Source organism: Lepisosteus platostomus, chromosome 3 (genome assembly GCF_059453375.1).
Source record: "Lepisosteus platostomus isolate fLepPlt1 chromosome 3, fLepPlt1.hap1, whole genome shotgun sequence".
NCBI classification, from domain to species: domain Eukaryota; kingdom Metazoa; phylum Chordata; class Actinopteri; order Semionotiformes; family Lepisosteidae; genus Lepisosteus; species Lepisosteus platostomus.
The window spans coordinates 33,169,918-33,314,096 of NC_142613.1; the positions used below are offsets into that span (position 1 = coordinate 33,169,918).

The 144,179-nt window shown below is 38.2% G+C and overlaps 3 protein-coding genes across 5 annotated transcripts; 2 read left to right on the forward strand and 1 right to left on the reverse strand.

Annotated features, from left to right (window-relative positions):
- The first annotated feature begins 5,824 nt into the window (after positions 1-5,824).
- On the forward strand, positions 5,825-82,691 carry phip (PHIP subunit of CUL4-Ring ligase complex). 3 transcript variants are annotated; one of them, XM_088625336.1, is made up of 41 exons: positions 5,825-6,200; positions 6,324-6,382; positions 6,468-6,497; positions 6,648-6,707; positions 9,524-9,674; positions 10,381-10,479; positions 12,312-12,472; positions 22,930-23,151; positions 23,805-23,905; positions 25,736-25,806; positions 26,485-26,585; positions 26,685-26,725; positions 30,526-30,624; positions 35,404-35,557; positions 36,782-36,916; positions 37,474-37,602; positions 39,276-39,501; positions 40,490-40,627; positions 41,222-41,405; positions 42,740-42,845; positions 44,279-44,419; positions 47,684-47,766; positions 47,935-48,154; positions 48,855-48,974; positions 49,714-49,821; positions 50,371-50,495; positions 51,122-51,204; positions 52,880-52,991; positions 58,071-58,132; positions 61,229-61,384; positions 62,253-62,373; positions 62,533-62,658; positions 62,898-62,970; positions 65,619-65,669; positions 67,203-67,355; positions 68,701-68,853; positions 69,250-69,413; positions 71,847-72,103; positions 72,573-72,731; positions 73,894-74,654; positions 77,999-82,691. In XM_088625336.1, the coding sequence occupies exons 1-40, from the start codon at positions 6,161-6,163 to the stop codon at positions 74,613-74,615; spliced, it is 5,496 nt and encodes a 1,831-aa protein (XP_088481462.1). In that variant the 5' UTR covers positions 5,825-6,160; the 3' UTR covers positions 74,616-74,654; positions 77,999-82,691. The 3 variants fall into 3 exon arrangements, with proteins under 3 accessions (XP_088481462.1, XP_088481461.1, XP_088481464.1); XM_088625335.1 differs by having other exon boundaries at positions 73,894-82,691; XM_088625338.1 differs by lacking the exons at positions 5,825-6,200; positions 6,324-6,382; positions 6,468-6,497; ... (2 more) ...; positions 10,381-10,479; positions 12,312-12,472 and adding an exon at positions 19,074-19,205 and having other exon boundaries at positions 73,894-82,691.
- Positions 82,692-85,103: 2,412 nt separating this feature from the next.
- LOC148674763 (uncharacterized) lies at positions 85,104-91,988 on the forward strand. The gene is made up of 7 exons (XM_088625340.1): positions 85,104-85,398; positions 85,743-85,903; positions 86,213-86,302; positions 86,526-86,617; positions 87,960-88,120; positions 89,302-89,418; positions 91,041-91,988. The coding sequence occupies exons 2-7, from the start codon at positions 85,779-85,781 to the stop codon at positions 91,134-91,136; spliced, it is 681 nt and encodes a 226-aa protein (XP_088481466.1). The 5' UTR covers positions 85,104-85,398; positions 85,743-85,778; the 3' UTR covers positions 91,137-91,988.
- Positions 91,435-95,528, reverse strand: irak1bp1 (interleukin-1 receptor-associated kinase 1 binding protein 1). Its single transcript, XM_088625339.1, has 4 exons — positions 95,135-95,528; positions 94,533-94,598; positions 92,887-93,017; positions 91,435-92,251 (listed from the first exon to the last, which is right to left on the reverse strand). Exons 1-4 carry the CDS (start codon positions 95,441-95,443, stop codon positions 91,990-91,992), a joined length of 768 nt encoding a protein of 255 aa, XP_088481465.1. The 5' UTR covers positions 95,444-95,528; the 3' UTR covers positions 91,435-91,989.
- Between the last annotated feature and the right edge of the window lie 48,651 nt (positions 95,529-144,179).

The following is a 144,179-nucleotide window of genomic DNA, read 5'->3' on the forward strand; positions in this document are numbered from 1 at the left end:
CCAGTACAGGTTTGCAGGGGACCTGTAGCCTGGAGCGAGGAAGGAACTAGTAACATTAACATTACAAAATATTTTTATGGTGAACTTATACGTTCATTGATTTCAGGTCGGTGGAGCAGTAGTAAGTGTTCTGGACTTATAAGTGGAAAGTTGGGGGTTTCATATCTCATCCAACTTCATTAATGCTGTTGTACCCTTGAGCAAGTAAATCACCCAAACTGTTCCAGTATAATACCCAGCTGTATAAATAGGCGCTATTGTGAGTCCGCTTGGATAAAAACGTGTCAGTCATATCTAAAAATGTGATGCAGTTTTCCCCAGCATGGATCTTTCTCAAATCACCATCTTCTGGATTCTATTCCAACTGACCTCCCAGTTGCTGGACAAAAGATTTTATTCAGACCTTTTTCATTTTTGCTGCTTTAAAAAATTGTGTTGAGTTCAATTTGGCCATTATGGAGCTAAACAGTAATAGTTACCTAACAAATTATCAGCTCAAATTTAGTAGTGAGAACAGAAACTTGAAGACATGATTGAAGAACCCTGGTTTAGGTGCAATTTTAAGAGCCTGGGCTGTCTAATGATCTGCACCTGTATGTTCGGTTGTAACCCTATCCAACAAGAAAACTTACATTTATTAGCTTGCACCTGATAAAATGGGATATTTGGTATTCATTCAATCATCTAGCATTTTTAACATATAAAACAACAGCTTGTCCATTCTAGCCTGTACCCTTCATTACTAGCAGCCTTGTGTAAGAGTAGTAAATTAAAAGGAAACAAGTTATTTGTAGAGGTAATGCTCTGACATTTTAGTTTGTACTACAGAAGAAAGGTTTGTGAATTTTACCAAATCTGTTGTAATAGATTAATGCTCCTCCTTTTAATATTATGAGGATTATGCAGTATAAGCTTCCCACGTTGTACATCATACAGTTATGAGTGCATAAGAGAGAAAAAAAATAGTAGCTTGCAAAGTTCGCAGTTTGGGCTCTACTGAACAAATGTATAAAAAGAGACAGACTTTGCTAACGTCAAGAAGAGTTTTTTACAATGTTGCCTCCATGTCAATGTGTTAACATGTTGCAAGACCTTAAGCCCAGGGAATGATTGTACTGCGATTAATGCTACTCTACGCTCCAGTCTGCTTCAATATAAGATTTTGCTTCAACCAGCTCCTTAATTATTTCATTGGAATGTAATTGGTAATTAGCAGGACCAGTATATCAATTAAAGAACTGGTTGCATGAAAGTACTGCAGTTCAGCAGATCATAAGGCCTGCAAGTCGAGTAGCTCTGGCACAGGTGATTCCACTACCCAGGCTGTGATAGAAAATGGTAGAAACAGCTTTTTAACCAGTTTACCTGGAGTAAGGCTCTGTGCAATGGAGTCAAGGAGGCAAGGAGCAATCCTGCCCCCTAGTGAATGTAACATTGTAGTACAGGGGGCTTTTCCAAATCTTACAGCATCACCTACCAACAATTTTAAAATGCCATTGTGATGGCATGTTACATTTTTGGGTTATTGCTGTGCAGGTTTGAAACATAAATGGCCAAAAAGAGAATTTGCATATTTTAATAGATCAGATGAATTCAGTAAGAAGTAGTCAGTCGTGCAAACTAGTAATGTTTCAGCTTATATTCCATAGTCAATGTACAGAATACATGATAATATATCAAAACAGCAGCAGGATGAGTGTGCTAAATGTCTGTCCTTTCAAAAGTGATACATTTGCAAAAATGTTGAACTGTCCTTTTTCTTACAAGTGAGATTTCCTTGTCGATGTCTGTTTTATGTGAGCAGAAATACAAAGATGATAGAAATCCAGAAAGTGAGAAAAGTAATGAATTACATTGCACATTTGAAATAAAGCAACTTGGGCTTGATTCAAAATAATACATTATTTCCCTATAAACAAATTCAGCACAGAATGAGTGAGTTGCTTTCAATCCAGAGGGTGCAAACAATGATGTTTTTTATTTTCTGACCAAATATAACAACAAATGACGATTCCGGGGGAAGCACTGTATAAAATATCAAAGAAATTGCATTACAAGTCTCAAGAAATTAATAAACAAAACCACTGTTGAATAAACTAGAATTTGCAAAAGAAAAGAGCTGTATGACCTGGACCAGATGCACTTACATCTTATTATAGAGGCCTGCAACCAAGCGTGTTTTAAAATTTTCAATAAATCAATTCTTTAGACGCAAGAGAAAGTTTACTATGGTTCAGTCATGTAATTAAGAGCTAAGGCAGAAGGAAAAAGCAAAAGATACTGTCATATTCCAAGCTTGGAGTTGTTCAGCCCATTCAATAATATAAATTATTATTATGTAAATGCTCTTTTTCTAAATATTTTTATCCAAAGCAACTTACATTTGTACTTGTTCAATGGTATAATGATAATGTACCTACGCAATATTTAAGCCCCGTCCTTCCAGCTACAAGGCCAAAACATTACTATGGCTCCTCCATTACTGTCTACTTTAATACAGGAAGCCAGGACCATGTATACAAGAAAGTGACTCTTTTTCTACAGTACCTATACTGTTATTCATTTACTGTTACCCTCACCCTTTTAAGGCAAAAGGTTATCTGAATAAAACTCATGCACACATACAGCAAAACTGGAAATAATGATACAATATCACTCGAAAAGGCAGTAAATAAGAACAGGTCACTCTTTAAAAGATTTAACAATGCTTAGAAAAAAACAAGGCACAGACTGCATTAACTTTGCCAGTTCCTTATTAATGGCTTTAAGCTGCCATGTAATGTCAAATCTTTTTTTTCTGATTTGCCCTTTTAATGTTAAAGTAACATATTTATTCTAATCATTCTGGATTCTAACTTCAGTTTTTGTACATAATGAATGAGGTTTGACTGAGGTTTACCATCACCAAAAACAATTTGTCAAATAAAAAATTGCATAGGCAAAATTTTTTGTACACATATTAAAAAATGTTTTAGATTTGTTGTTTTTTCACTTACTTTCCAGGCTGTATATTTTGTGAAAATAGAGCACATGTACAAAAATATACACAACCAATGTGTTTAAAATCTGTTGAATTATACAGTATTTGATTTTAGCGGCTTCTGACTTAGCATTCTTGCGTATTATTCTCCTTGCGCCTGTTCATTGCCAGTATAGAGTGCGGCTCCCCTGCGGCCCTGAATTGGAAGAAACCGTTAGAAAATGGATGGCGGTTGTATCATTCTGGTGTACATGCAATGTGAATAGTCCTTTGAAACTGTTTCAAGCTTAGATTCAAAGTCAAACGGTTGTGAATAGAAGTCAAAATAGAACAATAATGCCTGGGTTCTCAATCCTAGTCGTAGAGTCCCATACACCTGCTGGTTTCTGTTCCAGCCAAACTCTCAGATACACAACTATTAAGCACCTTGCTAGTTCAATTAAGGCTTCTGTTAAGTACTGTAGGTTAATTAAGATCAGCTGGAATGAAACCCAGCAGTTAAATAGGCCTACAGTACCTGGATTAGGAAACCCTGAAGTAATCCACTCATTCCATGAGTTAATATACTGTAAGTATACTGCTTTAGTTCTGAGCACCTTTCATAGGTGCATATTATTATTATTATTATTATTATTATTATTATTATTATTATTATTATTAGGTGGCACAGTAATTATTATATGTACTAATGAACTGATGTTTGAAATTCCCTGCACATACACCTGCAGATTGAGGCTCAGAAGCATACATTTCTGACATCAACCAACGTAAGAAAAAAAAGGTCTGGGTCCGTAACAACTTGTGAAGTGAGAGAAAATTCCACAGCTGTTGTAGCATACTATTTCATTGTCCATTGCAATTGTTTCGGTTTGCTGTCCAATCCTCATCCATTAGGGACAGTCTATCTGCAGGTTTTAATTCCAATTCACTCCTGCAATACCTTAATTATCTTGTAATTTTGACCAATGTAACTGTAATCCCAGTTTTTCAGGTGCTGCTGCATCATCTGAACTACTGTATAAATAAATATTCCTATAAGATGCCTTAAAACTCCAAATTTAACCTTAAAATGTCATGTACCATTATAAATGGAGAGAAGCATTCACATTAATTTTGTTAATACACCTCAAAGCATACCATTGTACACTATGTACTTTCTTGAAAAATATTTTGTTTGAGTAGACATTTCAATTTGTGTCAAGGTTTGCAATTCAGTTTGATATTCACATTACAAATACAAATAAATATCTCGGATTTCATAAACACGCTGTTTATTGTCATTTTAAATCACACTTTTTGCTGTTTAAACACATTACATTTATGAATTACAGAAACAAGTAAAACAATGAAAGGTTGTTCTTGTAAACGTGTGGCAGTGGAATTTTCAAACAAACAAAATAACAGCAGATGTTTTTTCTATTCATATCTGAAAGGTAAATTTAGTGAACACAAGTGATGTGTTCATGGTTTACAGATCCTCTTTAGACGCAAATTCCAAATTTTCTAAAATTATTTTGCTTTGGGTTACACATACAAAATAGTAAATGGCTGGGAAACAAACTCACTTTGTTTGAAGAGTCTAGTCTGGCATTACAGAAGTTATGCCCACGTTTTGATAAGATTATTTAAATTTTAATAAAATTTTAAAATTACACACTATGCAAGAGAAAATGATAATTATCTAGAAAAGAGTTATAATACCTTCACTGACTACACCTAATAAATGGGAAAAGCATGTGCGTTAATTACAGTAACTATGGTCACAAATTTAGCTTTATGTGTACAGTATACATACTTTGTTGGATAAATGTTTTAGAAATCATGAAATATAAACAATTAGTTAACTCAAAAGTGGAGTAAATGTTAAAATGAATAATGTAGTATTTATGTAGACAAACGCAATTTTTGTTTATTAGTGTTTTGCTACAAATCTTTTTTCATCTTATCGATTAAATCCTATCCATTTCTGGAACATCCAAATCGTTCTTCCTCGTAGAAATATTTTAATTACAGAAAGCAAAACCTCGTATGCTAATCTTAGTATTATCCTTACATAAGTAGCCTGGAGGAAAATATGTTTTTAATAAGGCCTTTCTATTGCTGTCTATTTCAGTGATAATGTTATTTTTCTTTTAAACAACATGTACAGTAAGAAAACCCGTCCGCTGACCAACGACCAATATACTGTGAAAACGGAAGTATTTTAATATATTCGTATAATTTATTTTCCAGTAAATATGATAATATCGCCTCTTCCTCTATTCCTACTTTTAAGTGTGGTATTCTTGTAACTCACGAGGTTTAATTCATTACATTCCCCTGTTTTACAACCCTCCCCCATTTTATTACCAGATTACATTTCGGAAAGAAATGGAGGATTTCTGGAGTGAAGAAATGCCCAACGTTTCTATTGTTAATAGCTATTATTACTACTGCTTAATTACAAATGAAGTTAAAATCTTGAAACAAACCTCACATGAATAAGCTGTAACCTACTTAATGGGTTTTGCGATATATTAAAATATATCTTTCGCTTGTGTAAAACATGGCAGCTGTAAGTTACGAAGTGTAAGCATACGTATGACACTATTGTGTGGGTACGGGTGCCATTTGATTAAAGCAAATCAAAGGAGGACTTCAAGTGTACGCTTCGGAATGCCACGGAAGACGAATATAAATTTGTTACTTTACGGAAAAGCAGTTCATTAATTGCTCAAACGTTTTGTTTTCAGCTCGCTTCCTATTTTTGCTCCAATGTTACAGTTTTCAGCCACCCTCGACGTCCCCGTGTGCGTGCGTAAAAGCCGACTGCGTGGTGTTCCTACGCAGGAGAAGGAGGGGGGGAGAGAGAACAACATAAAAACAACAAAAAATAAATGCAGTCAGCCTCACCTCGACCTTACAATTCACATTATCCAGACTATATATTTTTAAAGAACGCCCAGTTGCGGCGCGGGTGCCCGGTTTGCCCAGGGCGGAGAGCCTGGCGCCCCTCTCGGGGGGACTACATGCCGGAGCGCGGACGGCTCCTTGGCGGCCGGGCCCGCTGGCTGCGCTGGCTGAATGGAGGAGGAGAGACTCTTCCTGGCGAGCGAGCGGTGACAGCTACAGGGCAGACACTGGTGCCCGCTGCACAGCACGGCCGCACGCCGTCTTCTGTATACTCAAACAGCCCCAAAAATGGCTTCTGACAGTAAACACGTCGCGCAGCTCAAATCTGGTGAGTAGAAGGGGATGGCAATGCACCGGCGAAGGTTTTTTTTATTTCTAAAATCTATCCCCCCCCCCCCCCACTCCGACGTCCTCTCTCCTCCTATCTAATGTAATGTTTTTCCCCTCACAGAGCTGTACTTCCTAATAGCCCGATTTTTGGAAGCAGGACCTTGTCAAAATGCAGCTGAGGTGGGTAAATCGGGGTTTTATTAATATATTGTACATTCCCGAGAAAGGATTGGCGTCTGATTTCGTGTTTTTATTTGCCTTCCAGACCCTGATAAAAGAAGTGGAGGAGAAGGAGGTAGGCAGCCCTGAGCTCGCACTGCATCTCGCTGCACTGTACTTTCTGATGTTAATTTCGGACAGATTTCCGATTTAATATTTAAAATATCTCATTGAGCGCATTCTGGGGTGAGATTGACACTGAGATAATGGTGTAATTTCATTTTAGCTTCTGCCGAAAAGAACAGACTGGACGGGAAAAGAACACCCCGGGACTTACGAAAATTTGGTAAGAGATCCCTATAACCGAGAAAAACTTTTTTTAGTGAGCAAAATAAAAATTGAATTTCCCGCAATTTTTAAATCGGGGGAAAAAAAACTTTACATTAAAAAAACGGGGGGAAACGCAAGGGCATCGGGACTAAAGATCCGCGGGGGTGATTTCACAACTTCCAAGGGTCCTGGTGTGCGATTTTGGTGACAGGCGTGCCAAAAAGATTTAAATAGTTTGGAAAAATGTACTAGAAATAAAGATACGTCATGAATGTTGTGTTGTAGGAGCAGAGAGGGACCGGAGGAGGGACTAGAGCGCCAGAGCAGCAGAGCAGTGACTAGAGATGGAGGCGCTCTACTCAACGCGCTCCAGTCGCAGTGTAAAAATACACAACATGATGACTTGACTAGTTAAAATAAAGCATTAGGATCTGACAAACGTGCATTTAGAGTGCGCAGTGAAAAACGTTTTTTTTAAAGGAGAATGACACTTTATAAACGCTCACGAGGAAGTTATTTAGGATTGAAGAAGAAGAAGATGTTTTCCCCCTTTCTCAGGATGGGATTTGCGAGAGGACTTTTAAAAAATTACTGTGCAAGGAAAAGGTAATATGTCATTTAAGATATGATTTCATATGCGGGGTTACATCATCAGAAATCGTGGACTCACCATCTAGTCAGTAGTTATTAAAAATAAAATAAATAAAATCGCATTTGGGCGTTTAAGACACGAAATGGCTGTGTGAAATCTGTTCGGGCAGATCGAAACTTTTGATTTATACAGTGGGAAGCGTTTTTGATGTTTTAAAAAATCTAAATAGAGGAGTTTTCAAACGTTTATTTTATGTTTTGGTAAATCAGGAGGGTACATCGATATGACAGTTACTTGAACTGGAAAACGTAAAGGTCTGTTTTTTTCCGTTTTTATTTTGGCTTGGTAGCTAAATTAAATATGTATTGCCTGATCCCAAATAGAGTAATTAGGCTACCTTGGGAGAAGAAAAGATTAACATAAATTATAATTTTCATTGAACGTTTTTGAATCTCATTTTTGAATTTTCGATTAGCAATCATTGCTTGCAACTGATACTGGCCATCGGAACAGACAAGACTAACGAAATGGGGCAGAGTGAGGTTAAATTAGACAGCTTTATCTCAAAACTGCGAAGTTAAGCATACAAAGACATTATTATTTATCATCGTCTGTAGTCGTATTATTGAGAGCAGCATGTTTCAGTTGTATTTGTTTTATTTTCCGCTTTAAGAATCTCCATGTTCAAATTCATCTGAAGCTAGGGAAAAAAGGCATTTCGGATTTTAATGAAAAACGTAGAACACGATTAACCCCATTTTTGCAGTACTCTCTACTTAATCGATTATTGTAAATATGGTTTGTTATTAAGTATTCTTCGCCTTGAGAAGTCAGCTGTGTGTATGACTAATCGCTTCTTTGGAGTGAATGGCTTGTAAATAAATGTAACCTTGCTGTCGTCGACAGCGTTATGAGCTGTGTGGAAATCCTTGCATGTATAAAATTCGTGTATAGAGCGTATGAATTAATAGCGGGTAACAAACACACTAGCGCCTGTTCAGAACATTAACACTAGCTGCCTTGTTGTTCTGCAGCCATAAGGTGAAGAAGCCCTTTACAGCGATCAGCATCACAACGAAGCTTCGCAACCAATTCCTGCGCAGGAGATAGTATTTCGAAAGCTTGATTTTCTGAAAAGCTAGCTTAGAGACGTACTGTAGCTGAATTTGTATCTTATTACCAAAGGATGTAACCATATGGATCCCCAATACAAATGGCTCGAAACAGCTCACTAACTGTCAAAATATGCGGACTGCAGTAGCGCCTGGAAGTCCGGTTTTGACTGTATTTGCCTACGCCTTCAGTATACTCAATACTGGCCACAGATACAAACAAGGTAATTTTTGGAAACAAATCTAGAGAAATCCACTTATTCCAAAAGCCCTAACGTGGATTTTTCTAAGTACAGAAACACCTAGATTTCTGATGTCGGTTTCATAAATTATTTTTTTGGGTTTAAAAAGTTCTTAAAAAAAGTTCCTCGGGGATGTATGCGGGGGAGGTTGACTGTCGATAGCGCAATCGCATTTTATTAACTATTTTGCAAGATATTTTTCAGTGTGCCTTGCAATTGAAATAAGATGTGTAGATGTTTGAATATTGTGGTTGGTTGAATAGCCACAGAGCTGCATGCTTCTTAGCTTAAGCATGTTTTCTTGTAGCAGATTCCATCCTAATAATTAGATTTAAAGTTTCATTTTTAAATCTTTCAAATCTTTTAAGACTTGAATCTAGGATTCTCGAATCTTGCATTCATCAGAATGTGTGCTTTTTGCAGGATCTTAAAATTGCAGGAAATTAAAATTTTGTCAGAGCGTTTTTAGAAGCCTTTTCAAAAAGGACATTGCAAGGCTTTATTCACTGCTTTTAGCCTTTTGTGTAATCAAAAGAAATTGTTTAAAACCGAAACAGTGCTCTCTGTTTGTTATGATCGCCTCTCTCTGAGCCTCCTTGTAAAGATTTCAGGTTTTTTTTAGATGAACGTTTGAGTAAACGCATACATGATAATGCTGTTGCAAGTGTTCTTCCTGGGTTTTAAATAAGAGAGGCTCTGGGCTCTGAGGCAAGTCATGGCACCAACAGCAGTTTGTCACTGTGGACTATAAGGACAGTAAAAGCAGTTTGAAATTATGGAGTGGAATGAAATGTTTGTCACCTTTTCTCCTCTGCTGACGGAAATACAACAGTCATCCCAATGCTGCCGGTACCCAGCCTGACCTTGTCCTTTCCCTTGCCCGCAGGTGAAGATTTACAGGCACGTTGCTCCGGATCACCTGCTGCAGATATGCCGGTGTATCGGCCCCCTCCTGGAGAAGGAGGTCCCGGCGAGCGTGCCGGGAGTGCAGTCCCTACTGGGAGCCGGCCGCCAGTCTTTGCTGCGCACAAACAAGAGTACGACACGTCGATACATGGGGCTCTTTCTTGAACGAGGCTGAAAGGGGAACCGCAGCGCTGTTTTTATGTTTCGGGGTTAAAAGAATCATCATTGACGAGTGCATTTCAAACCACAGTAAAAGTCAAATATACACCGTGCCGTGTAAAACCTCCATTTTACATCACAAAATAGGTTAAATTTCCAGGTATGCGCAGTGCCATGTTCTGAGATTCAGAACGAGGCAACAAAACTGTGATGTGAAGCGGCCCTATTACACTGTAAACAAGCAGGTTTGTAAACTTACTCTTCACTTAGAAACGGTTTGGTCAATACATGGAACTCACTTGTTAATTCTGCATGCAGATCACGTTGCAACATTTCTGCAGTGAAATATCCGTTGCACAACCTGTACTCATTTGCTCTTATATTGCATTACATTAGTCACTACAGTGACTAGTGAGCAGGAAGGGCCACATCGCGTCACAATTCGTGGGATCTCTCGGTTCTTGACCGCAGCGGGACCAGAGGTCCGCGACAACCCAGCAACTTTCACAGAGTTCCGAGATTTTGTGCTTTAATTCAATATTTGTTATTTCTTTCTACCATCAATGAATTTATGTTGTGACCGAGATTTAATAACCGGTCTGAGAAATCGGGACTGCAGTTCCCCTTGAAAGGCTGGGTGTCTTACTGTGGGGAATCTGTGTTTCTTGTTGGGAACAGGTTGCAAGCACGTTGTGTGGAAGGGATCCGCTCTGGCGGCTCTGCACTGTGGAAGGCCCCCCGAGCCGCCAGTAAACTACGGGAGCCCTCCAAATATCGGTAGGTTGTGAAACATTTTTCAAATGGGAATTCTCTCCTTTTTCTCACCGTAACAGCCAGCTAAGCCTAAACACGAGCATATGACAACATGCCCTCCTTCCCTGGGGTCTTCCGGGTTCTGTTTCAGTGTGAGAAGTCAGTTTAAATAAGCTACCTAATTGTTTCCCTAGTCTTACACAGGACGACTCTTACAATTCCATCCTGAAACGTTCACTTTGTTTAAAGCTAGTTACATATAAAACATCCTGGTGCCTGTGTAGAAGCATTACAGTCATGAGGCTAAATAACTTGGCCAACTATGGAAGTGAACAAAATATAGACGACACTAGAACCTGAAGTTTGGGATTCCTGTGTTAAGATTTTTTATGTATTTTTCATCTAAATAAATGCTGTCAGTTTCCAAGAATAGGGCTTAGTAACTGTTTATACAACATTATCTCATTTTGTTGATAACGCTGGTATGATATTTGTATTCACACCATAAGGACAGTCAAAATTTTAACATTGTCTTTACCTGCATATTGAATCTGTCGTGTAGGCTAGGATCTGAATTGGTGTCTCCTGGTTTCTGTGTTTTAATTAAATGAAGTACCCAGAGAGAATGCTTATCAGGTCTGGAACGTTTGTTTTGGGGAATGACCTAGTTAATAGTGGTGATAAGCTTTCATAATCCTTACAAATAAGAGACTAAACTGAAGAAATTTAATTTCTTTTTTTTTCTTGTGGTGCAAAATCCCTGTGTCAGTGTCAGCTTGATCCATATTGCTCAGAGAAATTGTCTGTTTAATCTAAGAAAGGCTTGTGGTGGTCTTCTCATTTAAAAATTTCTATATTTTCAATATTTGGTGTAACTTCCCCTGTTTTTTATCTTATTGTGAGAATTTCTGTTCAAAATCTAAAAATACCAATAGCAATGAGCCTTCTAGTAGTAATGCTGTTAAATAAGCCGGAACACCTTTTTTGATGAATAATGATTTTGCTCATGTTCATTTTGCTCTTGAACAGATTGCTGGTATGTCCACAATCAATGTTTTAAATTAATTTAAGCAACATTAAATGTTTAATTACATTTTAATAAGAAAGAAGGGCCACAGTGGGGGGGAAAAAAGTGTTGTATATGCAGTACTTGAAATTGTTGGTGTTAGACACTTAAAATATAGTCATTGAATTATTGTGCATTATAATTATGTGATCCCCCACTGCAATTAATAATTATACTTGTATTGTAACAGTTATAATTATTACCATACAATGGCAGTGATCATTATCAGTTCTGTGACTGTTGTCTTGTAGATTATGATCTTTGCGTTTCATGAGGTATTTTATTGGTGTTGGTGGACCAGTAGGTGGCCTTCTTCTCTGTGAAACACCAGTTCAGAGCCAGTGTCTCAGTGTGATGACTGGTGATGTGCTGTCTTTCAGAAGACAGGTTAAACGGATGTCTTAGCGTGGTCACTTAAGATCCTGTGACAAAGTAAGAGCAGTAGCATTTATCCCAGTGCCCTGGCTAAATCTCACTCTAGGCTTGTGCAGTCTGGGCTTCTTCAAGTTCCCAAGCACTGGTTTTGAGATTCTGTCACAGAGGGAAGAGTAGCAAATACTGGCCTCCCAAGCACTGGTTTCTCTCCTCTTCCACTGATCCACTGGAGTGGGACTGCTGGTGCATAGTGGGTGCTTTGTTCATTGCTGGGTGGTGGTTCCCCTCCCATATACATAGGATATTTTGGGATGAAAAGCAATACATGAATGCAGTTGATTATCATTGTATTTATAAATGGGTTGCATGGAGAAAGCTTTCTCCTAAACCGACTTTTCTGATATTTCTTTTACAGTGGAAACAGCATATGGACGTAGACTAAATGGAACTTACAGGCTTGGACAACTTGTCCCTACAGCGGTCTATCAGCATATGAAAATGCACAAAAGGATTCTAGGGCATCTGTCTTCAGTTTACTGCGTAACGTTTGATCGCACTGGCAGGAGGATATTCACAGTAAGTAGCTGTGCTTTCAATTCTTAACTGTGGCTATTAAACTTGCTTAACAGTCTTTTAGAGCCAGTATTATTATTATATTATTATGTATTATTATGTGATTTACTGACAGATTTAAAAATAATGTTCGTTTACTGGCAAAGAAATGCTGTGTCTGCAAATCCCATTGAAGGTAATGTTTCCTGAATTCAGAAGAAGTACATATCAGATCCAGTGGTATTGCAATCATTACTTTGGGAAGAAGGCAGCTGCGATATTTTTATTTTAAAAGCATTGACCTGAAGTGCAATTAATACTGTATACTCAGCAGAGGAAACTTGCTTTAAAACTCTTCTTGAATATTTTGAGCTTGGAAACAGTAAGAGCCCTATATCCAATGACAGTGGCCACCTTGAAATGAAATATGAAATACCACCTCTTACAGCTCAGGCTTCCTGTTTTTTAATATTCCTTTTTACATCTGCAAAATGTAGTTTTCTGTGCTACATTTCTGAATGATTTATAAATATGCAAATGATATCCGTCTCTGCCTCTGTACCTCACATTTGCATTGTAGCTCTGCTGTGCTGACATCACCTATCTTGGAAAAGGCACAAATAATTCGTAATAATCAGTAATGCCAGAGGAGGGTAGTGCATACAAAACTAAGAGAACTTTTTTTCCTTCTCTTGCTTTTACTTTGTGCTGAATGAAATGTGACGAACCGGAGGGATGTGTTTTTTTATATATATACAAAGGCTGTGGGAGTTTGGGACAAGCCACACACCCAGTCATGTTCTTGCGGCCGGTACACTGGCCTCTTTCAAGAAACAGCTGGCTGAGATCCTCAGATCAATCATACACTAACAAACAACCGAGCTAGATGGGCCAAATTGTATCCATTCTTATGGTCTTGGTCAGTATAGATGGAGGTGTTACCCAGCCCATGACATTGAAGACCAGTCTAGTGGCCTTAATATTAAGCCTTCATTGTTCACAACCTACCTGAAAAGTGAACTGCTTGCAAGCTTTGGGTATTGAGGCATGTGGTATCAACAGAACATTTCTCTAGTGCCGCTTCGTGCTGCAGTGGTTAAGACTAAGGCATGTTTATGAATAGTTTAGAACAGTGCTGCACAATGTAAATGTTTGCAAAAAGTGATGTTATTTAAAGAAATAGTAACTACTACTTGGTGTACTGGTACGCAATGCATTGTTTTTCTCGGTCATTCATGTTCTGTAGCACGGTTAAAAATGATTCCTGAGTATCAACATATTTATAATTGTGTTGTGCTTCAGACACCTTTTTTAAAATATGTGGTTCTGCGATGATTCATGTAAGAAGTATCCTGTATTTGAAAAAACCTTTTCTAAAGACAACTTCTCATTTTGAAACGTAAAAAAAAAAACATCTGGTTTTGGCTATTGGGTTTCACACTTATGACTTTTACTCTTTAGATAAGAAAGTCAAGTGTGAGGCTTGTGCAAAGTGAAGAAGTGTGAAACCATACGTTTTTGATCTTTTCTCTTTTTGGAAAAGGTTTGAAGTTGCAAATTGTTCAGAGTTTAACTTCAGAAACTGTGATGTAAAAGGCTTATGCAAATTTAACACTTGGGTAATACTTCTAGAAGGTTTCTTGGCAAAATCTTTTTTATTTTCTGTTTTACAGCTGAATGTGAAAAAAGTGCAGAACGGAAACACATGCCATTTTATAGTGCAGAATTGACAAATTAATGCATTTTATTTTTCCCTCTGTGTAGCTACTAATAAAAACAACATTTCATTTGGTTAGGTTGTGCATGCCTTCAGCACACAGACCAACTCTTAATGTGCGGGGCAAGTGTTCATTCATACCTTGCAATGTGTAACTAGTGAAGAGTTACAGATTATGTTGCGAAAGAAACGGGAGAGGTGTCCTGAGCACGGGTAGAAGAGTTCAGAGCACAGGTGTGTGAGGGTCTCGCTGTTTTTGTTAGTTGTATCCAACTTAAAGGAAAGGAAACAGAGCTGCGAGTGATCAAAGATTTTCAGATCGTTGTATTCAAGTCATCGTGCGCCGTAGTTGTAGTGATAGTTTGATGATTTACGAGGGTATACATTTCCCGAAAAAATAAATCGTTCCTACGAAGAGTCCCCCCCGTAGATTTCTAGCATATAAACGCCGCGAACAAGCGAAAGTGGAATGTGTGCTGGGAGCTCTGTTTGCGTCGCCCACCCAGAGTTCAGACATCTTCCACAAGACTTGGCTTTTGGCGATCGCGACACAAATAGCACAACTGATCCAAGAGCAAACGTAACAAATAAGACATAAAGTCACAGGAAGATCCTGATGGTATAAATCAGGAATGGAATCCTACGCATCTCAACTCGATACCCAGTATGTTTAAATTGAGTTGGGAATTCATTTGCGCTTTATGGACATTAATGTGAAATAATAAAGTTATTTTCTTTAATCATTGATCTTTAGGCAAGGATACACGGAGCCCTCTTTCACATTTCAGGGAATGTGGTGTATTCTGCAGCTCTACTGCTTAGCTCCTTGCTTTCACTGAGACGGGAAGAACAGCAGTATATGGAGCAAAAATTGTATTTAAAATAAATTGGGATGTAGGCCCTGTGTAGGATTATCTGGGGGAATCTGAAGTGTAATTAGGCTTTGATTTTAACACCTTTACTGACGCCCCAGACTCATTGCCCGCGAGGTTTTCTCCGTGTGCGCAACATCAGATGTAGGTAAAACCGGAAAAATATGTAACAATGACTTTTGTTTTATTTGGATCAACACTCTCTAACTCCAGCCCATAATTTAGTGTAAGTAAAGTGCCTATTCATAAACGTCTTCACTGTGAACACAAACAAGTTCATGTTTTAAATTACTGGAAGCCATTGTCTTTGTATTACAACTCATTGGTTGAACCATATAACATATTCTGTTAAGCCTAGTGTGTTCTAGTGTTCCAACTTAATTTCTTTTTTTGACAGCGTTTTTAACCTTACCTTGGTTTTTTAAAATAAAACTCATTTCAATAATGCCATCATTAGCTTGCCAGGGTATTTATTTCTTCATATGGGATTTACACCTTGAACATGCGTGCATACAAGCGATCTAAATGTTTTTTTAAAAAAATGCAAACGTTACAAAATGCAGTTGTAAAAACAGCACAATTTCGTTTAAAGTAATCGCTTAATGTTGTTCAGTTAATGAAAACTGGCATTATCTTTAACAGCTCAGTGATACGAATGAAATTCATACTCTTAACAGAAGAGTGGGTCTCGCTATAATAATTAGGAACAGTATTTTCGCCTTGTTTTTATTTGTGCATTGTCTTGACATATTCCAATATGCCTGCAATACAAATGACTGTAATAACCATGAAAAAAGGCATAAAAAAGAGAATTTACTTTACAACATCTAAATGGTGCTCTTTACTGTAGTCTGGAATTTGTATTGCAGCGGCTGCTAGGCTTTTGGTTATTGTTAGTCAAGTGTTTTTTTTCCCATCCCTGTAAACTTGCTCTCTATGTGCTGTGAGAGCTCTTAATAGAGTAATGGGTCAGAAATGCCAGGCATGTACAGGGCTGCAAAGGACTCGAGTTCTATTGACATTTTCAGAATTTCCCAGGTAGTTTAGCGGTATAATTTGCAAGAGTGATTTTGCTGAATTTTTAAAATTCTACCCCAAAGATCGACTTAAGATAGTCTACAGGAAGGTAAGGCAATTATTTGCGTTACATGTGCAAAATCCTAAACTGTTAATTACTGAAGCTTTTTTTTAAAGGGGGTTTTTCATGACAATAAAGGCCCTTAAAATTCACCAGGAGAGTGGTTTTGAATTGACTTCTCACTTATATGGCGACATGCCTTTTGAGCATTTGGCTAAGGCTACTGTGTGGCGTACATTTGGCCTGTGGAATAAATCTTGGCTGTAACTATATTGCTTTCATACCATGTTCAAAGCATGTCACACTTTCTAAAGTGAAAAAAGTAATAAAAAAAGGGTAACTTAAGACTTCAAAACGTTTTAAATGCTTAAAAAACGCTTAAAGAAATTTGATGCTTTATTAGTTGAGTTTGTGTTTTGGAATTTTATCCGCTTGTCAGATATAAAAGTTTTCAGAGGTAAAGAGATTAGACTAGTTCGGTAATGTTCAAACTGATTAAAAAGATGAAAAAATCATAAATATATAGTTCTTAAAAGTAGTTTCAGTACCTTGCTCAGAACATAAATATAAACTGATTGTGAAATTTACATGTAAAATATTTTCTTTTCCTTGTTGTTTTTTGTCTTGATTTTATAATTTTTTATGGGTTTTTCTGGAAGAGAAAGGGTTAAGTAAGCACAGTGATAGGAAGCAGTAGTAAGAAATCTGAGTGTCCTGTGTTGTATTTCCTGAACTACTGTCTGCCTTTAGAGATGCTCATTTTGGAAAAGGAAGCACATGAGACTGAACTGTTAGGAGAGACCTTCTGTGCGGCATTTTCCTTCTGTTGCTACTGTATAGTGCAAGGTTGAAATGGTTTGGTTTCTCACCCTTCATTTTAAAAATAAATTTGAATTTGTATTTTAGTCCAATATAAAATCCAAAAGTTGACCTGTTGTTCTTGCATGTTCCTTCAATGTCTGTGACTTTTTGCTGATAGGCAGTGGCCTCTGAAGCATTTACTATATGCATTTGTCCTAAAGTTATGTTGAGCTGTCATTGTGTTTAAGTAGTAAGGAACAGGTATTTATGAAGTTTTAAATGTGTTACACCCATCTTCCTGTGGTAGAATCTCTGGTAGAGGCATTCAAGAGAGCAACGCATTATCTGTATATTATAAATCAAAGTCTACTTAATATGCTTGAATCAAAAATCACCATTTTTATCAATGCAGAGAATACCTCTGTCAAAGCAAAATTTAAATGTTGCAATTGGGGACTTTTACATTATATACAATTTATATTTTAAGAAATGCAAACTTTTTTAAAACCGTCTGCTTTTAATTATTTGGTATTGTTCCTGCCCTGATAAGGTTTCCATCTTGTTTAATGGAGTATTAGGGAGGACAGGCAGTCTTCATCTAGGTTATTTATAGTTCTCCCATTAAATTTGTTGGATATTACTCAATATAAAGGCGCTGCTGCAAATTGTTTGAGTTGTACACCTTGATGACATATGTTCTCTGCTTTGGTACTGATGATATTAATGTCCACTGCAGAATTTGTTGCTTGGTCTGCTCTTCCTTTCTTTTTGAAAGCAATTAAAAAAAAATTATGTGTGGTGAGCGTTCTGGCGCACTATGGCTGCCGTCGCATCATCCAGGTGGTGCTACACATTGGTGGTGGTGGAGGGGAGTCCCCATTACCTGTAAAGCGCTTTGAGTGGAGTGTCCAGAAAAGTGCTATATACTGTAAGTGTAATCAATTATTATTATTAAAATATTATTCACGTGTTTGCATTTGCTTTTTTAATTGCACATAAGGATCTACTTGCAGTATTTCTGAACTTGGAAGAAGTGAGCATTTTAGAAGTCCTCTAGGTATATCAGCTTGATGTAAATATTAATACTTTATTGGAGAATTTCAGATTGTTTTACCAGAGGTTACAGCTTAATAGATCATAAACTGGTCATGACCTTCAGTGGTGAATTTTTCTCTCTACAGAGGTATTATAATTTTTGGATGTAGGAAATGTTGGTTTATTGCCTGTGTAGTAAGGATTTTTTACTTGTTCAGCATTTTGTGGCAAAGAGCTAATTAAATGCTGGTATGATTGTGGGGTGGGTCTTCTAAATCAGTGGAATTAAAATAAAATTTATATATTAGAATTTATGTACAGTATATAAAGCTTATATATTTTTCATTTTTCCTTTCAGAACATGTCATTGCAGTTATTTGTCTGGCTATAAAATCTGAAAATGGTGAGGGTTTTTTGTCTTCTTTGGGAGTTTCTCTGGGGACTTTTTTTGAAATACCTTTGAGTACTTTAAAAAGCTGTTACTAAGGTGATTACAGAAGGTTCTCCTTTAGAAACCAGAGTATAGTGTCAGTGTTTTGCTCAATGATTAACTACGTAATGAAGAAACAACATCCTGTACAGCTTGTCTAATAGGGCATGCGTTTTCACTGGTTAGGCTAAATACCTGGTCATCTTAAGAAGACTGATAATATATACCTTTTGACATAGTAAATTACTATGTTTCTTTAAACTCTAAAAGGCTTTGGTTCTGGTGATTAGATGCGTTTATCTGTAAGTATTCATTGGAAGACCTGCTTCATTACTTCATACACTCATTGACTTCTTAACCTGATCGACAAACATTAACTACTTTGTGTCTCATTTTGCTCCAGTTAATTTTTTAAGTTTTGACTTAATTATTAAGTTTTACTTAATTCCTGCTGACTTCCTCACAATTTAAAGTAGTTGGTGTTATGTAGTGTATTTGCCTGTACTTGCATATGCATGTATATGAAAATTGTACATGTTATGCCAAGTTTTCAAGAAGTAGATGTTTCAGTTAAGTTTCTTTTGCCTTTAAGAAGGGTGGGTTTAAAGTGTCAGCATGTCACATGGCTGGCTTATTTTTATCTCACCTCTCCTTGTTTCATTGCAAACAAATGCCTAAAGTTCCAAAAAAGATTAACAGATTAACAACGTTCTGATGTAACTGCAAACAGAATTACTCGGCCAGTAATTTCTCTTATTTCAGAGAGAGCCAATGGTGTCTTCGGATTTTACTTACAGCCTCGTACATCTGGAATCGTGTTGCTGGTACTGACTCATTCTCTTCCTTTGTTGTACATTTTGTTGGCTTGGTGATATATAATTGACAACTGAGTTGTGTAACGGTACTGACCTTTAATAGTAAATGTGGTAACACACACATGATCGCCATATTATTGAATTACGTTACCAAACAATTTAACTTCCTTGTTGCTCCTATATGTGAATTAATTTCCATTTTATTAACTATTTCATCCCTGTTTGACCACGTGCCACCTAAAATGAAGGGGGAAAACGTTTTTTTTTTCCATCACCACATGAGAACGTCTTGCTTGGGATTAAAGCTAAATTAATTGTGTTTACTTGGTTCTTGCACGTGAACTCTGCCTTGCAAGCTTTAAAACCTCAGGGAATCTCACCAGTGCTGCATGGTGAATAAAGTGACAGTGCTCTCCTTCAGTCCAGCCCATGGCACCGTGCCAGTCCCGATGTTCTTGAAAAACAAAAAGACCACATCATTTTTCTCGAGGAGACCATGCAGGCCTGTGATGGCCTAGCCTTGTAGTATGCCACATTCCCAGAAAATCTGGAAGAGCCCACCTCTCTTACAGCTCTCCATTGTGATCTCAAGTGTCAGATACAGGAGGCTTGTTTTTCAGTCTTTAACTTTATCTTTTAATGAAATAGCTGTGTATGATAACGCTCCATTATCATCATCATTCCATTTTTGGAAGATCTATACGTGTAAACAAGTAATGTAACCCTGAATAATTTTTACAGCAAATCTATTTTGGTTTACTTTTCTGAAATTGTCTGAGCTCTACAAGAAATTTATTTTCAGCGTTTTTTATTTGCATTTCTAAAAGCTGAAAATATTGTAATAAGAAGCCCTAAATATTTTATTTTGGAAATAATATTTTACCTGTCTACGCTGATAGATCTCTTACAATCCTACTGTTAAATGCTTAGGCCATTATATTTGCTGAAGTTGAGTGTTGAATTTCTAACCATGAATTCTGTTATTCAAACGAGTCACCTCATGTACCCTATGAATAACTATCCTCATATGAACTGTCACAAGAATATTACATTTGCGTTTGACCCCACGTTCAGAAGCATGTGCCTGGTAGCTACAGTAGCTATGTAATGATTTTGATTGCAAAACTCATGTGGTTGTGTGAAAATAAATTTTCATGAATAAATCATAATCTACTCGCAATCTCTCAAACTTTTCTGAGGCATCTATTTCCATCTGCTCTTGATGTTTGTAGTCACCGCTTGTGTGGAGAGAACTAGGTTTGTAATGCCAGTCTGCAAGAAACAGTTTGGTCTTTAGCTGATGTCCGGAAGAAGTTTCAAAGAGGTTATTTAAGAAAAAATAATTATTTTACCGTTTGGAAAATTGAAGCTTAGCTCAGTGTTGATCGTCTGTTTTTTTCCATATTTCATTTAAGCCCTTCGCTGACTCTTAGGCCAGAGTATACTGATATTTTCTTTTCTAGAGCGAAAGTATTCTGAACACACATCAAAGTCCAGCCACAACCTGGAGTTTTGCATAATGTAATTCCTGTTCTGTTGGGTGTAGAGTGATGCCATAAAAATACTTCTCCTAGATTTATTGCAAATGTTTGTCCCTCTTTTTAAATGTTTTATGATTTTTTTAAATGTCTTGGATGATTTTGTAAGAAAACATTTACTATAAGATCTGATCTGGAATGATGCACGTAGTGATGAATAAATACATTTCTTTTTTTTTACTTCGATAAATGCAGTTGTAGCATATGTGCCAAGTAGGCGTGACCCACATGGCAAATTCAGATTTTCCACATGACTGGATATTCTGCCATCAGACAGTTGTGATAAAATAATCAGAACACATTTCAAAGAAATAAAAGTACGAATAATTTAAATATTCCAATCCATGCTAGTGGTGTTACCAAAAGTAATTTTCAAAATTTTAACTGTAGACAAGAGGTGTTCACTTGCTTTGTCTTCCTGTTATAAAGTACTTATTAAGTACACATTATGGATCTAGTTTTAAAAGGCAAAGTTGAGTTGATATACATTTAAAATTAAATTTAGTTTATTTTAAATTGCTGGTGCCTTTGTTTGATACAGTGTACAGTATGTATGATACAGTGCATTTCTCTTTTGCAAATGGCCTAGTTTAAATAGGTTTCTTTTGTTTTCTTATCATGAAATATTTAAAAAGATGCGCGTCACCCCTGGTGATGGTGTCTTCAGCTGTGTCATGTAGATATTTGGGGAATTTATGGTTATATTAGATTGATGGATTATTTCCAAGTTAGCCCTATCACTTATCTGTAACATGTTTTTTTGCGAGTTACGGTAATGACTGAAACCTGCTTTGAGTTTCAGATGCATTTGAGCCCAGTTTCATATTTTTAACAAATGAAGATGCAAGCATCAAAACCGTTAGAAAGCTGCAATTCCAAGTAAAATTCAAAGTAATTTGTAATTCAGCGAGCTAAAGGCACGTTGCTGAACGTCTGAAGGAGTATAGTCGCTGTTGTTAATGCTCACATTATTATTAATACTCTAATAGCTACATTTTGTGTGTTGTTCACAGTGTAATGCTGTTTAGGGAAATAGATTTGTGTGTTTAAATGAAAGTGATATTATAAGGATTAAATTAATTGGGATTCAGTGTCTGGCTGATTCATATCTGATGTGGTGTAACAAAGAGCATTATAATAATAGTACATTTATGTGGCATGAAATTAAACTTCGATCACATGGTCTCAGATTCATTTTTGCAGCTGTAGCAGTGAACCAGCTACTGTACGTGGTTTACAAATGTCTATTTGAATGTCATAGTTGGAATGCTCTCTTTTTAATTATTTGTTTTGTTGTGTGGTAGATAAGTAGTTATTTACAAGGTAAGAAAAAATAGCTGGGTTGTTTTTTTATGCTTTTTTATTATTCAGTAGCTTGTAAATTTCTACAAATGTGCCATTTAAGAATGACTTTAAATTCCTAGTATTCATGTAGTTAATTTAATAAGGTTTTAACAGTTTGTATGAAAAGGCTTGTGCATGTAATGAACTGCATTTGACTACAATAGGTGTGCTTGGTGTAACAGAAGTCCCATAAAAGCATATGAATAGAGTTAATAACCTGTTTTTTTTATAGCTGCCACTGGAAATAATATTAGCATACATACAGGAAAAAAGAAGTAAAAGACGCCACTGGAATATTTCAGCAAGTATAGTGGGTGTGTAGGGGTTTGTGTGTAACATGACAGACATAATTTAGAAAACACTGTGAATTTTTGTAAAAGAAAAAGTGTTTCTTTGGAATTAAAACTGCCAAAAGGTGACTTGCTGAAGTGGTATGCCAATAAAAGAGCCCAGTCTTGAGAAACAGTTTCTATATTAAAACTATTTGTAACTAATTGGACCACAGTGGAGACGATTCTTGCTCACAATGCTACAGTGGTGATATCACTGCCATTAGGAATTTATCCTATTTGACTGCAATTCAAAAAATGCGCATGGAGCCACAACTTCAAACAATGAAGATTTGTGTTAAAAAAAGCTCAAAATGTTTCCCATGATCCAGGATCACGTATTTAAATTGGCGCTATTGAAGAAAAGCCTTCAGCTGGAGTACATATCTAATACTTACCAAACAGATGTAAACTGAAGGGCGTCTGCTGTTTGGCTGTGTCCAGTGTTGGAACATCACTGGTAACAGTACACAGTACACTAGGGCGTGTCGGTGACGAACCGTCTTCCTCCACTCGTGCCAGGGCTCGGATGATTGCTTGGTGAAGATCTGGGCGACAGACGACGGGCGTCTGCTGGCCACCCTGCGAGGACATGCGGCGGAGATCTCGGACATGGCTGTGAACTACGAGAACACCATGATCGCGGCGGGCAGCTGCGACAAAACCATCCGAGTGTGGTGCCTGCAGACCTGCGCCCCCCTCGCGGTTCTTGAAGGCCACGGCGCGCTCATCACATCACTGCAGGTGAAGGGCCATTTCGTGCCAGCCTGTGTCTGGTGCGCGAATGCATGCTGCTTTCAGGTTCACTGCGATTTCTCTTAGAGCGACTGAAATCCCATCGTGCGCCTACATCCTGGACAAGAGGATGTAATGTGGTAACTTTTTATACAAATCCGTATAACTAGGTCAGCTCCTACAAAATACAGATGTCTTTTTGTTATTGGGCTTCTGATCAATCCTATAAAAACATATTTGTTTAATTTTTAATTAGTAACATTAATTTATTAATGGAATAGTGCATATATTTGTGTAGTTTGTGTACATTGCTGTTATTTATATAATTATGCTATATATGTAATTTTGTTCTTAGTGATTCACAGCTTATTTTTTAAATGATATATCAGGTGTTTCTTTAATGCCAATTCAGTATCATACTTTAAATTACAGCGGAGTCAAATACAGGTACATCTAATGCGTTTTCATGTGTTCTAGATGCATTTTGTATTATGTAATTTGTCGAAGCTGTTTTGTTAATTCCGTTCTCCCACATTTTACAGTAAGCAGTACAGTAACACTGAAAATGTACAAATTTAAGGATTACACGTATACCCTTTTACTAAGCCGGTGGAGCAGCTGTGATTGTCGGCTTCCTTGACTGTGGTCTGTGATTGTTTCAGTTCTCTCCGCTGTGCAGTGGCTCCAAGAGGTACCTCTCCTCCACGGGGGCAGACGGCTCTATTTGTTTCTGGCAGTGGGACGCCAGGACTTTGAAATTCAGGTCAGTGCCTCATGTTTATGAGAAACGAATGAGTCCTTAGCAGGAGGGCAGGCCTAGAGGGGTCTCAGAGATGTGTTCTTCTCTTTAACATTAGTTTCCATTTGAAAAGGATCCAGTTGTATCATTTTCTATGTTTTGGCTGAAAGTTAGCAGGTCTTGGTGTATTTTTAAATCTTCGGTACTTTCATCTTTGCAAGAATAACCAACACCTATGATGGGATTCTTCCCTACAGTCCTGGTAGATCACAGCTCCTGAGGCATCTTTAAATCTTCGACAGGGTAACACACGGTGAGAATGGTTAGATTGGTCTGATTTAGGCTTAAGTGGAACTTCTCAGCAGGTGTTCACCTGTCGATGATTTAAACTCCACTTAATGTGGCCTTCCAATATCCTTTCATTCTGGACTTCTTACATGTGAATTCTTACATGTGCTTTGCAATTTAGCCTCCCTCGTAATTTTGTTTTCTAAATTCCTTTAAAAAAAATAACACTATCCGTTTTTAGCAACGACGCCCCAGTGTAGCTTTGCTGCCCCGTGTTTTTACTGTTCCTTCTCATCAAGCCTGAAATGCTCTCTTCACGGTTTAAGAGTCAGCTGGCTTTCACAAATGGGGGAGGGGTGGGGGGGGGAGCTTTTTCTGGAGATAAATAGAAACCGAGTTTAACATCTTATTCTCACTAGCCCATAAAAGGGCAATTCTACACATTTTTCTTGTGGTCTTTGTCAAAAGGTCTGACACCCAAGGGGTTGTTTGAACCTTCTATAGCTTCTTATTTTTAGAAAATGTTTTCCTCTTTTCTGCTTTTTTGATGGTTGCCGTTTGTAACTGCTGACATGCAGCATTTATTTATCATGGTTCATTGGTTATATTGCTCTGCCGTTAGTTCTGTAATTAATTGCTTCCTTTCTTTGTTAAAAGGAAGTTGGCGAGCCCTAAAGGTGGCATGAGTCAATTAAGTAGCCTTTCTCGATACGCAAATTCTACAGTCATGCTATGTGTAAGACTCAAAAAAAGGCAACGCTAAGTAACTCTATTAGATGCCAAGGATTGTTTTCTTTCTAACAACCAGAATGTTTCATCTTTGGTATCTGTTGCTCATACAGTATGTGCTGAGCAGTTCACATTTTCTGTTTTTTCAGCCTTTTTTTGTTACATAGTCATAGGCACTTCTGCACAGGCAAGGTTGAAGTATGTTTGCAGTTTGTGTGTGTGGATGTACAGCTACAGATAAATGTTGCTGAATCAACGTCACAGTTGCCGACACAAATACCAGCACTCCATGTCTGAGCTTGTGGAATGCACCTAGAATTTTTATCGCTACTCAGTAATGTGAATCATTATTTGGTAAATGCAGAAAATATGAAGTTACTGAGTCGAAATCGTGAAATTATTTAAGAATTTAATTTACCCCATATAATTTTTATATAATTTATTTGTGTGTGATTGATAAGGGAAAATGTTGGATACTGATATTTTTGCTTTTTTAACCATTTATAGACCCGTGTTTTACACTTGCCTGCTTTCAATTAAGACAGCTTAGACAAAAAGATTTTTGAGCGCTTTCTTTAGTTTCTTGCTTTTTTGTAAAGAAACAAACCAGGGCCCTTATGTAGATGAGGCTTTGTACTGCGATTGGCTCAGTATTTGTCCAGCTAAAACAATAAAACAACCATTGTTTTGAATTGGCTGCATTCTAGCCACTGGGCCAGCTTGGCTTTGTTGGACAAACACTGTGCTTTATTAAAAAAAATACATCCTCCAGATTTTAGCAGGCATTTGCAAAAGCAAGCTTGCAGTAGTCATATGACTGTTCCTTTGTGTTCCCAGCCAGCGACCCAGTAAGTTCACTGAGCGTCCCCGACCAGGAGTGCAAATGATCTGCTCTTCCTTCAGCGCTGGTAATGCTCCTTTAGTTTTGTACTAGGCTTCAGTGTAGTTCACTGCTTACTGTCTTTGCATTATTCAATTTGTGCTTGAAAGCTAAAAGGTCTCAGACTGTTTTCGTGCTAGAGTGAAAGGAAAGTATTGACGAGTGGACCTTTCAAGCATTCAAAAATTGAAGTAACTCCTAAATGATTATGGCACATGCATAGCTTTAGTTAAGAAAAATATGCACAATGAACCAGAGGTTGAAAATACCAAAGTACTGACCTTATTATGAATACAAAATGCTCCTCACCTCAACGTTAATGCCCTTTTATTTGACTTTGTCTATTGTGCACTCTTTCTTTGTTTATTACTCCTTCAGGTGAGAAATGGGATTAGCAGTTGCATTTGAAGTATTGTGAATGTATGTTTTATTTTGATCTCGCGTGTACTACAGAGAGACTAAACAGAATGAATGTCAGCATGTTTAACTTCCTTTTGAAGGAAAAATAGAAATGAAAATAGTTTGCGAATGGTCTGTTAATTTGGAATAATTATTTTGGTATCTGATTACTTTAGCAGAGTAAATAATTGATAAACAGCATACTGTAGTGTGAGCCCTGTGAGGTCTAAACACGCATGCTGAAAAGACTGTTGTGTGTGATATTTGGCACCATGTCTGAATGTGTTCTTATATTTTCGTGGTGCAGGTGGAATGTTCTTGGCAACAGGAAGCACAGATCACATCATTAGAGTATATTTTTTTGGATCTGGTCAGCCCGAGAAAATATCAGAGTTGGAGTCTCACACGGTAAGTACTTTCCAAGTCTTTATTACAGTACACTTTTGATATGTGTGAATGTACATATGTCTGAAAAGCTCAATCTGATTTCTTTTTTTCTTTTTTTAGGATAAAGTTGACAGCATACAGTTCTCTAACACTGGTGACAGGTAAATTATTTATATATATATAAAGCCTTGCTTTCAAGAGTTGGTTTAATTCACAAGTTATCAGTTCAATTCACTGTTTTGATTCAGTCAGCAAAAATCACCTTTGTGGGACTGAGACTCAATTTTGCACCTGCTCAGCAAATGCAAGAAAAAAACACAATTACAGGTAAATCTGGAGTTTGAGCAATTCTCCATCCCCCTTAAATCACTCACACAATTGCCTGTTTAGAAATGGGAATTTCATTGGCTTTCCAGATGAATTTAATCTTAATAATGTCAACTGAAAATCAACTATTTCGGGAATATCATTTTCTTTGATGTAGTATTGCAGTAACTGAAGTCTTTGGCGGCAATGTAAGATCCCAAGGGATTTTTGAAAATGGAAAGAGAAACTATAATCCAAAACTGGCTCTAATGGGATACATGAAATGCTGAAAAACTAAAGGAGGTGGCCCAAGCAAAGCAGAATAGTAAAATTAACACTGATGCTGCCTGTTCTGCCTTTTCAGTCAGAAACATTTTTGAACTGTTTACATTTCTTGGTCACATTTTCTGTGCCATATAAGAACAGGTACAGAATATAAAGTACATTAGGATTTGTTTTTTGTTGAAAAACCTCTATGGCTATTGTTCACGAGAGAACCTCTTCAAAAATCCATTTTTGACACTGCTTTTTGTTCAGAATGCCCTGGACTGGATGTCCTTCCTTATTTCTGTGATCCACCCCCTGAATTAGAACTTCTCTGTTAGCAAAGGAAATTCATTTTGAGGATCTGAATTAATCTGATTTTACAGTTTGATGGTTAATTAACATTTTAAATGTCATCCTACTAAACTGTCCTGATTTCTCGATTAAGCCCTGTAAATTATTAAGTACACCGTTGATTCCATATTTTCAGTAGTCTTACATCAGAATAAAGAAATGCCCTTTTACATTTGTAGGTTTTTCTGTAGAACTATTGAGCAGAGCAGGAGTTTCTGTTCAGTTAAAAACTGAAGAGGGAAAATAAACTGACTTTGGAGCCCTACAGTGAGGATGATGCAGCAGAGTTTTAAAAATAAATAAACCAAGAACTATGTGACCTTGTGAGACTTCGCAGTTTCTCACATTGCCTTAGGTTTTTGATGGAGAGTCCTACTTGCAGAGCCTTGTAGAAGTATCCACGCCCTACCTTTGGTGTTTCCATTTTTGTGAAATTTGAAAAAATGAAGCTTTGCATTTTTTTAAACTGATTATTTTCTTCAAAATCCAATTGAAGATTTCTATGGGTAAAATAAGTTGCTGAATATGTCAACTCAATTTAAAGAGAAAAGAATGCCGGCTACAGCTATTTCACCCAATATTCATTATAGCCATACGGCTCTGCCAACCTTACTGTTGGCTCGTCCAATTATGGAGAGCAGTTTTCATGACTTTTCAAGTTAGGGCTGTGACTGGGCCACTCAAGGACACTCAGTTTTTTATTCTTTAATAGGTACATTTTTTATTATTCAGTGTAGCATTGGCCTTGTACTTTGGATCATTGTTCTACTAAGAGGTGAATTCTTGTCCCAGTTTTAAGTTTGAGGTAGTTTTTTTTACAAAGATTAGCCAAGATTTTGCTCCATCTATGTTCCTGTCAGTCTGGATTGATACTACTAATAATAGTGGTAGTGGTAATACAGTAACCTACTCTTGAATTCATAAATGTTACTCCCATTTTAATTATACACTTTTACTTACAAAGAGAAAGGCAAATAGCAGACGGTAACGTTTTTGTAAATTTAGAGTATCTTATAAAGCATCCTGGTATGTCCTAAATACCGGTATTGAAAAATATCATGTTGAAAAGTAAAAGCAGGTGCTGATAAATGCAGGGTTATGCTTGAGCAAATTGAATGAGTTGAACTGAGCTGAGGATTGTTTTGCCCTGCTGTCCTGTTTCATTTCATAATAAACCAGAATTCTCTGATTGTTATTACATTCTTTCCTTCTGGTGAAATAGAATGGAAAGAAGGCTTTGAATTGCTTACATTCCTGCTTGTTTATTTTTCCAAGTTCTCTTCATGTTCTTCTTGCCCATCAGCCACAGATTCCACCTTTTACACATGTCCTCCTGTTGCATTATGACTGTGTTGTACAGCTTAAAATTAGATTGATAAATGAGATTGAGAAATTAATGTCTGCCCATTTTATTGCTACAGGGATTTCATTAAACATTTCATATAAATGAATTCCTCTTATTAAATAAATGAAGGGTCAAGTCTTGTTTGTGCTCAGCCTTGAGGTCTAATGATTCGAGAACGTCCTTGATAAATTTGCCTTCCCTGTTAGCTGTTATTTATCATGATAGATCCTCGGTATGTTTGCCACTTAATTCCATATACCCATTAGAGACTTCATTGCTGAATCTCTGGCAAAACAGTAAGTTTTCATTTTCGTTCAGAAGACTTTTATCTTGAATTTTTCCTCATTTGGAAAACTGTGTTATATATCACTATTTTCCTCACACTGCCTTCACTACACAGATAAGCTTTTCATTGCCCATTTTCCAACTTATTTTTATTTCTATAGTAATTTTACTTATGTATGCAGTATTATGTTATGTTTTACATGATAGCCAGGGAGGGACATGATATTCCAGATGTGATGGCACTTAAGGATTAGTCCATTTTAGCAATAAGGCCTAGATTAACTGAAAACCTCAGCCTATCTGCCAAATATAAATTGCAAACCCAGTACTTCCTGGCAGGATTCCATTGGATTTAAGGAAGAAGTCTTTGCCAGACAAAAATCAGCAATTATGGCCTCCTGAGTGGCTTAGCTGTTAAAGGCCATCGTTTCGAGTATGTGAAGATTTTTGATCCGACTGGTTATCTGTTTTATCAGCCGACTATGACCAGGATTCCCCAAGTCATGATTCACAATTCGAATGTGGCCCAAAGTCAGTCATGGCAAAAGTTGTTTTTGTGATTTGTTTATGGGTTGAAGTTAAGATTTAATAATCCATTAATTTTAATTTTGTGTTTTACTATATGTTGTATACTAGTATTCTAATGGCTAAAGGAACAGGTAGAGGCTGTGGAGCCTGGGCACCTGAAGAAGGCTTCACTGCCGAAATGTTGTATCACTTTGCTTTTCCTTTCAGCGTGGAGTAAACCTTTAGCTGTTCCTTTGTAGCCTACACATCCCGACAGTACCTACTTGAACTTCTTATATTAGTTACAGTTAAGGGTAAAGGTGGTTAAAAGTCCATCATTGTGAAAACGTAGTTCAGTTTTAGCTCAAGCCTTTTGAAAATATTTTTCCCAGAATCTCTGCTTTCATTCATTCTTTCATTAATGTTCCTGTTGTGTTAGGGTGCACTCTGTGTTGTTGACTGATATAGAAATATTGCATTTGTTCCAAGCAATACATTTCAGATTTTGCAGAAGGAAAATAAAATACTTCTAAAAGAAATCCATGTCATTTAACTACTGGAACTCACAGTCATGTATTATGGAATATTTTCTAAAGGACTGATCTCCTCCTGTTGCCTTGACTTTGCGCTGACTGACCCAGTACTTTAATGACTTTATTTCCAGGGCTCTCAGTGTTTAACCGCTGTTATTTCATCATCAGCCAAATCGAAGAGCATAGCAGAAATTTGACTTGGCATACATGATGCTGTCATTCTTTCCTTCTGACGTGTGGAACTCCTCAGAGCATCAGGGGCAAGGTTTTTTCTCTTGCTGCTCCCTTTCCTCACTTTGCTCAGACCTGCCGAAGTGTAATTGTTCAGCCGGGGCAGCTGTGACGTTGTGTCCGTCCGTCTCCACAGGTTTGTGAGTGGGAGCCGGGACGGGACGGCGCGGATATGGCAGCTCCACCAGCAGGAGTGGAAAAGCATCCTGTTGGACATGGCCACCAAGTTGTCTGGGTGAGTACCCAGCACTGCCACCAGAGCTCTGAAGGGCTTTTTGTTGCCATCTTTCATCTACCCTAAGCTGCTTCAACTTTCACTCTAAATTATAGAGCGAGATAAGAATAGGATTTGGCATTAGAGAAGTGTAAGACCTCGTTATTTGTATGTTTTTGTGGCCACCGTGTTGTCTGGGTGCGTATCCTGCGACGTACAAAAACCTTAAACCAACACAGCCACCACTACTTTTAAGTGGTTTTTTTTGTTGTTGCTCGTCTGCACTAAGCTGCTTCATTAACCAACTTTCATTATAAATTATGCAGCGCTGCCCGCTTGTAATGTGGGGGTTGGCGTTTGTGAAGCGGAAGGCCACATTATTTGTGTGTTGTGTTACAATGAGTGCTGGCATTTTTGTTTCCGAAATGATTTCCAGAGCCCTCAAGCCGCACTAACAGATTTATATGTAACAGATACCAAGCCAACACCACTCTTTCTTGTTCATTTTATTTTTTTTTTATGTTCTAAAGTATAAATAATATAGAATCCAAGGATGGTTCATGATGATGACATTTGAAAACAAATAGGAAATAAGTTTTTACTCTTGGAAAGAAAATGTAAAGCAAAAATATGGGCAGCATGTGCTGCATGTTCTATAGTATCGCAATTCAGTGTTTTAGGTTTTCTTTCACTTTTCTTGAGTTTCTTTTCAACATCTAATCTGCTCTGTTTAGTTTAAAACTGATTTTGACATTGCCTATTTCTTGCTTTGTCTGACTGGAGGTTGAAGTGCATATGTTGTGATTTTATTAATCCTAATAATTAAGGTTCTTCTAAGCAACTTTGACTCACATAATGTAGTCACAGTGGTATAAATGTATCTATGGAAAAAGAGAAGGGCGTGACATGACTGAGGGCTCACATTATCTGAAAATATGAAAGCACCTCAGCAGTGATCTGAGTTTTAAAGGATCAAGAACACATTTTAAATCGGTAACTACTCTTGTTGTGGCTTGTTAACAGGTCAAAAATAAGCAAATTTAAGTTAAAAGGCTACCTATTTTAGTTAATAGGCCATTTTTTTTGCAAATGTATCCACTGTTTTTCTTTACAAGACATATACACCATACTTTATCAAATATGCAAACCATTCTGAAACTGTTTGACCTGAAGTTCCATTTCCCCATGTAGAAAAAAAACATTTTAAAACTTCACAGCCACCTCAAGTGTGCTTTAAAAATCAGGCTTATTATCAAAGTGCTTTTCAAGCTTCCCTGCCTATGCTCACAGTGTTGTACCAAACCAAGATTCCTTGTTAATGGTCCTGCAGATATCAAGAAAATAAAAGTATAATAATTACTTGTACGAAATACAGCACTTGATTCCCCTTGAACAGCCATTCTTGAAGTCGTACCGTGAAATGTCTTATCTTTGGGCCAGTCACACAATGTTCTCTCTGGTGTTGTGTGTATCTTTTGAAAATGCTGCTAGGGTCTCAATTTTTCTCACTCTGTCCACCAGACCAGTTTTCACTTTCTGCTCAGTTATGCTTCGTACTGTTTTTCTGAAGTGTTTGAGTCAACTTTCATTCACTGAGAAAATGGGGAGCAGTGGTCTGACCGTGTTTTAACTGATACCACACTGTAACTGGTCACATGATAAAGGGGCATCGCATTGCATCCAAAATTATTTTCTTTTTTACATGGGATTTAATGTAATTTAGACTCACCACATGAATTTCAGTGAAATCTAAACTGAATGAATATATAATCTGTAAAAGTAATAAAAAAAACATTTCTGTATTACTTGATTTTTGTAAAAAAGTGTTCTCCTGATCTCTGAAATACCTTAGTTGTATGGATCTTTTAGTGTTTGGTGTATAGTTAATTTAATGAAAAAATGATAGCTAAAGGAACATTCCCCTCCCTTTTAGTTGAGCGCTATAGTTTGTCTTTTTGAGAAAGAGGAAACAGATGCCCCCTTTACTACTGTTTCCACAGTTTTGAAGGGTTGAGGTCTATAATTCAGAACTGTGTGCACACCTTATTTCAGTTCAGGGCTTTTAAGGATATAATGCAACAAGTGGATGATGCTTTTTCAGCAGTGAAGTAAAGGGTAACAGTGCATTCTGAGAGAAAAGCAAAAATAAACTTTGACATGTAATTGGTCATCTTGCAAGGCTGCAATGTGACTTTGCAGTCTCACTGAATGACCGGTGCTTTGTTGTAAGTAGATCTGTATTTGTAAGGGGAAACACTGGGAACGGAAAATATCAACGACAATAATGCCTGTGTGGGTAGGAAGCAGATTCATTGCTTGATAGGTGGGAAGATGAGACAGTGTAATATTCCTTAAATTAAAATATAATGTGTGCTTTGGATCTTGAGCTCTGACACAAATGTAGCGTTCACAAATCTGCGCCTGTGATGATCTGCAAGAGAGAGTTTACCACCTGGTCCCTGATAGGTTTTATATATGTCTATATGTTGTCCTCTTTTCCGTAAGAGGCGACTCCCTTTATCCCCCACTGAAGTGCAGCTCTCCTCCTGGGAGATGTGCAGGAGCCATTGTGCTCCCACGGCTCCACTACACAGCGAATCAGGTGGAGAGCTGAGAAATGACTGCGCCCTGATGAAATAAGGAGGATTTTAATTGTGCCCAGGTTGTGTAACCCCAAAGTGCACTTAAGTCATGTTTCATTTGGCTTGAACATCCCTAGGCTTCGGGAGCACCAACTTTAAGATCTTGTTCTAAAGTATCGCCTGAAAGTTGTCACCTGCAATAGCGTAATTTCCTTTGTAAATGTATTGGGGCACTGAATTGGAGGTTCAATTTTGTCCTGACAGAAGAGTGCCTCCTGCTGGCTCGTTAACACCACTTTCAGCAGTGATCCTTGTTATCCTTGGAGTCTCCCTCCCAGGTACCGACCTAACATAGGCTTGATTAGCTACTGATGTGATCAGGTTACGGGGTGGAAAATTAACTCTCTCTTGAGAGTGTTTCCCCCCCCCACACACACACCATTTCTTCAAGGAGGTGATGTACAGTCTGTACACACACGTCGTGTACCTGAATCATCTTGAAATTCTTAGATAAATTGTATAGCTGATTTAATAATAAAGGCAAGATGCAAGTTCAATTATGTGACCAAGTTGAGAAGCTTCGTTTAATTTGGATGAATTTGCCTGACTGAGAACATATGAATAATTCAATTTTCCTGGAAATTTATTTGCCTGGGATTTTTTTTTTTACTGAGCTTAACAAAAGGCAAGGTGTAAGGAGTAGTTTGTATTAGCCTGTACAAGGATAACAAATAAAGAAACTCAGATGGTTTGGATGGATAAAGAAACTCATTGCAGGGAGACAAAAAGTAAAAGATAAATTCTATTTTTTTTTAACTTGCAGTTGGAACTATTTACAAAAAATTGTTTTCTTGATTTTCTGTGTGTTAGAAACAATAGGTAATGTTCAAAAGCATATGCTGGACATCATTGAGAGGTCTTAATTTCTGTAAAAGGTACGTGAATATTGTCAGAATAGATCATACAAACAGATAAGCATCTAAATATTTTTAAGCCTTAGCAAAAAAATGTCTTATCTGTGTGTATCACATTATCTAGTTTTGTGATGTCCCTTATAGTTATCAGATTATAATTGCCATTTATCATGTTTAGGATAGAAGATATAAGTAAACATGCACACGTCATTTTTGATGGCTTCTGATTGAATGAAGCTATACACTTAAACAGAAACAATATATTTAATATTTATAATAAAATGCTATGTTTGGTGAATCTGCCATTCCATTTTATTGCATGTTCATGTGGTGTACAAATTGGATTCAGCTGTGGAACTGCTGAATTACAGACACATCTAGCGCTTTGTTTCATGTCGGGAACTCTTTTGTGAAACAACTCTCCCCAGTTTGGCTGTAATGTTTCTCCACTGCACACCCTGCGTGTGGCACATGATGGCACACATCATCTACTGTTTGTGGCGAGGAACTACAGAATAAATATTCTGAGACAAATAGTGTGCATATTCTGAGAAACATGTCAAATATACCCATTGTATACATTTGTATTTTTACTGTTTCATTTTCTGTGGCACTGCTTTGGATTACACATTTTAATTGATTTTGGTTCCAAGTTACATCAAGCACTTAGTCTATTTAAGGCCTGAAGGTTCCAGCTCTTCTTGAACCCAAGACTGTACCCAGATTGTAACAGGTCTACTTGGCAGGCAAGGGCTGAATTGTCCTTTGTTCCTCTCTACAGTATCATACATCACTTTTTTTCTGTCTTTTGCACTGACTGGAGCAGAGTAATAACACACAAGTTGTTTGCCCTGACCCTTAGTCCACTTACAACTGAGCCATTACTGTGCTGTGATGGAGGTACATGGGATAGTTCCCAGAGAAATAACTAGCAGAGCCCTAATGGCTTAGGTACACCAGTGGAAAAGTGGTATACTGTAAGTCAGTTTAACATAGACTGCTAAAGATGTGCCCCTGATAAAGCACATGTGACAATGAATTACTTGATGGTCTTTAAAAAAAAATAAGTTAATAGATCTGGTTGGATAAGCCGGTGTGTTTTCACTACTCATACACTGTACCTTGGTAACGTGACTTCACATTCTCTTTATACTTTCTTTTTGATGGTACCTTATCTGATACAGAACGGCCATGCTTCCTTTCTTGGTAGACCTCGTCTTTCCTCCTCTTTTAACAGTTTACTGTGAGTGCACCGTGAGCAGGTGTACTATTGTAAAACAAAATACTTCTCAACTTTTTTCTAGGAACAATCCACCGCCCGTAGAAGACAAAGTCAATAAACTGAAAGTCACAATGGTGGCCTGGGATCGACATGACAACACGGTTATAACAGCTGTGAATAACCTTACGTTGAAGGTTTGGAACTCCTATACTGGACAGCTCATACATGTCCTAATGGTAAGTAATGATGCAGTTTACCTTTGCTCTGTTATATAAAAAAAGTGAAATGTTTGTAGGACGAGGTGGTTGGCATTGCTGCCTGGGAACGAAAAGGGCCCTGGGTTAAGTCTTGGATATGGGGTGCTATCTGTGTGGAGTTCGCATGTTCTCCCTATGTTTGCATGGGTTTCCTCTGGTTGCTCTGGTCTCTCCTACAGTCCATACTGGTAGGTTGATTGGCTTCTGGGAAAATTGGCCCTGTTGTGAGTTTGGCCCTGTTGTGTCTGTGTGTGCCCCACAATGGACTGGCATGCCGTCTACTCCCCAATCCTGTGTCCATTACTTGCTGGGATAGGCTCTGGCTCCTCCATCACCCTAAATTAGAACAGTGGCTAGGAAAGGGATGGATAGATGGGAATGTCTGTGTTTGTTGTTTTTCCATATGTTAAGGAGAGGTTAAAGTGTAACTGGTGAAACATGAAGTTCTAACACTTTTCTTCTACATCATATCTGGGATAAAATCCATTTAAGCTCATTTGCCAGAATTGAAAATGACTTGAGACCAAGACATTCTCTTTTTTTTTAACACATCCCTTATTCTACCAACACAACTGGTTACAAAATTTCTGCTCCTAGGAAAGTTTTAATATTGAGTTAGTGTTTGCTCCTAGGCAAAACACTAACTCAATATTATCTGTATAAATTGTGCATTCAAAATATTCTGCACCATAACTAGTATAATACCCTTACAATCTCTAATTTCTGTTAAGATGGCATTTGAGAGGAGCCCACAATAAAAATAGACACGGTTGGAGCTTGAATTAGTGCAGGAAGTTAACTCGTTAACAAAAATAGGTGTGTGTGTGTATTTCTCATTTTACGAGCTCATTAGTACTCATAAGTAAAGAGAATGTGTAATGGGGAATGAGAGTGTGCCTCAGTTTAGATTTGCCAGTTGTCTGAGTCTCGGCTGACAGCAGCGACTCCTGCAGCCACAGGTATAGAGTGAGAAAAGACAGATAGGCTCCTCTAACCTGCCCACCTGGCATCTGTAGACTTGGGATGTCTAAATTGTAGAGCTCCGCTTAGGCTTGAAGCTTTCTTACTTTCTGGTTAATAGCCCCAGAGTTTGCAGCGGGAGAACGGAATTAAGAATGAGACGCAGGCATCAATGGTAATAAGAGAAATAAACGTGGGAACACTCTTCAGTGTTTTTTCAATGGACTGTATGTTGTTTTACAGGGACACGAAGATGAAGTTTTTGTACTCGAACCTCATCCGTTTGATCCCAGAGTGCTCTTTTCCGCAGGACATGATGGGAATGCCATAGTATGGGACCTTGTAAGAGGAGTCAAAATTCGCTCCTACTTCAATATGGTAACTGGAAAACTTTTTCACTGCTTTTCAGTTTCTTGATATAATCCTGAAAAATTTTACCTGACAAATAAAACCCCTTTTTTGATTATTTCAGGCTGAGACCTACAGTAAAGTATGCTCTTTTTCTTGTTGTTTTAATTAGTTTCTATCTGTCATAAATCTCTATGGTAACTGTTTCCTTGAGTCATTCTTTAGTGGAGTTGTAACTCAAACTTATATTCGACTATTTTGAATTTTAGAAGTATTTCAGAACTGATAGTTGGCAAAATCATTCTCTTAGAATGATCATTTGTATGCTTGTAACAGTGATGATAATTAAATTGTTGATAACTTGGTTCCACATGATAACAAGGCTTCAACAATTTTAAGGAAATATATTTCAAACTGTTTTGTTTTAAATCCCAAAATTCAAAACTTCTTGCTTCTTTCTTTAATTACATGTGTTATAAGAGTAAACATTGAAAGTTTAACTTCTTTCTGAAGCCGATTCTGTGGAAGATGCATTCTGTATAGCCTGCCTTGTCTGAGGAAACCCTGTGCTTGTTGCTGCTTGTCAGATCGAGGGCCAGGGTCACGGCGCAGTGTTTGACTGTAAGTGCTCTCCAGATGGACAACATTTTGCCTGCACCGACTCTCATGGGCACCTCCTCATTTTTGGCTTTGGCTCCAGCAGCAAGTATGACAAGGTAGCAAATCTTTTTGTCTACTCCTGTTCTGAATGACTCATTGAAGTGCCTGACCCTGTGCCTCCTGTGTGGTCAGACTTTGCTAACTAACAGGTATCTTATGGGTGTCCAAGAAATGATGCTGCCGATAGATGTGAATTCCTTAGTAAAACCAAGTTTATGCCTGAAGGTGATGGAAATTTTCAGATAAGATAAACAGAAAAGGCTAGTTCAGAGTTGCGAAATTTCCAGAACACAAGGCTCTAACAGAATGCATGCTTGTATACAAAACGCTTTTCTCTCACACCTCCGCAGAGAGTTTGTGAGTTGCTGGGTTTTTTTGAGATCTTCCTCACCTCTGCTTCTCTGTGACAGAATGGTTTAAACTGAATGCCAAAGAACATGAAGTGAGAATTGTTCATAGTGGTGCTCTCAGCGATGGAAGGAAGTTCCAGCACATTTGTCTTATAAACAGAAAGCTGTAGATGGGAAGATGGTCAAAGACAACTGAAAGAGGTTCTGGTCAGAACTTCAGGACAGATGTAGAATTGTAGAAGATGTGTCAGAAGTTCAAAGATGTGGAATCGCATTGGGAGTGGCATGTGAATATCTTGATTTTTTTATATCTGTGGAAATAAATTAAAAGTTAGTCCACAGTCAGTTGTTTGAATTCGACAGTGATAATAATGTTGGCTTCTTGGGTAAGTTTGACTGAGTTAGTACTTTTTTTTCTTTCTGTTGACTATTAAAGAATAGGTGCATATGCTCATTTTCTCACTTGTTTGCACCCAGATGATTTCATGTAGTAAAAATACAATAAATATTTTGTTTCCCATGTAACATTTCTGTTGTTAATTTTTCATCTAAAAAACAGTTGGGGGGGAAAAAAGGTTTTGATAGAGAAAAGCCTTGATACAGTAATATGTCTCTGGAATGGTTATACAGAAAGCAAAATATTAATACTTGAGTATTAAGATTTTATTTCACTTCTCCTTTCTATGATTGTTCCTTACTCTCATATGCATTTGCGAAGTGTGTGGTGCTGGAAGCTGATTGGGATGATGGTGAAGCAGAAAGCAAATGAACATAATTACAGCTTTCTCCTGCCATGTTATTCTTGGAGGTTTCTGAGCAAAGCACCCTGGTCTTACAGGGAGGAAAACCACAGATGTGGGTTAATTACTGTCATGCTCAACTGTACTCTGAAACTGCTAACTGCTAAAATTAATAATTTGACCTGTCACCAGTGGTCTAGGAATGTAAGGTGTCACCAACATATAGGAGTACCGAAACTAGAATGAGTATGTCCGCTGTTGTGAAAGATACAAACATAAAAAAGAAAATCAGTCCTATTGGATAAAGAGAAAATGTGCTACTGTACATTTCGTGATGCATATTCATTTTTGTAATAGTACAGTGTACCCCACTTCGGTGTGGAAACGTACAGAGCCTAAGGTTAAAATGCAATATTGGAACTTTTTTAAAATATGCAGATGGGAAAACCTTTCTGAATTTGTTTCATTGTTAACCGAGCATGTTTATGAAATATTCCATGTGTTTTATCTCTGGGTCACAGCAATGACATCCACCCTGTCATTCACTCAAGACAGTTTTTTCTCTTGGCTTTCCGAGTTCGGCGTATTGAGGGGGTTTTGCACACTTGGCCGTAAGTTTGCTCCCTTTCCGTGTTCCAGATCGCAGATCAAATGTTCTTCCACACGGACTACCGGCCCCTGATCCGTGACGCTAACAACTACGTCCTGGATGAGCAGACCCAGCAGGCCCCGCATTTAATGCCTCCCCCGTTCCTGGTGGACGTGGATGGCAACCCACACCCTGCGAGATTCCAGAGGCTGGTCCCCGGGCGGGAGAACTGCCGAGACGAGCAGCTCATTCCGCAGATGGGCATGACCTCCTCAGGTGGGAGACTGCACTCGTCTCGGTTCTGGGCACAGGCCGTTGCGCGAGGAAAGAGGGAGGGGGGCCTTAATACAGCAATGCCGCTCTTGTTCAGGAAATTGTTATAAAGAAAGCAAAATCGCTGGTGGAAATAATAATCACTCATACGTTTGCTTTTTCTCTTAGTAGTGTTTTTTGGCATGTTATTTTAAAACAACCTTTTTTCATCCTAATTGTTATATGTAAACCTGCTGTTGTTAGTTACCTGTATATACAATTGTATATACAATAGGCTTCGAGGGTCTGAACTGCTCTTTTGGAAGAGCTATCAGTTTAGGTTGAGCTTGTTTCATACAATTCATTATTTCTTTTTGAGCTTTGAATTAAAGTTTTCTGCAGCTTTTATCTCTTGATGATATGCATTTTATGGTTTACAAAGGAACAAGTAATAGGTTTATTCCATGCTGAAAAGAGAAGAGAGAAAACACAACGTTTCGGCTGTGAAGCCTTCTTCAGGTGTGTGTTGACACACCTGACACACCCGAAGAAGGCTGCACAGCCGAAACGTCTTTCGGAATAAACCTTTTACTCGTTCCTTTGCAAACTACACATGCTGACACAGCTACCCACCTGAACTATTTTGTGGTTTAGTCATCATTGCAAATAAGTTCAAGAATGAGAACAAGAATTTGTTCTCAGCTAACCTGTCTGATTAAATTAACTTCAGGGGATTCAGGAAGAATTTAGGTGCTAGTATTTAACATGATGTATAGTTTTTCCCAGAATAATTAGCTTTGTAGGTTTTCAGTTGACACAAATGACTTTTAGGGAATGTTTAAAGGGTTGGTTTCTCCATGTTCTGCTTTCAGGTCTTTTTTTCGTGCTTACCCTAAGAGTTTCATACTTACTCTATTTAATCTAATTTGAACCAGAGCGGTCCTGCTGCTAGGGTAAACACAGTTTCCCAGTTCTGAAATCTGTCTCAAGAAGACAATTATTTGCCTTGCAGGTTTAAATCAAGTTCTCAGTCAGCAGGTTAATGACGGATCTAGTCCCCTGGACACTATGATTCAACGGCTGCAGCAGGAGCAGGATCAAAGGCTGTCTGGGGACGCAGGAAGCAGCAGCTTGAACAGAGGAAACAGAGGTGCAGAATCTGTTTGTTTCTTTAATCTACCTACTGTGTTACATGGTAGTTCCAGAGGATTAGAAAGTACAGTGATGATGTGTAGGAAACCAGAAGAAAATGGAGCAGTTTGAGGTGGTGCTTAATCATATATGTAAATAACGAAAAAGCCAACAATAATCTTAACCTCCGAGACGATCTTTGGGGCGCTCTAGTGATAAGCTTGTGAGCTTATTTTCTTTAAATAGCAGGGATATTCCTTGGAGACTGTTATCCCCTCTTTCCTGGAGGTGGTTTCTTTCTTGAGAACCACCAGCAGAGACTATTTACACGGAGTAAATCATCCCAGTGCTGGGTTTTGAAGGGAACCAAGTCAGTCATTGTTCCAATTAAAAAAAAAAGACTATAAAGTTGCAGATGCTGTTTATTTTTTTCTTTAAGAATTATTTAAAGTGTTCTAAAAAGAAATGAGTAAACCCAGTCTAAACCTGGCGTTAACAGTCTAAAACAATTGCTGAAGAGTTAGCCTATCAAACAATAAATGCAGGCATTGTCTTTGTTTCCAAGCATCCCTCATACTAGCGCTGAGGATTCTGCGCTCTTGTGTCCCATCAGGCTCTGTGGGCTCTACCTCAGAGGTACACTCCCCTCCCAACGTGGGGCTGCGGCGCAGTGGGCAGATTGAGGGGGTACGGCAGATGCACAGCAACGCGCCCAGGAGTGAGATCGCCACCGAAAGGGACCTCGTGGCCTGGAGCCGCCGAGTGCTGGTGCCGGAGTTACCTCCCGCAATAGCCAGGTACCGTAGCGCCCGGCAGGGGATCTATTCAGAAAAACCGTTCCGGAAAATGCCTGCCGCTGAATATTGCTTAGGACTTTTCTGTGTGTGTACTTCATAGTGGAGCAAATCAAGTCATGGACCACTGGATTTGGACCGTTGCAGCCGTATTCTGGAGGGACAAAAATGATTGTTTGTGTATCTATGTAGTGCAAGTAAAAATATGTGAAAGGCGTGGATCGCCCATAAGATCGCTTAAGAGATGGATGAAATAACAGAAGTAATAAAACTGTGGTGGCTAGTATGAAGTAAGTGGAAAATTGCAATTATTTCATGTAATGTTAGTTTCTACTCCTTCACGAATGTTGGAGTTCGGAAGTTTTTGCAGCATCACGCTTGTGGCCAGAAGAATCCATTGCACAATTTTAAAAAAAGCTGCTATTGCAATTCCTCAGCAAACTTGGCATGGGTTTTAGCCTGTTGGAGCAACTTTATACCATCTATTTATACAATATTCGTTTTTCCAGTAAATGTCAATATTCTATTACTTGATTATTTAGCCAAGAGACATAACATTTCTAAAATCTGATTTTCAACCAGCCCATTTCTGTTTAGAATTTGTTCAGAAGCTAAACAAAGTGAACCTTAATTATATTTATGTGAAATAATTTAGTTCTGTGGGTATATTGTTATTCAACGTTGCGATTTTAATGAAATTCATTTCTTGCATTTGCATTATAGTAGTTTTCATCCCAAAGGACCCCAAAGCACTTTACATATACTGTAAAAGGGGACCCACATCATCCACCGCTGGGTGACACACAGCAGCCACTGTTTGCCAACAGCCCAACTGTCCAACAGTGCAGGAGGAGAAGTGAGAAACTGCTTCACCAGTTGAATCGAGGAGGAAACTTTAAGGAGGCTTTGTTATACTATAATGACTTAGTAGTCAAGGCCTCGAACATCTTGTCCAGAGGACAGGACCTGCTGCAGCTCGGGGTCCCTGGTCGCTCTGCTGTAGCACAGGTGTTGAAAATTCAGGTCCAGTGTGAGAAGTGGTGCCTGCTAGTCTGCCAGCACAGCTTGTAGCAGGAGGCTGAGTCTCCAGAACTGACCGGTCACGCCCTACAGATGAAACTGCAAGGTGGTAACACTGCTCACTGCTCTTGCCTCCATTTCAAAGCCACGTTTTTGCCTTGTATTTTTTTTATGGTTATTTTGATTGTGACCGGGGGCTATCATCAATGTTACGTGTGATTTCTTCTTCTCTTATATATTTTTTTTGCCCTCAAAATGTAACGGCGCAAAATAAAAAAAGTGAGAGTTGAAGCTGTTTTTAATATTTTTATTTACAGTAAGCAGGAAAAATGGAGGACTGCCAAAGGGGAAGAGGAGATCCGCATTTACAAATCGGAGAAGAAGAAGAGAGCACTGCCAAGTCAGATTCAGAGGGAGGCCAAGGTAAATCCTTCTCATACCGTGTCTCTTTCCTCCCTAATGATGCACCATGGGGCTTTGGCTTTGGCTGCATCATAGGCCTTTCTCTTCTGGGCTTCCTTTGACCAAATTCACATTGTGAATCCAGGCACCAGCAGCCTTTAACCAAGCTTAAATACTGTACCTGTCAGAAATGCAGAGGGAATGATGACCTAGTTCTTCAAGTAGAATTCAGCTACAGCTAAATTTCCTTGTTAAGACCAGCAGCCCAGCTTTGTTTTTAATAAAGCAGAAATGAATTTCTCAGCATGACGTCCGTCAGAATGAAAATTGTCCTGATGTTTTCTGGTTCTTAATGTGGGAAAACATTTCCCTCTTTAGGAATCAAAATTTAATTTAGGCGGAATGGGAGAACTGGTTATCTTTTTAACATTGATCTGTTAGATTTTCGAAAAAATATGACTAAACATGACGAGCAAGCCACAGTGTAGTGTGCTTAGCAAGTTGTAAGGGCCAAGCAGAGGACACCCCGATTACCTCAACACCCTGCCAGGGGTACCCCAATCACTGTCGGCCGATTACTAAGCACAGACCGAACTGTCTGATGATATCAAGGCGGACGAGTTTAACAAGCACTTTGGAAGATTTACCTGCCCGAGTCACTCTGAAGTCCCCCCAAGTTATTTGCCTAGCAGGTATAATGTGCATTCAAAGAATTAAACACTTGCGCTTGTGTAAACACTCTGTTGATTGTACAGTATTCTAGATTAGCACTAAATAAGAGATATTATTGTAAGAGATATAAGAGCACTTGTGCAATACAGCGTGTATTTTGCTGCCTATACATGGCTGAAACATGATGGGACACTGAGCAGTGCTGAATTCTGTAGATGGTTCATTGTGTAACGGAGGAGTGAGTGGAGAATGAGTCGGCTCAGGAAGTGGCAGAAAAGAGAGGGGAGTTAAGGAAAGATGAGATCACTTTATTGGCCATATACAATTTCTTATATTAGGAATTTGTCTTTTCGCATACCCCAACTTGCTCTCCATGAGACACACAGATACACAGACAGGGAGAGAAGCTTGGGGTCAGAGCGCAGGGTCAGCCATTTATACGGTGCCCCGTGGAGCAGTTGGGGTTATGGGCCTTGCTCAGGGGCCCGACGGAGTAGGAGTCCTCTGCTGGCCACAGGATACAAACCAGCAACCTTCCAGCCACAGGTGCAGATCCTTAGCCACAGAGCCAACGCCCCGCCCCTGAGAGAGAGGAGAGAGGGGGTGTAGGGAGAACTAGGAGACATTGAGATCGGCAGAAATTGAGTGGTGGAGTTTTTTTTTTACCCGGCCGCTCCAGTTTGTGCATGCGATGGTCTCTTGAGTTGAGTAACCCATTGTTATCCTTGCTGCTGAGAGAGGTCATGTTGCAGTTTCAGTAAGCTGCTCCTCCTCCTTTCTAGCACCATGTCCAGGAGCCGGCCGGCGAGGGAGGGGAAGGAAGGAGACCGCAGCCGAACCAGCACAACTACCATACCAGAGCAACCGTGGAAGAGACTGGAAGGCAGGCGGACACGGCCGAGGAGGAGAACAGCTCTTCAGAGGTACCGGACTTGGCGCCTTCGGTTCTTCCATACGTTTTTAACTGTTTTATGAAATTCAGGGCCATGGGGGGAGACAGGGCCTATCCTGGCAAGAAGCAGGGTAAAGACACCGGCCCATTGCAGAGGAAACACAGACACGTACACACTCACACCAGGACTAACGTTCACAGAAGCCAGTTAACCTACCAGTGTATCATGGGCCTGTGGGAGGAAACCAGAGCACCAGGGGGAAATTCACGCAAGCACAGGGAAGATGTATAGACCACACAGATAGCACCCTGGATCTGGAATTGACCTCTTTGTGATGCTAATCACTGTGCCACCATGCCACCCTCAGTTACAATCTATATAAGCAGTTTATTAATAGGAGCTTTTGTTCAGCTTATATCTTCATTGTGTCCTACCTAATCGAAGTTTCATTTGGTACATCTTTAAGACAAAAAATCCTGATTTTTCTGTCAGGGTAAAATTCCAGAGCATGGCTTTGTTTCTCGCTGCAGTGACAAAACCAAGTTGAATATTAACAGGCAAGAACAGGATTGGCAGATTGGCTGGATCCGAGTAGTCAGTGGCACCAGCGAAGGTCTTATCTGCAATAAGATGGGACAATCTGCAAGTCGGCATTTGGAAGATATAGAGAACAGCATTTAAGTCGCCCTGTTAGTGCTGTGGTAAATGAAGCCTCAGATATTGCAAAGCCACGCAGACTTGTCTGTCTCATCTACAAGAAACTCTACCAGTCCCAAAACTAGAAAGATGGAAGTTGTTGGGGTCTGTACCCTGAGAACTGCCGCAGATAAGCCAATGAGCTCTGAATCTACAACTGTAGGATGCCTTCAAAGAGCCAAGGTAGTGTGAATCATTACCAGACTGACTGAGAGCCCTGTGGTGTTGGTTCACATAGATATGAATGGCAGTTATAAAGGAAGCCCAAAATCCTTGCAGAGCAATTTCAGAGGCTGTGCAAACTATTTAAAGACCACACCCAAATCTGTGATCCTCTTGGGCATTTGGCCTGTATCCTGCAAAGGACCACATGAATGGAAAAACCAACTGCATTAGCAGATAACTATGATTATTATAGGGGTTCTGAAACCTAGCTAATGGAGACTGACAGGTGCGAATATAATAATATAATATAATATTAGTGGGTATAGTGTTTTCTGTAAAGATGGATAAGGATAAGCGAGAGTAAATTCAAATTTAAGGAGATTTCTATACATTGGCGGTTCCCAGCTGAACACATTTTCCATCTGACAACTGGCTAATATTCAACATATAACACTGAATCTTAAGATCACTTTATTAGCCGTATACAATTTCTTGCATTAGGAATTTGTCTTTTAGCATACCCCAGCTTGCTCTCCATGAGACACACAGACTAGGGAGGTTTTTCTTTCAAAATATATCATGAGTTTATAGTATTCAGTCCAAAGTGCTGCAAATAGCTGTTAACCTTAATAATTTTTCTTTTTCTTTCAAGAATATAGGCTTGGATTCCAATTCAATGTTTTCATGTGCCAAATTTGTTAAGATAGCACCATTACTTAATTACTGAGTATTGCAGGTTGCCACAATCATGATATCTCAATTATTGCCTTGTTATAAGCAAACTATTTGAATCCAAAATTAAATATACTGGCCTGTGTTTACCCATATTCTTCAAACTCATAAACACTGCTACATCAACGTCTGCTGCACTTTCATTAGTGCATCCCATTTTTTTTCCCTGTTTTTTCTATTTTTTTTTCTTAATTTCTTAAGAACCGTTACTGAGCTATCTAGTTGCTTGATTGGAATGTAAGGTTATTTTTCTTTTCTGTGTTTTGGGATTTTATTTGACTGATGGAATAGTTCAATTGTGCAACACACGAGTTTGGCAGAAATAAAAATTCAGCAGGTTTGTGGGCCACCAGGATGAGAGTTAGGGTTCAGTAACAGGCCAGAGATGTGACTTTTATTGTTTAGTGCTGTTAATACAAGTTTTCTAATATTACTGTCTACTGTAGGAATTCATTCCAAATGATTCATTACAAACAAAAACATTGAATTCAGTTCAGAATACCCATTTGTGATGAAGCACTGATTTAGTTTGGGGGATGTATTTTTCAGTTTACTATGGCTGTGGTACAAAAAAAGTGCAGCCCATTAGGTGATAGCAGTTGTAATTAGCAATTGACCACAGACCTCCTGAGAGCAGACACCAACAGTCAGACAGGATTTATCTTTCCGAGCTGGTGGCAAGCATACCCAACACACTCACCTGTGTATAAGACCAAAATAATAAAATGTCCCCTCATATTAGTTAGACATAAGTCTTTTTTTCAGCCATCTTGCAGATCAGCTGAAGGTGTGCCACTTATAGGAATTACTGAATTACCAGACACGGCCACAGATAATAAGTGCTCCATTGTAGAATTAATAACACAGGAAATGTTGCTAACTTCAGCCCATGTTTGGTTGCTAGTAGCTATTTGATCTGAGCATCCCATCTTGTTGTTTGTGGAACAGAGCAAGAGCTGGGTAACTTGCTTCATACTTCCAGAGCTCTTTGTGAGAAGATGTGCTCGTGTTCTCAGTTTTAAATTCATGTTTCCTTAGTTTCTATTTGTATCTCCTGGGTCATGTTTCATTGTTGATTTTTAAGAACTCCGTTGGGTTGACGTGCCCTTCGGTACAGAATGAATATAGCGTGTTCTTGGGGGTATTGGATTTTCCTCACATACCGTAGCTTGGGAAGGCATGACTGGGAGGACAGCAGTCTAAATTGAAACGATAGGAACCATTTTCTTACCCAGCTAAAGATCTGATAATGAGAAGTGCCTGTCATGAACTCATCTTTGCAAGCAATTAGGACAGTTGTTTGTGAAGCACTTCCGTTTGGAGCTTGATTCTCAAACAGGAGGAAATTTAATGATAAAATCGCTAACACAACAAGTCTTAAATCTAAATTTAATTTAATTTAAATCTTAAATCTTCAATTTCCATTCGTAGATGAGCACTGAAGGTCCTGGAGTCTCTGGCAGGCAGGCCTGGGCCTGACTCACAGAGCTCTTTCATCCACTTGTCCGGCCTTCCCGTGGGAATTCATATCATGGCTAGGAAATTAAAAACACAGAATGTAGCTTGTTTTCTGTATTGAAATAAAAGTTCAAAGCGGTTCGGGGATCCAGTGGCTGTCCCTTAATCCCATGTTTTGTGTTACTAGTATTTACGTTTAGATCATGTCGAGTGAGCTCCACGTACATCATGTCTCTGTTTCAGGGGGAAGGAGATGCTCGTCCTGTGAACGGGGACACTTCAGACGAAGAAGGAAAGGCCTGGCCTGATGACAGCAGCAGCTCAAGGTTGGTGCGTTTAAGCATCCGCCAGTTTGAATTAAACAGATTTAGAACTTAAACCGCGGCTCAACAGCCTGTTATTTGTCACAGGGGCTCAATGATACAGCAAAGGCCGTATGTAAATGGTGCGTCACGGTCCGTGCCAGTTAAGGCATGTTGACTCTTGTGTTCCAGCGACTACTCCAGTGATTACTCCGACTGGACAGCCGACGCTGGCATCAACCTGCAGCCACCAAAGAAAACCGTGCGCCACAAAAAGAAGAACACAAGCAGTTCAGAGGAGGATGGGGACAAGAAGAAGGAGAAAGAGAACAAAAAAGAGAGGAAGAATGAAAAGCGCGACAAGGACGGAGCACTACCAAAGAAAAAGAAGCCAAAAGAAAGAAGGATGAAAGTGAGGAATTTTGTGTTAATGTACTGCTGTTTTTAAAACGAGACATCATTATTCACACTGACGGGGCCAGAATTATGATGAGATTAGATTATAGAAACATATGTACATGTCCAAGGTACGTATTCTCAAAGGATTTAACACAAGTTCACTTTTACTGACACTTTCTTTCTAACAAGACTGAAATAAATTACAGATAAAAAGCAGTAAGTCACAGGGCATGCAGTTTACTTTATGGATGCTATGCATGAGGAAATAATTTTTCTTCCGTTTTACAACTTGCCGACATTTATGGCCTTCAGAAAAGAATAATGCTAACACCGAATTTGTGGAAAACATCAAATGAATTATAGACCGTAGTTCATCCTTCAATAGAACTAAGTTTAGTATGTCTCCTTGAAACTGAAATTGATGCAGATACTTAGGTTTTCCTGGCAAATACATCTGTTTTCCATACAATTAATTACTTACAAGAACATAAAACAGTGTCTAAACTTTATCCTTTTCCCAAGATATCGCTTACATTTACAGCTCTGATCATTCTGAACTGTTTGGCTCTTGGACAGTCCAGCTGGCTGAGGTTTTAGGACAAAACATCTAAAGAGAGCTTTTCCTTCAGTCCTTCAGCCAGATGCTTGCTGTCTTTTTCACAATGTGATTCATCCTGATGATGTCTCGGCTCTCTCGCTGTGTTTCGACACAGAGGGTGCCTGTGGAGGACTTCCAGGAGCAGGGCCTGACATTGGAGGAATGGCTGCCTTCTGCCTGGATCACAGACACTGTGCCCCGGAGGTGCCCTTTCATTCCACAGATGGGCGATGAGGTAGCGTCATCACTGTGTGATTTCTATTCAAGTTTTCCAGGTAGACTTTTTTTTTTCTTCTCAATTTTGGAAAGGCCAATTCAGATTCCTCCTTAGTTTTGCGGCTGGGAGGTGAGCAGGTGTGAACATGGAACATCCTCCTGAAAGGGACAGGGAAGGTATTACTTATTAAAGTGGTTTACACTAAGAGAGCATCCCCATTATAGGTCTATGCTCTGTAGGTTACTGTAATACAAATGGCTGGACAGTAAGCAGAATCCTTACTTCTTACGGAGTGGTGGCACTGTGGCTAAGGATTTGCGCCTGTGGCTGGAAGGTTTGCCGGTTCAAATCCCGCGAATCCTACTCCGTTGGGCCCCTGAGCAAGGCCCTTAACCCCAACTGCTCCAGGGGTGCTGTACAATGGCTGACCTGTGCTCTGACCCCAAGCTTCTCTCCCTGTCTGTGTCTCACGGAGAGCAAGTTGGGGTATGCGAAAAAGACGAATTCCTAATGCAAGAAATTGTACATGGCCAATAAAGTGATCCATCTTATTGAGGGAACTCCCTTAATTATCGTTGTCAGGGGGTAAATCGCTTTGGCTAGAGTCTTTCCCACATGTTGTTAAATATTTAATAATCCCAAATTATTTTAATGATTCACTACACTTTTTCCTAAAGGAGATGACAGCTCATCTGTTTTGCATTGAAATCTTTTTATTCTCTTCCTGCTGACTGCAGTAGTTTATTTTTTTGTCTAGGTGTACTACTTCCGCCAGGGCCATGAAGCCTATGTGGAAATGGCCAAGAAAAACAAGATTTTCAGTATAAACCCTAAAAAGCAGCCCTGGCACAAGATGGAGCTGAGGGTAATTTTATTTTCCAAAAAATACTTTTCAGTTTTGTACATAGACACACCTCTCATTGGAAAATATAAACTACTTATTTTTCATTTTACATGAAGAATATGTTAATTAGGGAAACGAAAAAGAATGGCATTAGTAGTGAAAACCTTTTGTTTAAAATTTTCCAAATTATTTTGTAGACTTGGTTTTCCTCTCAAGATTAACAGATTTTTTTATACTGGCAAAAAATACATTCTTTGCCTAATAAAGTTTTTTTGTAATATGTTAGTAAATTTTCCAAGTGCAATTAATAAAGTTAGATAGAGAGAGTATGAGAGAAAGTGAAAAGAGTTAAATAAATCTGCAAAAACCACCTGCTAGAGTGTAATGTTTAAGACTGAAGAACAGGAAATCAGAGAAGTAATTGAGCTGTAGTTGCAGATGTGATTAAAGATGTTTTCATCTTATTGTGAATAATATCCCACAATAGAAATGCATGGCATTGAAGCCCACTGCAGATCCTCATTTAAAAAAGCCGCTGAATATTAAACTAAGAGGTCTGTTTCCTAACAGGAGCAGGAGCTGATGAAGATAGTTGGGATTAAATACGATGTAGGGCTACCCACCCTCTGCTGTCTCAAACTGGCTTTCCTTGACCCAGATACTGGCAAACTAACTGGAGGATCTTTCTCGATGAAGTAAGTCCATTCTGTTACAAAAATGCAGAAATGGAGTCTTGTCTTAACTGGATTATTCTTTAGCCTTACAATCTTAACTGATATAGAAGCACTGCTTTTGAAAACCAGCAGTAAAACAAATTCTCATTTCCTGGAATGTGTCAAGTTAAACAATTGGTACTCTTTGCTGTATTGTGGGATGCAGCTTTAGCAGAAAAAGATTATTGTATGAGGTCCAGAGGTCTGCGATGTCTCCTTACTTTTATTCCGGTGTAGCTTGTAATGATTGACTAGTTTCGAGCACGAAATGAGAAAGAGAAAGAAACTTAATAGTTGGTTTTCCCTGCATATGTAGATTTGTGAAGGCTTTCCATCACTTAGATTAATTAAAAAAATAAAAGAATGAGTCAAAGATATTTTCAGCCTTGTGGGGAATGAGTAATTAGAATTTGAACAAGTTACTTTTCTTTAGATCCTTACCATGTGAAGTGAGTTTAGATGTTAACTTGACAGCTGTGCTGTGTTTGGTTTGCCAAAGGTTTTGGTGCTTAGGGTTTTAAAAATTAAATGTACTGACTGAAGAATAGTTCAAGTGCATTTTTTTTTTGTTTTTACACACATTTTATAATCAGGTTTTATATTTGTAGGTACCATGACATGCCTGATGTGATAGATTTCCTAGTTCTCAGACAGCAGTTTGATGATGCACGAAACAGGCAGTGGAGTATAGGTAAGTCCTTACTCAGTTCTGCTAAATCTTTTCTCTCTAGGCTATCAGAGTGATGAATTGTGAGTGATGGTGTTTTATAGTTGTTTTTGCTACATTAGGAATGTAACAGATAAGGGGGTGTTATTAGTTAATCCTGACACCAGGTTGAGTACTGTATTAGCAACTTGTGAATGTTAAATAATAAAACACTAAACAAGGAATACTGATCTAGGTTCACCAGTATGGTGTTTTTGTTTAGAAAAAATGAGGCCTAAGAAGATTAAAAGATTAACACATTAAAACTCACACACAAGATACGAAACATCAATACTCATATTCACAAATGTTCTTCTGCACACTTTTATTTCGAGTTGCAATGAGCTCCAGCTCCCAAAAAAGTACATCTGCACCATTGGTGACCGGTCTGCCTTGGAGAGTGTCAGGCTCAAAAGTTGCCCAATGAGCTGTTCTCTCATTTATTTTTATCCCAAGACCAGAGACTCATCACCTACACATAATATATACCCAACACATAATGCACCATAAATTTTGAAATTAAATTTTAAGTGTTATTCAGATAGATGGTGGTATGCGAAAACTCTGTCAAAACAAAGCACCTGCTTAAAGGGACAAGTTTTATGAAGATTAGACAAAGGTGTGGGGGGGAAAAGGTATTTTCACTAAACACATTTTTTAAAAATGTTTAATTTGAAATAGTATGTGCAGTCTTTTATTTTTTAAATGCTGTGTGGAAAATGCAGGGACAGTTAGTAATAGTATTGCACTTGTGCTTAACTCAGCATTATAGCAAACCTTAAAACAAGGTTAATGTGTTTTTTTTTCCTCATTGCCAGCAGGACTCTTCTACTTCTCTGTATCTGACAGACACTCTTTTCTAATTTACCCAAACCAATGTGAAGGTGCTCTGATCCTTAACTGATACCAGAGTAATAAAGTAGTGTTTTTTGTGTTCAAGGTCAGTCTACAGACTGAAATTAGAATAGTGGAAAATGTTAAAATGCTACATTTTTTAAACAGTATATAAAGATTTATTCTAGTAATATGTGAGGGTGAAAAACACTGACACAAACATTGCATAAGTAAAACAAAGGCAAGTGTCCTTCACTGCAGCAGACTAGCTCATTGTTTCTTTAAATGACACATTTACTGTATTATCACTTTGTCAATTTTCTTTCTGCTTCAATTGCAGCTGTCTCTGTTTAATCTCACTATAAGATTAATTATAAAAAGAAACGTTAAAGAATGGTAGGTCTTTCAGATATTAAAACTGATTTAAATCCTCTATTTCCATAAAATACAATTAGTGTTCTCTCTCAGCAAATGCAAGCACAGTTACCAATGACAGATCCCTTGAGTTTAATTTTCTTCCAAGGAACTTGTTTTTATTGGAGCTACTGGCTGCCAGATGGTGTATTTTTGGAGTGGTCTTAAGAAAAACAATTGTGTACAGTTCAGAGGCTTTGCTAGAATGAGTTGTCTTTGCTTTTTCTAGCAGCCGATGATAAAGATATGAGGACATATTAAGTGAGATTTTTCATTCTTCAGATCAGATTCAAGGGATAGCCTAGATATTGAGCTTGTTGGTTTTATGTGTGTATGTGGTGCAGGTTTTAGGCAGCTGCCTCGAAGTGAATTTTTGTCTGTTTGACTTTAAGTGTTTTATATCAACACATAGGTGATCGTTTCCGCTCTGTTATTGATGATGCCTGGTGGTTTGGAACAATTGAAAGCCAAGAGCCGTTTCAGACCCAGTATCCTGACAGCCTATTTCAGTGCTACAATGTCTGGTGAGTAGTTGCTTTACTCCCTTTCCTAGCCTTTAACATTGTGTGCATCCAATTTTAAAAGGAAGACTTCAGAAACTCTTAAGATATTTTTTTTAACTTAAAGCAGTTGTTAATGGTTTGTATTTTAAGTGGTGACAGAAAAATATTGTATGAAAACATTGTCCTTTTTATGCTGTGCAGCACTTTATAAAACGGTAGACTTCATTCAATTGTTTTGCACAAAATTTACTTTTTATGAAAAAGACTACCTGTTACTTTCACTTTTTACTTTTTACAGCACTAGTTTGTAATTTTATGTTTTGGTGTTTTATAGACCTCTGTTGCTTAGCCTTACCATTGACTGTTTTCTTTTTTCGATAATATGCTTACATATTTATTTTGGATCATTTTTGACATTTCATGTAATTAACACTCCTCCATGTATGGGCTGTTTGTTTTATCAAATTCAGTTATGCTGATGAGTGCAAATCTGACAGATGCCATGATGATTATTGAATTATGTTTAGATTTGATGAAGGTGTTGGATCGTGTCACAGAAATGTGTGTAATTTTAATATCAGATTCTCTAGTGATTGGTTTATTGTTTGTTTAATGAGTAGTTACTGTAGTATTAAAACAAAAATGCCTATTTTCTTTCATCATAAGATTTTTCTAATGACTTGGCAAGCTTCACTGGCACAGCATGCATTCTAAAGTACACGCAGTACCCTAAAACTCAACACATGCACTGGACAGACATTAAATGTATTTTTTGTGCTATCGTTTTTGCACAATGTTGTTGATTTTTCCGTCATGAAGCCCTTGATTCAAATCACTCTACACAGAAATCTGAAGTTGAGCCTTTTCCCTTTAGGATCAGCGTCTCCAGAAAAGCCAGTCGGCTGTGGTAGTTAGTCAGACCTGAAGTCTTGTATTTAATGAACCCAGTGCCCCTGGTATAAGCAACAAAGTCAGTGGTGTGTATGAGTGTGCATTCTTAGTTTTATTTGCTGGGGCAAGGACCAGTTTCAATTGTATGAAGACTTTTCAAACTATAAGACTTACAGTGTAGTAAAAAAAGAACACAGACTTGTTTTTCTGTAATCACATTTAGGTTTAAGTATGTAAGTGAGAACAGATGCTGCTACTTTTTTAGCTAATCATAATTCTCCATTTAGCACAAGAACATACAGTACAAAGTATACATTATTTTAGTCTTGAAAATTAATGAATTAATGGGTTCCTACAATTTTTACTGTGCATGTACCATTATCTGGTCATTTATTTTCTGGTACCTCATTACAAAGATAGGTAGAGTATGGCTGTCCTGTTCTGGTCTGAAATGGAACCAAATTTGTGAAACAGTGTAAAGATTTCAATATATTTACACTTTTCTATATAGGTGAGAAGCCTATAAGCTCCTTAATGCAGCTTATACTCTTAACAGATGACTTGCATTGTGAAGTGACATACTGTAACATGTAGTGTAATGGGCCAGATGGCCTCCTCTAGTTCCCCATCTTTCTGATGTTCTTAAGAAAGTATATATGCTGTGGTACTTGATGTAACTAATAATGTACATATTATTGCTGGCACCACTGTGTGAAAGTGTTCAAGTATAAAGAAATAGAGGGCTTCTTACCTGGGGTGTGAATGCCAGTAAGTTGTCTGTAAATAAAGACAAAGATATGCATTTTTTCAGTGCATCTTTATTTTGACTGAAAACTGCACTGGCAGGTTTTAGACCCATTTTCAGATACTGCGTTGTTGATGAACCACACTTAGTCTGGTAATTTGGGAACTGCGGTTTGAATGAAAGGGTCATTTTAAAAGTAATCCAAGTTCCTGTTCTGAACAGGCAAACAAAGCACTTACCTGGAAGTGAGCTCATCTTGGGGAGGGAGAAACCAGGCCAGAAGGCAGCTGGAGAAATAGATATACCCTGCAATTGAGCTGTAAAGCTTGTAATAGCAGGCACCGACATGCTATTTATACTGTACAACCGTACACGCTGTTTAACCCAGTCAGATCAAAAAGTAGGTGATGGGGGGGTGCTTAGTTTTATATTCCTGTGAAAACGACTGAAATCAGTCCTTCCTTTTAATTGTGCGTATGACTGTATTTTATTTTTGCTTTTCTGATGTTAAACTTGAGTTGAGCCATATTAATACGTGTTTCAGTTTGTGTTGTGGGTTACACTCGTCGTGGGAGGGATCGACCCAGCACAGGAGGGGACTTACAGGGGTCTAATTAGGACTCATCTGAATCTGAGCCAAATCAGTCCTGCTGCACATAAGAGGTCACAAACCAGAGGAGGCCACTTGGCCTATCGAGCTCGTTTGGTGTTTAGTCGCTAATTAATCCGAGGATCTCCTCCAGCCTTTTTTTGAAAGAAGCCAAGGTATTGGCTTAAACAACATGGCTTTGTATCCCGTTCCATATTCCAACATCCCTCTCAGTACTGAAATCCCGCTCTTGGTTTTAAATATGGTTCCACATAGTTTCCTCTCATGTTCCCTGGTTTGTGTTTCACTGTTTTTCTGAAGTCGTCCACTGGGGTGGTTTTGTCACTGCCTTGGAGGACTTGGACTGTTTGGATCTGGTCCATCGTTGTCTGTTCAGAAGGTCAAGTTCGGCTCCTTTATCTTGTCTGTGTGGGACATTCCTTTAAGCCACGGAATGTATCTGTTTCCATAGCATCCATATCTCTTTTGTCATTTCTTTTTTATACATGATAGTACAATTTAAGTGTAACATTCCATAATTTACATTGTATGCTTTTAACTGTAGTGTATATCCTAACTTTTTATTTGCTTTTTTATTGCTTACCCACATTGTCTTAATGCATACGATGACCTAAGTCTTTTTCATGAGTAGCCTTTCAAGCTCAGTGTTTGCCATTTTGTATCTCTAGTTTTATTTGCTACCTGCATGCATGGTAATATTCTGCACTTACAGTAATATACAATCAAGGTCATCTGCAATGCGTTTCCCCTAAATCTTTTGAATGCTATTTGCTGCTTCTGTTGTGTTTGCTAAGTTTCCTATTTTGGTATAATTTGCAAACTTTAGTAGTTTGCGAATTATACCAAAATGTAGACGATTAGCTGTGCTCCATGTTTTCTCTCCACTAACCAATTCCGAACACGTACATTTCCCAGAATTACTACCGCCAGTAATTTGAGTGTAAATCTTTTATGAGGTACATTATCAAAAGCCTTGTGAAAATATAAATACAAAGAATTGTACGCTCTGTATGTGTCCATTACAGTTTCTTTATTTGGTTTTATCACCGTTTTTATGGATGGGCACTGCATTAGCCATTCTCTGGCCCCTAAATATTCCTACCCCTATCTTGAGCGAATCTTGAAAGAGGTTTGTCAATGGTTTATGAGTAACATCTCCTTTTCTTAAGTATAGTAATAGGATATCATTGTCCCCTGGAGAATTATTAATCTTGACTGCTTGTATTACCTGAGAAAGCTTTAGCTTACTCTGCGTTAAAAACTGTTTAGTACAGAACTTTGTCCTTCCACTGCCTGCGGCATCTTGTTAACTTCTTATTTAGTGAACACCTGAGTGAAATACTCATTTAGTACATCAGCATTTCCCTTTTATCGTCTAGAGGTTTCCCCTTTTTGTCTCAGATGCATTTTACTTCATCCTTTAATGTTCATTTGATGTTTCAATACTGAAAGAACCTTTTATTATTTTACTCCCCACTGCTGTGTTCCGTTTCCTCTCGTCTTTCTAAAATCCTTACCTGTGCTTGCAGTTCACCTTTTCTTTAACTTGAATCAGATTTTTTATTAACAAATAATTTTTATTAATATATTTAAAATTATAAAGTGTTTTTTATTTATTTTTCCTCATTTATTTGTTAAACCATCTGGCATGCTGTGTTTGTGTTTTCACTATTCACTACACCATTCTCCTCTGATTCCACGTCTGTCCTGTACCATTTTACTTCTCTTGATCTCTAGCTCCTTCCAAATCAGCTTTCTGGAAGGTGCAAGCGACTGTGATCTGGTCTCAAACTGTACCGTTTCAAAGCACACCTTTTTATATGCATGGTAAAGGGCTTATTTTCTATATAAATGCTTTTTTAAAAAAGTTTTTGCTTTTTTGTGCACTTAAATTGTCATCCTTTGTTCATTGTTTGTCTCTCCTGTTTCATCTCCATTTACCTCAACGCCTCGTTGTTGTGGTTCCTGCTGAGAATTAATGTGCCGACCATGCAGACATTCTTTTTTTATTTTAGGCTGTGTCATAAGCACATTGTGACTTGGATACGCCGAGTAAAGTTGGCTGAGGGCTGCAGAAGTTGAACGGGTTCAGAGTGGCCTTTGAAATGGCAAACTGGGTGGCATGTTAGAGTCACCGATGCCTCACTCTGCTGTTTGTGCTGGGGCCGGTATTGTTAGAGGAGAGGGGGAGCTTGATATCGCACAATCCAGTGGCTACAAACATCACCTACTGTATATTTCTTGATTTTCTGCTCTTGTAGCCGATTAACTGTCAACAGACCCTGAATAGGTATCATGAAAATATTAGCTCTGTTAAAACATGGAGGCGTTTTCACTTCTTGTACTTTGTGGTGTGTAGTACCCCTGCAAATTCTCTTGGGGGGCTTCACCCCAGCTTGGAGAAGGAGGAAAAATAAGTATGATAACAGTAATAGTCATGGCGTTGGTAACTCTTTTGTGATCACACCATAAATAAACAGAAGCAATCTTTATACCAAAAAGTGAAAATTGTGTTCCTGAAGTGTAACCCGGCACCTGGGAAGTGTGAAACGCTATTAAAAGTATACTTGCTGAAGAGAGCCTCCCAAAAAGTACAGAAAGGCATTAATAAAACGTGAAGACGCTAATATATTCCTTTAGAGGGCTTTGGTGTTTCTTCACTGTCACCTGCTTTTATTCTTAGAAGAGGTTTCTCCGTTTCTCTGTCCTCCCCCATCTGTGGAAAATACATACAGAGATTACCTAGTGCAGCAATTAGGGAGAAACATGGTACTGAATCTTTGCAGCTGTTCCTTTGGCAGTGAGACTCAATGACTTCTTCATGATCCATTAACAATTTTAATCTTCCTTCTAGTTGGGATAATGGTGACACAGAGAAGATGAGCCCCTGGGACATGGAGATCATTCCTAATGATGGTAAGTGGAGTGCCCCCTCCGAATTGTAAACCTAAATAGAACTGCTGTTTTGGTGGCTCGCAGGAGCTGGTTCAAGATGAGATTCTTTCCGTGAAATTCATTTTCTCGTTTTTGATGCAAGTATCTCTAAAGATTGTTGTTTCGTTTCATAATTGGTTTTTAAAAGTTAATGCCATGTTAAGCTGAAGAACTACTGAGAGAAGCTGATATGCATTTAATGTTCTAACAAACAAAAACTCTTCTTTTAGCACAGACATAATACTTAGGAACTGAGCTTACTGATCAGAAAATAAATAGAACTAAGAAAAGCAGATATAGATAATATAATAAGTAGAAAGATGCAAAGAAGACAAATACCTGTATTCCAGATAAATGCATTTCTTTTTGCCATTTATTATTGAAGGCTCACTGTTGGGGATAAGATTCTTGTTGGTTTTTAGGATATAATAATGTAGTGAACTTCAGAAAACCTCTAAATACAGTGTGTAATCATATATTTTTGTTAACATGGCAAAACGTATTGCATATTATATGCTGGATTCCTTTTAGGGAAAAGCTACTGTTACTGTTTGAACTGAAAATGAAAAAAATTGTTAACTTTTACCACAGTATTTCAAAAGTGCCTGTCCTAATGGAAGTAGTGATGTAGTATTGATTATACCGATGGTACGGTGTGGTTGATGTACCTCAGGGATCAAACAAACGTGCCTTCAAATTGTCAAATAGACACTCAATCCCTTTTGTAGATTAAATTGAGCCAGGCACAATTTATCTTAAAATATGGTCGAACAATTCCTCTTGGAATGCTCTGTTTTGGTCCATATCCAACCTGATTTTTTCTCTTCATTTTTTTTCAGTGCTAAAAAGGCTAAAATGTGTTTAATAATGTATTCCAATAGTGAATACATATTCACTAACCCAATTCTTAGGAACAAAATGCCCAAATGAATAAGAAATCAATTATATCCACAGGACATTTGCATTCGGATACAAATTTAGTGCAAAAGGATGATATGATTGTAGGGGCTCATTATTCTTTTGGGGGACATGGCGTGAGAGGGAACAGCGCATTGTCATCTACAGGTTTTCTGTCAGGACTAGACACAGTCATATGTTTACCTATAGATGTTCAGACAAAAGATACATATTCATGAATCTGCACTAACTAAATCATGCAGTTGTTTTTCGAAAAGTCACTCTATCTGTCTCCAGTGAAACCTCTGAAATAAATAAAGTAACAACACAGGTTCCATGTAAATGAGGGAGAAATGTCAAGACTGTGCAGTGCCTCGCTTAAGATCTGTCACATTAAACATGCAGTGCTTATAAACAAGGATGCTTGCACTGAGAGGAGTACCTTAAATAGACACAAATAAATGAACTAGCAGTTCCTTTAACAAGCATTTGAGATGTCTTTGCTTACAACTATAGGAGACCAGCAGGATGGAAAATTGCAGGCCGTGTTTGTGAAGTAAACGTTATTTTTGCAACAGCTTTTTCTTGTACAGCAGTGGTGATGATCATACAGCAAGTAAGAGAGTATAATAGGCAAACTAACCAATTTTATAATTGAGTGGTTTTTAAAGGATGTCAGTTTATCAGTGTATTCTGAGTTAACTTTAGATAAATTAAAAGTCATTACAGTACTATGGATTCCTGCGAATATATACAGTGAATTGCTTTAGATTTCTAAAGCAATTCATTGTATGTATTCGTAGGAATCCATAGTACTGTAATAGTATCCATAGTACTGTAAGTACATAGTAACTCCAGATTGAGCATATATAATTAAACAGGGTAAGCTTAGGGTTAAAGGTGGAGTATTTAGAATGGGGAAAGCTAGTTATTCATGCTTTTGTATCATGCAATTTGCCTCAGGCAATACTTTGTCATTCGATGTGTTTTGTTAAGATGAAGTTGCACACACACTTGGCATGGAGGTTATTCCAAGTACCTGGGAATAAAAAGTACAACAGTGCTCTAGTTGCTGCTGTTTTGTTTATTTCTAGGCATGTACATTTTTGCATTGGGCCTTTTAAAAAGTTGGAACCAAGTGTCTTATTCCCAGATACGGCCCAGATTTAAACTAGTAGTGTCTGGAGTGTTTGACTCACTCTGCGCTCTTGGTGAACACCGGTATAAGCTGGACCACTCAGGAGACCTTTTTTAAATGTGGTTTTTAAAAAGCGGCCAATTCGCAAGAAGGTATTGATCATCTTCATGTGTGACATCTTGTTCTCGGTTCTTTAAACTATGAAAATGATGGAAAATATCTCTCACCTAAACCACAAGTAATTAAAATTGTTGCTTTTGCAGCTGTCTTGTTTTATTGTCTGACTATGGCTATGACCGCTTAAGTACTTAATGCATGTAGAGGTGCAAAATCTGTTTGGCAGCTATGACAGTAAGTCTGCACATATCATCCTGCTGTAATAGTACCTGTGTGTTTGACTCCCACACCCCTTATGTGACCTCCTATTGAATGTTTAATAATAGTAATGTATACTGCTTACCAGTGGGTTTTTTTTCCATTTTTTTCAGTCTTTATTGTTGAATCATATTTGTTGATGCTAGATTGTTTTAATTGGAATTTGCAAGGCTCTGGTTTCCTACTACAGTCTAAAGCATACTTGTAGGTTAATTTGGCTTCCGGACAAATTGGCCCCGGCGTGAGTGTGTGTGTCTGCCTTACAACGGATGGTGTGTCTGCCTTACAACGGATGGTGTCCCATCCAGGGTGTATCCTGCCTTGCGCCTGTTGCTTGCCAGGATAGCCTCCGGCTCCCCCACTGCCCTTGGTTGGAAGAACCGGTGGGAGGGAGGTTTGGATGGATGGGTTTTGCACAACTGTAAAAAGGTCCAAATCTCAACATTGCGTGTTACTGGTGGAAGTTTGTGGTCAACTCTTAGGCTTTCAAAATAGAGAAAGAAAAGAAATCATTTTGTTTTAAAAGAATAAAAAGCTCTTCCTGCTAGGTAATATTCAGCTCAAGTAGATTTTTTCAAAGTAAAAAAAACCCGCCAGAAGCCTAGTTTTGCCTTGCGAGGCCTGGAGCCCGTTGAGCACAGAGTAACGGCACGCATGGTTTTCCCCAGCTGTGTTCCCGGAGGAGCTGGGCCTCAGCGTGCCTCTCACCGAGGAGGAGCACCGGCAGCTGCTGTATGTCCCCCTGGAGGGCGAGTGGGGCTCCCGCACCAGGGACGAGGAGTGCGAGCGGATCATCGCCGGCATCAACCAGCTCATGACTCTAGGTACGCCTCCGCGACTGCTCCCAGCCTTCATCGGGGCTGTCCGGCTCTCACTTCCACACCTCAGCACCCTGAGGAACTCCTGCTTCTTAAAAGCAGCTGTTCACCTGTAATTTTGTGAACTGTCGTTTTGGTAAATGTGCTGAATGTAGAGGCCCTTGTATCTTTATCACATGGAGGCCCTCAAAGTTGTTGAGTGAAGTCCTGCGTGTTTAACAATGGGGAGATTTTGTATTTAACAGATAGGTACTTTATTGTCCACTGCTGTGGAAATTTGTCTTTGGCTTCTCCCACAGAAGTACAAAACACACCAGCAAAACATAAGAGTCACATACAATCACATGACATCACAGCAGTATGTGATACATAAATAAATCGATAAATAAATTGGTGGTGGGGGTACTACATTTGCTTACATTCATTGAGTAGTTCTGTTGCAGAGGGGACAAAAGACTTCTTATGGTTTTTATTTGAATTTGGCACCCTATACCGTCTTCCTGATGGGAGCGTTATGAATTGAGAAGGGAGTGGGTGTGTGGAATCAGCTGTGATGTTCCTGGCCATTCTGAGAACTGTATTCTGATATAAATCGCTGAGCTTGGACTGCTGTTTCCCAATTAGTTTTCCCCCAATTTTCATAATCCTGGACAGTTTGGCTTTGCTTTTCAACCTCAGGTTTCCATACCAAACTGTCCTGTTAAATGCCAGGGTGCTCTCAACAAGGCTTTTGTATACCACCTCTAGGACATTTTAACTAACATTAAAATTCATGAATATATTATTGAAGTTATTCATACAAGATGTGCATTTTGTTTATTTCAGCTGTGCTCTTAAAATAGTATAATTGTTTCATTTTTTTCCTCTGTTTTAGATATTGCTGCTCCCTTTGTATTCCCTGTGGATCTTCATGCTTATCCGACATATTGCACTGTTGTTGCCTATCTAACTGACCTCAGTACGATTAAACAGAGATTAGAGAACAGGTTTTACAGGTAAACTCAGTTTCATTTTGTTTTACAGAAGCACTTGTGTCTTATCTAGCATTTTTGTTTGGAATTTTAGTGCATATGATTGAAGTTGGTTTTTAGTTGATTTTTGTAGGGCTTTGCTCAGTTAATCTTTGGCCTGTTGTGTTTCATTACTTTGCCCAGGCGGATGTCCTCTTTAATGTGGGAAGTTCGGTACATAGAGCACAACGCACAGACCTTCAATGAACCAGGAACTCCTATTGTAAAAACAGCCAAATTTGTAACGGACTTACTGCTGCAGTTTATCAAGTAAGTGATGTCTGTATCTCACAGCCTGTATCTCCCTGAACTGCTTTAAACTTTTTAAAGAAATTACAGTAAATATTCAATGAATTAACATTTATTTGTATTGTATCTTTAATTAGAAGTAAAGATCATAGGGACTTTTATAGAAATGTTCTTTCATTTTGTTACAAAGACTTAAAAAAGTAAAACTGTATTCATTTTTGTATGACATTACATAGTTTAAATTGTTCTGTTTTTTTTAGGGACCAAAGTTGCACTGATATAATCCCTCTGTACAACAGCATGAAAAAGAAAACCTTCTCTGACACAGAAGAGGTATAACTTGAAAATTATCACTCCTTCCTTGTAGCTGTGACGGTGTAGTCTGATGTCACTCCCATAGTGATTAGTAATTGTTTCTAGGTAAATGTAAACAATGTAACAAGTGTATAGAAATGTCTGTTTTATTTGAAGCTATTCCAAACCCCAGTTGTATGCAGCATGTTTTCCGTAGACTATAACCTCTTTTGCACCAGCACAGCTGAGCTGTATCGAGGTTGCTCTAAGTCAGCTCTCTGGGGGTTGCTTTCCTTGAATTTCTTTTTACACCGGAGAGGTGAGCTGAGTCACTGTCACACACAGTGATGAGCATGTGAGGGCAGCTGTGTGCAACTACTAACTCAATCTAAAGAGATACCACCTTCTAAATAAGAAACCTTGCCAACACATGGAGAGCCCATCTCCGGGTTTCTCCAATATCGTTTTTGTGCATTGGTAAAAATTCAGAAGTAACTCACTTAGAACAAATGAACTATTAGACATTTTTTTCAGTTTTCCCTCATATGCTCACAATCTTAATCCAAAATTTAAATGTAAAAATCCAAAGCTTTTTATTATTTACTATTTTTTATTTTGTTCTTTCTGTGCTTTAATCAGCACTTTCACAACGTTTCTCAAAACTAGAATGCACACCAATACTAATATGATCTCATTGTTAAATGTTTCAATCACAACACACCACATCGCAACACATCCTCTACTAGCCAGCAGCCATATCACCCTGCAGCTCTCAACTGGCTACCCACTGAAACGAAACAGTATTTGGATGGGAGACCTCCTGGAAAGCTCAGATTACTGCTGGAAGTGATGTTAGTGAGACCAGCAGGGGGCGCCCACGCTGCGGTCTGTGTGGGTCCTAATGCCCCGGTATTGTGACAGGGACTCTGGACTGTAGTGGGCGCCGTCATTCGGGTGAGACGTTAAACTGAGGTCCTGACTCTCAGTGGTCATTAAAGATCCCAGGGCATTTCTTGATAAGAGTAGGGAGTTATCCCGGTGTCCGGGCCAAATTCCCCCCCCCCTTGGCCTTTACCGTGGCCTCCGAATTGTTTCCATGTATGATTGGCTTGCACTTGCCCTGCGATTGACTGGCGTCCCGTCCAGGGTGTACCCTGCCTTGCGCTCGTTGCTTGCCGGGTAGGCTCCGGCTTCCCCCCGACACAGTATAAAGCGGTTTGGCAAATGACATGACATCCTGTACTTATTTCTCATGTTTCCAGGTTATTTTTAACCACACAGACTATATATAATAATTAGCAGAGATCTGGAGGCAGCACAGGGCTCCCATATCTTGGATCCTGAGTTCAGTTCTGGGGTGGGACTGTACTTCTGTGTGGAGTATACACGTTCCTTCTGGTCACATGGGTTTTCTCTCACCTCCCGATGACGTGCTGGATAGGTTAGCGGGTGTTGCTACACACCAGTTGGTGTGTGTGCTTGTGTGCACACTGGGTTAGGCTGCAACCCTCCTTAGGGTGTAACAGCTATGGATGGTGAATTGTAACGATAGCTTTTATGATAAAATATTTTTGTGTGAGCTATATGCTATTCATATAATACACTTGTGTATTAATCTTTTTTTGGGGGGGGGGGTTACGAGCTCTAGCAAATCGCTTTCTTTTTTATATTTATTTTTTTAGCCGTGACAAGAGTGCTAAACCTTTTTTCTCCTCTGACGTGCTACATTCTTGCTCCCTTTCTTTCATGGCCTGCCTCCGCCCAGAACCAGACTCCAATATGTCATGAGGGCAAATGTCAGCTTGGTCTTCACTCATCTCAGTGGTGTGCTTGTATAAACGCTCCAGTACCTCAAAGCCTGGCTCTGCTGGTGTGCGAGGGCTCATAGAGGGAGAGCTGTAGCGTACGATTTCCTATTCCTAATCCTTATCTTCGGGAGTGGAAAAACTTGCATTTGTTGTGATATTCTGAGTGACCCCGGTTGATCCTTCATATTAATCTGTTTGAATAAGTGGGATAGATGGGTATATCTACAAAGCCCAAATCATTTGTGTTTGAACACCTCGTATGTCTTGTTTATTAGTACACTAAGAGCCAGAGTTTACTGAGCAGTGAGTAAAATGATGTGTTACATATTAATCTAAATGTTAATGTGATTTTCAGTAGTTGTATTAATATGAATTGTACTGCTTGTAATGTTTATTGGAGGACAGACATTTATTTCATGACCAAGGGGTTTATGGTCAAAGCATATTAATAAATTAAGACATTTATATCTGTTTTCTAAAAGGAGAAACATGTTGGTAAATTGAAATTCCTGTTTTATCTATAAGGTTTAAGGTCTATCAAGAATATGTTTCTGTCCTTTGTTGCTCATTTCATATAAATAGGAATTTTTCTGATGTCAAAATCAGTAGGCATATTATGTAGCAACAGTGTCTGTGAAGGGAGATGCTGGTGACATATTCTATAAAAGCAAGTCACATTACTGACAAGCACTTCAGATGTTTTCTCATCTAGTAATTAAAGCATTACAGTTAATTCAAGCACTAAACTGTGAAACATAAAATACTTGCATATATTAACTTTACAAGCTAGATGTAAACTGTACAATGACTGTGTTTATTTTCACATACAGCTGCATGATTAAATTGTTAATCAGACACCTGCCGGTCGCTGTTTTGCAGGATGAAGATGAGGATACTGATGCTCCTGGTACTTCTACAAGAAAAAAGAAGGTAACCGATAGTCTTTACCCAAACCTCTTTGTGGTAATCAGCATTCCAGTAATGCCATTTTTAGTTTTTATGAATTTTCTAGCACTGTGTGTGACACAGGGACACTAGAGTTATCAATGTGCTTTCACAGTTCAATTCTAGATCAGTAGGCATCTCTGCCTCCCTACAGGGTACATCCTGGTTGCAGAGTTAGACTTAATCTCACCAACACCTTGTACAGGACTAATCATTTATTATAGTAGTTGGGGATTGTTTGTAATAGTCTACCAAAAAGAGTAGTTACAAAAAACAAAGTTCAACCTAGATAGCCTTTGCCGTGAGTAAATCTCCTCAGGCTTGACCTTGTGATAGTTTAACAGTTAAATACGTTACGTATAATGGTGAACCCTTCAACTTTAGTCAACATCTGTCCTAGAACAGAGAAAAAAAGATTTTCGGGGCACGCCCGAATATTATCAGCTGGGTTTATAACAAAGGTTCAAATTGACACAGAAAATTAATAGAAAAATAACTTAGAATAAATCAGAAACTTTAAATTATACAAAAACTAATTTAACCCAGCTTTGATTGGGGAAGTGCAGGAAGTAGATTTCTTTTTAATGTCGCAGCATTTTTCACTTTGTAACAATCATAGAAAAAAACGTTACTTATCACTCCGGTCCATAGTTTTCAAGTCCAAACTCCTGCTTGGTTTAAGATGAAGTCAGATATCCGCAATCCCCAGCAATAACACGAAACAAAATGCTGATTGAAGAGATATATTTTGTAATGTGATGAGTTATAAAGAACCCAAAATGATTTCTTTATGCGCAATTCCCCCACTTGACATCAAGCATCCCAGGATCAAAAACCTTTAGCAATTGTTGACTCCCTTCTCTGCAGCAAGAAAAACAGTTGTGATACCACTCTCACTTCAGAGAGGGCTAGTGAACAAAGCACAAGCCTGTCCAGCAGGTGATCTAATTAAGCAGGGACACACCACACCTGGGACACACCATTGACCTCTTGGGCACATATACAGTATAACTACCTCCCATTAGTGACAGAGGACTCAGCTCACGATCTCTAGAGATTTGTAATCACTGTCTTGTGACACTGTTAAAAAAACAAGGGGGTGCAAGTTTCAGTGTCCTGGCTAAACATGTATTTCAGGCTGTTAACACTTCCCCCTTCTTCAGTTTCCTTTTGAGCTGTAGCTGACCGATACATTACCTCAGGTTCCTTCAGGGTGCAAAGTTAGTGCTTTGCAGTTAGGAGCGTACTGTGAAGTTGCATTTTCAAAGCAAGAACCAGTGACCAAATTGGCTTCCCCCCTTGTCTGTTTTTCATGCAACACATCAGCTTTCTTTGGTCAATCAAGCAAGTTACATGAGTGATCTAGAACAAAGCTTGAGGACTGAATTCAGTGAGTTGGAATATGACAACTCGGATAGAAAATAGCAACCGTTTTTCCTCCCAGCTAACAAAGATGTGTGATCAATATGCACGTCTAAAACCTTGCTTGCTTGCTCACTGCACTTTGTTCTATTACAGGAGCACAAGCCCATGATAAGAAAACTGCGTAACAAAGCCCAGTCGTACGATATTAAAGCCTGGAAGACTCGCTGTAAAGAGTTGCTAGACCTCATCTTTCAATGTGAAGATTCTGAGCCATTTCGGCAGCCTGTTGACCTGCAAGAGTATCCGGTAAGAACACAGAGCACGGCTTTAAAATTAGTAACATTATAAATGTAGTGGTAACCAAGCATTGCTAAAACTCACGATTCTTTTCCTCATTTGTGTTTGATTTGATGCTGAAAATGGATCGTATCAGGTCTTCCTTATCCTTAGCTCCCAATCAGAGCAGCTGTAACCAGTCAGTCTGTTGATTCCTATTTGAGGACATCACTACAGAAATTCCTAGTTTCACATTTACTAGATTTCGCTCTTTTATGGATGCAGCACTCTCATAAAAGTAGAAACCGCAATTGTCTTTTTACTCCCCTCATATTTGGAGTATGGCCTATTGGCTGTAATCCTCCTTCAGAAAGATGAGAACTGAGCATGCCTCCCTGTGGAAGATGAACTTATCCATCATTGTTCACTCTTCCAGTCTCACAGTGTGCACGAAGAGTTCTGAGAAAGAGCATTTACTGGCGCAGTTACCAGAAAACCTTTCATAAGGTTTCAGAAACTACATCTCTAAATGTATTATATGCTTTCTTATGTATATCCCACATTTCATTAGACAATAACAGTTCCTGTTTTTCCCCCATTTAAGCATACTGGTATGTCCCTGCCTTACTGTGTTATTGTTTGTGATAGTTGACGGGAATAAGAACATTTGCAAAGCATTGACGTGTTTGTGTAAGAGGAGGTTTTTATCTGAAGATAGTGGGAAGACATTTTTAATGACATATTTATTTAGCATGCTTTATTGACTACAGACATCCATTGAAAACAAATCCTATTTTGCAATGACGACCTGGAGTACCCATTTATACTGCCATGCATTTAGAGAAGGACCTCCGAATGCAGTACCTGGTTCAAGGATGCAAGGCAGACTTGTCTGGGATTTGAAACCTTTACCCTCTGATCAGGAGTCTAGTTGTCTAAGTTCTTTCTTGATCAAAGAAAGTGAAAGAGGCTGTACTAAAAGACTCTTATAATGAGCACAGTCTTTGTTTAACATATGACAAAAATACGTTGAGTTTTCCTGTAGGCTGATTTTACATGTGTTTGTCTAGGTATATGAATTCAGCTTTCATAACATCTGTGGAGCACATGAATCTATGATGTAATTATTTCCATTTTATATGTGAATAGCATTTTGTGAATTGCAGTGCCAATGAAATGGCATTGTTCTGCTTTTTCAGTAGAACCCATTCTAAATTAACTGCTCTGTATCTATGTAAAAATGTTGGTGGCTGTTCTGGATTAATGTGAAACGGTATAATAGAATAATACAAAATTAGGTTGTAATCTTTAGGTTGCACTGTATTACATGCTTTCATGGATTAATCAAACACTAAACAGCCTTGTACACTTTCAGGATTACAGAGACATCATCGATACTCCAATGGATTTCGGCACAGTGCTGAACACTCTTCAGGCTGGAGACTATGAGTCACCAACAGAGCTGTGCAAGGATGTCAGGCTAATATTCAGCAACTCCAAGGCTTACACGCCTAGCAAGAAGTCAAGGGTATTAAAAATTACTGTAGTGGAAAGTTTATTACTGCCTGATTTTTTCATTTAACCGATAACGTCTTTTTGTCCTGTGTAATATAGTGATGCAGAGGCATGACCACCTCTATTGTATGCAGGAGTATATAATTAATTTAAAAGAAAAAATGTTAACAATGAAGAACAGAAATGTTAAACATCTTTAACTATAGGGCTTTAGTACTGTAAGGGATTATTTTGGGTACACAAGGATGTCATCCAGAGTAATTACAATCTGAGAAAATCTTTAAAAGGAAGTTAATTAAAATATGAGCCACTAACAGTAAATACACAGTGTATAGAGTACAAATCTCCTTCAAATATAGATAGTGGCAGATCAAGACTGACAGTTATGTTAACGGTGCTTTCCTTGTAGATTTACAGTATGAGTCTGCGGCTGTCAGCTCTGTTTGAGGAACACGTCAGCGCTATCCTGTCCGACTACAAGTCGGCCCATCGCTTTCATTCAGCCAACAAACTGAGCAGCCAAAGGAAGAGGAGGCGGAGAAGTACATCGCCATCTAGCAGCGCTGCATCAAGGTTAGTCCGGCAGCCACGGGCTTGTCCAGCATAGCCGCAAGAACATTTCCTAGTTCAGGAACATAACGTCCAGGGGCAAAGCAAGTGGTCATGCCTGTCCTTTGGCTTCATATAACACTGGGACTTGTGAATTAAAGGCAGATAAATCATTGTAACAGCGAGCTGACAGGAGTGTAACATAATTCCGGCCCGTATCAATGTGCTCCTTAACTGTGTTTAAGGTGAGACATCTTCATAATTTATATTTTGAAGTTAATTCATAATTAACATAGTTTATTTTTGACATATTTACATCTTCATAGTTTATATTTACTATGACTTTACAGAATAGTTTTAGGGATAATGAGGAGAACGGTGTTCAAACAGCCCTCTATTATTAATCTATATATACATAGGACTACATAGGATCATATCATTGCTTACTTTCTAGCAATCTTCTAAAAGTAATGTATGATTAAGGTTAGAAATTTGAATATTACCCTTAAAACATGATTAAAAATCATTATAATAATTAGAACAACATCCGACCAAATCAGCTGCAGCACAGCATTCACGTAAGATACCTCTGTTGAATATACTTTACATATTACTAATTTTTATGAAGACAAGTGGGTTGGAGAAATGCAGCTGACAGCATTATTTTTTTTTCCTCAGAGTTTCTCTCCGAGGAAGCTCTCTAGGGCTGTAAGAAATGCCAAAGGTGTTTTACTGGAAGAATCTCTTCATAATGACTTCCTAGAGATAGTAGTAATTTGTTAAGCAAATAGCAACTTGTAGCTTGTAATTAAATCACCAGGGGGCACTTATTTCTCATGGAAAGACAAACTATTGCACCCTGGTTTGTGAGTGCTAAAATTCCTATTTTTGACCATGATAGACTAGAATTCCAAACATTTCAGCCGTCGGGTCTGACTGTTTTTTTTAATTTGGGATTGGCAAGATGAGGATGCCCTGGCTGACTAACAGCAATGGCACTTGACAGTTCGTATACCATCCTCCTGGGGAGTCTTGACTAGATCAAGCAGTAAGAGCTCCTTCAAGGCCCTCCCTTGGTCCCCCTGGGGGAGTGTTATATTTGTACCCAGTCTTTTATTAAGATGTTTGATTATGGGCACATGACTGCCACACACTTGATTCTTGACATAGTGTAGGCTCCCCATAGCCGAAACAGAGGGTTGATGAAAACTTGTGATCTGGTCTGTTTTTCTGAAAAGCTCTGGTTAACTGAACTTCGTCTGTAACAATGATTGATTAAAGAAACGATGATCAATCATCTGGTTTAATCTTGAACAGCCATCCATTTTCTAAGTGCTTTATAATATCACTTTATTAGCCGTATACAATTTCTTGCATTAGGAATTTGTCTTTCCGCATACCCCAGGTTGCTCTCTGTGAGACACACAGGCACACAGACAGGGAGAGAGAAGCTTGGGGTCAGAGTGCAGTGTCAGACATTTATAACCTGTCCCTGGAGCAGCTGGTGTTAAGGGCCTTGCTCAGGGGCCCAATGGAGTAGGATTCCTCTTTCAGCTGCAGGATTTGAACCGGTAACCTTATCCTTATCCAGTACAGGGTTGTGGAGGGGGGGCCGGGCCTATCCTGCAGTGCGATGGGCACAAGACAGGACACACCCTGGATGAGTGCGTGTCCATTACAGGGCACACACAGACACAAACAAGCACACATGCACACAAGGGCCAATTTTCCTAGAAGCCGATTAAACAGAAATTGAACCCACAGTTCCGGTGCTGTGGGGCAACAGTGCTCACCACTGTGCCACAGTGCCTGCCAATCTTGAACATATCATGCATAGAATTATAACTTAACATCACTTTATTAGCCCTATACAGTTTCTTGCATTAGGAATTCATCTTTTCGCATACTCCAGCTTGCTCTCCATGAGACACAGACACACAGACAGGGAGAGAAGCTTGGGGTCAGAGTGCAGGGTCAGCCATTCTACAGTGGTTAAGGGGTTAAGGGCCTTGCTCAGGGGCCCAATAGAGTAGGATTTCTCTGCCGGCTGCAGGATTTGAACCGGCAGCTTTCCAGCCACAGGTACAGATCCTTTGCCACAGAGCCACCGCTCATGGGTGGGTATATTTGAATAGAAAACAATAATAACAATAATACAAAAATAGACTTAATGGTCAGTCAAAAAAAGGTGAAAGCCTTTAAATCTCTAAAGGTCGATATGTTTGTGCATTTCATTGATTAAAATCGGACTCTAAAGAACACAGTGTTAGGAAACCAATCTCTTGAATGGGTTGGTGTCTTATTTCTCAAAGAGACATATCGCCTTTTCTCTTAAAACTCCCTGCTAGACTGAGGCAAATTGCTCCGTAAAGCTGCTGGTATTGTTTGTAATGATTAATGAGATCCGCCTCGAGAGTGGACTGCAGTGGTTAAGTGCTGGGTTCTGTCTCCCTCTAGCCCCGAGCGGAAGCGCCGGTCAGTCAAAGCCCCGTTGAAACCAGAGCCCTGTGCCGTGTCTCCCTCCCCGGGCCCCTCCCGGCCTGCCGCCCTCAGACAGACGGTTCCTCATGTCAATGGGAGGGCTGTGGATTCCCCGGCTGTGGTCCGGACCAGGAGCACCACGCGGTTTGGAAACAATTCTGGCGTAGAGCCTCCGTCAACTTCAAGCGGGGCCAAATCAGCCAGTCCATCCCTCCCTGCCAACAGGAAAACAGGTGGGGAGATCAAAGAAATCCTGTTTATTTCTCGGAGCTCTGAATGACACGGGGAAAAAAAACCACATTTGGTTTTCTAATTTTCATTTGTTTTTTAAAAACCCAGATCTGGTGGGCCTTGTGGTCCTGTAAGAATCTTAGTAAGAATCTTGGCTGCTTGAATGTCCATTTCTTAGCAAACTGTGCAGTATCTTGGGTACCCAGAGTGCAGTCCTCTCTGACCAGTACAGCATGTGAAGTCTTAAGGTAAGCCACGCGTCTGGGCTGCAAATGTGTCCAGTTCTTGCAGGCTTGGCCTTTCAGTCTTTGAAGGAGCCTGACATAAAGAACCAGACCATCAATTTCCTTTGGACTCGGAGGGAAACATAATACTTTGGTTGCGGTGATTTCTTGTAGACCACTGTGAGTTTGCTTTTTGTTTTTGTCATCTTGAGTATTCAAAAGGCTTTCCGGTTTTCTTTCTTTCAAGTGACTGAAAGTCCCAGCAGGCACCTTAAAGTCCACAACTCTGTATCCACTCCAAGTTTCTCCAGTGACACAGACAATGGCAGGAGCTCCTCTGTGGCAGAGACTTCTGGGAAGAAAAAGGTGAAACGGAAACAGAAGTCATCTGTGGAACACCAGCCGGGTAAGGCGGAGATCGGTTGAGCTTTTCACACAACTATGATCACTCAGGGTAATGAGTAAGACTGGAATATTACAACTATGTTAGCAGACCTGTTCATAAGAATTAAGTTTTTATTTATTATTATTATTATTATTATTATTATTATTATTATTATTATTTTTATGCCACTACTTCAAAGTGGTAGGGGATGGTATAGGTTTCATAACTTAGACATTGTTAAGCAAGAAAATGTAGGCTAACATAACACTGAAAGTAAGCAGTATTATGAATCTGGATTACAAATTTGAGGAGTTTTGGGATAGTCCGAGGTAGGAAAGATTTTTTGGAATTGCTGCATTGAGGACACCTTCACGGAGTTCTGGGAATGAAAAGTACCAAGCACCAAATAAAGAGTTGGACTGAATGATTTGTTTTCCTCTAACCATTCTCATACACTATGTGCTTTGTTGCTATCAAGGATAAAGACTTGAAACCTGTGATAAAAGCATTTTTTTTTCTTTTATAGGCATTGATCATTGCCAAACCTTTATTCACGAGACTAAAGTGAGACTCACTTTCCCTACTGTTTTTTTTACACATTGACATCTCAAAACAAAACCAGTAGGGGGCGTAATTAATACAAATTAAACTGTTCACTAGTGCCTGTTAACATAGGCAGTACAGGTTCTATGTTAATTCACATACAAATAAGCCATCCTTGTGGTTTTATATACATATTTACTTGATGTGGTGTCTGTCTTCTTTCTGTTGGTGCTGTACCTAGCAGGTGAGAATGACGTGCCTCCTTGCAATTTTCCAGTATTATTATTGCCTAGTCCAATAAATGGTCGGTTTTCTTAAACTTCCCAGTGTAGAAGTACAACAGTTCCACATTACAGGTTTTATGTCCTTTAACTCTTGTATTTCAGAGTTATTTTATTGTCCTATGAACATTGTAAAAACAGCACTTGGCACAGGCAATGATATTGTCTATACATATTATCTATCAAGCTTTTGTAAATTAAAGATTAGTGCCTCTGAATCTTCTCATCTTATATACTGAAGTGTTGTTTTTTTATTTAGGTGGTTTTTGCGTTTAAGACTGTGCTAATTACAGCAGGTAATTTTGCCAGCAGTCTTGGTGCTTCTCAGCTGAAACGCTTGGTTCCTTTCTTCCTTGCAGTGAATTCCGAGCTCGGCGCTGAGCCCCAGAACAGCATGCAGCTGAATGGACACGGTGGGCATATACCAAACTACGTGGCAAAGAGGGGTCGGAAACCCAAGTCGGAGGCCATGGCGAGGGTCGAAAACATCGCGAAGGAAGAGCCTTTTGTAAAGCCAGAGAGCCTTGCAAAGCCGCCAGGCAAGAAGCGAGGACGGAAAAGTAAAAAGGAGCTGGAGGCCATGCGGGAGAGCGAGCTGTGGGACACGGCAGAGGAGGCCGAGGAGGAGAGGGACCAGTGCGCCAGTGATGAGGCCGGCACCTCTTCCTCTGTCGCCGCGGTTACAGACACTGCCGCAGACTCGGACCTGGCCCAGCCAATCAAGTCTCGCAGGGGCAGGAAACCCAAAGGACAGAAAAAGATGGAGGACCTCCCGCCTGAACCCTCTACTGTGAGTCCAAAGATGCAGACAAGAAGTAGCAGGAGACAGAGCGAGAGTCTCCACGAGCCTCCACCGCAGCTTGACGGGGAATTTGAAGAGGAAGAGGAAGACAGAGGCTCCAAGTCTCCCATGAAGACTAGGAACCAGGGCCGCAGGACAGCTTTCTACAACGAGGACGACTCTGAAGAAGAGCAGAGGCAGCTGCTCTTTGAAGACGCCTCCCTGACTTTTGGGACGTCCAGTAAAGGGAGAGTTCGAAAACTGACTGAAAAGGCAAAAGCAAATCTGATAGGCTGGTAAAAAGAAGAAAAAACACAGCTTTTGCTTTGTGATATCCAGGTAAAGATAAAGCTACAGCACTTGAGGACACTGCAAATCTTGCTGCTAATTTTGTACGTTCATTTGTGAACCTACCTACGTTGGGACCAAAACTGGGTGCTTTTTGCCCACACTTTGATAGTGAACATATTCCTCTTTATGGTAATTATATTAACTATTATTGTTTAGCCTTTGAACACAATAATACTGAAAACCCAGATTTTATAACGTACACAAAGCTTTTTGGTAGTGGGATGATTGTGGATTTCTGTGGCCTGACTTCAGTTGCGAGACCATTTATTATAATGTAAATTGCACATGCAAAATCCTACATTTCTGCTGCCTGAATGAAAAACACATGTGGGTCTTCTACAGGTAACACTATTAGCATGTCATAATCAAAAGGACCAAAAAAACAAAAACAATAAAGAGACCCATTCCAAGCTTGTTCCTAGAATTCTTTATGTAAAAGCTTAGATCCTCTTTTAACCTTGTTTGAAATGGATGAAAAGGTATTGCATTACTCCAGAGAGTTTAAAGGAATCATGTTGTGGGAATATGATTTTTGTTTCTACAACAATTACCTGTGAACTCTGTTCAATATCACGCCATTCAATGTGTTTTTTTGCCTGGATAACAGGCCTAAATGTGTTTTATCATCATTTTAATGCCAATGTGGTCTAAATTCTGTACTTGATAAAGAGGATCTAGTGCTTCTGCATAAAGACAGACATTGCTTTCCTCAGATCTTTGGCTACAAGAAGAAAGATGCAGGCTGCAAGACAATAATAGAACATTAGGTTTGGTTTTAGTTGACTGAATAAAAATGTCATTGTTTGCAGCCAATAGCTTTCTGACAGTCTTGGTAAGATTTAGACCTGCACATTTTTTTCATTGTACATATATTGCATGCTTCCACACTTCCATGTAGATAGTTTGAAAGAGCATTGTCTTTCTGTCAAGAGGTCAGCTGATCAGCACAATCAATGAGATTGTAGGGAAAGTAATTTTTACCATGAAAAGAGTGGAGAAAGGCAAGACTCGGGCAGATGTCCCAATCAGTGTTAGTCTGCTGTCTCTTAGAATTACAATAAAGAGAGCTGAAATACAGGGGTTGAAAATGGGAAAGAATTTTAAACCATTTAAAAATATTCCTGCTTCCATTGTCACCTTCAATGGGTTGGGTTTGAGAAGGAGGGCAGGGAGTGGTTAATTAACAAGTAGAGGTTAATTCTGCAGCAAAAAGCAGAAATAAAGAAGAAAAAATCCAGATTTTCAGCTGTGGAGCCTTCACACATTTGAAGAAGGCTCTAAAGCTGATATGTGTCGTTTTCTTCTTTCTAGCCTTCAGCATGGAACTTCTGCTTCATCAGAATGGGCTGCAAATGAAGTTTCTTTTTTCACTTAAACCAAAAAAAACTAAGACCCAACTATATGTACACTAGTCACTTCATAATCTAAAATTAATCGAAGGCTAAAAGATGTTACACCATTGTGTTAACTTCATAATCAGTCCTTGTGAGCAAATGAATAGTAAGAGCTCTTTTTCCGAGATGGAGATGGAATGCTGGATTATATCACACATTCATGGGGGCTGACTTGATGAGCACTTTCTCTGAAAACTGCACATCTTTGACGTTTTGGATTATCAGTCATATCTGCCTTTCCTCAGGCTCTTTTAGGACAACAATTGGCCTCAAGGTTCATCATTCAAGACGTTTTTTCCTCATCTACACAAACTCAATGGATAGACTCCAATAATGTGGAATTCATATTTTAAGTGTCTGTGCCAAATGTACGACTGTTAAAATGTATTATGTTTAATAATACTAATCTTAAATTACAAGAAGAAAATACCTCACTTGCAGTACTAAGAAACAGAAATATGAAGAGAAGACCATGTTTCAAACTACATGGATTATAGTTTTCAGTAGTAGTTTTATTAGATTACTTTATTCTGATGTTGAGGAAGAGTATTCTCATACTGAAAGATTTTCACCTTGGTGGGAGAATATCGTTGTGGTCATTCAACGTTCTGAAAGAGCTGATTACAGTAAGTAGGGAAAAAATGGACTGTAGTCTAAAAACAAATTTCAGAACTACCTACAGTCCGGTCATCAAAAATAGCAATAAGTCGTGCCTTTATACAGATTTAACATTTACTGTATCTAATTGGAATTACAACAATGATACTACATGTTTTCTTAATTACATTTTTGGGATTCAGAGTCCAGTGACATAGATCTCCTTTTGGTCTTAGGAACAAAGATATTACCAAACCACATATGTATCTCGTGACTTTTTTCTCCAACAAAAATGTGAGTTTTACAAATGTGTGTGAGCTGCAATTATCCAATTACCAAATTCTGAAATCTGGTTCAAATAAATCACAGTACAGTTCATTACAAGAAACATCTAATGCTGAAGATGAAAGTTGTTTTTTTTTATTGCGCTACCAAACACTTGTTTAACTTATTTTTAGGATGCTTGGGTTTATGAAGCAGTGTTGGATATTTTGGGCTGTTTTTTTTTTACTAAATTTACCTAGAATTAAGTGTTTGTCTTTTCAGTAGTATTTTTAAAAATACTGAGCATGAAAAAAACTCATCAATTAAAACGGAAACAATTTGGAAAAGGTTATTGGGGAAAATGACATTTTGTATGGAAGCAGTTGCAGAGAAATTTAATCAAACAGATGTGATAACAGCAAATTCATTATGCTGATTTGTCATCAGGGTTGGTCAATGCAATCTACTGTGAACGTCGCAGGTTATCAGCATGTGTGGCCACTGTTGGAGACAAAACAAGGTGTGCATATGTGACATGCTTTGCAACAGGTGGCAGATTCTGTTTTAGATGGTTCTGTCTCATTTCTCTTGTTCAGCCTGGACAAGCACGTGCCTGTCGCTAGTCTTTTAGAAACCACATGTTGTCCCAGCACATACTCACATCCTCATCTCACAGGGCCGCCATTGTCACAGGAGCACCATGAGGATGTGGGTTGTCCTGTAGGAATGTTGTCACATTGAGATGAGCCAGGTTGCCTTCAGTTACTACAGGTGGGAGTTCTGTAGCAACTACATACTTCTAAACAGACCATCACAAACCTTGAATAGTCCGTTACATTGCGTCCACTTTGAATGGTCCACCAATTTAAGTTAATGTGTCCTTCTTCACATCTGCACCACACCACTGGAAATCCATCACAAACTCTTGATTATTTTTACTGATCACTTGGCTGCAATGCTGACAAGTCCAACTGATTTGATATAGTCTAGCTTTCACCATCTCAATGTTGGGTGTTGGTTCTGTTGATGACCAGGACACGTGGGTTCCTTTCTGAGTTTTTCTTGCTTTCTCACCAGGCTGGACATTCAGCAAAGTCATCACCAGATCCCAGTCAGCTCTGTCACGAATGTGGCGATTTTAGTGCTAGAGCAGAAGTCGGTCACTTGCTCAAACAGCCATCTCGCTCAGCAGACTGCACTTGCAGACATCATGGTCAGTTATGAGTGAACTGTAAATTAACATTCAAGTCAGTATACAAAAAATCTGTATATTTTAATTTTTCAGAACATGCGTAGTGTTAATAGAGCAGAAATTTATTTTGATTTTCTTTATAGCCATAACTACACATCGCTATCATTACAGCTACTAACAATTATGGCTTTGACAAAACCATAAAGGCTAAAGGCTTGCTTTAGAAAATATTTTTTAAACATAAACAGTTTTTTTCTGACAGTGATATGTAATTCTTTTGTTTAGAAAATGTTGGAGAACAGCAGTTTGACACTGCAACCTACTGTATAGAAACTGCCTTTGGAAAGTTATTTTTCATTCGTTATGTTACTTCTGACTTAAAAAATCAAGGCCAGCATTTGCACCTAAGCACCTTGTCATTTAACTGTGTGCCGTTGTAGTGTGACGATTGTTCTACAGGTATGTTTGTACTTCCATGTGTGATAGTGTAAAAACGTGCAAAACACATCACACAACAAAAGTGTTGTGTCTACCTGTGCACAACAAAAACTACAGAAGACAATACTATTGGGCCATTTTAAGGAAAATAATGTATTAATCTGAATTCTGGGAACTAATGTTTTCAGCAAAGATGATTTTATTGCTGTGCTTTGTGTTTCTTGATTGTGTTAATGTTAATAGTTTAACCTTTGGAAAAACAATAAATTGATAGTTGAGTCTAATAGCAAAAGAAAGGAACACCAACCTCCCAAACTACAATTTTGTGGAAGTTCAAATTGAGCTTTTTTGTAAAAAATGATTCTTGTCTGTTTTCACATGAGCTTCATTGTGTGCGTCTGCAATGTTCCCTGCCTCAATATTTCAGTGACTTCAGTTGATCTCATGGCTGTGTGAGCTGGGAACTTTCTGGGATTTTGGCATTTTGGATATTTTCTGGGTTTTTGATTTATATTAAGCAGGCAGGTTTGAAACTCTCATCCACACCTGTTTTTTTTAATAACTTGAAGTAGGAAGTTTTGTGGAAACTAAGACACCTTTAGTCGGTGTGTTTCTGATGCCAGCACACTATCAGTAATGTTTAAGATGGGCTTGACACCATTATGAGGTGAAACATCTGCGATTGGACACTTTTCTGCACTTATGAAACTACTTAATTGTGACTGCTGATAGGCCACTCAAGGTGTGTTGAGAAACTTTGCAACACTATATAGCAGAATACACCAAATCTAGAGGACGATTTGTCTTGTTCTGGGCTAGAATCTGTATATGGGGAAAGAATGGACACCTAAGATGTAAATAAGATGCCAAGATGAGAATGAAACCACATGAAATGAAAGTGCTTATCTTGAACATTGCTGACACAATGAACTCTGTGCTACAGAAGGGGCTCATAGCTGTCCTTCACGTGCAGCTGAGGACTCCTGGTGCTCCTCAAGACCTAATGCAAGAATGAGCTCACAGCAAAATAAAAGGTTGATTTTGATGTGGAGTGTGCAGGTGCTGCAATTGTAGTAGACAAAAAAAGTGAGAACGCTTGAACTGACATCTTAAAAATGTATTCAGAAACAATTTTCCCTTTAAACTTTGTTGAAGGGTTATGGAATCGGAACTTGTTTATTAGAATGCAATTAATTACAATACAAAAAATGTGTTATGCATCGCTTTGCATGGGGTTAAACCATATATTAATTACATTGAGACATTCAAGTAATGGCACAAGAGGAAAATCCTGTGTTGAAAAGTTAGATCCCTAGCAGCAGTGTAGCAGTATATTAGGCTTTACAGTAACTATGATAAATCCAGTATGTGGAGATGGTGGAATCTGTATTCTCAGCCAGATAAAAGAGGCCTGCTGGAAGTGGCTTTTCCTGGAAACCACTGGTTTGTCGATAATGTTTCCAGTACCCGCATAATCCCTTTCTTCCTTGAGCCGAGGCTTTCTTTGAAACCTGCGGGATCGGTAGAAAACGTTTTCCAGCTTTGAAGTAGAGCCTCGACTGGGAATTCAAAACACTTTGTTGGACAACTTTAGACTTGCGAGCACTGGCATTTTGACTTCATTGACAGTGCTCTGCATCCCGCCTTTACCGCTGAAACGTGACTTATGCATTGGAGCGCTGGTCACATGATGACAAGCGTGGCAATCGGCATGACATCATTATTCTCATACAAATCCATCTCTGCACCAGGCCTTACAGCCTCCACCTTCACAGATAATGAACCAGGAGATTATCCTCCTGCGCCATGTGATGGGACTTATTGTCTATGCAGAATGCGAGGAAGTGTCTCGAGACATTTTCCCACAAAGCAGAAAATCTTTTAGGGCTCTTGGTAAATTCAGAGTGATTTCACAAAGCATGAGACTTATATGGGGGGGGGTTGCTTTTTGATCCAGTACGTAAAGTGAGAATGAACCGTCACTCTCCAGAATCATGTTGAAATCCGGAGGTCAAATGTATATTTGATCAGTGGATTTCAAGAAGTGACAGCTGGTTTTGGGGAAGTGGATTAAAGAGAAAACACTCCGAGAGCTGAGGGGGAGAAACGGCTGATTACCTGCAAAGGTAACCAATCAGATGTACTATATTCTGTACACATTTTTAGCCCCTGTGCTTAAGTACTCTTAACGTAATGTGACAGGTTACATTGTGAAGCTGCCTTTGTTCTTGCTAAAGAACTCTGGACATAAAATCTCTGCAGTACATTCAAGAGCAACAGATGACCTATTTTTATCCTGTATCTGATAGATCCAGCTCATTTGCTAAAGATGAAAATAAACAAATCCGCCTTCCACAATGTTTGTTAACAGTGATATATCATTGATGGTTTTTTTTGCCAAAGACTAAGATTCAGAGCAGTTGACCTCAAGTACATCTGTGTGCCTGGAATTCAGTTGCCAGTGGTTTCGTGCAGTACCTTCTAATATCGGAGTCTGTTGAGTATCCTGAGCGACTAAGGCGAATAGATTGCACTGACATAAAGTGTGTACATCCTGTAGAAACAAACTTAAGACTTTTTTTTCTTTTGAGACAAAAAAAAAATTCAACTGAATTGCTGGAATGGGGTTTGGATTTTATAAATGGTCATACATACAGTTGTGTTGTTGTATTCATATTTATATAGCAGATTTATTCAGTACTTGTGAAATCTTAAAGGTACAATGAAATGACCTGCAAATGTGTTTGTATGTGTATAGCCATATATGCACTTACAATGTCTGAAGTTCTTACAGCGTTTAAATCTTAGCAAAAGATGTATGTTAAATTATCTCCTGTATTTTGTTTTGTAAATTCTCACTGTTTTTAAGAATTATTTCCATTGTTGTCAAAAGTGGCCAAATCACTTTTATATGCAATCATGTTTCATTGAACATTGCATGTTCTTAATCTGCACTTTTCCTGGCACGTGTCTATTGCTGACACAGAACTATTCCCAGAAAAATTCTGTTTAATGATTGTGCCTTGTACACTTTTGTACTTTTTCCTTATGTCTACAAAATGTAGACAAGGTTATTCAAGGGATGATTAATTCTAAAGAGCCTTTAAAGAGTTCATTGCCACTGAAGGTTTGTTTCTTCAAAGCATTTCTCTAAGAAGGAGTGTGTGACTTTTTGCTTTACAGAATAGGCTGTCTCAGTGTAGAAGGGTATTTTTTTAATAAGATGGATGCAGCATGGACATTTTCTTTAACACTGTAATGTATACATGCTCAATTTAATACTGACTTCTTTTGAATGTCTTAAAAGTAACCATACATAATTTATTTAAAAACAAATTCTTGATACAGGTTCTGTTTACCCAAATCCTTTTTTTTCTTTCGTGGAACACTGGAAACCATTTTTATTAAAACACGGTACATCTTTTTAAATTAAGTGAAGTTATAGGAAAATATGAAATGTTCTGTAAAATAAGTGACAAACTTTATTATGCCTGTTACCTTTTATTAATTAATCCAATGTTTGACATATCTTGTCATTGTAAATTTAAATATAGATATATTGGTGTATTAAACTGGCCTGAAATAGTATTTTTATACTATCCTGTGCTTATACTTGTATGAGAAATTTTAATTTTTTTGATTTAAAGAAACAAGAGACGGACTGCTTGTTATCCCATTGCATTTAAGAGTTGTACTATACTGTGTATGTAACTTTTGTTCTGAAACACAGATTTGTGCTTGTGACCTGTAAAAATTGGAATGAAGGTTTGGGTGGAAAATCAGTGAAGCTACATCAACTTCAAGTTTCCAAATGTCATACTGTACTAGAGTGAAAAGCAAATATGAATACGACCAGTACAGTCAGGATATCACAAAAGATGAGGACCTGCTAAATGCTTGCAGCATGAAGTTGTCCCTGAACTTAATAGTGTTCAGTGAACTCTTTCTTACTAGCTGTTCAGACGATTATTTGACCTACTGGTGGTAGTGGGGTGGGTGGGACTTTCTATGTTAGTTTGGATACTTTTATATAAAAGATAAAGGCAAAAAAACACAAAAACTTAGAATGTATGTGTAGGGAGTACTGCTGTTATATTAGTACATACTGATATTTTTAAAATAAACAGTTGTGTTTTCTTACTTGCCTCTTGTTACACTTTCTTGTGCTTAGTTTCATTGGCTGTGACTTAGGTTTGAAATTTTGCATGAATGTTTCTTGCTGTCCAGTTAGATTTTAAGGGGTCGCAGAACAATAATTCAAATCCAGACTTTGCAATTAAAAAGACGGAAATGCAAAGTTGACATTACATTGGTCGCACTTGGTATAGTGCAATGCAAGGTTCGTTTGACCTTCAAGAACAAATGTGAAATATGTTGTACTTTGTATGGCATATGTATTTAAAACAGGTGGGTGGAAAACTTTTTTTAAAACCAGGGAACAAGTAAAAGTTTATTCCATGCTGAAAAGAGAAGAAAAGAAACACAACGTTTTGGTTGTGGAGCCTTCTTCAGCTCCACTCCACACCCGAAGGAGGCTCCACAGCCGAAAAGTTTTCTTCTTTTTTCAGCATGGAATAAACCTTTACTTGTTCCTTTGCAGCCTATGCATGCTGTTGGCAGCTACCTTTTTAAAGCTAGATAACCTTGACCTTTTAATTTGTCCATTTTCTAACCTCTTCTTCAAATTCAATGTGAAGGGGGAGCTGGAGCCTATCCCAACATGCAACAGGCACAAGCCAGCAGGGTCCACCCTGGACAGCACACCAGCCCAGTGCAGGACAGACACCAGGGCCAATTTTCCCAGAAGCCTGTTGACCTACCAGTATGTCTTTAGACTGTCCTGCCATGCAAACAAGGAGATAGAATACAAACTCTATGCAGATAGCACCCGAGGAACTGAACCCAGGGCAATGCTAACCACTGCACCACCATGCTGCTCCAATTTGTCCATTCCCAATATAAAAATCCAGCAATTCTTAGCAGGCAAACGTATTGATGCAATATTATGGTATCAGTGATGTGTGCTGATCAGAGATCATGAATATGACAGATCGATGTACCAACAACTGATGTACCACTGTGTGCAGTACACCTCTCAGAGCAATAAAGATATTAGATATCAGCATTATACAACTTTACAATTCAATGCGAAAGGTATTTCAAATGGTAACTCGAGATGATCATGCTCTAACCCAAACCTGTGCAACATTTTGTGGAAAAACAAGTGTTACAGAATTTTTAATGCAACTTTTTTTAGCTATTAACATTTTAAGTCCACCTTTGATTTCCAAGGTAGGTGTTAGACCTTTTATCATGTATTTTCGAGTGAGGAGCTCTATCAGTGTGTGAACTAAGCAGACATTATTTCTACAGTGAGAGATTAAAACAAAATGTTTTGGCCGTGGCATCATTTGAATCATCTGAGTTCTGAAGAAGACTCCACACACCAGAGGAAGGTGGTGCTTGTCTTTTCAGTATGGTATTAATCTATTCTTATTTCTTTGTAATAGATGTTTGTGGCCTCTGCCTTCTGAATCTGGTCACAAAACAATCAGTAATTAGGGAATGTGAAAAATGGACAAGATGGTTTTCTGCATTTTGTGTTGTCTTTGGCATTGACGTTGAGTTTATCTAGTGTAGTTTCCATCTTTTTGGTTTTAACACACTCAAATATAGATTTAGATCCAAACCGATATCTCGTATATCCCACAGAAAATCAGTTTCTAAAAAACTATTTAAAAAAAAAGGTTATTCATTAGCCATGCTTCTGATAATTAAAGCTGAAAATAAAAGACCTAGAATGCTTTCATGGTATTGAATGTACTTTTCTTGGAACATTTCTGAACTTACTGAGATCTCAAATGCTTTATTAAGAGTGATCGTCATTAGTCAATTTTTTGCATCCCAATTTTTAAACCCATTATTGTCTGATATTACTGGTTGATGTATATATATATATTTACACTAAGATTAAAGATTTACAATTATTTTAAAAGCAGACTGAGTTTTAGAGTTAGAATGTTAGAATTTCTCCTTGTTCACCAGATGACAATACAATTCAATAAACCTTAAAACATACAGTACAGTACTGCCCAGACATGAATTAAAATTTTAAAAGAAAATCCTGGTCATTTGAATATTAATTGCAAATTAATTATGGAAAATCATTATTTTGTTACGTGTACTGATAACTTGTTCACCATACAGTCTGTGCAAAGGATCAGCCGCTGTGATAGTAATGATAGGGCCGTTAACAAGTCAAATTAATCCACTTCTAGAGGCTAATCTGGCAGTTGGCACATCATTGGTCGTCTGCTTAATTTACCAGTACTTATCAAATATTCTTCTGCTTCGATTTTGAATTCTGAACATCAATGGCCATCTGAAAATAGCTGCGCCAAGTTAACCACGAACCATGCAAGCAGATCGCACCTCTTTGGGGGGGAATCTTCACTCTCACGCTTCACAGGGAAAGTGAAGAAAATGCTGCCCCCCTGTGTCTGCACGGTGTAATTATGTAAGTTTTTATTTATTTTAGTCAATGAAAGCCATCGTTCCTGACGTGGCGAAGTCAGAGAGGTGCTGTTTCTTTTCGTGTGCATTAGCTATTGGACGCACTCAAATCTGATATTTCGTATTTTTAGTTGCGCAGGTGGCAGACCGAAACTCCGGTTTATGTAAATATAATCAACAGACTAATGTCACTTGAAAGCTCCGAGCTCACATGACACAGCTGGAGTTAGCAAAGTGTCAACAAGCTGCTTGGAGAGGCTCAGTTAAACAGCACTTGTGGAAGTACCTAAGAGTCCTATCGGGTCCTGTGCTCAGGACGGTGGGATCTGAGGAGGTATGAAACTCTGATAAGATTAAATGCAGCATTTAAAACTAACTACGGTGTAGTTTAAAAAAATATATATCACAAATTAGTTTCAGTTCCCGTGTCCTAAGCTGGTATCTGAATAAGTTACTAGTAACGACATTAGCGTAATAAAAGTTTAAATAGTACTCGAGCTTGCTTCGGAACTACTGAGCACCTGTTAAAGCGAGTTCATTTGTTTTAATTATCCGTTTAATTTATTGAGTTAAAACGCCTAGTGCCTGATATTTATTAAGCATTTGCCATGGCTTTTTCGCCAGTTATAAAGGAACATTTACCGTGCTCTTATAGTAAATCTTCCCTCCGGGCTGCAGGTGAAACACGGACTTTGATGTGCCGAAGGAAGTACAATGCCCCAAATCACAGCCGCGGCGGCTATTCAGATCTGTTTGCTGCTGTCTGCTTTACCGGCTCAGTACTTAATTTCTCAGTGGACCGGGAATAGTGCTGCTCAGCGAAACCGAGCCACACAGCGGTAGGAGTTTTATAAATACTTGCTCGACAGGTTAAACACTTGATATGCTTTAAGAAAGCCCTTGAAATCGTGGGCTAAACTAATCCAGGGCACCCGCATCTTGTCGGTATAGATTGTAAGCAATTAAAGTTCAACCATAAAACTTTGGACAAATTGATATATTAAGCAAGTTATATCAATGCGCCGTAGCAATATTTTCTCCTTTGTGGGATAGTATAATCTTGTTTTTTGAAAGTACGCATTTTCGGATAAAATTGATCAACAAATTGTTTTGTGAAATAAGCAGGCTGCTATGCTCTCTTCATACAGTCTGCTTGGCACATGGAATAACTTCAGAAAGTCTTACTTAAACGTGGGTGAGTGGACGGACTGGTTGAACCGCTGGATTGCTAACCTCGTGTAAGTACCGCAAGAAAAAGTGTTTGATGGACATGGCCTGCACAGCAGTAAAGGAAAATAACCAAACCTGCTGTACCATTTTTCACAATGAGGATATTTGAAAACATAGCCTATAAGATGAAATGACACCTTTTTCAATTGAGATGTATGTTTGTATTATCTCACTTATACTTTTTTGAAACTCCCAGTACTGCTTCATCCCTTTTCTTCCTGTGACCTATAGGCCTATCTCAGACCTGGGGCAGCAGGACCAAGATGGAGAATCTCCAGCACTGGAAGTTCTGTTGTATAGTAACGACCAGGGCTATTTCGGAGGTAATGCTGTCTCTCCAGTGTACACAAGGCTGCGAAGCTCTTTAGATTACTGCATACTAGCAATCTGAGAGAGAAAAATGTTCTTTCGATGTTTTTCCTGCAATTGCCAAGAATTATCAATCTACAGGAACTACAGGAATTAGATGTTAACCCCTTTTAATAGCCTGATGATCCAGAAGCAGAGCTGTTCACAAATCACATGCACGGCGCTTGCTGCAGCAAAGCCTGAAACCCATCAGCGTCAATTGAGGAAATTGAACCAAGATGTGAATAAATGAAACAGAAATATTTATTGAGGACTGACTACAGTATATTTGGCCAGAGTGGTTAGAATACCTGAACAGATTGTTTGACATACTCTGCTTGATAACCGCAATATCACCGAATTATAAAATGCTGCTATTGGGGATGACATGAGAGCGAGATGGGTTGTGATCTTCATAATCCCTATGGTATTGAAAGTTTGGCATATGGTATTGTAGCGTTTTCGAGTTCACACAGGACAAAGGACAAGTGGAGACGAGATAGCGAAACAAGCAACTGCTTTTATTCTCCCATCAAAACCAAAACCAACACAGGATTAACACACACACATAAGGGGACCGACGGAACACGTACACAGGTTTAGAGTGGTAACTCGTTAACAGAAGACTACACACTTACAAAGCTACACAGGACACTTAAATTAATATAACACTATATAAGCAGGGTCAGCTGCTGGTCATCATGCTGACCCTCAGACTCCCCTCGGCTACAACTCCCAGCCTGCTTCGCGGTACCCTGAGTGCCTAGGTGCGCTTCCTCCTCACCACCGGGCGAGGGCGCTACAGTATCTGTATTCGTCTATGATGCCCATGATTACTCTAATTGGGCAGGGAACAGGCTACTGAATGAGTGACCACCGAAATTCCAATACACGGCTCTTCCCAGCACTCTGTCCAGCTTAACATGTTTGTTTGTAGATCAGCGTTCATTGTGGGAGAAGGTACTGTAGGCCTGTCCGGTGTAACATCCTCAGCTGGAGGTATTGTCAGGGTAACAGGGCTGTTACTGTGGGGAATCAGATCAATGCAGCAGACTCCAGAGGAGCCCTTTGCCCACTCGAGAAAACATTCTATCACCTGGAAACAAAAAAAATTAAATAAAGTACGACCCAGTCGTCTGTGCCACCATCATGTACTTTGTAAATCTACACGAAGAAAAACGCTGCAATTAACAGGGTGTGGTTCAAATAACCAGACCAAGCTCATCCAGTGACTTAAATTTAATATTTTTCCACTTAATACAGGGCGATAATTATTATTGAAGGGTTCATCTTTTTTTCTCCCCCCCGCAATCAAAGCCTCCACAGAGGTGCGTAGTCCCAGATCTGCAGGTGTCCTCTTCCATGTGGGCGAGGTGGTAATGGACATGGACAACCACATGGTGGGTGTGATTGTGAGCTGGGATGAGCAGCTGAGGGCTCCTCCAGAGTGGGTTAAGAGGATGTACACGGGCACTGAGGTAGGTAGATATCTGCCAGCTTACCATTGTACACATTGTAGTTTAGGCCTGAGACTGAGTTCCAAAGTTAGGGAAATATTTAGTCCAGGAAACACACAGAGTCCATCAGATTTCATGCAAAATTCATGGACAGCTTGTGTAAATATGTAACTACTTAAATAAGTAAAGGTTTCTGACTCGTCCTCAGGGTCTGGAATCCTGCAGGTTTTCAATGTTTCAGCTTTATACCTGAATAAGTATGAAAGGCATCTGGTTAAATTATAATTGGACAATCATATTAATTTTATACAGTTTTAAGTATACAAGAAAGGTTACAGAGGTCAGGTGGGTCAGGCTCCCCTCATACTTTATTGCTGGTAGCTGACTGATGCAAGGATCTCACCCAGTCATTTCTTGAAAGAAGCCACAGTATTGGCTTCAACAACATGGCTAAATAGGTTGTTTGAGACTCCAACATTACTTTTTTTTTTAAATGTGCCAACTGATCTCAGGAGTGATGTGGTGACTAAAATTGCACACAATATTCTAAACAAAGTTTTACTAGAGCCTGATACAATCCCATGTATTTAAAACTGTGCTTCTAACTGTGTACCCTTGTACGGTTTGCCATTTTATTTCTCCTAGACATTGCATAGAAGGTAAGGATTGTCAATCTTAAATCTCACTCATAGGTAGCTTCTTTAAGATTAGTGTTTCCCGTTTTAGTTTTATCATTTGTTTTTGTATGTAACATTGTGCACTTATGTACATTGTGAATTGCCAAATATTTTCCCACTCTTGAATTCTTGGTATTTTTCAGTTTCATTTGCTAGCTTCTACAGTGTTTGCCATCATCTGCAAACCTGACAAATTTACTAACTGTGCCAGAGATCTAGATCTCGATCTCTTGTTTTAAATCCGGAAGAGAAGTGATACTGCTTCAGATCCCTGTAGTAAACTGCTAATGATATCACCTGTTTCAGTATTCACCCTGGTTTCCTAATCCGTTTTTAATCCAAATCCATAATTTCAAGCCTATAGCCTGTTTCTAATTTATGGGAAGCTTTATTAACACCTTTTGAAATTATGATCAAATATATTTAAATGTTTTGTGTTCATTAGTGCAGTTGCTTGGTCAAATAACTGTGACAAGCTGGTTATTGGCTTTAAAGCTACAGAACTTTATTCTGTTATCTTTCTAGCTCCAAAAAGCTGAACAGATTCCACATTACAAAGTTCTCTTTAATGGACCAGGCCCATCATCGGTCTTCGTGGGCTACATTCCTCAGACGTCACTAGAGCGTTTTATAGGCATAAAGGTAAAGTATACGGAGTCCATGTGCACTTAATACACTGTTGGGTTAAGGCATGATTAGGAGGTGTTAGGCACCTGTTTTGAATGAAGTTTACAATAAAGGTTTGGGAAGGGTAACTGCAGCCAAGTTCCTGACATCATATTATCAAATTAAAAAAAAAAATGTAAATACTAAACGTAAGCACATTTCTCTTTTGCGTCCCTCCTGCCCATCTCCACCTCTGCAGCTGCCCCTTGGTCACCCCTCACTCTACATTGGGGTCCCGGCCTCCCCGAGCCTGTGGCCAGGGGGTCAGCCCTCAGGCAGGCAGGTTAAGCCAAATTTACTATGACTAAAACACTCAAAACATTTTCAGTACACTTAATTCTTGGCTGTTGTTATTCCTAGTGAAATATTGGTTCTTTTAATTTGATTTCCTGTCACAGTTAAGAAAAAGTATGTAACTGGCAGTGAAGTACAGTACATGTCACTTTAGTAATGCAGGGATCTTGACAGTGATAGCACTGTGTTGGTTCAAGTAAGTTTTCATGCCGGTTTTAAATCTCGGCTATAGTTCAGAAATGGAATGTAGTGATTTCCCTGAAACATTGATTAGATTATAATGAGCTAATTAAAATGCCTCATAATGGAAAGGATATATCAGATGTGAACTAGAGCCTTAATGAAGTAGCACTTTCTAATCCATCAGGGCTTAAGTGCTGTGGTGGGCATTTTCTGGGATATAGATAATCTATTTAATCAAACAACTTAGTACTGTTTTTTATTTGTGTTGCCTCACTTAAGTGTTGACACAATTAGTCTTTTGTAGTTGAACATTGTGTCCCATGTGATTTAATAACGGTCAGAACTGTATCTAGCAAAATCAAATTGCTTTTGGGCAATTCGGACATTTTTGTTGTTGTTGGAAAGGCAGATGAATACTTAAAAAAGGAACTATAACGTAATTCATTTTTTTAAGAATCATCTATAGGGGTTATATTATAATATGTATGTACAATATATGCACTGAAGGCTGAAGGTACTGAAGGCACACATACAAGTCGCAATACAAGGAAATATCTTATATACAACCTTCTGTACAGAAAGGACAGCCCTCCACTGCACAGAAGCCCAGAACCTTGTAAAAGCACCAGGTTTGCTGGTTCACAACTAGTTTGTAAAAGACCCCAAATGACTAAAAGTCTTCTGCTGGGGACTGAATTAACTTTTGTTACAAGAGTAAAACTGTATCATTTTTATAGCAGTGTGCAACTACAAACTCCCTGCTTTCTACTTTTAAATCATCAACTAATGCTTGTGGTACTCATTACAGTTCACTAAATGTTCTATTTGCCACTTCTGGGCACTGCCAACAGATACTGACAGTTGCCTTAATTCCACTCTCATTTTGGAATGTTTCCCTGCAGCAGAGTTTCACAACCATATCGGTGCTAAAATTTTTATTGCTGGGGTCAATAAAAATAAATGGCTTTGTTATTTAGTACTGCTGTCAAGGAATGTAAAATGCTTTTTTTTATGAGTATTCATGGCACGCAAGTTGAGTGTGAGCCTGGAAATGTTAGACTTCACTCTCTTTTTCCTTGCCTCATTTTGACCTGTTTCTCTTATTTATTTATTTTTGCTAGCCTGACATCCCTACACTGGATCATTATTTCAGTCACTTTGACGGGGAAAGGTTTATAATGAAACCCTGGCTCAGAGACATCTTCCCTCATGACTGAAGAAATGGCAATAACGATTCTGATGCGTTTCTCTCTTGTGTAGCCCATGTGGGTCAAGAATGTTAAAAGATAAATGTCCTTGAAACATATGAAAGACTGACTACTGCAGAGATATGAAATGGGAGTGTGGTGCACTGCTCTGCCATTATGACAATGGAAATGTATCCTTATGGTCTTTTTTGATGTTTTTCTTTTACTTGGTTTGTATTAACTCATTTTGGTCATGCTTGTAGATTTGTACATTTTGCAATATTAAAAAATCATTAGTGTGTAAAGAAACATCTATTTAGAACTTGAGGTCTGTCAGTATCTTTTATTGATGCCATACAAAGTATTATTTGCAGAAGAGGTACTGCATACACATAGCTTTTGCTATTATTTTTTAGTTATATTCAGTGTTTTTAGGGAAAGCTATGAAAAACCACTCCCAAACACCACAGCCTTGTCCAGTTGTCCTGAACCTTTACCTCTGTTTGAGTTTTGTGCTAGGCATTTTGCCATATATTCAGAGATCTAGCAGGAACATGATTAATAGCTGTTCCTATGAAGAATGTAATAAATCTTCAAAAGCCTTTGTGATGAAACTGAGAGGGCTCATGTGGGTAAACAAACAGGCCACATGCAAGTTCAACAACTGAATGTCCTTGTCCAAAATAAACCTATTTAATTTCAATGTATATAGACAAAAGATAAGAGGTAATGCAATTGCAGAATACTTTCACCTGCAAAAAATACAAATTTGAAGTCCTCTGGTACATTTCTAAGTTTAAAAAAAAGTTGCATATGGTTTTTTTTATGATTCCTGGAATTTTATCAAGCAAAAGTCTGAAAAATAAAGCAATACAAAAATTGGTCACGTTTTTTTCCTTCCCTTTTCTTTTGGTTTGATCTCAAACGAGATGAAAACGCTGGAGGTGACGAAGACGGTGGCGCTGCCGATTCTTTGCTGCCCGGCGTGCTGCTCTGGCTCGGCGGTCTCCTCCGTCTGCCCCTGCCACTCCTTAGTGTCCTCTTCCTTTATCAGCAGGGGCCTGCCCACAGCCTGCCCCACCATGCGGCACACCTCCCTGGCTTTGTGACGGGCGTTCTCCACTGCCACGAGGCACACCTGGCGCCTTTCACGAAACAAGAAAAGGCAACCATGAGGCTTCCTCTTGTCAAAAAAAAATTGGAATACCTAATTACACCTGTATGCCTCATATAAGGGAAATTAAGGCAGATCAGAGTTTCCCCATATTGTTGCCCACCTAGATTATCCACTTATGCTATAACATTAATTAGAGGGTTTTTCAGACCAACTCGGCCATCACTGATTGGGTTTACTGTATGACCTCTAAGGAGAGGAGAATTAGCCATCTACAGGTCAGTGGGTACAATTCTAAAAATTAGGGTGAATTTATATCAATTGAACCTGGCACACCTGTTCAGAAGAAAAGAGGGTGACCTACACTTTGTCAAAGGCATCAACAATGGTGAGGGTCATACTGCAAATCCTAAAGCTGATCTCACCTGAGTTTGAAAGAGTGTCTTTCAAAACGAATGCTGCCCAGAGAAATACCACAATATGAGAAGTTCCAGAAAACCTAGAATTCCCTTGTTTTCTCATGATTCAGCACTCAATATATTTAAAAACACTCCAGAAATGAGTTCAGATGCTGAGCACCTGCCTTTTTACGTGATGACCATGAAACAGCATACTTCAATTTAGGAAAACAAAAATTCTGTCCAACACTATTAGTTTGTTTTTTACCTCAGTTTTTCAAGGCTCTCGGTTGTATGGTAGAAGACTGGCATGCAAACAGTTACAGAGCTGTCAAGCTTTTCCACCAGCAAATTGCTAACATTTTGCATCTTCACAAAATCAGAAAATATAACACAGACCTGCGAATGGAAAAAATGCTTTAGTTACATTTAATGGAAGAGGAAATCATTTATTTTCTTATAACAAGTATACAGCAGCTTTCAAACACTTTAATGTTCACTCCTCTCAAGTACAGTAGGATGGATATGTCCAGGATACAGCTTTCACCCTTGACAGACTGCACGGGCTATCACCTGGACTATGCTTTTCCAGAATTGGATTTTACTTCTCACAGTAATGTGCAAAAAGACGTTTCATAAAAGCACAATCCAAATTCTGTAATATAATGATTTGATTTTAAACTGATCTGAGGTGAGTCCTGTACTACTTGTTGCATCTGAGTACTGCACTTACACCTGATGATTAGGTGACCTTCTATTAATTTTTAAATCAATTTAAAACACATTATAACATGACTATTACAAATGGCTTTGATTTGGAAACCCATTGAAAGGTGCTACACAAAAAAAAACTAAAATAATTTTCCAATATTAAAAAAAGCATAAAAACAAACATAGCACCAAAAATACACATCAGCTGTTTTCAAGTGAAACTAGCATCAAAATCTAGAATTACCATGTTGAATGATATATTTCAAATACCGTAGATTCATTTTTAGAAATCTGTCACTTCGGAAGCATGTTAAATATACTGCTTCAGTTTGGCAAGCTCAAATCTTTTCTATCAAACAGTTTAATTATCTTTAGATGAATATAATAAAAGCTTTAAATTATTTCAGTGTCTTGGGCTTAAAACTGATACAAGTAAAGGATTAAATAAGACTTCAATACTGATAACAAAGGACAGCAACCTTGGTGACATATACAAGTCCCACCACACTACAGAGTAAGTGTCAATGGACTTTCTTTTCCCTGACATTACCATTTAATTAACTATTGAATACTGACGCTAGTACCAGAGTTCCACTAATGAAATCCAGAAGCACAGTTAAATACTCATTGTGAAAACTTTGTTATGGATGGATACATTCTCACTCATTTTCAATAAATGCTTATCCAATTCAGGGCCATGGTGGCCTGGAGCCTATCCCAGGAAGCACACTGGGTACAATGCAGGATACACCCTGGACAGGACACCAGTCCATGGACGGGCAGGCACAGAAACACACACACACCCCCACACCAAGGCAAATTGTTTACAGAAGCCAATGAACGTCTCAGTAGGCCTTTGGACTGTAGGAGGACACAAGAGAAGGAAACCCATGCAAACTTGGGGAGAACATACAAACTCCACACAGACAGTACCCCAGGTCCTGAATTGAACCCAGGGCCCCAGTACTGAGAGGCAGCAATGCTGACCACTATGCCACCATACCATCCTGGGTACATTCTCATTTTCCTCAAATTATTTAGAGCTGTGATGTGTAATGTGATGGTTGCCGAAGTCCTCTTATATTTTAAAAAATGAGATATCATCGTTCCTAATAAAATGTCTATACATTTTCCAATAAAATAACCCCCTCACCATAGCTGACATACAATATACCTAAAGCAAAGTTTTAAAAAAATAATTACTTCAACTTCCATATGGTAAGCATTTTCGACTCTTCTTATATCTTTGGTCACAGTGACATTCTCTTCCTGCAAAATAAAAGTATGAATTAGGGATACAATAATATCCATGTTAAAAGATTCAACCTCTAGCCACTTTTGGAAGAATCGTTATTTTCAAGACGAAACCAGAAAAACAACAACAAAACATTTCAAGTGGATAAGAAAAACAAAGAAACCTTCAGCTAAAGAGAGCTGGATATGAATAAGAAAAATTTTAAGTATTTTTTATAGTTTAAGTATAATTTTTTTCGCATCACAGGGCTTTTAGAATTAAGACACCTATTAGATATGATACAGGCAAAGATTGGCAAACTCGGCCATGAAAAGGAATAATATTTTAACTGTATTCGAAGGACTCATCGGACTTTCAATACATATTGAAGTAGGTATGATTCCGCAGCCGATTTGCTCATAGTACTGTAACGGGCTGAAAGCATATTTACAGGTGACAGGCAGCCACCGTTGACTTTGAAAACACTACAGGACTGCATCATCAATCAAGCTTAAAATGCTGCACGCAAGACAACCCCCCAAGCCAGAACCAAAAAATAACACTTTGCAACCTTCACTCCGTGCTGTCTGGTTACTTGCAGGATGTAGTCCAGTCGCCGGCAGACGCTGTTTTTGACTTCTGTGACGGACTCCTTCCTGCTGCTAACCCACAGGTTTAGTCGAGCACGGTCTGGAGGGGCGGAAAGCTCGGCGCTGCCCGTCACCTGAACCTCCCGCCCGGGAATCGGCTGCCGTGGCGTGGGTCGCCTGTCGCCTCGGCCCGATTCGTTTTCATCTCGGTAAATGAAATCGCTGGCCGGCGCGAGGGCTGCAAACACCCGAGACACGCTACCTGCCATCGCTCCAAACGAAGTACGCATCGCTATAGCAACAGCATTGACCTATCACCCCTGTTGGATCACGGGATTTGTCGTTGTAATGCTTGCTTTTACACATCAAATTGTTGCCTGCCCAAACAAAAAAGACTACAGCTCCCAGAACTCAGAGCGAGGGAAGTTTCTTTCTTTTTTTTTTTTCAGAGCGAGGGAAGTAGCGAATGAACTTTTAAAATCTGCTTCGGTATATAACAGTTTATAATTTCACTTTACTGCACACATTTGAAACTTATGTAAAACAAGAATCTCTACCAGAATTATACGAACCTTTTACGTCCCAGTATTTCGTCGTTAGTTCATCGTTGATCTGTCAATTTTTTACTAGCATTTGAACTTATGAATTTGACATTTATACTTATAATACAGAATAATAACATTTATTTTGTAAATATGTTGTAAACTTTGTTGCGCAAATAATTTGGAAATGTTAGTCTTTAGCATAAGATTTTCGAATTCACTGCTTAAACCGAGTGTTATAAAGTAGACCGTCCAGTATGTGTTCAATACCTGTTGCATTTCTTAATTTCCCCATTAGAGGGAAGCAGATTTACACAAATAGTTACTCTTGAGGACCATTATTGCCTTTTAAAATATCAACTTCAAATACTGGCCATCGTCCTCCAAAAACGTCCATACTTCAAAAACACATTTTAGTAGCAAGTGTAAAAAAATAATAATGATAAATAAAAATTAATGGGTGTTTAAATCTAATTTTTAAGACTTTTTAAAAACATTTAGTCAAATTCGTTTTGTGCGTTTAGATCAATATTTGCAAAAAAAAACGGACTCTCATGATGAAAAGCGAATTGATTTGCGATCCTTAAGATTAAGAAATACTGTAAGTGCAATCCTTAATAATAAAACACTAAAAGTGAACGAATTTGTTTTTATTCAGTTTTTAATACTGATACTCGGTATTACAAATAAGTTTGAGAAAATCATTACAAAGCTAACGATGAAAAGATAAACAGGTTAAACACTTCTAAAAACAAATTGTTGTAGTTAGGAATATATTTTTTATCTGTTATATGATTATCACCATAATTTTATTATAGATATACAGTAATAACGAAAATTCTTAATGTTTTTAAAGATTTTTTTTACGAAGCTATTGATAAATGCACAATTACAATCGAATTAAGAAATAACACGAACGCAAAAAAGGCAAAATAGTTTTTGATCGCTATAAATAAAAAAACAATAAAAAAGAGAATCCTGCATGTTTATTACCGTTTTTGTATAGTATATTTTTACGTTACATAGTTAACTGTGAAACCGCAAATGGTCTTTTCTTTATACGAATTACTTTTTGTGGTAAATTTTGAAGGAAGATGAATAATGAACACAGTCAACAAAACACATTAAAAGGAACGGGTTTCATAATACATTAACAAATAATAAATGTTAGATGTGATTATAATGAGGAACTTTTGTGTCCAAGAGTTAGAATTCTTAAAAAAACACACACACACTAAAGTGTTACTGTGATCAAGAATTTTAAATGAAACTGAAACTGTGATTTTCTATTCAAATATCAACAGATAAAAGCTCAATATCACTTTTATTGTTGTGCTAAAATAACTGTTAAGATAGAACTTGTGTACTGTACATCAGGGTGAAGATAATTGCGCGCTTAATAATGATAACCTACATATTCTTCTGTGCGTCTTATTCTAATAATAATGATTGTTAGGCTGCTTGATTCTATGGATAAACTGTAATGATAAAATCCATCAATCACCCAACGATGATTTTAAAATGAACTTAGATGAATTCAGGAAGTGTCTTAATTTATTAAAATTTATTAAAGACAAAACGATTAATAATTCCTGTAACAAGAACATTTTGAATCTACCATTTCTGATCAAACTACGAAAACAATAAAACTTAAAAATACTTCTTATAAAACGATGTTGTTCCTTTAATGAGACGACAGACAGATTTTCTGCAAAGGGACAGTAATAATAATTGACGTGGCAACTGACATTTCCGTAAAATGAAGAAGCTAGATTATATTTTTACATTGCAATATTATTGATTTTTCAATAACTGCTTCTTTGTTTATCTAAACAAAGTTATAAGAAGGAAAGCGAAAAATTATTGTTTTAGTATAAAAAAAAACAATGAAGCAAGCAAGACAAGACAGCATACATACAGTAGTAGCCACTAAAAGCATTTTGCCCTGAATGAATTTATAATGCTTTGCGGAAAATATAAATAGCACGCTATGAACATCCCGTTGTACCGCTTTTTACTGTTAAAAAAAAACGTATTACTTCATTTCAAATTAAGTAATAACACGTACACTTTTCCACATTCACATTACAGGTTTCTCTTTGCACTTCAAGCATTTTGAACATTCTAGCGTTTGAAACAATTCCTCTTTTTGACCACACAGGACATTTTTCAATTTACTGTAAATCATGTAGGCTATCCAGACAGATCTTTTTCTCGGCTTCTTGTTTCATGTTTGCCAGGCATCACCTCTGGCAAACGCAGAGTTCTGCATTGTCCTCAGGAATGGGTCTGGGTGTGACACACATTTGTTGGCATCACCTGAGGTCAACGTTCCTCTAAACCCAGCTCTAGAGCCAGCAGCAGCTTCAGTCCTATGCATTGTTTGGTGTTTATGGCAGGACCTCGCAGTGCATTCTGACTCTGTGAATTTAGCATCTGATACTTAAAGTGTCAAAGAAGTGGAGGTTAAGCCACGAAGTACAAAATATTTGTTTACAAATAATGCCTTTGTTGGTCCTGTTGTTATTTTATAATGGAGACTAGATTAATGAAGCTATGTTTTGCTCTTCAACATGGTCTACTAAGTTATACCACAGAAGGGGATCTGGCCATACACTTACTGAACTTACTGAACATTTTCTAATTAAACTATTTAGTTTGCAAATAAAGTAATCCATATCAGTAGAGAGTAGAAGGAGTGAACAAACTGAGGTTCAGTATCTTTGTTTAGTTCCAGTTCCTAAGCGTGACTACATTGTTGTTTTTAATCATCTTGGAAATTAAATACAGTAGATGATGCGAGATGCCTTTTTATAGATGAGAAATGACCCAACTTTTATAAATAATCATTGGCTAAAATGAAAATACCCCAAGTGGACATTAGATCGGGGAAAGGTCTGAACTTGACTGCTTATCCTAGTGAGCTGTTTCCAAAACAAGTGCTGCCTTTGTTTCTGGAAATTACTGAGGGAACATCAGCAGGTGACCAGTATACAGTAAGAACTTCTAAACTTTACGAGAATATCTGAATATGTGTTTCCTCTGTGGACTGTACACATCAGCTACATTTAAGGTTAAATGCAGACTTTCACTTGATTGTAGAGGTTAGCAGCAAGATTTGAGGTACTGTGTAGTGAGGCTGGGTTAAATTTAGGGTTAGGATTAGAGACATTTTTCAAGCAGACAAATCAAGAACATCCAGAATGTCAGATATAGTGTTGTGTTTTGTATAGAGGGAATCATTTCTGAATTTCCAATCTGAATAGAAAGATAACAATATCAGCAACCACTATACTATGTTAATTGCAACTAATGAGGATCTGTGTTTGGTAAGAGATCAGAACTTTGTCTACCTGAATTATATGTGAATGTTTAGAGTTGGGTGTAAAATGAGGCACAAGTTTAGTGTCTCAAGTACTCTTGTTCTGCCTGTCACATAGAAGAAAGGTATAAAAACTCAAAGTGACTGAATATCCACTTGATCATTAAAAAAGCTGTATCATACCACCTAGACACTGGTCTAGTATCGGGCTTCCTCTGCAAGCTGAGCAGGCAGCCCAGGAGGAAACTGGTTAGGAAGGTACAATAACTGTGAGACTAACAGCAACATAAAAAAGTTAAAGAGATCAATGGCTATAATGGGAGAAAATGTCCATTAGTCAAAAATATGGAGCTCGTAATTAAGCAAATGAAACATCTTTGGAAGGAGGTGTATATTTTGTTGGAGTATTTGCTTTACTATTCACATATTCACTCTACTTACAATATGTGGAACTCTACAATGGATGCTGAAAAAAAGGTCTGAAAATTAATTTCTTTAAGAAGGGATGTTTGTTTAATGTTCCTCTATTATTAAACTGTGAACCTTTCTTTATAATCGCAGCTAAAAATATGGCATACATATTTATTGTTATTGTCTCAGCTTTCACATATCTGTGCGTTTGGTTTTGAAACAGTATATCTGATGTCGTGTGCTTGCCAAAATATATGTGGTGAGCTTTTATTTTTATGGGGTGTGGGTTATAAATTTGGACAAATGCCATCCTATTGAAGGAGCGGATCTTTAAGTTTTCCAACTGTGACAGAGGAACCAAGCAGAAAGAAGATGTGCCCTTTATTCTCTTCAAAGTTGCTGATATGAAACCCAGATAAGTACACTGGACTTGACTGTGTGAACACCCAGGGTGAAAGAAAATGCTGTGTATTAAAAACAAGAAAAGGACTTGGCTTGCATTTAGAAAAAAAGTATTTGTATTACCAGTCTTTACACTGATGAGGTAATAAAATTCCCATAACACTGGAGACTTTCCATTTTTTTTTCTCTCCATGATGGAAACTGTACCTCAATCAAGGGCAATTTAATGCTTTTTTTCTTTTCTTATTGTCCACAGTTCACCCTTTATTCCATTACTTATAATAAATCTTTTTTATTATTTTTAATTTCTAAAAAGCTTTTATCTCAAAAGCACATTGCTATATGGCATTTATGGGCAACACATTGCACATTCTAAGAAAGTCTACTGGATTCTCTTACACTGGGTCTGTCAGAATTCCTAAATGATTATATTTCTGTTTTGAAGGTTTCTGGATCACAGACTTGTTTGGCTATTTTTTGCACTACATTTCTTTCTGTTGGAAAACAGATGACGCTGTTGGAGACAAAATAAAAAATGTGGGATGGATCATGGTGATAATTTAGGTTCCTTCTTTCACTGTGCTAATGAAGTTTAAGCAAGTGCCGAAGAGAAAGTAATTTAGGAAAAATATACTGTGTGATTAAACAGATTGGGTTGTAATATGGTTTATCCAATAAACTTGCAATAATACAAAGTTGCTTTCAGAGACAAAAAAGTTTGGTTTCTTGCTCCCACACTAAAAAGAAGAGGTAAGAAGGCTACAAAGTAAACTGTAAAGCTTATGACAAATAAGCAGTTTGTTCTATGCTAATTGTACAGAATAGTCAAAAAGATATTAGATTATATAGATTATATTTCTGTGTCTGTGTTTAAGAAAACCCTAAAAATATACACTTACTGTTTTCAAAGCTAAATGAGCTTGTCAAATGTTTATATGATTAAAGAAACCATTATAATGTCTTAAACATTGAGTCAACTTAAACATATTTGGAAACAGCAAGAAATACTCAATTTGTACTTTTTGTATTTTAATGTACAAATGAAAAGACACTTTATGTGTTGTTCTGTTTGCAGTATTTTATGGTCACTTATTTATGAATTAAGTTTCGTAAGTTAACAAGACAAATATTCTTGCAATAGTACTTCAGATAGGGTATTACAAATCCTTTAGTATAGATTCCAAGATTAGTATAGATACTTAATCCAAGACAAGGACCACATGTAGTTAGATGGGTAGGCACTGGGTTTGCTATAAAATACAAAAAGGCCTTCAGCAAAAGAAAAAGTCTTCTTGCAAAAATAATCTAGTGAAAAACTATTTTTAAAGACTGAATAATAGGGCAGTCTTGATTTAAAAATATATAAGGTGTAAGAGCATGTATGGTTATTACCTTAAGAGGAAAACCATAGATATTAAATTCCAGCTAGCATCATAATATTCAGCTGCTGTTCTCATTAATTTAACAACGATTCTGTCGATGAATGCTTTTAAAATATTCTCAAATGCTGTTTGATAATTACAATTCAATCTGTCTTGTTTTACTGAGTTTCATAAAACCTAAAAAAGGGAAGCCATCTGTTTTACTAGTAGACACACAACTGATTTGGTTAATGCATATACAGAAGCCATTTAACTGTCACATTATACATTACTTAATCTGCCTAAAAAAGTGTTCAGCCTGTGTGTCCTCTGCTTCCTCACCTCCTGTTGTGGAATGGACACATACTCACGGCAAAGATATCACCAAAATCTGAATAGTTCAACACAGGTACTGGTTACTACTACTACAAGAGTAAGCAGGTTGCAGAGCAGACCAAGGTCACAGACATCACAGGAAGAGTAAAGAAACTGGCTTGGCAATGGGCTGGTCACACATGGTAAAGAAAAATAAAAAATGGACATCTTCAGCAGGAGATGAGACCAAGATGGCGACCCCCCCCCCCCCACACTGGGTCAATGAAAATCGTAGGCGAGAGCAAGAGCTTGGTGAGAACCGGGAGAGCTGGAGAAGTCGAAGTTACGACACAAAAGTCAGCTCCTGAAGATAATGATGCTGATATTTGTGTAAGTTATGTTTTGAATGGTTTGTGGATTTCACCAGCTCTATTCATTGAAGTGTTGATCAAGTGATGTGCCCATAATGCCATGAAAAAAAGGTTTCCAATCCTCTCTCTTTGTAGTTTCTAACTAGTGAAGAGAAGGAAGCTGCACGGCCTTGTGTGACTGCCGTGTGCAGTTCACTTCTCTGTGTTTTCTACAGTCTTCCACAACCAATTAATTCCCTCATGCGGAATCATCACTTCTTAAATTTTGCATAAGCTTTCTACAGTGCCTCATTTGTCAGCATGAGCTGAACAAATCCTCTGTCTCCCGAAGTGATTGGAGGAGAGCTGAGAGCCTCGATCTGTAGCCCCACCAGAGATCTCTTTATACATGGAAGCTGACTACTCACTGGCACGGAGGGCTGCCTCTTGAGCAAGCTGGCTGATTTATCAGGTCACAGAAACGGCCTTTTGTGGCTCGCCTTCCCTTGGCTATTTTTAGCCTGGGAAATAAAGGTTCTGACCCCCTTGGAACGGTCTGAAAGAGCCAGCTTGAGATTGGCCTCTGCATCTGATTAGATAAAACAACAAGAGGGGGCTTGGCTGGGTCCTGCTGCAGGAAGTGCTCGAGTGGGTGGCAGGATCTGTCAGAACTGGGGGGTGAAAGGGGGTCTAAAGTGAAAGTGAGGGGGACAAAAACAGCGTCGCGTCAGGGGATGCCGAGATATTGTTTTCCCACGTTTTTTACTTCGCTCTCCAGTGGCTTTTAATTAACTTCCTGCTACTTCGCTTTTATTTCCCATGTTTGTACAGTATCGTGTTCTTTACATTAAAGAAGGTCTCCTCTCAGAAGGAGGGGGCCGGAGGAAGTGGCGCACGAGGAGCCACCGAGGTGCCGTTTTAACGCTGTAACAGATCAGAAGAGGAAACGGCTTCCTCAGAGTGTTGAGCCGCAAGTGAAGAATGCCACGGAGCCTCTTTGATTTGCTCCTGCTACTCAAGCTCAGGTTTCACTTTTGATGAAATGGGGAGAGGAAAGCAATTTGAAAGGAACTTATTCTATGGCACCAGGGAACAATCGTACTCATTATAAGGGGTCGAGATCCTGGTAGGGCATGGGATTCCAGGTGACATACTTATACTTCTGTGAGCACTGCCTCACAACAAGGTCATCTTGTTCACATTGACTTTGACAAGGACTGAACCGAACCCTAGTTCAGCCAGCTTTGTCAGCTGTCAGCCATCGTGTAAAATTGAATATTTATCTGGGCTAAGCCCTGTGCCTTGTACCGTACTCAAATTTCATGTGGAGTGAGTTTAACTTAATAAAACCTTATCTGGCCCCAAAATAATCTTAGTAAATGTACTCACCATCTTTTGTCTTGCAGAAAACCTTTGTGATTATTATTTTAATTGTTTTGACACTTTTAAACATTATGAAGAGGATGCTTCTATCAGATGTGCGTTCTTTTAATTCCATCCTTCAATCATGTTATTTGAAAACAGATTTTTAATAGATCATCAAAATGCTGATATCCTCATAAACTGTGCATATTCTTGTTTTATGCTTAGTCAATTGCTTGCTTTTTAAATTAGTTGTATTTATGTTTTATTATTTTAAATAAAAATAATCCACATAGGCTGCCCAATATTCTGGGTGGGTGGGCACTGTTACAGTAAGAGGTCTAAATAATTTGAAAATACTTTAAAATCTGAACTCAAAAGAGACAATCATCATTTTCTTAGTTCATATTTCTTTGGTTCCCTAAATTTTGAATGACATTAGAGGCAATATTTAAGATGATTTGTTATTGCACATAAGATACAAAACATGATTTAATTAACAAATAAATTACTGAGCTCATAAAGTAGAAATGTGATCTTTAAAATGCTAGTCAATGTTTTTTCCTTTCATTGTGCTCTCTTTAGAAAGTGTATTTGGTTTGTTTCTTAATGACCATAACATGAATGCAGTACTTTCTTTAAGGAATTTGACATGAATCCAGTATTTTATACTGGCTAACAGTACCAGTTCCATAAAATAAACTAAAATGAAAAGGCAGATGCTTGAGAACAGTTTTATCTAGCAAGAAATAGTTCTAGACCTCTTTCAAAAAGATTAAAATAAATATATAAATGTTGCCTTATTGGATAAGTTGAAACACCATGGTCACTCACAACATTTTTAAGTTATTATTCAATGGATACACTTTTAAACAGTGCCTTCTAGGTCCTATTAATTTTAATATGCATGTCTATAAAATATGGAGCCTTTTTATACAGTGTTTAAAGTCATCCCATTTGAACAATAAACATAATTCATCTGGCCCATATCCATTAGATATGTGGCTAATGACCTCCAGAGGCTTAGGAGTGTAACTAGCATAGGGGGATACTAATGTACCATTTAAAAAATGGCTCTTATTTACCACTTTATGGCACATAAGTCTATATACATGTACAACAGCTTCATTAGTGTTTAGACTTCTACTAAATGCTTAAACCTGTGTTTAAGATTATTGTCAATCACAACAACAGAAGGTGGGGGGTTCATTAAATATCTGGAGTGCTTAAGAATAATATTGCAACTGTTGCCTATTTTAAAAGCAGTGTTATCTTGGAAAATATGTAGCTGGATTAAAAGTGAATAAATATACAGTAAAAATTAAAGACTATGAAAAATAGTGGTGATAATCAGTTGTGTACATATGCAATTCTATTCATATATACTAGGCATCACTATGCATTATTTTTAGAGAAGATACAGTGCACGGATTTTGAATATCAATTAATTGTTGTGGGTACCATTCCAGTTAATTGATCTTTCATGACTGGCAGTGATAGACTGGACTGACTTTGACTGTTGCATAAACATTAAAAGCACGGTGACCATATTTCCTTAAGCTGAAAACAGGGCCTTTGTTTAATGCTTTCAAGTAATAGAGGTGTGTGTTTGTGTGTGAGTTGGTAGGGGGAGTGATTATGTCCATTGTGGGACTGTCCCATCAAAAACAGTTAATCAAATTAAATCACCTTATTAGTGAGAAAGTTCAATGGGCACAGGTGATTAGATGATGTTACCTTTTAAAATTCCAGCTTGGTGAAAACCAAGAAAGAAAATCATAGAAAGGAACTAACATATAAGCACCTAATGGATATTAGCAAGTATGGTGGTTGAAATGCAGAAAGTTACAGTAATTGTACTACGCACAACAGATTGATCATTGATGAGGCAGAAAAGAAGTGCTTTGATCATATTTTTTAACCACAAAAACCATGATGTCATCTCTACGTCTTTCCTCTCACAGACAAGCACAGCCAAGTAGGTTCCCAGGCAGTTAGCTGGGGTTACAGACCATTATTGGATAATAAGGGCTCAACAGGAAAAACAAAATCTCTAGAGCTCTATAGAACCATGTTTCTTCTACGGGTCCTGCTGGTCCAACAGCCTTAAGTACAGTATACACTGATCCACTAGTGTTTACATCATCAATTAATCTGCATCCCTATAAAGTCATTATTCCTTTTTGGTTTTCACAGTTCCTTGAAGTTGGTTCTTTCCAACTTCATCACAGTCGCTGAAGAGTTGTTTTCTGTTTTGTCTCCGAATTGGAAGGACAAGAGTTTCAAGACCTCAAACCCTCATCTTTTACCTAAAGTTAACTTCAGCATTTCTCTTAAAAGTGACGCCTTCTGTTGCTGGCAGTTAGAGTGTAGTTGTAGATGTAGTTAATAATAATGTTACTAATACTATTGATGCTGCTGTCATGATGTTTCTGCTCTTGGCACTGGTGAAATAATACTAGTGACAATACTTTTACAGAACACCTTGCACATTATAGAGAGTCAACATTACACATGTCAAACACCATGATTACACAGATAAACACGGACAAGAAAAAAAAAGCCTGTACAGTTAATGGAAGTATGTTAAAAATCACAAAGTGCACGTTTAGAAATGTGTTTGTAAAATAATAGTAGACATTTGAACATCAAATGTATGAGGTCTCTAAGGAGTCTAAGGAGGAGAGCTGTCAGGATGTAATGTAATACAGTAATAAATCATGAAAAGTCTAGGGCATCTAGGAGATACAATAGATTATGTAGAGCTTTGTAAGTTAGGAGAAGGATTTTGAAATTGGGCCTTAGATCTGGTTCAAGCTTTAGCAGTTGATTTTGAACATACTGAATCTTGTTGACAGTATACTTACTTAGCGATGACAGCAAGCAATATATTACAGTAAGCATCCATCCATCTAGACATCTGGATGATCAAACTGTACGACTATATGTATTGTGGATGCTAAATTAAAGAAGGCCCAATCCTGAGCTCTGTGGAACACTAGAAGTACCCAAAGAACTGTCAGAGGTTGTACATCATATAGTAACATTGCTTTTGATCCAAATATATGTACCAAACCATCTAAGTTTTATGACAGCAAAGTCAAAACTGTTACCTGTGCTTTATAGTCAAGCAATTTTCATTTGTGATCGTGAGATTAATATGACTTTACATCCACCATTCTTTACAAATAAAGTGGTAGTCTTTGGAACATCTACGGTTCCTTCCTTTCTTCACAAGTTAATTTTCAATCACTTTGTTTAAGATTTTTCTTGGTCCTACCCAACTAATCATTGTACTACAAAACAAATTCTAATCTGGCTTTTCTGTCTTGGTGCTCATGAGTGGTGCAGCACAGCCTGATTGCTTCTGCTGTCTCAGTCCTTTGTAAAGTTTGGATCTTGATACCTTCACCCTCTGCACTCCGGATGCTGTTGACAACTTCACTGACAGTTGGTTAAGGGTTTTCCTTCTGAGCTCTGAACATTTTTTCTGTCATCAACTGCAGATGTTTTTCTTGGCCAACCCTGTTGTGGCTAATTGGTAATTATAGCTCTAGTTTCATTCATCTTCAGTATGTACCAAATTGTTGATTTTAGTATACCCAGCATATATGCTATGGTTCTGAGCTGCAATTGTTTTGTGTGTTTCTCAACAGAACTAAGTTCTTAAGTGTTGGACCAAAGTCAAGACTTTTGACTTCTGACTATAAACTCCAAAAAACTGAAGGCAAGGACAGGCAGGTTAATAGGACGTCCACAATTCTTTCATGAGTGCCTAACACTGAACACCGAACCAGTACGTTGTTAAGGTTAGGGCTAGGATAAAAAAGAACATATCAGCTAACTGTCTCAATACTTTTGATCCTTCAAAATAAAGAGGTTCAACACTATTCTTTTTTAAATTGCTCAAGAGAGTATAACTGACTTTACTTTATTAAAGATAAAATACTTATGATTTATATTTCACGATCTCACCATCCGTATTTTCCACAAGAAATGAGTGAATATCTCAGTTAAAACTTCACTCTTCCAAAACTTTTTATAGAGCACTGTAGGTCACCTACTGGTTTAGGAAGGTTGTATGGTTAAGACTGTCAAAGGCAGTACTAAAGTTTCATAATACGAAGATAGAAAATGCACCTCAGTTTGGAACCATAGGAAGATCATTAGTCATCTTTACCAGCGTTGCTTCTTCCACTTATTTTTTATCCACTTGTATCCATTACAGGGTTGCAGGGGAGCCAGAGCAATGAGGTCAAGGCAGGATACACCCTGAATGACACGCTAGCCTGTCCCAGCAGGGTTGCTTCAGTTCTATAACAGTGAGGAAAAGATGATTGAAAGGGCTCAAAGAACTTACAACTGTTATGACAAATGGCCAATGATTTACTGTAAAAGTCTGAAGCACAACAGAAAGTAGGAATGGGATCAAGAGAACAAGCAGTGAAACACATTTTATGTAGTAGTCAAAGTGAGTGGAGTTACCCTACACTAGTTCAACATTCACACAGTGATTCTAGTAAGTGTAAGAAGCAGATTTCTGATTGCGGATAAGAGCAAGGTAATGTAAGGAATACATTACCTTGCTCTTATAAGTAGAGTAGATTTGATATTTGGCTCAGACATATTATCAACAGTCCGAAGCGTTCTCTTAGATTGCCATTATTATACTATTATACATAACGGAATTACAGCAATTTTGCAGATGTAAGGCCCATCTGGTATTCTGGTGTTACTTCCATTCCCATTGATAAACAGTGGCAAGTAAGGACTATAATCTAGAATTGCATGGTGTTAAGGCTAGGGGAAAATATTTTGTTTATATATTCATAGTACATCTTATTTTGAATAAGGTTCTTGCTCTCAGTGAATGATGCAATCAATGTATCCTGTCTATTCCTCCATCCATTTTCTAGCTGTTTAATCCAAATCAGGACTGCAGGGGAGCCGGAGCCAGCAAGCAACAGGCACAAGGCAGGGGACACCCTGGATGGGATGTCAGTCCATTGCAAAGTACACATAGATAGAAACATATGGCATGCACACACTCATACCAGAGCTGATTTTCCCAGAAGCCAATTAACATACCAATATGTCTTTGGACTGTGGAAGGAAACTGGAGCACCTGGTGAAAAAAAACATGCAAAACCAGGAAGAGCATACAAAGTCCACACAGACAGCACCCCAGGAGCAGAATTACACCCAGGGCCCCAGCACTGTAAGGTAGCAGTGCCAACCACTGCACCACTGTGTCGCCCAAGGAGACTCTGAACATTATTTTGTTTTAGTATGATGTTGTACTATTTAGACGTGTAAAAAATGTCATGTTCATATTCTAAAACCATTGCAAAGTTTCTGTTTTACCAGAACGAAGCGCAATGAGGTTACAAACCTTCTTTCCAAAGGCATTTTTGCGTAAGCTGGAAGTTTGTACTGGCTGCCAACACTCAGGCAGATGGGCAAGGTGGCAAACCCACAGACATTTTGCTGGGGTTCTGGAATATTTTAGAATGCTCATCATGAATATAACCACAGTGGTTTTTCACCTCTTTAACTGCAAGCACAAACTGCATACCACCAACGTACCTGGATTAATTCACCTTGCTTTGATTTTACACTGCTGGATAAGCCACCTTTTCTTCCCTAGTGTCTTTTATGTAGGAATGTGAGTTTTTAAGGCCTGGTTAAGTTTCAGAGCTCTATTAAAACTTCAAAGCTCAAGTTTACAACTGTAACAAGAGCTACTCAAGACAGAAAAAAGCTAATGAATTGACTGAAGCAGATGGCTCCCTCATGGGCTTTCCTTTTGGAAAATGAGCATTTAACATATTATTGACAATTCAGGGTCATTAAGTTTGTAATGGGCCTACATTATGGCTAATAATATTTTATCACCAAAGTTTTGTCAAGGGCTTAACAATCCTTTCAGCACAGAGGTGGAAAATAAAAATTTTTTCTGCCTCTACTAGTTATAGTCTATAGTCTACCTCTAATAGTACAGAAGTAAAGTAGTAATGGGAAAGAGATGGATTTTGAAAAGAAATGGTTATCCACAACCAAAGAGACAGAGATAGCTGCAGATAGCATCAAGTAGCCACATGCTCTAGCGTGTAAATTTCAATAATAGGTTAGGAAATAAACTATTTCTGAGAATCACAGGAGGCATTTCTAAAGTTTCTAAAAGAACTGTGAATATAAAAAGAGTAAATTACATCACTCTGGCAAACATTCATCATCCTTTTTTTATCTTAAAAAGCAAGGTCCCTTTTCACCGATCAAATAATATAATATGATAAATAATTGGTGTTATTTTCCATGTTCTAAAGAAATGCCTCCTGCCTTCAACATCAACTGTTTCTGCTTTATAACCCAATCTTGCCAGATTTCAGAAGCTAAGCAAATCTGGTTCCTGTGGATACTGGGATTGGAGACTTCCTAGTATAAACCAGCTTGCTGCTGTACATGATATTAACAGATCCATAGGTGCTACAGCTATTTGCAATGCCCCTCTAGGGTGACTGGGGACCCTGTGCTGTAGGAGGAGCCATCCTTTGCACAAGATGTTAAACTGAGATCTTGACAACTTTTTCATTAAGAATTCAGTGTCTCTGTTCAAAAGAGTAGAGGTGTGAACCCTGGTAGTCTGGTTAAATTCTACAATGGACTTGTACAACATGGCCTCCCTACATTTCCCCCTTACTTTAGTTGCTAAATTAATTTCTCAGTTTTCCACCTGATTGGCTGTGTAGTGGGACTGATGTCCCATAATACCTGCCTCCTGTCTCCTTGGTGGGTACTGCACTTTAGAATTGGATGAAATGGGCCCGCTTCTATGTGAAAAGTCCTTTGGAATCTTTTGGTTTGAAATGTGCTTCTGTAAATAAATGAAAGGATTTCAAGGTTGGAAGGTAACTCTAAGCTAAAAAAAGTACATGCAGAGGAAATAAATAATTATTGCACAATTCATTTCCAGCACATGGACTTTCCCATGGATTTCAGTTTTGTCACACTGTCAGATTGATTATGCGATGAGTATATGCAAGGACAGAGTCTGCTGACAAAGATGACTGGGATATATTGAATAAAACCACTGCTGATGAAGTACAGTATTTTGCCAATATGTATCAAAAGCAAAGAACAATACCAATTGTTGTTCCAGTCAGTCCTGGCAAGTGCCATGTCTGAAGGCATCACAGAGTCCTCAGCTCGCTCTTCTTAACCCAAGGCCTCTTCAGTTTCCTCAACATAGCCAAACAACATCTGACCTCAAGACGATTCCTCCTGACTCAGAATCCTGAAGCCCTTTTTACTTCTGCATCACAAAGCTCACTTTAACATTTGTTTAATAGTAATATCATTTTGTTCAGCTTTTATTAATTCAACATTTGTTTTTATTTGATTTTTTTTTCATTTGTGGTAGTGCTTCGATTAATTTGTAAACAGGTATTTACCTTTAAAAAGGGAGAATTATTGATTGAACTGCTTACTGCGGGTCTTAATTGTTCCAATTCATTTTTGACCGAAGCTCAGCACAAAAATACAGAGCTCGCTTGTATTTCTTTAGTACGTTTTCTAGTTTCCTGGATATTTTATTCAAATTAGAACTTGCTTGCCAAGTGCAGTGAACATAAGAAAATGGTTTGGCATGAGGTTAAAGTATCAAGGTCGTAACTTAAACTAACCTGTGAGAAGACCTATAAATTATTTCCCATTCCAATTAAGCCATATTATACAACACATAAACGGTCCTTTTTATTTTTCTTTTGGCACTTTTAATTTTCAAAACCTTGAAAAACCAGATGAGCGGGATATTGTAGAGTAAACCTTCTCATACCCAAAAGGAGCCCGTTTATGGGAACATTTCCATGAAAAACACAGCCTTGAACCACTGGAACATAGCTTTTAGGATCCAATGCCAATGGAACAGAACAAATAAAAGTAAAAACCTTATTTTTTTGCTTAATATCCCTTTTGAACCTTCATCAACAATTTGCTGGATATGCATGCTGATAGATGTTGTCCCAGGAACCCATGTCTACAGATCTGAAGCTTGTGAAAAGAAAAATCACGTACAATGATTGGCACTCCATGAGGTAATCTGAATCCAGTTATGCCATTTTAAAGATGCACCAGCAGATTTTAAGACAATACACTTACAAGTCTAAAACTGAAACTAAATATGTTATATATAGAAAAACTGCAAATACCTAAGCATCTGAATGGATTATGAGAGAATCGCTCTTTAGGTAATCCTGATGCACTAAAGTTATTGAGGTGAAGTGTGTTTGATAAATAGGCTGCTTTCTCTCCTTCCAGTGCTGATCCTTGAAAGGCTTTTAAGAGGACGGTTTAGTGAAGCCAACACAATGAAGGGAGGGCAGCTGCACAGGGCAAACTAGTCTGTGTTTACCAGGAGCCTACACCTGTGATATGAAGCTCCAGTGACACCCTCCATCTGATCTGCCTTCAAACAAGAGAAAACCACAGAGCCTGTACCAGCTTAATGCCCAGGGATATAAAATTAGACAGCAGTGCTGCTTTCTGTGGAGTGGTTGCTTCTCCTTAGATTCAGGGGATTAAATTGAAAGGATTTGAGAGACTGAGATTAAGGAGAGGCCAATTTCCTTGCAAGGCCCATAAAGGAGCTAAACACCCTGGGACTTTCTAATTAGTCACTTCATCTGTATTGTGGCTTGCTCGGCTCAGCCCAGAAGTCATTTAAGCTCTTGCTGAGCCTAATGTTTTTCTTTGGACTCCATTGTCAGAGCCAGTCACAAAAACCACAGAAAGTGAGGGCACTTCCAGTCAGTCATGTTACGGATATGAAAAACATTCTTAAATCTTTTATTCTGGCGTGAGGGGGCAAACTGTTGATTTCAGTTTAGCAAATGACATGAAAAATAAAACATTATAAGCTAAGTGAATTATACTGTAGCTCATATAGTAGGTGTTTCTATCGGTAACAAAAGTGGAATGAAAGTGAAATATTTCCTTTTCACATAAGATACCGTACATTCTGCCTACTTCCCTTAAACCTGTTTTTAAAATATGTATGAAATGCAGACTGTAGTACTAAATTTCATCACATTTAGTAGAAATCAACATACAACATTTTAAAAGTATAATTTAATGTGATAATGATATTAGATGGGAAAATGGGAAAATGGTACAGTATATCCTTCTTCCCTTTTACCCTATAGCACAAAATAGATTTGATATGGACATCAAGGAATTTCATGATTGATTTAAAAGCTATTTTACTCATAGTTATATATTAAAAGCAATAAAAGTAACATTTAATGTCTGTTCAAATTGATATAATTTCTTGGCCAGCACATACTGTATACATTCCTGATATTCACTTAATTGTGTTTAAAATTTATTTATAATGCATTCTATTTTTTTTCCTTTGTCATCTATACAGGTTGCCTTGGCTAGATGCATCAAATGAATGATTAATACATTGGTATACATCTGCATACATACTGATGGAAAAACGAAACACAACATTTTCTGGAATGAGAATACTTTAGTTATAGCTTATGTACTTTCACAAAAAGTTGTCAATTTGTTTAAAGCCCTCCAACCAGCAATACAGCTTGTGCAGTGAGGTATTGCAACTTGCCAATCACACGAAAGCTCCTTTAGGTCCACTTTTACCCAATGAGGTCCAGGTGGAACAATGTCTGTTCAGGTCACCTTTAAAAAGGCCCCTAATTCAAAGCTTAGGTCAATGCAAGAAAAAGGCCACATTAAGTCAATATTCTGTGCATTCCATAATGCCTTGAATGTCACCAGAAGCAAGGGAGAGGGCCACTGGCATGCTGCAGGCAGGCATGTCATGTGCTAGCTTTGCCAGACACTATGGGGTAAGCTACTCCACTGTGTCCCAACTGCAGAGAAGGTTTCAGCAGACCGGCAGGACAGATGACCGTCCAAGTTCCAGTTGCCCTTGAGTGACCACACCAGAGCAGGATCGATACATCAGACTGGTCCATCTGAGAGATTGTTTCAGATCTGCCACCCATACTGCTGCTGAAACTGCCGGCAGACACAATGCCCGCATCAGTGACAGGACAGTGAGGCTCCATGCTGCTGGCCTAAGAGCAAGGCGACCTGTCAGAGGCCCTCTGCTCACACCTACTAGGCGTCTCACCCGACTAGCTTGGTCCAGACAGAGGCTGTGATGGACTCGTCAGCAGTGGCATCAGGTCCTCTTCACGGATGAGTCACTCTTCCGCCTGTTCCACACAGACGGGAGGGCCAGAGTGTGGAGGAGGAGGTGTTGCATTTCTTTTTTCCATCAGTATAATGTATATTTAAATAAAACAGTATATTTTTTAGTTGTCTTAGGAATTACTTTTTATTAGTTTTGCATTATTCAAGACAGATATATTAAAATGAATGCCCAGGTGATGAACTGATGCTGCTACTTTGGAGATTGACATGTGGACAGAGAAGGTGTGTGACTGCACCCCCTTTTACTGTATTTCAGTATTTATTTTTAACAGTGGATGGATCCTGTCTGCACTTTGCTTTTACATTGAAACTCAAAAACAAATTAATCACAGAGTAAAACATTATTGTGATTGGCAATAAATATTTTTTGGATTTCACACACACGAAGTAGGCTCCGCAACCTAAACATTCTTTTCTTTTCTTTTCTTTTCAGGATGGAATAAACCTTTACTTGATACAGTACAGAAGGTTACACAGAAATACTTAAGCATCAGACAAGTCTGAAGTTAAAAACAGAAGGGAAGTAAAAGCTGGTGTCTCTAAACTTTCCAAACCAGTGCCTTGGTATGGTGTCCGGGGATACTGTGCTGTAGGAGGTGCCATCTTTCAGATGTGAAGTTAAACTAAGGTCCTGACTACTTGGCCATTAAATATCTCAAGGAATTTGTAAGAGGAAGTGTTTTAACCCCCAGTGTCCTGGTTAGGTTTCACTCTGGGGGTGAACCGTCTGGCCTTCCAGCAGTTCACCCAACAGTTACTACAACAGTGGAGAAGTATTTTCTCATTTTTCCACCTGGTCTGATTCACACGTAATAACTGTTGTGTGTCACTGAAGTAGGTGTTGCAAGTAAGTGCCAGATGAAGTGGATTAACTTCCTTTTTTCAGAGAGAGCATGTATTAATATATTAACTCTTTAATAAAAAATACAGTATAGGAAGAACCATAAAGGTTGAAAGGAAGAGGGGCCCTTCACTGGAAAATTATTGTAAAGAAAAATTAGAAGTATAGTATTCTAACAAAGGGAAAGTTGATTCTCCATCTTTAGGCAATACTATCAGGAAACACATTCTCAACATGAACATAATCTAAGGTGCACTGTCATTTAGTGTACAAAGAACAAATCGAACACGTAACATTTAGCATATCAACCTCAACAGCACCCAGAGCTCAGTCTAGATTAATGAAAAGAAAAAGATAGGAAACGGGAAGAATAATTTTCTTCAGACATTTAAAACAATAATATCATCTATACAGAATATAAGAATATAAAATATTAAATATTAAAGATATAGAATATAGAATACAAAACCAGCATCTAATACACAGTTCAGGCTTTCGAAACATAATCAAATGGTAGACATACTGTAAAAACAAGTTTCGCATTATACTTAAATGCCTATAAATGTATAGGAGATAATGAATGATTTTAAAAAGGTTGTGCTGAACTTAATTCTTAGATTCATTTTAAATTAATAGTGCAGACAAAGCATATGACATGATGTATTTGATTGATCGATTGAGCAATTAAGGGAAGTGCAAGTATTTGTATGTAGAATGGGTTAATAGTACCTGCATGATTCATTCTCTTGCTTGTTCGAGTCATTCTGCTCAGTATATCCACTGAATAATTATAAAAAAGATCACTAAATGAATCAGTAGATCATAATTGGATATGGAAAACAAACCGCATATTTTCAAAATCCTATTTCTGGTTATGAAGATGCCTTACATAGCTGATTCTTAAAGCTAAGGGCAAGGGATCATCTTTTGCCTGTCTCACATATCTACACTTATCAATAATTTGAATTAGAAAGTATTTTTCCTCATAGCCTTGGTGACAGTTATACTTGTGTTTATTTCACAAGTGTGGTGACACTTTAGTGTTGATTTAAACAGATGGCAAAAGTTAGATCTTGTCATATTTCAGTTCAGACTTAAGTTAGATTCAGAATTTCCTCTAGTCTGTGTTCATCTGTGTGGTATTCAAACCTAGGAAGTTAAACACATTTTGACGATTTCCTGAATATGTTAGAACTTGTTTGATTTTATAGACAATCAAAACAAAGCAAATATAAATCCTCTGGAACTGTGAGGAGCACTGCTTTTTTTTTTGAGGACTGCTGCTTTATTCTCTGTATTTTCTGCAAGAGTGGAGGTTCCTGGAAAATAAATTAGTTTTTTTCTATTTCTAGTTCACAAAATGCTTTGCATTCTCAAGAACGTTAATTATATTTCCATACCATACCATAATAACCAATTAATACATAGAAAACATCCCGTGTGGTGAAGTCATGTGACTAAAATAAGAAAGCCAAGTAAAACAAACTATGAGGAAAGCTAATTTAAAGCTACATGGTATCTGAGTTTCTAGTGAGCAGCTGAACATGCATTTGTTTTTGAAAGTGAGGTGTATCCAGTTCAAAAACATGACCTTGAGCTTTTGCTTTCTCATGCATTTTTGTCTTTCACCTTTATTTTTTGGCTATGTGGCCACAGGAATTAAAATATTGTCAATTACCTCAGCTCTATGAGCTTCTACAACTACATGAATATCAAATGCTAGAGCTCTCCACTTGCAGGTTTCTTCCCAAGAAGTGGGAAGCCATTAAGATTTCACACCTGATGTAAAAAAAAAGTTTTGTGTCTACATTCATCTGTATGAGAAAATCACAAAATGAAGCCATACAACTAGAATGGGGTTCGGCAAAAATGTATTTCTCTGATGAACAGTACAATTTTTTTTTTTAAATGAAAGATTAATGAGAAGAGTTATTGTTTTAATGATATGGCATATAACCGAGCCATCCAAAACCCACTTGGCCCTAAAGCTTGGCTCAGAAATTTTGCTGCCAGATGAAATTAATTGTTGCAAAGTTTCAAATCCAGCAAACCCCTAAGAAACATATTGAAAGAATTGTGTTAAACGTACAGGAAATAGCAATGCTGAAGGGTTATTGCACCCATTTGCCTGTGGGTTTCTTGTTATTAGGATATTTGGAACAATGTAAATAAAACAGATATAGAATCAGTATGGAGCCCAAGGTGTCTGCCTGGGAGGTGATCACTCTCAGGCAGATTCGCCAAAGAAAATGAAACAGGTGTTGACAGGCCTTGACTCCCAAAGAGCATGCTCAAAAAATGCCAGGGGCTCTTACTGAGAAGCTGTTACTAGATTGACAGCTTCATGGTTGTCAGAAACGATTGGAAACAGTTGTGGAAGCGGGAAACCTTAGTGTAGCTTCACCAGGGGCAACTACGAAGGGAGGAGCTGCAGTCCATTTGGTTTATTGGTTGGTTTAAGGTGACCAGCATACTGGGAAGGGTTGTTTTGATTGCAGGCATTGCAAGCTCATTAAGGGGGCTGGCGAGGGAACGAGAATGTGAAGTGCGCCACGCTTAATCTGCGGCTCCTTACAGGTGAGTGCACCAGAGGAAGCCAAATGCTCTGCAAGGCGCTGTGACTCTTGTCGTGTTTTGTTTTGTGAAAAGAACTGGGGCACACACACAAACCAGGATCGAAGAGTAGACATTTTTGTCTCCTTGCTTGCCTCCAAAATACCTTTTTCTTATTTCTTAGTAACAATTAAAACAACATAAAAACAAGCAACCATTGGCGGGAAAGACTATGTGGTCAACCTTGTTTCAATGTCGGGTGTAAACAAAGTGACACAAAACAAACTGGTTTGATTCCTCCAAAGATGCTTTCTGAGATTCCTGGATCCTTCTTCATACTCTGTTCTTAATTGTGAAGTATTGTTGTCTTGGGCTGCACTAAGTTTCACCTAAATAATTAAGTTTGTACACACTAAACTTAGTTGAGAGAATGAAGACATATATTGGGTATTGGATAAAGATTGGATTTCAAAACAATTTGCAAGCATGAAGATCTTTTTGTGCCTAAATACATACTTTGATTTGATGTGCATCATAAATGTTTATAGCTTCGTCTTTCTGAAAAGCAACCTTAAACATTTATATGCCGATGAAGTTTCTGACTGACCGGGGTAACACCTCTACTCTTTTCAAGATACACCCTGGGATTTTTAATGACCAGAGAATCAGGACCTCAGTTTTATGTCTTGCCCAAAGGACGGCACCTTTTCACGGTATAGTGTCCCCGTCACTATTCTGGGGCATTAGGACCCACAGAATCCTCTTACAAAACAAGAAGATCAGGCAGATAAGACAACCCAGGAAAGAAAAGCATTGAAAAGAGATACTCTGTGACAATTACAGATTAAACCAATATAAATTTCAATGGGATTATATCTTTCACCACACGACCTTTAAGCAGAGGTGTGTGACAACAGTAGAAAAAAGTAGAACACCACTTACCCTTAACTCTGAAGTAGGTAAACATGTTCTGTAATTAGAGGGGCTGATGTTCTTTTCTTTTTGACAGGGCCATTATAGTCCTGAAGTGTTTCACAGAGAAGGCGGGGTGGAGGGAGGGGGATTAATATTGAAACAGTGACTGAAGAAAAAGGCTAATTTGCAACCTCACGCATGCACCGTTCAGTACTTTAAAGAGGTAGGGTAATCTCTGTCGCTTGAACAAACAGCTTTCGAGGGCGGTGCCAGTTTTGGTGGTATCCTAAAAAAATGCTATGGCAGCACACTATCAGTGTCTTGAAACCTGTTCTCTGTGTGACTCTTGTTTACTAGAAATATAAGCATCAAAATCAAATGAAAATGAAATATATACACAAACCATAAATAAATGTTAATATTTGTGAAACTATACAAACATGTCTCAGGATACAGGTCTCAAACCCTGGTCCTGGAGAGCACTAGTCCCACAGGATTTATATGTTATTATGACATCACCAGTTTCTGGCTCAGAGCAATTTACACGAGCTCAGTTAGATGTGGGTATTCTTATGCAAGAAGTGATTTTTTAAATGAGGTAATTTAGCAATAATTTGGTATTAATGCCTTGCAGTCCAAAATAACTACAGTTCTCTTAAAAGAGGTATTAGAGGGACCAGTAGGGGGCACTTACCCATTGGTCTGTTTGGGTCCTAATGCCACAGAATAGTGACAGGGACACTATACTGTGAAAAGGCGCCGTTCTTTGGGTGAGACGTAGAACTGAGGTCCTGTCTCTCTGTGGTCATTAAAAATCCCAGGGTATCTTGAAAAGAGTAGAGGTGTTACCCTGGGGTCCTTGCCAAATTTTCCTTTGGTCTTTACCAATCACGGCCTCCTAATATCACCATCTGTGAACTGGCTTCATCATTCTGTTCTCCTCCCTACTAATAGTTGATCTGTGGTAAGTGTACTGGCGCACTATGGCTGCCGTCGCATCATTCAGGTGGGGCTGCACATTGGTGGTGGTGGAGGGGAGTCCCCATTACTTGTAAAGCACTTTGAGTGGAATGTTCAGAAAAACACTATATACAGTATGTGTAAGGAAAAATTATTATTATCTGTAGGTTTTCTAGGTCTCTTCAACAACCAAAACCTGTACAGTTGAGAAATGTTGATATACTGGTTCTATCAAACCAATAATGAGCTGATGTAATAATAATAATATAGGTCATTAAGATTTGAATTAAAATGAGAACCTGCAGACACACCACTCCTGGGACACAGGACCATTGCCGGTCTTAAGTTTAAGCATAGTTGGTCTTAAGCTAAATATTTAAGCTGAACAGAAATTTTAACCAATGAAATTCTACAGAAATGCTAACGGATGCCAAAAACCATCTGATATTACTGTTGCAGCTCCCACTGAACTGAAGCTGATTGATGATTTTTGCATTCTGGCTCGTTACAATATAAACTAGTCCAAGTCCTTCTCTGGTGCCCCTAAATTTGGAGGCTAAACATTTCCACCTATTTCCTCACATCCCTTTTCAGCTGTAGCTTACTGACTATACATATTTGGGACTTGAAAAATACCTCTTTACAACTAATTAGTGAGTGGAATTTGAGTAATGTTCTTTCCAAAATCAAATCAGATTCGCTACATTAACCTTTCTTCGGGGTAAAATCTCCATTATAAAAAAGAAAGTTCTGCCATGTTTTAACTTTCCAATCTCTGTGGTACTAATCCCCTTTGCCCCCCCAAGAAATATGTACATTACATGAATTCACTGACATTTAAGTTACAGTAGTTTCAAAAAGAGGCTGTCCTTGGAAAAAGTTTTTACAAACCTCATCCAATTTGGCAGCCTTGAGTTTCCAATTGTAAATTCTACAGATTAATGGGCCTTTCAGGTGAGAATCCACAAAACACAGGTTAATACAAAAGTGCGAAGACCTTTTATTTCCTGGACCTGGAAATAATTAAAGAATCTTTGACGGTAAGAAAGATGGTTGGTCTATTTTAAGACTTAATTTGAAGAAATTTAAGAAATGTCTTAACACCTTCTTAAATGTCATACTCTCCCATGATGTGATGTAACTCTTTCTTGTTAATCCTAAGCAGGCCTCTGTAGGTTTTTAAGATTTTAAGCAGATTTATTCTTTTCCTGGATTCTCCTACAGTACTTCATGTACTGTATCTTTGACTTTTCTTCGTTTTTTTTATCGGGAAACCAACTCTTTGTACTTTGTACTATGTTGTTGACCTTTCATGCACTGAAAACATCTTTAGATGTTCTACTTCACTTTCTATCTCTTCCTGTTACAACATCATGCCTGATTGGCACGTGATAGTAACAGCAGTGTGAGTCTGTCAGTCCAGATGGAGATGTGATATGTCATATTTGTTCATGATGTGACCATTTGGAATATCAATTGATGAATTTAAATTAATCCATAGAGCATACCCAACCCCTCACTGACATCTTTGAATGACAGTTTCATGAGATCACCTTTGCCATGGCTGTTCCCTTGGACAGAGCTGGCACACACTGTATTTCCATATGTTTTGTGAAAGTCAGATTTCTGAATGCTTCTGGATATGTGTAGTCGATGTTTTTTCTCATCTCACTGGCACTGATGTGTCTTTCAGCCCACGACAACTGCTCCCTTGTTACCGCTCCCTTCTTCATCCAACCTGATTACAAGGAGGGCTTTACTAGCTACTGTAAGTGAAAGGAACCACAACATCTAAAGGCAATATTACAGTTTTGAATATAAACTGCCTTGCTGCTACAGTATATATGGTTACTTTCAGATCATTTGCAATGTTTTCTGGATATTATTCATAGGGAATGGAGTACAACCAGTTAAGGGGGCGCTAAATAAGTGTAAGGAATTATTATTATTATTATTATTATTATTATTATTATTATTTCTTACTGCTTTACTCAATTCAGGGTCGTGGGAGAACCATAGCCTGTCCCAGCAAGCAACGGGCCCAAGGCAGGATACAACCTGGATGTCCTTGTACTGTGGGAGGAAACCAGAGCACTTGGAGGAAACCCCCATGAACACACTGAGAACAAACAAACTTCACACATGTCTGGAAATGAACCCAGGGCCACAGCACTTTCATGTAGTGATGCTAATCAGTGCATTACTGTGCAGTCTATAATCTATCTATGTCTTTTCAAGAACTTCACTGCATTACGGGGTTGGGTTTAGATGAGGGAGAGCCTAACCTGGGCACAAAACTGGAAACTGTAAAACATTTATTTTAACACAATATCAGACAATTATATGCATTTTTCTTTATCAGTCTATTTATTATTTCATAAGGTAGCACTACTCAGTCTGCTCCATTTGCAAAGGAGAAACAGTATGGACAATCCTATTAGAGATGTTTCTGACATTTAGACTTCTCTTTGACAGTAGATGGTTAGAAGACCTTTTTCCTCTTGTAGCCATTAAACACCTCTGATCGAAGCTCTTGGATTTGATAGATGCATTCATTTCGCCAGTGCTGCTTCCACCTGGACGTGAGAGGAATCTACTCCCATGGCCTGTGGCAACTGCTTAACTGACAAATAAGTTGTCTTTTTCAAAGGTTGCTCTTCCCTTGTGTTTCTTATTTCTGTAAAACCATAACTCTTGGGCCCTGTCTTAAGGATTTTAGTGTTTTGGGGATCTCACTCCATCTATCAACGGTGAGCCACCCGTGGTTCCTCAGTTCAGTGTGAAGTCAGATGTAACAGGGCGTACAAGTCCCAGTAAATTTACAGTGCAGTATCTGTATATGTGGTCTCTCCTGTGTCGTGAAACTGGACATTTGTTAAAGGCAGACTCAACTCTAGGCACTGCCTGTGTGGTTCTCCTCTCGAGTGGCTCTTTACCCTCAGTTGAAATGGGACCACCAGAAATCTGTTGGTCGTGACTGGAGACTGATCTCAAATCCAGCCTTGTCCATTAAAAAAAAAACCCAGGGTCTTAGACAAGTGCACCATCCTGGTCACGTCTCACGTCTCTTTCTTTTATTGATCCTAATCTGTTCATCATATTCACATGGAAAACGTATCTAAAAGGTTGCTTAGGCTGCGAAAGAAATCCAATACTTCTGGGCCAAATGAAAATGTTATGGCCCTGGCCAAGTAATGACACAAAGAATACTTTTTGAATGTAATATTCATTTCCTGATGTGGGTAGTATCACCACAGATATCATCTGGAACTCCAACTTAGAAGCTGTCTTTATTAGATTTTCTTCATTCTCGTAGGATGAAGTCATACAGGAAAACGGAGTAGGGAAGAGAAGGGAAAACCTTATGTTCATTGTATGTGCCTTCTGGCCATGATTGGCTGCTACTCACATGCAGAGCAAACTTCATTGCCTGATGAGGAATTGCCCCTGAACGACCAGTTAAAAGTCATCAAGCAGAAAAATAAACAGATTCCACAAGTCCCTTAAGGAAGACCAAGCTCTTAGCTGAAGTGTGAGAGACAAACCATTTCTTAGAGTCGACAGGAGTTAAAAAGAGATTTGACCAATTAAATCTAAATTCCTTCTGCTGGATATTGAGACTGAGCCAGACCAACAGTATTACCCAGAGCTTCCTGGATAACCATTCTGAAATAAGCATAAGAAATATGAATTCAATCATTACGCATATTAAACTAATAACTAAGGTTTGTCGTGCAATTTTGGAGGATTTGCCAGTTATACATTTTTCCAATTCATTTTTTTTCCGGAGCACTAGAAAACTGTAGAGATTGATTTGACAAGGTTCCTTTAAATTCTTAACAACAGAACTAAGCATGAAAATCTATTTATTTTCCTGAGTGAAATTACTATGTTCAAAGTAAGTATTGCAATTCAAAAAGAGAGGCTATTAAGCATTTGATCAGGGGAACATTAAGAACTGTTACAATAGATATTTTGAATTAGGTCAGACATTGCACAGACCATACCCTAAACACTATGTACTGTAGATATGTACTGTATGTCTGTAGAGGGCATGTGTCAGGAGAGAGATTAGCCTGGGCCTAGGTTAACCCGCCAAACATGAATAATGAAACAGAATGCACAAAAATTTACAAATTCAAATCAGAGACATAACTGACTCAAACCTACTGTATTTATGAGGATAAAAACAAAACAAAAAATCAAAGTAAGTCATAAGTATTCAGAAAAAATAAAGCATGGATTCATTGAAATATTCAAAATCATTTACAGTTCTGCATTTTATTACGAAACAATTTTGTACAGCTGCACAATACTTACTGCAAACAAAATAATTATTTATGTATGAAGTATTCAAAGAACCATTCTAGTGAATAATCCATATTATATTGGGAATCAAATATAAAGTTATCACTCTTAACTGAAACAAATTCCAAGATGTATTATCTGGAAAATGACTTCTGTGGCAGATACACTGACATTTACATTGTCTATCAAAAGTATAAACACCTTGGACTTTAAAACACCTTGGACTTTTCACAATAAATTGTGAAAATATGACACCATTCATCCATTGTTTAACTGCTTCTTCCAATTCAGAGATGCGAGAGAGCCCGAGCCTATCCCAGCAAGCAGTGGGCGCAAACAGGAACAGAATGCCAGGACAGGGCAGACAGACACAAATATAAGTAACAATTTTCCCAGAAGCCAATTAACCTACCAGTAAGTCTTTGGACTGTGGGCGGAAACTGGAACATCCAGAGGAAACCCTAACACGAACTCAGGGAAAACATACAAGCTCCATGCAGACAGCACCCCGGGTCTGGAATTGAACCAAGGACCCCAGCACTGTGAGGCTGAAGGGCTAACAGCTACACAATCATGCAACCCCAATAAGGAATCATAATGTACAGTATTTAATTGGGATTGGCATTGATTGACACAAAATATCTTATGTCAAAATGAAAACAAAATTCTCTAGATCCTTGTATATTAATTATAAATATAAAACAGAAAATTAAAAAGAAAATAACTGATTGCATAAGTATTCATCCTCTTTGCTATGATATGCCTAAATATATTTTTTTGCCAATGAATACTTTATGAATACATTATGTTTCCATATTGTAACACAATAAAATGTGAGCAGATGTGAACAGTCCAAGGGAGTGAATACATTTGATAGCCACTATAGTTAAATAGAGGCATGGGTAAATTCAATGTGCTGATTAACATCTGTTATCAATAGGACTGATCAACAGGGAGTCTACTATGAAAGTGGAGACTACTGGCCACAGTTAGCATCAGTTCAAGCTGTGCTTCTGTGATTCCTGTTTTGCGCTGCAACAGGTTGCAGATGCTGTCTTGTGTAACTCTGACAGGCATGTCCCTCTTGACTGATTGCTGAGCTGTAGGTGCCACACAGCATGCCAGATCACCCAACAAGTATTCAATGGGGCTCATGTCTGTAAATGTCACAGTTTCGCTTCACGATACATACACAAACATATGAACACATGCAGTGTCCTGTTGGAATATTGTCACATCACGCTACGCCTGTTACGACAGCTGGAGAGTTCCCAGGATTTGGTCGATTTACTGTAATTCACAAAAGCTACATCAGATGGCTTAAAAACCAAAAAGGTAATGTTCTAAAGTGACCCAGTCAACACACAGACTTAAGACAATCGAGAACCTTTGGAGTCCTGCATTGAGTCCTGGGAGACAATGATGAAGATGGAGCTCAGTAATGTGTCGAACTTAGCGATTGTTATGACTCATGGCCAACCGGATTGTGGTCTGTCATTGACAGACTGATTGGTAATGCTCTTGACTTGTCAGAACGAAGGCTTTAATCTTTAGATAAGCAGAAGGTATTGGTTTCTTTCTGTGTTTTTCTTTCTCAGTTTTCACAAAGGCTTGACATCGTGCCCAACCCGTTTTTTCACTAATGAGGTGAGTAGTGATCACGTAATACTAAAAGCCTCACGGCTTTAGTGCCTCATGGGTAGTCATGAATGAGCATTTTATCAAAATGATACCATAACCAAAGCAATAACTTAAATCTGTGTACTAATTTATAAGAACGTAACTTCAGAAATAGGACGATATGTTACTTCTGATGCTCAGTAAATTCAGGATACGGTGATATCATTAGGTGTGTCAGTCCTATGTGTCATATTGTAAAATCAATTATGAGTGTGAATGAACAGTTTAAGTCTTCTGGACTGTGCAGGGATTTAAACTTACATTTCCACATACAGTGTGCCGTAATTCAATTTTTTACACATTATTTTCAGATTTGATTGTTATTTGTTTGACCGTTCAACTTCATCTGACTGAGGAAAATATTCCAAAAAGTTCATGTGAAGTAATGGGGAAACAATTTAGCAGCGCATGGTGTTTGGTCATCTCCCTCCTGGAATATTGTGTAATGAGCTGTGCTACCCTGAATTTCTTCCCAACTGCATTTCCTCACTATTAGCCTTGACTACTCTTTTAAGAGGCTACAATATTTTCTTTTTCAGTACCACATACAATGGCATTAAATTAAATTAAAAATTTGCAACAGGGACTTTCTACAGCACATAACACAACTGATATTTACTTCTACACTAATTTTTTAAATGCAGGAATTTGATAAGGCATGTCAAGTTTTAACTGGAAAAAAAATGTTTCATAGCAGACTTGCATTGGAGCTTCGTTAATAGCAACATGTTTTACAGGTCTGATTAAAATGTATAGGAGGACTAAGAATGAAGATAGACAATCATACTGTAAAAGAAAAGCTGAAGTGATTGTCTAGTGCATTATAGAACCTAAGAGCTTATGAACTCAATGAAAACCTGTCTAAATGCTAAGTGCTCAACAGCATTTGTCTTTGTTTTCTTCAGAGTAGTTGCATTATGCACTGGAGAGACAAACACTTCAGTGCTTTCTTAAGTAAATGTATTATAGAAAAACAAAATTAGCAGAATACTGTACTGTACATTAGTATGCTAGTATATAATATCATATCAAATCTATTTGCTACTCTGTATTGGATAAATCATTTAAAGAATGGATGGATAGAAATCTATTCTCTCCTTTTTTCAGAGGAACACACCGACATGACTAATGAGCTGGGAATATGACCAAATGTGTTGCGAAAGACATTTAACGAGTGAAGCAAAGAACTGTTATCCAAGTGCCAATAAGAGTGTCAGGTTTTTCTAAGCCCCTCGCTTGTATCAATAAAAATAATTTAAAACATTTGTACTCTGCCATCTGAAATCAGGCATTTAATGATTTGGTGTTCTAGTAAAGCTCTAAAATGTTTGATTTTCAAAAACTGATGGGAACACTAAGAAAAACAGAGAGAAAACATCTTAGCCATCCTAGCAATGAAGAGAAACCGTAAACCCTTCTTTATACATTATTATATATTAGTTGAAACATACTTCAGACAAATGCAAAAAATAGTAAAATGCAAATAAGAATACCTTCAGATTTAAAAATAAAATCTCCCTAATATGTTTGGTCTGGTAGATGCCTCTGGATATCCATTTTAACAATCATTTGTCATTTTTGACTATTCAGTAATCCTCACTTTTTATTTTGAAATAAATGCAGCTTTTAAAATGGCACTTTTTGGCTCCTTTTCTTTTTTTGAACAACATAATTGTTTTCTGTTTTCTCAGTAAAACAGTACTTATTCCATTAGGTGGGAAAACAACACATATTCATTACAATATTTGTGATTATTACTACTTTCTTATGCAGATGAATAAAACTTAAAATGCCTAGGATGTCCTAGGATTGTACGAAGAAAAAATGATCAGTGTAGGATGTTTATCTTTTATGTATGCTTTCTTCCTTTTTATCTTGAGTAAAAAGCTTTAAGAACATGAGAGAATGAAGGAATTGGCATTTACAGGAATTTTAACTCTCTAAGATGAATCTAATGTGACATAATGATTCATTATAGTAATGCAGCCCTGCTTTCTTTTTAAAAAAAATGGCCTTGGCACCACAAGGCGTTGAAAGAAGTAATGCTGAAGAAAAAGAACATTTCATTGCATCACAGAAACCGTCTTATAATAACCTGAAATTAGTCTTGCACAGTGATAACAGTTGTGCTGTCTATGTTCCATTGGATCTGCACACAGTAACTGTGCCACTAATGCTGGCGACCTTGAGATCCAGCTGTTAGAGCTGGCAGATATTATTTGCTGCCTCGCTTCAGTTAGAGGTCTTGTGGGGTTTCAGATTTTTCTGAGAGTCATCACTGCATGCTGAGATTGGGGATATGCATCATAAAAATGTATTACTATGCCCTCCAAAAGCACATATTGGCAGTATTAACAAAAGATCACTTGATGATTGGTTAATGCTCACAGACTACAGCTAAAACATTTTTCCCTTCCAATTAAATTAGCTGCACGGCGGTCACAAGGGAGTACAGTTTGAACCAAGGAAGGCAGCTGAAATCATCTTTTTTACTGCAATGTCTTACTTTTGCCATACATTATGAAGCAAAATACTTTTAACAGCTGTCTTTTTGCCCATGTCTGATACGTCTTATTTTGGCTTGATATTATGTGTCATGGAACATTTTATTTACCAGTGTTGAAAAGCATGTTTTTTTAAGATTGTAAATCGCATGTACGTTTTGTTTTGCCTAAGGGTCACCACTTCTGATGGTCTTAGTGCAATAACAGTTGAAGGATAAAGGAGAAGGAGTAACTGTATACCCATCATGTTTTAGACTTGATTTATTGAGGCCTTTACGAGATTCTGAAATACTTGTTTAGTTCTGAAATACTGGTTTAGTTTTAAAATAACAATATGCATTCTAATGCTTTTCTTTACAGTAGACATGTTAGTCAGAAATCATTACCGAGTTCTCAAGTCATAAAAAAACAAAATATTAAGTACTTAAATCTTGGACTTTTTCATGTGTTTTATAATAACACGCTGCTTGCACAGTAAACAGGTTAATAAATGACAAAGACCTGGCCTGCCTGAAACAAGATGGCTTATTTCCAACAAACCCCTGTGGGTTGTTATGTCCATATTCATGCAGACTGAAACCCAATTTCAATTCAAGGGCTCAAATGCCCTTGCTCATATCTGACAGAATTTGGTGAGATGAGTAAATTAAACCTTTTAAGTCTGCAGGATCTGGTGATAAAGACACTCAGAAAACATAATTTTTACAAGTTATCAAACAATCTCTTCTTAACGTATTTCATGGTGGGCTGGCAGACTTATGATTAGATTTTTTAGCATTTGTATTTGTTGGAATTGTTTTTTTTATCTCATCAGCCCATAATAGTCAAAGTTTCGGCATAAATTTATCTTTCACTTCAAATATGACATTTGCTTTTGTTGTCACGTTCAGTTTTTGATGGAGAATTTCATGTTACAGATTAGACTATAACTTCAAAACTAAAAAATAAATAAATCAATGAGACACTTTAGAAATGGATTTAGCAATTATAAACATCTGAGTTAAATACGGACATTTAAGACAAAATAATGGGAATTGATCAATTTTGAAAATCTTTAGTAGTTTTGGCTCTGGCATCTGGTTCTCTCAAAAGTGAGCAGTGGGCTGCTTTTAAACAAGCATTTTGGAAAAAATTAATTTGTGTTTTATTATCCTTGAAGTTTAAACTTCAAGCACACCTCTATTAAAATAGAAAGAAATCTAACAGAACTGTGAAGTTAAAGCAAACAATATTTTATTTGTATTTTTGTACAGCTTTTCAACTCAATTTTTTGCTTCCATAAAATTAATTTTGCTATATTTTTATGGTTTAAACAACAATGATAATAATAATTCTCATATTTACATGTTAAAAGAAATATATAGTTCTGCCAGTATTTTTGTCAAAGCAAATAATTGCAAAGCACAAAATTGTCAGAACAAAAAAGTGACATACAGTACCTGTATCTGCAAGTTTCATGAGATAAAATGACCAAACAGAATGGCACTTAAATACACTAAATACCACTTTGTGTGAATAACAAGATTTTATTCAAATGTAATGTATTTTCTAAATTAGCCCAGGGCTGGCCTAACATACTGCTTTCTTGCATTTGTAGTTGCAAATTTGACACTGTGTTCTGCATTTTAAAACAATGATAGAAACCAGTACAAGAAAAACGTTTGGTTTGGGGCAATTACAAGCAAAACAATTAACCTTGGCTCTTTTTAGTCTCCTAGTCCATGCCTTAGCTGTTCCTGCCATCAATTAGCCAATTGGCAATACCCACAGTTGACAGATAATATGCTTTCAGATGTACTGACTCGCATGTATGCTGCAAAAATAAGCATGTGTTTCTATACACAATATAACTGTAGTGTTTATAACTGCATGTTGCATTAATTTTTCTTACCAAGTGTAATGATTCATAGCCGTTCAGGGAAGCCAAATATGTAACGTTGCCATAGCCAAAATGTAATGTAGTGGCTCTCTGAAGGCACCAGTTCTGTAGGGTTTGGGCATTTACTGAGACAATTATTAATTGTAGCAGTAAATCACAAAGTTGATTCTTTTGATGGCTTTAGAGTCCAACCATGCGACATAACTCAAACAACGCACACACACACAGGTACTAATACACGAGGATACATTTATTAATACATAGAATATGCCTTAAACCTAACAGATCTTATCGAGAGGGTTATCAGAATACAAAAGGTATATATTCAGTCAGTTACAAAGTGTTACACATATCAAGAGGACATACGTTCAGTATATCATTCATTTAGACCGTTTCGTAAATGAACTTGGTTATAACTTCTACATTAGATACTCGAAACAAGTACATAACTCTTAGGAATTAAATTGATATCAACTGGTTGGGATAACAATTGAATTCTCGAGCTGTAATGCATTGAAGTTGAATACTCATCCAATCTCTGGGGATTCAGATCTCCTGCGGGCACAAAGAAACAGTTGCAGGCTTGTTGCTGTCCAATCCGCGCTCTCTGGCTCGGTGCCAGGCTGTGCTGTGCGGCTTGCGACGGTGCGCTGCTGATGCTCACTGGCCTGCTAGTTAGTGTTGGCTTTAACTAGCAAAGTTTGCGCACAGGAGAAAAGATGACTGTGGGTCCCAGCAAGTCAGGAAGAGGACCGGTTCGTTCCTAGTGAAGAGCTAGTTCTGAATAGTGATTCAGCTGTCCACAGTTCTGACCTGTTCACGAGGCTTGCTGCTGGTGCTAACCTCGAGTGGATCCTCTGGTTACTCTCTGGCAACCTCCGCTCTAGACTCTTAGAACAAAGGAAAGTTCTGGCACTCGGACACACTGGCCGTTCCGTGGTTGTCCGGGCTGAGTCTCAGGATGGTCAGGAGGCGCGCTGCGAGAATGTCCTGCCCTTGGGAGCCTTCTGCTCCTGGGCCGTCCTGACCTGGTATTCTCCTTTGAATTCCCTTTAGAAAAGTCCACAGAATTCTCTCCAGAATCTTACTGAATCTTACTGAATCTCTGAATCTCCCTGAATCTTACAGGCTCTCTGTGTTGCCTGTTTTTACCTGGAGGAACTTCAGCTCGTTGATTGGCTGAAAGTTCCATGGGCATCAGAGTCCCACGTGGGTTACTCGGCCCTACCAGTCCCTGATTGGTTGATCAAGGTGAGATATGAGTCACTTACTCCTGACACTTAGTAATGCAGTCCAGATGTCCAACTGGCACTCCCTAGACAGATAGGCGCCAATGGATGACCATCGATCATGATAGCCAGGCTTAGCTAAGTGCACCCCCCTTTGGGAGCTGTCCTAGGACCTTAAATCACCCTGCATGAATAGTCTCTCTGTGGCTGCACCACAGAGATGAACAGAGAAATGGGGCCTAATTTGGGAAAGCTCAGAAACACTTAATTCTGCCTTATTAATAAGCCTCGCCGCTACACAAGCTACAGAATTCCATTATTGCACAATTATGTGCATTCGTAAGTTCCGGCATGAGAGACAAGTATATAATGGGATTGATAAAAAAGTATGCATTGTAAAGAAAAGAAACTATTAGCAATTAGAGCATTATATTACAAAAACCCATGCTCTAATCTAAGCACAAGACATATAACAGGACAACCCCAGTCCAACAAGCCTTATAGGCAGCCTTGATCAATTAAACAGGTGGTGTGTTCAATTAAGGCATTTAGAAATCATTTAGAATAAAAATACAAATGTTTTCAAGCCCTCGGGCACCAGTGTTCCCTTGAAACCATACTTGTTTTAGATGATCACTTGCTTTAAAAAGTGTTTCTAATCTTTAAATAGCAGGTAATCCAGAGTGACGTGTAAGATTATTTGAACTGGAGCTCTCCAGGACCAGGGCTGGAGACTCCTCACACAGAGGTACCATGATATGACAGGACAGATTAATGACATGCCTGACTCCCTTCTTCATGTCTTCAGCAAGCTAGAGTTTCCAGATAATCTACAAGCTTGTTGTAGGGGAGGCTGGAGGAAACTGTAGCATTTAGAGAGCTGAATCCTGACTCTCCATGGTCATTAAAAATCCCAGAGCATTTCTTGAAAAGAGTAGGGGTGTTACCCCAGTGTCCTGGCCAAAGTTCCCCCTGGCCTTTAGGAATTATGGCCTCCTTATAATCCCCATCTATGAATTGGCTTCATCACTCTGTTCTCCTCCCCACTGATAGCTGATGTGTGGTGAGTTTACCGGCACATTTTGGCTGCCGTCACATTATCCAGGTGGATGCTGCACATTGGTGGTGGTGGAGGGGAGTCCCCTTTACCTGTTAAGTGCTTTGAGTGGAGTGTTCAGTAAAGTGCTATATAAGTGTAAGGATTTTTATTTTTTTAAATCCCTTAGTAATAGAGATAATCATAGTTTTGCCTTTAAATTTCATACTTCCGACTTTATCTTGATTGCTTGGGTCTACTGAGAAAAACGAAAAACTAAAATGAGCAATATAAGGAGAACGTCACGTCCCTGTGACAAATGAGTGATTTAAAAACCAAATCCAAATCTTGAAACTGCTTATAAGATAAAGGGTGAACAGAATGAGATAACACAGTCAGACTGTCCATTATACAGGGTTACATGGGAAAGCAAATCCTTGCATTTGATAAAAAAGTGATTGAGGCAAAAACAAAGGAAATGTTGATAGATGAACGCAGAACAGATAATGATACTAATAAGCAGTATCTGCAAGCCTCTCTTGGAGGAGAATGGAGCTGATTTCTATCATACTCGCCGGGTGTGGGTTACAAGGTTTTCAGCTGTATAAAGGGTTTAAGAAATGCCTTAATGTAGTCACAACAGAGGGAAAGTGCCAAATGAAACAGAGCCTGAATTAGTTCCCAAACAGGATGACAGAAATACACGTACATGCAGACCACACACAAACACCACCTCATCCAGCACATGGGCCCCTGCACAGATCCACATTCCTTTATTGAACTGGATAAATAGTAAATGCTTTGTGCTTAACGTCCACTGCGTACCTTCAAAGCCAAGAGGCAGGTCACAGTGATGACAGCGTGGGATATAGTAATTACTTTGTGATTCTCTTCTGGATTTTAGCATCATTCACGTATCGCTGAAAAACGCATGAAAAAGATGAAAGATGAAAGATGTAAGCAATACTCATGAGGCTATAATAAAAAAAAACATCTATGTCATCTAGACATAACATTTCAACAAATGCAGTCCTTCAATGGTCTCTAACTGAATTTTGTGTGTAAATGATTTTTCTGTCTTTGGATACTTTCAATAATCAGCTACAGACCTATAAATTTAATTGTTGTTTGGAATCATCAGGCTTAAATTATTTGTTTTCAATTATTAAGGAATTATGTACAGATTTTTTGTATTTTTGGGGGAAAAAAACAAGCAAGTGATTGGTAGTAGTATCAGTAGCAGTACCACTATTAAATTAATACAAGACTGAAGGTTACTAGTAAGCAAAGCAGAAAACCAGAAAATATTTCCAAAAGCTGATAATTTTTCTTAGTTGTTGTTGACTATGTGATTACATGTCCATGGACATTTATGTTAAAACAAATGTCCATAGTTAACAGCTGTGAGCTTAGCATGAGAAACGGAACCACATCAATGCACTAAGCTTTTGGAAAGATATAATGTAACAGAAAAGAAGCATCCTGTTTTACAAAATAGGTGAAAATGTGAACATTTTTAATACTGTAAACTAAACCATAGAGCATATATACTCTATTATATTCTCTATTTGCAGACTGAGATTTACGTTTCTTTTGTTGCATTTCAAAGATGAGAAGTGTGCTTCTTTATAGCCTCCTTCAACACTAGCTAATTCAACTGATTTATGAGTGCTGCCACACCTCATGTCAGATTTGCCCTGGCCACTGCTCAGAGCAGTGACCTTCAAGGAAATGTGTTCCTTCAGGAAGGAGACAATGGCAGACCAGTAGGAGACTCTGATTTAGGGTAGTTTTCTTGATCAAACAGAATGTCACAGGGATCACAAATGTCAGCAATGCCAGTGATCTTCTAGAAGACTTCTTTTGGGGATCTGACATTGTCTATTGTATTAAGGCTAAATAGCCAAGGGAACTTAAAAAACAAATCAGAATATCACAACATCCACTCTTATTCTAAAAAATGAGAGGGCCAATTATTTTGCCATTTTTAAAGTGATTATTATGAATGATTAAGTTTTGCATGGCAAGTTAGATTAAATACTGAAATGCTGAAGACTTAATATTTTCATCCCACTGGCATTTTAAAGCAAGGGAAATAACTATGATGATATTACAGTATTAACAGTATTTTTCCTTGCCATTGCCTGTCAGGAACTGAAATATGTGAATTGTGCAAATAAAAGTGCTTTCTTAGTAAGCTGGAAGATAAAGAACTTACATTTCCAATTAAACTGTATATCTTTCATTTGAAGATAATCCTGACAGAAATTCTAGTTTTGCAGTTACAGTCATGATTGATTTATATGGAGTGCTTACTTTCATCTGGTTACACTTTAAGATATCTGTGTGTAATTTCTGAAGAATTGCTTATGAACTCATTCTAAACCTCTTCAGTAATAAATAGCACCTCTTTGAATACATGTTTTTTAATTTTCAATAGCATGTACAGTATATTGAAGGAGTGATAGTTTCATATTGTATCTCAGTAATGCATTAAATTAGCATTCCTATTTTATTTCTAAATTCTTACATTTAAGTTCCTGTATAATTAATTCATAGTGTATCCTTATGAGCAAGAGTTCAATGAAGCCTTCCGGCTTGTGTTCGCTTTATTTGTCACCTTGTTATCCTGTCATCTTGTGTGCAGTATATACTGTTAATCATTTTGGATTGCCTACATACAGTATATACTGTATATATATAGATACTGTAGGTATATATAGTGTATAACACCACCAACAACAATAATAATAGGGCACAGGGTGGCTCATTGGTTAGCATTGCTTTGCTGCAACACTCGAGCTCTAGAATGCATGTTCTAACTGTGTTTGCAGGGTTTCCTCTGCTTTCCTCCCACAGTCCAAAGTCATGCTGGTAGGTTAATTGGCTTCTGTATAAACTGGCATTGAAGTGTGTGTGTGTGTGTGTGTGTGTCTTGGAACGTATGTGTGTGCCCTGTGACGGACTGGCATCCTATCTAAGGTGGATCCCACCTTATTCCCAGTGTTTCCTGGTATAGGCTCTGAATAACACTGAACTAGATAAGAGGTTAGAGAAAGTGATATAATAATAATAATTCAGGTAGGTAGCTGCGTCAGCATGCGTAGGCTGCAAAGGAACAAGTAATAGGTTTATTCAATGCTGAAAAGAGAAGAAAGAAAACACAATGTTCTTCTTGAAGAAGGCTCCACGGCCAAAACATTTTGTTTTCTTTCTTCTCTTTTCAGCATGGAATTAACCTATTACTTGTTCCTAATAAAAATAATAATAATAATAATAATAATAATAATAATAATAATAATAATAATAATAATAATAGTTTAACAGACATGCTCGTGTTTATCACTAAGACTAAAGATAAACAATTCTCTTAGCTATTAAGTGTCTTTCTCCTCCCAGGTGGTCAACCTGGTCAACGGTCTTCACAGCTGGTCTCCTCCCCTGAAGCACCCTGCCATTTGCTGGCGCTGAGGAGGTCCTCGCCACTCTGGACATCAGCTCATTTTCCAGCAGCCTTTTGTAGGCGTCTCGGATGACAGTGCCTTTACTGCGGTGACAAAAGTTGATGAGAGGCACAGCTCATAAATTTAAAACCAAATACCGGTTTCTGGATAGAGTACAGAGAAAACCCCGAAAAGAAGCATTTGGATGAGTTTATGTAGGAAGAAAGGGCATATTAACCAATAAGAATCTTTAAGGATAATTTAAAAAAAACCCAGCTTGTTAACATATTTTTCACCTCCCAGAAAAATGTATTTTCATAAGGCTGACCTTAAAGTTTTTCTCCATTTCTCATGTACGAAAATAAAATACAAATAAATCCACCGTGTTTGTGACCTGAATTTTTGGACACTGTTTCAGTGAAACTGTGAAATTGCCAAAAAATACATTTTACAATGAAAGACTACTGACATGCTGACAATATTAAGCTTTAGTGTTATGTATTTAATCGGTAAAGAGAAGAAACTGAACAACAACTTTAAAATAAAGCTAAGCATGACATATTTTGTTAGAGATTTGATAGATAATTATTAACTTAAGGAGAAGGTAGCCCTCAAACAGGAGTTTTCAATTCTTTTTGATTCTTCAAAGTAATCATACACCCACCTCCCACACATTAATGTAAGACTTTATAATTTGTAAATAGCAGATGACAAGGAATATTTTCTGTGTAGTTCAGGTCTGACAGTCTGTGAAAGGGCTCCAGGATGGTGCTGTATTAATGAACCTGATCCCTGTGGTGAAAGATTTTTAGGAGCATCTGTACAAGCTCTCAGCTACAGTGATGGAGGGGAGACCAACTTTTTTAACACACAGACAGTTTCTTAAACCAGAAATAGAAGGAGAACAGGAGTGAAAAATGCACAGCCGATTTACTTTATTCAACAACCCAATACAGTATTTCCCAACAAAAACACCCCTGGGTGCTCTTGCCTTGGGAACCGACCTGAAATGTGGCCAGTTGTAATTTGGACTATCGTCACAAGTGAAGTGGCAGGTGAAGGTTGGAGATCCTTTATATACAGTTTCAACATTAGTGACACACTACATGTTTTGAAAACATTTGGGTGCATTGGGAAAATTCAGGTATATTTGGGTTCACCATTTTCTTGTCCATCGAAAATGCTTTCTCCTGAATGTGTGGTTCAGAAATAAATGTGCTGCATTTCTATACAAAAGGTCATTTTATATCATTTTACCCTTATGCAGTTAATGGACAGTTTCACATAATGAGCTAATTTCACGTTCTGTTAAGCAGAGAAAGACTTACATAGGCAGGAAATATGATTATACAGTACAGTACATCACTGGAAAAATGAAAACAGCCACACTACAGTTTGCCATTTTTACAAGAGGAAGAATTGATAACTACCATAAGCGTGGAAAACCCAATAGAAATGTTTAGCTAATTCTCTGCAAATTCTCACACAATGAATGACATATTCAAGCCATTTAAAATTGAAAGAAGAAAATTGACACGAAACACTTTGCCTTGGCCAAAATGTGCAATGCAATCTCAAAACAATGAGAAAAAGGTTAACAAAACTGGTCCAACCACAAAAAAAAAACGTGTAGAAGAAGTAATCTCACTCAGTGTTTTGTGAAAACCATTCTACATAAACTAGGCTATGCCTGAAGTGTTACTAAAAGAATGAATAATAATCACATAAAAGCAGAAGAGAGCATTGTGTACAAGGTAACACACAGAAAAACTACTGAGGTAAGAAGAGTGAAATGTTGGTTAATCCTGTATTGTTCTGGACAGATGTGTGTGGAGCAAAAGCCCACGATATGGGATTTAAGCATCTGTGGAACACAGTGGATATGCTGGTTCCTCATGATGCCTAGTCAGAGGGTCAGAGGAAATTCTCACAGAGTAACTATGATAAATGGTGAAAGCAGTGAAGATGAAAAACCAAGATCAAGAAGATTACTGTCCTTATTGTCTTGGGGAGGGTTCTCAAAACTATTTTTTTTACCAAAAATTATGGAGAACCTTAATGTTCAGGTTACAAAACCTAAAGAATGGAAAAACTATCAAGGCATTTTAGTGTCAAGATCACTCTATATTTAGACCTGACACAAGTGGGAGAATACAGAAAGATCCATACAATATACAGTAGCAAACCAATCTGCAGATACAAGCTGAATCATAATTGACTTCTCAAAGCAAGCCTAAAGACGTCTGCTTTAGAAACTGATCCTCTCAGTAATTTAGGAATTCTGACCATACTCTTGCTTTTCCCTCTCTGCATGCCCCAAGGTATTTATTACTATTTTCACATTTAAGTGTCAGCAGAACTATCCAGCATTTTTCCATTCAATTTGTAGTTTCTTCATTAGCATGCAATCTGGTCCTTGAACTGTACAAACATCAACTAATTTTTACTTCCAAGTCTATGAAATAGAACCATTTCAAGTCAAATTAACAGCTACTGTCTTAGTAGGTGGCCGATCATCAACTATAAATGACTTAAACATTCCATAGATGAAGAGTGACCAATGGCCCCAGCCACAACCCCTCACTGCTTTAAAATCCATTATGCCATTTGATAGGTGGTCTGTGGTTGTTCTGTCTCCATTGAACATGTGCTGTAAATAGGGCACCCATAATGACTGAATTACCTCCAGTGCCCAGAAGACAGCAAGTATATTGCACACGGTGAGATAGAAATATCTCTTCTTGGTTTGAATGGACTTTTTCCAAAGCAGTATTTAAAAAAAGTCTCTTTCAGATTAACTCTGTTGTCTGGATATACAACATCATCATCCAGAGATTCAGTGTTTATTTTATGCTATACTCAAGAGATGCACGTCTATTATTAGTAGCAAAAAAAAAGACCAGTTAAACCAGTTAAAGTTTTGTCAGCCACGACTGTTTCTGTAGAGCTGTTTGTGGATGAATAATAGTGACATATGAACATTCGGTTTTGTGGTCGAGTGTCACAACATCTGTCAGTGGGGTGCTTGGCTTTGCTAATTCTCACCAGCTCTCTGGCTCATTGGTTAGTGATGCAGCCTCCCCTTTGGAGGCTAATCTGCATATATCAATCGTTGTAGGAGTCAGCATGGCTTTCATCCCCTTGTTTGTACCAATCAGTCACATCTTCTCTAATTTAATGCCGCAACACATGCAAGCTTCAGAAACAAGAAGGGGCACAGTTATAAGAGACATGCCATAGCAAAATGAGCTGGGGACAGATAAAGGTACCCAAGATTTTTAAAGTCAAGAGACTTTTGGTATAGTACCATACGGTGAAGAGCAGGACACACACTGTGGCCCTGGATTCAATTCTGGACTAAGGGTGCTGTATGTTGTATGTGGAGTTTGTATGTTTTTCCTGTGTTCACATGGGTTTCCTCTGGGTGCTCCTGTTTCCTCCCACAGTCTGAAAACATACCAAAGCAATTAGAAAGTGGATGGCCGTATAAAATGGAATACTTTAAATTTTCATTTTAGTGTAAATTCAGGTTACTTACTACGTTATATTTTCTGATATTGAAGGCAAGCAGTCTATTTATGGCCTTCTTGTGAAGAGAAATGTGAGTCACATTCCCACTTCATTTTGCGTTGACAGTCCAGGAAGTTTCTTTCTGCTAAGTGTTTAGCTTGCGTGTCTGTACCCAAAGTGGAATCGGCAAAAGACCTGTCAACTGGAGTAAGAACATTTCTGTGTCATCCCATGCAGGATGCATAATGTTGGAAAATAGAGGACAGGAGTTAACAGACTCTGTATCAATAAATTCTGAATGCCATAAGTGACTTGTTTTTGGCAGGAACATAAATGTTATGTTACTCCAAAGGCTGCCCCTCGTGAGGCCCCGAAACTGCTATGGACCAAAGGCCAACCATACCTTGAATCTGCTCCGGCCACATAGGTAACACACATGGAGGAGGCCCACGGTTTCCTGGGACAAACAACACTGACATACCACTAGCATTTTTCAAAGGCCCTCTGTACAATGGCAGTTCTAATGTGGTTTCACAAGAAGAGTGAGATTATTTTATTGCCCCAGGATTCCAGGAAATTTTCATTTTACTTCCTCTGATCAAGGGGATAAAAGTGAGGCAGCCCATGAAAGAATTCCCTGTGCTGTCTTATATTACTTTTCTTCACTGAAATGTTTAGTTAAAGGTTTCAGACTCCTGGTGCTTTATTTTTAGCTCAACCAAGGTATTATCTTTCACTTTTCTGAAGCATTTGCATAGGCACATTACAACTTTGCCACTTTTCTGGCAAATCAGTAATTTTCTAAAGATTTAATGTGATATATCCATAACATTTGTACAAACCATTCTGAAAATAATTATTATAATGGTAATGATGTTTATGATATGAGGTTTATATAAGTAGGTACTGTGATAGCTCACATCAATAACACAAAGAGACTTCTGAAGTGGATAAGCCTGTAAAATATGAACATAAAAAATTGTCTCATTGTTTTAACTTATATAGGCCTATCATCAAGCCAGCCAAGTGAGAATTTGATCGTAATTGTTTAAATTGTTTAATATTTGATCAATAATACACAGTATAATAAGGTCAGTGGCTTTTATTTATTTAACCTCAGGTTTTGAAATGACAAGTATTATTATTTAGATTCAAGACCTATAAAAAATACAAAATGCTTAAAAACCTGCAAAGCAGATAAAGAATACTGTATGTGCGGTGTGAGGATGGATGTATGTATCTGATCTGACAAGCAAATCATCATGTTCAGTTACAGTATTTCTGCTTGACATGTTTTTTGTAACCACAGGAATACCAGACTGAAACCTATTAAGACCTGGCAATGTTAATATGAATGTGCTTCAATTGTACTGTACATTACTAGAGAATGCAGCTGAGCCATGCCTATTGATGCGTATGGGTACTAAGGTGAAACACAATGTTAGGTGTTCAGTGGTTTCAAAAACAGCTTTTCAAAGAAGAACAAACGTGCCAACTTCAATTCATTTTGTAATCCTAAGTCTGTATCTCTGTTCGATCTCAGTGCCCTTTGGCTCTTGGCTTTGTGTTTGATTTTATTGCCGTGCACCTACAAGACACCTACAGTACATCAGAGTCCTTCGAATAGTTTTGACAGGGTATGAACTAAGAGGCAGAACATCCCTTTCTCATGTCTGGTGTTTGGCGAGGCATGTGTTTTTCTCCTCGGTGGCGCTCTGAGCGTTTGCCTCAGTTTGCAGGTTATGGGACGGCATGGGGGCCATGCACTAAATCATGTGCCTCACTCACAGCTTGGTCGAAATGACACATTGTAAAATTTTACACATGCGTTCATCCAGATAATTACACAATTAATTTTCACTTAGTTCAGCTGAAAGGGGATAATGAAATTTCCAAGGGTGTACCGTTACATCCACAAGGTCAGGGGTCAATTTCCTGTTTGGATAAGGGGAAGTTTAAAGAGGATTTTTTGACAGTCTCTGACTTCAGCTGGGGTAAGGCAAGCACTGCGATGGAATTTCAATTTGCTGCTAACCTCAATGAAAAGAGCAGATGGTGAGAGTGTGTCAAGGCTATTGTGGAGGAAATCTTTCAATGCAGGTGGAGGCAAGCACCTAAGGGCTAATTTTATATGCATATGCTCTTTTCGAAAGCCTGCAACTGAACTGTCTTAGTACTTTGGGGTACTTTATCAGGTACGTCTGGACTACGGCAGAGGTAATTGAACAAAAGAGGTGCAGAGGTTAGGAAACAACAGGGGACCAAACCAAAATCAAATCAATTGATTTTGTATTTAGTTGTAATATGTAGTCGGTATTCATTTAATGCACGAAGACAGTCATATAAGTGACTTCATAAGGTGGCTGTGCTAAGAGAAAGTATATCTGCTCAAGCCGTTATTCATTAAGGAAGCTCATTCAGAAGTAAAATTGTATGCTGTTACTGTATATCATGTTTGATCATATTTCAGTGCAGACTTCATTATTTTTATTTTGCAGAAAACAAAATGAAAAAAGTGCACACATTAATAGAATATAATATAACATTTGATTTTCATTAGTGCCTTTCATCAGTATTCTCCAGTTGAATCAACTGAAGTCATGGAAGAACAAGAACTGTCAGCTGTAACTACAGTAGGTACATCATAACTCAAAATAACTATCTAGTGCAAACATTTGCTCACAAAAATGAGGACACCTAGCACACAAATTAGCTATGCAAGAACTTTGATTTGTCCCAGACAAAAAAAAATTAGGAAAAGAAAATGCTTACATGACAGTCTTGTTGGGACCTTTTCTAGTCTTTTTAAGGTACTATAAGTTTAACCATAATTTAAAAATAATTTAGTTACGACACTAGCAATTAAAACCCTATCATTTATCCATTATTCACTATGCAAAAATATATTTTTTCCTAACATTTATTGAACCAATGCAGTTTGAGCAGTTCTAACATGTCATTAGTTAAAGTGTCAAGGAAGTTTTCAGTATCAAATAGACATAAGCAGAAGAATATTAAAATGACTAGAACAACTTGCCTATTGTTAAACATGGCAGTAATTATAACACTGAGGTGGATCAGCTCATCAAGGTCTGTTCCTTTAGTCTTGAATATTTCCTGAATTAGTTTCTTATGATTCTCATCCAATGGTATTACTTCAATGACAATATTCATAACCTAGAAACTAGCTTTTCCACTACAATATTTAAAATTCACTTGGAATGACAACACCCAAGATTAAAGCGTCACTTTAGCAAATTGACTTCTACTTACATTTTCACCCATGCATATATTTATCTACCTTTTCTGCTCAGTGACTTCAATAAATATTAATTCTAAAAATAATAATAAATTGTCCTTTTATCACTGCTCATGATTCGATTTGCAACTGTGGCAAGCCTTTCACACTTTATGTTTGTGTTTACAGTGTGTAAATTTGCACAAAGGAAAATTCAGTCCTCATGTTTGGTAATAATTGAGCTCTGCTGTTGTATGAGTTGAAAGGCAGTATTTGAATAGCCTGGCAGGTAAACTATGGGCTCTGATTTTTCCTGGATGTCTGAGGCCCTGTGACATGTGATTTACAAAAGCCAAATGCAAGCACAGTGTCTTTCTGGAACAAGATATACTGACCACTGCTAATTCCCATGGCAGAAAGCCCCATTCATGAAGGAAGGTCAGTGGGCAGCCCTCACTCTCAGCGGTTGAAATGCCTCTGTACTAGTGTATAACTCACCTATGACTTTAACACCAGCATTAGGTGGAATTTACAAGCCCTCGTTCTGCTGTCAGCCTCCCAGCTGCTGACAGGGCTCATCTGTCTGTTCATTTTCATTACCTTGCTAAGTGGGCTGGAGGGCCTTACACATGGTAGCCACGGTCTCCCTTTATTAGTGTAATTATCCACTTAGTGCTCAGAAAAGCAAAGAGAATTTAAAGGCAAAATGTATACAGTAAACCCCTATACAGTACAAGATGTTTCAGTCTGAAAATACTGACCTGCAGCTATCTTTATTGTATTCACTCAGACTGTATACTGTCAATCTAGACCAGCGGTGTCCAATTGTAATCCTTGAGGGCCAGTGTTCTGTGGGTTTTCAAGGTCTCCTTAAAACCGCGGCACCTCAAGAGCTGGGAGAAGCTGCTAAATTGGTTGGGTTTAGCCAGTGACCATCTGCTTTAGCTTATTTATAGGCTGAGTTGGAGTGAAAACGTGTAGACACACTGGCCGGCCAGGACTGAGAGCAAGATTGTGCACGTGGGATCTTTCTGAAAAGAAAAAACACTTCAGAGATAGTTAGCAGTATTTATCTCAAGATGATAAACTATTAACACTCTAATGAGGAGAGCATAATCAAGGTAAAACGAAGCTAATAAAATAATACTGCATTAACTCTCATTTATAAACATGGTTCTCCCAGGTATTCGACAGGATGGTTACAGAGCCAAGAGCACATTACAACAGATTAGATGGCAGTATAGGTCCTCTGACATAATGTGCTTTAATGTAGTATGTAGTATATATCCGACAACTGAATGCTTGAGGAAAGCCCACTAGTAGCCCCGATTCTTTCTTCCATAGGAAAATAAGAATGTATGAAGTATTACTGCATGTTTGAAATGTTATTTTCAGTGTTTTGTGTGGTTGATTGAGAATCGTTTTGTCTTCAATTAACGTGTGTGTAACGTATGATTGAGACAACTTGCATTTATTTAGTACCAATGAAGAAGACAAGGTCCTAGTGTAGAGTTCCCACACTTCTTTAAGCCATGAAACCCTGTAGAATTGTTGTTTTGTTACACATTTTGTAGTATAAAAGTGTTTGTTATATCCTTCACTGAATTCTGTGCATAAAGGCTGGATGACCTGACGAAAGCTACTGTATTCTTGAATGGTACAGTAGATGACACAGTGAGCTCCTGTACAGATGGATAACAGAAGCAAAAGGCTGGAAAACAAATTACTTTTTAAACCAATTTATTATTAACTATCTTCTTTAAGTTACTACTACTTCATTAATTATCTCTGTTTGCAATGTCTCCTTAGTGCAAGCAAGTGCTGAAACTCATTAGGCTGAAGACCCAATTCATAAAACTTGCTGGTGTTAATGATCACTGGCTTTTACTTGCACACTAGTGGCTAATGAGGTCAGTGTTTAAGGTCTTAACATGGGTTATTAGGGATAGCTCTTCGGTACAGTGCTGGAGGGTTGCTCACAAGTCTGCTTTAGTCATCAATTCCCATCATTTATCAGGCTAAATGTGCTGCAGAACACTGGAGGTCACTGCCTCTCAGCTCTGTGTATTCTGAGGTCAGTAACTGGTAATGTTTATACGTTCTCTCAAAACGGCCTGTGGTCTAATTGTTTAAAGTTATTTTGATCATTCACATCAACACCTCACAAGTGGCACATAGCTTGAAAGCTCCATTTGTGCGCAACAAGTCTAATACCAAGCAAATGTTTAAACAGTCAAAAGGTAAAATGTAAAAAAAGCTTTTTTTTCAATCCAGCTGACGAAATCAAACTGCAGAAAGCTTTGCTGAATCAGTTAATGCTTGATTTGTCAAACACAGCAGTTACACTGAGAACCTGTCCCTGTTCTTCTACTATTGTTGCATGTTATTAAGGAAATGCATGAAACTCAACATGCATGCAAGGGTTTATAGGTGGAACTATGCATATAGTGTGAGTGCACCATTTTTCATTCCAAAAGTTTGTGAAAATCATAACAAAATTGTTTTCTCAGGTAGAGCTTAGATTGAGATTTCAGGCCAGCATTATTCTCTTTGATGTAAAATTCCTAAAAATATAACGGAAATGGATTGGCGCCACACCCACCCCACAATGCACTGTGCATTCTGA

Coding starts and splice junctions, on each gene's coding strand:
- phip (XM_088625335.1), top strand. CDS start 6,161: ATGGCTTCTGACAGTAAACACGTCGCGCAGCTCAAATCTG. Junction 48,975..49,713: donor TTCCACAGATGGGCGATGAG/GTAGCGTCATCA, acceptor TTTTTTGTCTAG/GTGTACTACTTCCGCCAGGG. Junction 69,414..71,846: donor TCTAGCAGCGCTGCATCAAG/GTTAGTCCGGCA, acceptor GTCTCCCTCTAG/CCCCGAGCGGAAGCGCCGGT.
- LOC148674763 (XM_088625340.1), top strand. CDS start 85,779: ATGCCCCAAATCACAGCCGCGGCGGCTATTCAGATCTGTTTGCTGCTG. Junction 85,904..86,212: donor CGAAACCGAGCCACACAGCG/GTAGGAGTTTTA, acceptor CTCTTCATACAG/TCTGCTTGGCACATGGAATA. Junction 88,121..89,301: donor GGATGTACACGGGCACTGAG/GTAGGTAGATAT, acceptor TTATCTTTCTAG/CTCCAAAAAGCTGAACAGAT.
- irak1bp1 (XM_088625339.1), bottom strand. CDS start 95,443: ATGCGTACTTCGTTTGGAGCGATGGCAGGTAGCGTGTCTCGGGTGTTT. Junction 94,599..95,134: donor CCAGACAGCACGGAGTGAAG/GTTGCAAAGTGT, acceptor TTTATTTTGCAG/GAAGAGAATGTCACTGTGAC. Junction 93,018..94,532: donor CTTACCATATGGAAGTTGAA/GTAATTATTTTT, acceptor TTCCATTCGCAG/GTCTGTGTTATATTTTCTGA.